General features: G+C 40.9%; 1 long non-coding RNA gene across 1 annotated transcript; it reads left to right on the top strand.

Moving 5' to 3' along the window:
- Nucleotides 1-26,228: 26,228 nt before the first annotated feature.
- On the top strand, nucleotides 26,229-139,928 carry LOC139082986 (uncharacterized). The gene is made up of 3 exons (XR_011539413.1): nucleotides 26,229-26,364; nucleotides 86,798-86,871; nucleotides 139,853-139,928. It is a non-coding gene; the product is annotated as an uncharacterized lncRNA (long non-coding RNA).
- The last annotated feature ends 4,251 nt before the right edge of the window (nucleotides 139,929-144,179 follow it).

The following is a 144,179-nucleotide window of genomic DNA, read 5'->3' as shown; positions in this document are numbered from 1 at the left end:
TTTAGATTGTTTCCAGTGTTTTGAATTATAAACAATGCTTCAATGAATATATTTAAAACCCTTTTTTGTATCTCCCTATAAAATCTCTAAAGGTTGAACGTTCAATTCACAGAGAATGAATGTGTTTAAGATCCTTAATATTACAAAGTGTGCTTCACAAAGCCTGAATATTTTTCACTCCCACTAGGAGTACAGAAATATACGCCTTCACTGTGTCTTTACCAACACTGTATTATAATAAAAGTACATCTTTGCCAAGATCTTGTTTAATTGCCATTTCAATTTGCATGTATTTGAGAATTGATAAGGGGCAAATATTTTTTCACAAGATTATTGACTATTTGTGTATCTTTTTTGTGTGATTTTGTTTCTGTTTTTTTCTATTAGGATTTTCGTTTTTTCAAACTGATTCGAAAAATTTCTTAATATATTAAGGATATTATACTTCTGTTAAAAATTTGCAAAACGTTTTTCTTAGTTTGTCACTTTCTCTTTAACTGTTAATCATACTTATATACAGAAGTTTAAATGCCGCTGCCTTCCGTGGCTGATGCCTTCCTGCCTCCAGCTTCAAGCCAGCAACTGGCATCTCTCTGAACCTTCCACAGACACATCTCCCTCTGGCTCTCCTTGTCTGCCTTCCTCTTTCACTTTTAATGACCCCTGTGATTACGTTGGGCCCACCTGGATAACCCAGCATACTCTCCCCATCGCAAGATCAACTAATTAGCTAACTTAATTCCATCTGTAACCTTAATACTCACAATGTTAATATTCAATTGGGAATTGGGATGTGGACATTTTCGGCGGATCACAATATTTTACTATTATATTTTCTTTACCAACTATCTACGTCTTTATACATCTCTCTCCATCTACAGAAAAATACATCTTATTTTTTTAGTGCATTTCAAAGTAAATTGCAGACATCAATACACTTCTCCCTAAATACTTTAGCGTGAACATCATAGTAGAGTTTATTATTTCCTTGTTTTTCTTTAAATTTTGAGGTAAAATTTACATGCAAGAAAATGCATGAATTTAAAATGTACATTTGCTGAATTTTAACAAATGCGTACACCTGTGTAACCCAAAGCCCTATCAAGAAATGGAATATTCACCTTAACTGTGATGTGTCATCCCAAGCAGAATTCTGATTTTTTGTATCATAGATTAGTTTTACCTGTTCTAAATGTTCAAACAGGTGGAATTATTCAGCATGCACTTTTTTATATAAGGCTTCTTTCACTCAGCTTTTTCTTTTTTTCCCCCGTATTAGTAGTTTATTCCTTTTTATTGCTGATATCCCATTGTATTGATTATCACTGTTGCCCAATTGCTGAGTGCCAGATTTCAGTTTCTGGCTCTTATGAGTAAAGCTGCTATAAAAATTCTTACACAAGTCTTTTTTGTGGGCACCTGTTTTTATTGTTCGATACTTTCACCGTAAGCATCAAACATTTTTGCCGCATAACTGGCTGTAAGGCAATTTGCTGTAAAAGATAAAATAACTGGTTGACATTTGCTCCCACTTTTATATAAATCTTAGCTCCACATTTCCCATGGAACTTTGGACTGTCTATCAACGGACGTGTGACAACATGCCAAGGACCAGCAACAGCGTAGAAGGCTTTTCACAAAGCAATGCAAAGCTCAGTTACAAATACGCATCCTGGTATTTGAAAATCGATACCTCTCTTAATGAAGAAATTTTAGCCATAAACAAAAAGTGTGATGGATGCCAAACAAAGAGAAGAATCAACAAGCAAAAAGAAAAAGAGTGTACTCCTATGAACAAAGGACTTCAAAGACAAATGCTTAGGTACAACCCACAAAATAAAATCAGTTGTTTGTACAGTATGGCCGTGAATCTACACACATATTAAATGTATTTAAATATTTTGTATTTCACAATAGTCTTTTTAATTTTGTTATTCCCTTTTCATGTTTCATTACGTCCTTTTTGATGTCCCTCTTTTATTTTTCATTATTTTATCTTTTACAGTAAAACTGCCCTACAGCCAATTAGTTATGCTGCAAAAACGTGTGCGATGAAAATACTTGCAGCAAAGATGTTGATGGCAAAGCTGCTTATGACGAAAATGCCAGACACAGATTTTGTTCTCTTAGGCAAATACCCAGAAGTAGAATTGATGAACCATTGAGTAAGTATATGGTTAGTTTTATAAGAAACTGCCAGAACTTAAAAATAATGATTGCATTATTTTATACTTCCACCAACAAAGTATGAGAGTTCCAGTTGCTCTAAATCTCTGTCAACATTTGGTGTTGTCAGTGTTTTAATTTTAGCCATTTTGGTGGGTGGTATCTTCGCAGTCTTAGTTTGCATTTTGCTCATGACTGATGTTGAGCACTTTTTCATGTGCTTATTAGTCATTCATATCTCTTTTTTTGTTAGAGTATGTTTAAATCTTTTCCTCATTTTTATCGTTTTTGATAGTTTTAAGTATAACATGCTACATCTTACTTGTTTTTACTTTAGTGGATGGTTTGAGATAGAAATGAAAAATTGTTTTCAAATATTGAACTAACTGTCCCAATATATTTTAAAAAGTATCTTTTATATTTCCACTGATTTTAAATGCCATGTTTGTCTTTCTATTGGATACACTAGATTTTGTTTCATGGCTTTCTTTTCTGTTCCATTGTAATGCCTATGCTTTCACTGGTACAACATAATTTTAATTGTTGAGGACTTAGAATACACATTAAAAATTGGCACAACAAACTCACTCTCCTTGCTGTTCTTTTTCAGTATTTTCTTACATATTCTTTCCCATTCATTTTTCCAGATGAACTTTAGAATCATTTAGTAAAGCTTAATCCTTTTGATATCTCATTATGATTTTGACTAGAAATTCTTCAAACTTATCAGTTAATTTTAGGAAAATTGCCCTGTTTACCTATTTTGACTTACCATCAAGGAGCATGCTATCTTTCTCCATTTATTCAAGTTTCCTTTAAATTTTACTGAATAAATTGACTAAAATTGTTTGTTCTTTGGAATTTTATATTTTTTGGTATTCTGAGACTCCTTGGTATTTTTGGATCTCTAATTCTCTTTGTAAATATTTTCTGGTCTTCCTATCTTTAAGAGAAACAGGCAACCACAAACCAATAAACAGATTTTCTTAACAGACACATCTCAGAACTTGGCCAATCAGGGCCTAGTTAATTAACCATAGCCCCACGGGAGAAGACTGGCCACAGTTGCCAGCCAGAGTCTATATTTTCTCTCTCTTTGTTGAAATTCTCATTTTGTTCACTCATTATTCTCCTGACCTTGGTGAGCATCTTTATGACTATTATTTTGAACTCTTTATCAGGTTAATGACTTATTTCTGTTTCATTAAGGTCTGTTTCTGAAGTTTTATCTTCTTCTTATGTTTGAAACATATTCCTTTGTATCTCCATTTTCCCTGAGTCTTTGTGTTGGTTTCTGTGCATTAGATAAAATAGCCCCCTCTCCTCATCTTGAAGGAGTGGTCCCTTGTAGGAGAGAACCTTATCATTCAGCCCAGCTCCAGCTCTCAAGCCTTTGTGATTGTCTCTCAAATCTTTGTGATTGCCCAAGCTGCCTTCTTAGTTCTTAGTGGCTCCCAGTAGTTGAGAGTCTGCCAAGACTTATCAGTGTCCCAAGGGGGAGGACCTCACTCAGCACCTGGATGCAGGCTGTTTGGAAGCCAGACGCTCAGGCAACAGTGTCTAAAGTATACAAAAGAACGTCCTTCTAAAGACTGGGGAATGGGTGTTTCTGCTCCCTCTGCGTTGACCCCTGGGGGAATAGCCAGTTAAGAACTGTTTCTTTGTTTGTTACAGTCTTGTGGGACTGGTGAATGTAAGCTTTGCTGTCTACCAGCGCCAGGCTATCAAAGGGTGTGTTCCCTGGGCAGCAACCACAGAAGCAGGGTGCCAGACATGTACACAAGCTCCTTCTAGGGAGATACCAGTGACCTGCAGGAGGGCAGAGGGAGAGCACCAAGACGGTGCCTCCCAGCCTCTCTGGTCTCTGGACAGGATTGCACTTGGCCCCTAGACTTGTGTTAAGTTAGGAGCCTGACCCTTGGGCTGCATCATTTAGGATAAGTGAATAGCCCTGTTTCATGGAAAGATTGGGGAAACGGGTATTTCAGGCTGCTGCCTCTGTGCTCAGCCTTGGGGTGACAGCCACTGCGCGACATCAGAGCCTGCGTGTTTGCTATAGCCGTGAGGGATCAAGCCCTGCTGGCATTTAGAGCTGGGTGCTTTGGGGGTCCCTCCCTCTGGTGGAAGTGTTAAAAGCTGGGGTGCTGGATGTTGAGTAGGTCTGAAGCTTTCACCCCTCAGGGAGAAGCTGGGAGTTGTGAGTTTCCTCTTGATTGTGTGTCACTGCACCCGGGGTAGGGTTTGCGCAAAGACTGTGTCTCGCCCTCTCCTCATTTTGTTGTGGGTCTTTTTCCTGTTCACCTGATGTCCAGGAGTCGCTCAGGCAGTTTCTGGACTTCTTTCAGAGAAAGAATGTTCCATACGTAGCCGTAGATTCTGCGTGTCCATGGAAGGAAGGGAGTTGAGGAGCCTCCTATGTCGCCATCTTGAACTGGAGCATCTATATTTTTAAAAAATCTCCCCAGATAATTCTCACTTGCTGCCAGGGTTGAGGATCATTGTTCCAGATTCTCGTCTAAAGCGCCGGGGTAGAAAGTTTCCTGTGGTGTCCACAACCTGAGGCCTGTTTCCCGCGATTCTTTTCAACGGTCGGAGAAAGGAGGGTTCGCCCTTGCATTCGGGCAGCCGCGTTTCTGTGGGTGAAACGATTTACAGTAGGCGCGCAGATTTGGAAGCGGCATAGACGGGCAGGGGAGGCGGGCAGGAGACAAACAGCCGGGAGGGTTCCCTCAGCCCAGGAAAGATTAAGGACCACCCTGAGAAGCTGAGAGTTTCAGCTGGCCCAGTGGGATGACAGACGTGCAGCACGACTCGAGTGAAAATCACCATTGATGGTTGAGAGGCACGGCGACTGAGCGGCGGGGGCGTTTGGTTATCAGGTCGCAGAACCATCACGAGGCTGGCACATTTAAGAAGGGATTGGGTGCTGCGATGCGGCAGCATCCTGCATGCGCAGCCTCCCTTTAGCTTGCAGCGTGAGGGCGGCTGCGCGCTCCGAGGAGGACCACCGGCTCTGACATCGCGGATGCTGAGGGCCCTGCCTCCCTGGCGGCAGTCCATCATTCGCGGGGTGGGGGCTTCCGGCCGCGGCCTGCGGGGGGACAGTCCACCTGGCGGGGGGCGGACTACAGGTGGGTGGGTGGACCCTCCTCTGTGCCGGTTGTTCAGCTCGCTGTTTTGTTGTGCTGGAGACACACGATGTGCTTCCCACGGCCACGCTTGGGCAGTACCTAATTCCTGGCTTACGGTTCTTCACTAAACGTGTGACACCGTATCACTCCCAACAGGAAATTTGGGAAGTGGACTCGCCTCCTTCCTCAGGCAGAGCCAGCCACGGCCTTGTTTCCTTGGGATCCCACAGGAAGAGGTGATGCGAGCCCGATTTCAAACGGGCCTCATGCGGCCAGACCTGCGATCTGACAAGCCATTTAGACATCCAAAATTGCAAAACAATAATAACCGTCAGTTAACACAGGCCTTTCTGCATGTTAGGCTCTGTTCTAAGGGCCTTCTGTTTATTGACAAGGTATTTCTCACGTGACAGATGTGATAATGTAATAAAAACACCAAAAAATTCAGTTCCATGACCACATCTCCCAAACCCCTGAGCAAGAAGGGCTGTGTAGCAGAGGAGTAGAGGTGACCCGCAGCAGGGTTGCCTGGGGTCAGATCTTGCTCCACCATTCCCAATTAGTGTGACCTGGGCCTATTCCTTGACCTCTCTGTGCCTCCGCTATATGTGACATGGGGGCTGATAACAGTACCTACCTACAGGATTGCTGAGGAATTAAATACGTTGATTTCTAAAACACTTAGAACAGAACCAGCACACAGAAAGTATTATATAAATGTCTACCATTCATGTTCTTATAATTTTAGGGAAAATTGGCTAAGAAAAGGCTAATGATTGAGTATTATCCATAGTTTTTATAGGTAAAACAGAAGACAGGCCTGTTGATATTACTGTCAATGAATCGATAACTTCATATTGCCATATAAATGGTAGTAGGATGGAGTAGGGAGGAGCCCAGATGTGAGCCAGGTTACCTGAGTTCAAATTCTGGCTGCCACTTATAAGCTGTGTGACCTTTGGCAAGTTGCTTGACCTCTCTGTGCTTCAGTTGCCATGTGGGTAAAATAGTGATAATAATAACAGCTATGACAGAGGATGGTTGTGAGGTTTGAATGAGCTAAGCCATGGAAAGCAGTTAGTTGAATGAGGTCTCGGGTTACAGTAAGTGCTACATACCGGCTCCTGTATGAAGAAGGGTATTGTAGACATTATACTTTTTTTCTTTCACATACTTAGCTTTCTTGTTTTTCTTTTTCTCTGGATCAGTCCTCATACGATGGTAACTCCTTCCTCAATGAGATTTAAAGAGGTCTCTCCAACTTTTTTTAAGCAGCGTCCACACACAGCACAGTGTGACCTGTGCTTTGAGGATTAGGATACGAATACAGACTCTGCCCCCGCAGAGCTCCTACGGTCTCAGGAAAGATGCAATGAGGAGTCACAGTGCAATGGACAGTCTGAGAGAAATGGCGGCACAGGAAGACAGGCTCCTCGAGGCTGGGCACAGAGACTCTGCCTGGAAGGAAGGATGGCCGTGCAGAGCGGGTGACATTTGGGCTGGGCCGTGAAGAGTAAGATTTTGTCAGGTGGAGGAGACTAAAATTAGATAAAAACAGACATTCTCAGTCTTTAGCAGTGCATCTGCTGAAAGTTCCAATGCTCTGATCCTGTGGTTGGTTCTGGCACCTAGCTCCCTCCTGACACTGTGTAGGGGCCCAGCTCATCAGCGCATTAGCGTAAACTCAGGTGTGGTTGAAAGAGGCTCGTTATGAATAAAAGATGCTCCTGTCACTCAGGAAATTACAAGGGTTTTAGGAGCTCTGTGCCAGGAATTATAACGAAGATCAAATATGTATATATTTCTTCTTATATCACAATATCACTCACGATTAGGTTGAAGTTACACATTTTTGGCAAAAATAAAACAGAAGAGATGCGCCCTCCTCTGCATATCACGCCAGGGCATAAATGATGTGCCTGTGTCTGTCTTAGTAACTGATGCTGACTTTGATCACTCATTTAGGATTGTGTCTGCTGGGTGTCTCCACCGTCAAGTTGCTGTTTTCCTCTTTGTAATTAATACATATCTTGTGCAAAGATATGTTGAAGCTATGTAAATATTCTGTTTCTTAGCATACATTTGCCCACTCATTTTAGTATCCAAAGAGAGCTTTTGCCTACAATAGGTGTTATTGTGATTTTCTATCAGTGGTTTTCTATTTCTATCATTCAAGAAGAAAAATTTCATAGTTTCTACGTCCTCTCTTTTAGTCCCCTCAGGTCATGATTTGAGGTCTGGCTACCTTTTCAAATTGATTTGTGTCACTTAAGGAGCTGTGCTTATCACATCCTATGGGATTTCAAATAAGAAATTGTCACATTTTGGGTGGCCTTCCAGCAGCCCAGTATCTAGCTATGGGTGAACTGGAGTGGTCTCAGGGGTCCTGACTTTTCTTAGGGACCTGGATGCAATGAAGGATGCTACAGGACCTGGAAGGAGCTCAACGACTCCTTCCAGAGAGCATGGAGGGCAGCAGGCTGCAATAACTGGCTCGGGGTGGAGAGGACGCTTGAATTTCTCTCCAAGTTTTATGGAGTCTATTTCATAGTAGCCAAAGTGGGGATGTGGCAGATGGTGGCCTCCTCCCCTGAACCCCGAGAGTGGGTTGGAGTGCTGCCTCACTCTTGGGATGGTTGGAGAGAACCAGTGAGTCCCTGCCCCGGTGTTGCTTTCCAAGTTTGTGTCTTCTCATTGTTACACACTGTGGTAACTGCATGCATTTCTAGAAGAAACATAGCCAAAACAGGCTCCTTACTCAAGTGAGCACGCGTGAAGTACGATTAAGGTACTGCTCCTCAATGTGAATATGCCTAGGAAATTCCTGGGGATCTTGGTAAAGTGACCGTTTTGATCCAGCGGGTCTGTGTTGGGGCCTGAAATCCTGTATTTCTAACAAGCTCCAAGGTGGTGACAGTGCTGTTGGTCTGAGGACCACACTTTTGAGTAGCAAGAATTAAGGGACATGGAAAGCCCTAAGTGTTCGAAAATATATTGTTGATAAAATATCTGAAATACCACCATTTGAGTTGGCCTTTGCTCTTTCGAGCCCCTGGACACGTAAGAACACAAAGAATCTTATATCTTTGTGGCAGAAAGGAACCTCGGGGTCAACTCGATGCACCTTGGGATTTCACGGCAGAATCTAGTAAAGTGGGCAAAGCCAGCAGGTTAGGGATTGGCGGAGAGGTGGGTCTTTAACTTATATTTATCAAGAACTTGCTTTGTGTAAGGCATTATAATAAGTGCTGTACTTACTAGAAAATCTTTGTACTTGTCTATTTTTTCCTGCAACAAGGTGTAGATGATGGTGTTCACGTGGGCTGCGCACCCCCCTGGGCATATGCAAGGGTTATATACCATTTCTGCTATGTTGGCCAGAAATACACCCTTCTCTTTCCCACTCAAGAAGGAATGTCAGAAAGCAAGTGAATGAGATAGGTAATCTTGAAATTCCTCTATAAATTGTCTGCAAGTGTTGGTACTTTGAACCATTAGTAACAAATTACAGCTTATCTCAAAACTGATTATGACACAACAGCCTGTCACCTCAAAAAAGGGTGAGAGCCACTGGCGTGCCTGGCAAAGCCACTGTTGCTTGTTAGACCCTGGCCCATGAGCCTGGGCCTCCTGGCTGCCTTCTTCCCTTGCAAATAGCCTTCAACAAGAATAGTCTGGAAATCTGTGAGGTCCAATATCATTGCCACTGGCCACCTGTGGCTACTGAGCACTTGAGATGTGACTAGTCTGAATTGAGATGTGTCGTAGGTATAAAATACGTAGTGGACTTCGAAGACTTAGTATGAAAAAAAGGGTGTGAAATGACTCGTTTAAATATTTCTATTATATTTAGATTACCCGTTGGAACAATGATTTTTTTTTTGCTATGTTGGCTAAATAGAAGACATTATTAAAGTTAATTTCACCCTGTTTCTTTAGTTTTTAAATGTGATTACTAGAAAATTTAAATTTTCACACGCGGCTTGCATTAGGCTTTTATTGGGTACTGGTCTTAGAGCGTGGGTTTCCCTTCTCCCCACCCCCACATTTCTCTCTGATCTACCCACTTCTGAGAAGCTTCACACTGTCCCCATCTGGGCCTCTGTGAGGAGTGAGCAGTGGCCCTGGCAGCTACTCGGACTTGTTTTTTTTAGGTAAAGTGTTTTGAGATCCATCCCATATATGACTACTGTCAATTTCTGAATTTCCTATATTCGCATGTGTGCGCTATTCCTGAAACGTCTTTTCTAGTTTACTAGAAGGCCTTAATAAAATTATTAACATATAATGATATCCTACACTCTGGGAGGACTTGGAGCAAGATGGCAACCGTAGATGTGGGATTCAATTCAATTCAAATCTTCATTTGCTAACTATCACCGAATTTGTTTTGGCCCTATACCCGTTCAAATGGCTCAGAGGAGGGGGCAGGCAGCGCTTCCTGCCTGGGTAGGGTTTATGGGATCTGGCTTGACTTTGCATTTGTCCAAGATACGCACTGAGCAGGACCTCACAGAGGTTCAGAGGTTGGCCAAGTTCATCTTGGTTCTAAGGTTTACTTTATCTTTTCTCTCTCTCCCTTTCAGTGAGCCTGCAAGTGTCTACTCCCAGCACCCAGGGCTCTGGCTGCCAAAGACTCGTCTCCAAAATACCTCCCCCCATCCCGTCCTCTCTTCATGCCCTTTCTCTTATAATACGTACCTGTCCCCTGCTCCTTCCTGCAGAGCCCTGCCTTCTGAGAATGCGCGGATTGAATTATTGAGGCAGCGAATGAGTAGCTAATGCTCTTAGGTAATATTGCTGAACTTGGGGATCCAGTAAGGTAGGCCAAGGGGCTCCTTTCCACTAAAACGTGATTTTGACTGGTACTGAACATGGCGGTTCATGTCAGATGGTACCACAGGCTAAAAGGCAGATCCCGTCAAAGCAGCAGGTGAAAGATCTAAGAGTGAGGCCGACTTCGTGGTAAGAAAAGGAGGCTACTTGGAGTGATGGAGGATGTGGAAAAGCCCTACTGCTCCCAAAACACTTCCTCTCCCCACAAGATCAAATTGGAGGGACACTGGATGGGAGAGGCTCTTGAGAGAGAGAATGTTAAAGAGGAGCTGGAGGAAGCATCTGCCCAGGAGGGTGAGGATGGTATTCTCCCTCCAGACAGACAGCGTCTGGGTACCTGGAGGGCCGGCTTCTTGAGGACAGAACCCCGCCTCACCTCTTGAAGTTGGGGGCACCGTGGGTGCTCGATACCTATTGAATGATTGACTGACTGGCTGATGGAATAAATGAAGTGAAGAAGGAAATGGCTGACTTTGCGTTCTATCAACAACTGCCTGACATTCAGCCATAATCTCAAGGGACTCACAGGCCTTGAAAAAATGGCATTATGTAGCCTTCACTGCAACTCAGGGTGAGTTGTCTGAATGCAGGGGGCTCATGCTGAAGGGGTCAGCCAGAAAGAATGGGAAGCGTCCTTTATAAGGGGTTGTGTGCCTCGGGCACTGTACAAGGCCCCTTGGGAAGCAAATAAAACACCTATCTCTTTGGCAATTCCCCACTAAGACCTTACACGAAAGAAAAAATTCTAAGAAGAAATTAATTCTACCTTTCTTCAAAACGTCTTATAAAATTTCCCTCTTTTCTTCTGCTCTTTCCATTTCTCTCTCCTATATCAGGCTCAAAAAAATTCTCTTCCTTTTTATCTCTTTCCTAGTCCATAAATGGCTTTCCTGGAGATTTTTTTCTCTCTCTTTCTCTCATCACAGAAGCTAGCTGACTTGCTTTTTCCAAATCTCCATGGCCGCGTTACCACAGATTTTTTTACGTTTATTTATTCTCCCACTTGATTCCGGGTCTGATGGATCTAGGCCTCAGATCGCTCAACCATTCAGCTTTTGCTTACGTTCTTTCCTCTCTTTTCTACCAACTCTCTAGTTTATCCCTCCATTCTGGTTCATTGTAGTAACTTGTTTTCCTGTGGCGATCCTCTTTTAGATTGCTTGTTTTGTTCCTGAATGTGCTTGAGAAAGTTTATCATTATATGTCTAAGTTTCTTACCCTGCTCCCCTCCCCCTGAGCCTGGCTGGGAGGAAGAGGCGGGACTAGGCGCAGTGGGGGGACCAAACCAGGAGATGGTCTTACGATCCTGGGCTTCCTGGTGTCCTGAGTTAGCAGTGAACTAACCAGGAGGGACGAGCCTTCGACAGAGTCTTTCAAACAGTATGTATCTCAGTTAGTGTTTGGGTATGTCTTTGTCCAAAGCTCATACTCTACCCAGTACAACTAGCGGGGTTAAGTGTAGGTGACTCTGCTCTAGCAGTCGTGGTGTGGAAGGAGCTGCTGCTTTCTCCATTTGAAATTCTGACGCCTCTTCAGGAAGTCTGGCCAATAATAATAACAATTGTCACTATGTTCTGCTCTACCGTGTTGAGTGAACTCCATGGCAGATGATCATCCACCAGAGAGTGCCGTATTGGACAACCTGGTCATGGATCTTCTCCGACGGGGGAGTGGCAGGAACTTTGGACCACAGTGCTTTGCAAAGACCAGTGTTTGTGGTTAAAAACAAATGAGTGATGCTCGGGTGTAGATAGATCAGCATCTGGAATGATTTCTGGTTTGTCTTATAAGCCCTCAGTTAATCTGATGGGGATAGAAAAGGCAAAACCTCAGTATTGATTCAGTGGAATTGACTCTTGTTGAAGTTTGCAGAGTAACTAGCTGAGTGGTAAAAAGACGACCCGAGTCTTATTTGCCCCCAAAATCTACCTCAGGACATATTTAGTCTTTTTCATTGATCTTTTGCCCATAAATGATGAGGATCCATTTCTAGCTTCCTTCCTAGGTATAAGTGTCTTAAACAGGACAAATGGATATGCAGTCCTGCTGTAAGAAATGATAGTGTCTAATCATCATATGTGGCAAACAATTAATTCCTTATTTATTTGACAACTATTTTCTGGGTGTGCCTGATACTGAGCTGCGTACTGGGGTGTAATGGGGACTGCAGGAAAGACAGTCCTTGTCCTGATGAAACACATATTAATGGTAAATATAGAAAAGTCAAAGGAGATTATTTTATGTTTAATTGTATTTTTAAATATTTAAATCATCAATCCATATGAAATTTATTCGGTCCAGCAGCGATAGAGAAATCCAAATGTTTTCACCCAGAAAACCAGTCAGTTGTCACAATATCATTTATTAAATGGACTATATGTTCTTCACAGATTTGAGATGGCGTCTTTATCATACACTAAATTCTCACCTACCCAGGGGACTATTTCAGTACTCCATTCTGATCCATTGAACTGTCTCCCTATTTTTGGCTCAATACTGGTTTTGAATTTCTGTAACTTTATACTTGTTTTCATAGTTGGCAGGCAAGTCTTCTTTATTCTTTACTTCCTTCCCCTTTTCCTACGCTTTTACCTTTCCAGGTCATTCCCATACATGGATTTTTCCAGATGGCATTTAGAATAATATTTTCAAGTCTCCCATCCCCTCAAATTCCTTAAAAACAAAAGAAAACAAAACAAACACGGGCTGCACAGGCTACTTTAAGTCCTACTGACAAATCATCTATTGCAGATCTTTTTCTGCTAAAATAATTCTAGAAATTCAATATATATGTTAAACTAGGATTTCTGGTTATTCCTCATGGAGAAAAAAATTCCTTTTGTGGATTACATTGAGTAGTAAAGCCTAGAAAAGATATTCCTTTAGAGTATTTTAAAATATAAAAATCAATTCCAGATGCAGCTTCTCGTCAATGCCATTGTGCAGACAATTCCCCAATGTGCTTTATATAATGTGGCTAAGATAAATTATCAACTGCCTGCTGAAATTTAAGAGAAAATTCCCTTATCACATATAGCCTTTATAGGAAGATAGTTCATGTTGATAGCTGGAGAACAATTTGATATATTTGAGCATTTTCCTTGCCGATCGTCCTTTTCACACACATTCAATAAACATAGATCTGTTATGGAATCTTAGGGTACTCTTTGGTCAATTCAGAGCAGTAAATCAATGAAATATAACATCAACATTTCTGTTGGAAATGATACAACATCTTCTGGTAGCTATAGTAGCAGCTGATTCAAGCATCATGTTAGCTGTGTCTCTTCCAAGCTTGTAGTGAAAGGTGTAGTGACAAGCACGAGGCAGAATACGCCAGCGCAGTATCCATGGTGACATAACTAAGGACATAGAGTTATCCTTAAGTAGAGTCCCAAAGGAGGCTTAAGGTCGTTAAAAGCACAGAGAAATCATGGAACTTCTTAACTCACACAGTAACAAGGGAATAACGAGGGTTTCTTTGTCACTATGAAATAAGAAAAAGAGTGTATTAAATATCTGAATCTTTGGTTTGAACCCAGCATGCATCATTTCATATGACCATGACGTCAGGAAATTTACTTACGCTCTCAGAACATTAATGTAATAACTCTCTTGCCTACATCCTAGGGTTCTTTATGATGCATCAAAACAGACTGAAAAGTCAACATTTTCATGCTCTGGAGAGGACTTTCGTGCTGAAATTCTAATACCACTCAAAAAAGGTGATAAAAGAGCTTACTGATTATTGCCTTTTATGGAAGAAAAAAATCAAGAAATTGAACAGCTCCAAGAAGATATTTGATTTTCTTGGGTTCTTTTAAATCTATTTTAATTCAATCAAATTAAAATCTTAAAACACCATTTAAAGAATAGTTTCAGTTTAGATTGCACTGCTCTGCCTTGAGTGGAGTAAATATTAGTGTTAGGGCATGTGGTAGAGTGTACTGTTGTTCCCAGTATTTGTGAGGTACACACTTCCTCACCCCATTGATCTCAAGATGCTCCTTCCCCACGTCAGGCCATCTGATTTGCTGTGGCCAATGGAAGTGAAACCGACACATGGCATTTTTGAGCAAAATATTAAGAGTCTTCCTGAGGTTCTACCATTTCTCCTTTCCTTTTTCCCTTTGCCACCTGAGGTTCATGTCCCAAGATGTGCAAGTTCCAACTTGGTCCTGGATTGAAGATGTCAGCAGAGTCGCAGCTAAACCAAAGTTAACATGTAATGTGATCAAAAAATACTTTATTGTTACAAATCTTTAAGGTTTGGGGGCTGTTATCTATCTAGGCTAAGCCGACTAATACAGAGCATTATTCTAAAATGGCAGGAATAAAAGTTCTAATGCCCCATTTCCACTTCTTCACTGAGATATCTGAATTCTATGAGCAGTATAAGACTCTTATTATCTCCATGTATTCATCCTTTGTTGATTCCATAATTAGGATATCATTGAAATATGATGCCTTGGAATTCTAGACAGCTGTTTATTGAAAAATCCCAAAGGCAACACAAATTCATGTGGGAAAGTATTTAACTTTGCTAATTAATGATGTTTGAGCATTTACAGAGGTTTTATAAATAACGAGCTGTAGGTAAGACTTTGTAAAAACAAATTTGACAAATACCTCTTCTACTCCTATACAATACTCACCTGCTTTCTCCCTTGGCCAAAGTATGTGTTGGGGAACCAAGGGTAGAAGTGGAAATGGCGCCTTCCACTCTTACTCCTAATTATCAACTCACAACATATTTGCTTTCTAGCCCCATGACACTGGCCTCTGCTGGTTTAGAGGTCTGAGTACCCAAGGAAGGAATGCTTCCACTAGGGCATCTGACAACAGTTCCACTGAACTGGAGCTGATCTAGTCACCCAGGTGTTTTGGATAAGCAGGCAAAAAATAAAAAGAGATTGGCTGGGTGACTGCTCTTGATTACTAAGGAAAAATAGTGTACTTGAAATAGAGTGGGAGCAGGGCATATTACGTTGGATCTCTCATAATACCCTTTAGTACAGTGTATCTTGGAGTGAAAGTTACTGGAAGACTATAGCGATCTCACGTGGGCAGGACTAGCCAGGGCTCAGTCCTTTACGAAAGATGGTGTGAGTCAACCTACTAAGAGACGAACCCCAGCGGAGGTGCTGACTGAAGAGAAAGAAAGCGTGGAATGAATAGTCGAGGGTGGAGGTCAGAAATATCAACCATGTGAACAGAAAATGAGGATGCAGAAATGAGGATTATGAGGTCTACCCATATTTTCTTTCTTACTGTATCAGTTAAATATGTATATATTGAAAAATTTTTTCGTTTTTTCCTTCTCCTGTTCTACTTTTTTATATAGGGTGTATGGTTAAATTTATGGTTTTGTTTATCAGCTTCAGAATACGCAGATATAATCATGACAGAATTAGTGGAGAAAGGTATAGCACGTGGAGATCCTGGCCTTGAAGCTGGATGCAGTAATTGATAAGACTTTCTCTTCTCTGCTCTTGAGGAAGGGATGAATGTGCTTTTGTTTGTACAATGGGAAGTTGGGTTATGTTGACACGGTCATTTTTTTGTTAGTGGTGGTAGCATAGTTATAAACTGGAAGTTTGGGTATGGAAGAAAGAGTGGACTGTAGCATACGTGTGTCATGTTTTTGTCTACCCAGCTTATTTGGCCATCATTCCTATTCTGGGTGATTTTCCACATTGAGTCCAGCCTCTCCAAGGAAAGAATCTCTGCCTCCTTTAGCTGAGACCTACAGGTGACCTAGATTCTGACGTCAGGTATGCCCAAATCAGACTAAGACTTGATCTTAGAAGAAAGTGACGTAAGGAAGAAGTCTTAATCAGGCTTGGAGGCTACCCAACCTCCAAGAAATTATGAAGCTGATTAAAAATGTGATCAAATAAAGTGAGTGATGCAATAGAGGAAAACTCTATTGGAGGATGGAGGAGACATCCGCTTTGGAAGGATGGTCATAGAAGGCAGCTAGTGGACACTAAAAGTTAAACTTGAATTTTACAATAATAAATGGATCTGTTGTTCCTATTGCCACCAAATGAGGCAGTATAATGTGAATGCTAATTTACAAACAAATCTTGATCTAATTTTCTTTAAAAATAAGGTGTGCCTGGTATAGTATATTATCCCTCAAAAGACAGTCTTCAGTACCAATGAGTATAGCCCACCAGGGGGGTAGAACTAGTTAGAGAGCCCTGTGTTTCTAAGGGACAGTTTTTTTCAGCTACAGCTTTCAAGTAAATTAATGTAATAGCGGGATCCAGATGAAATGACTGTGGCTTTTCTTGTAGATCCCCAAATACAAGCAGATCCCCAAATATATAGGATAACATCCTATTCAAGGGATACGACTGCCTCCAACACTGACCACCTACTTTGTACCAGGCACTGGGCTAACTGCTGGTAAAATCAAGGCAAGTCTTGACTTGATGTAGTTACTGCTGTCAGAGCTTCTGTCAGCCTCTAGTATGCGATTATTGCTCCTTATAGAAAGGATAACTATCTTGGAAGCCTGAGAAAAAACCCTAGAGAAGAAAATTTCTCAAGAAACTTTTCTTATTTATTATCACTGCATTACGGTAGGAGTCAATTTCTCTCTAGTTCTCAAACTCAAAAACTTGTATCCAAACCCACATTCAAAATCTTAGAGGTCATTATTCATGGTTCTCTACCTTTCATGTCCAATATATCAAGTTCTGTTAACTCCATCTTTAGAACCGTGTGGAACCCCATCACTGCTGTTGCCTCCTCTGCCAACACCCTCATTCAACTGGCCATCATTTCTCACTTGTGTCTCTGGTCTTCCTGCCTCAGTGGTGCACTGGTAAATGTTCAAGAGCCACCTCTCTAGGGGGAGAAAGCCCTGCTCAGTACGCTTTGCCAATTTCTGTGGTGTGAGTCCTCCCTCCACGGCCAGTTTCAAACACCAACATGACCTCACTGAACGTGGAGTTGAGAAGAGACGCACAGTCGCACCTCATTATAGTCATGTGCCGCATAACAATGTTTCGGTCAATGATGACCACACATGCAATGGTGGTCCCATAAGATTAGTACCATATAGTCTAGGAGTGTAGTAGGTTATACCATCTAGGTTTGTGTAAGTACTGTAGGAGAGGAAGAAATTTTCTTCTCCCCTTCTAGGTTCTTCTGGCTGGTCTAAGAATTAAATTGACATGAGACAGATTAACAGGAAGAAAACATTTAATAACATGTAGATGTGGGAGAATTCAGGAAAACCGAGTAACTCAACAAAATGGCTGAAGCCCTCACCTTAAATACCATCCTCAGCTAAAGACAAAAGAAGATGTTGGGGGTGGGGAGAGTCAGGGACTTCAAAGGGAAGGAAGGCAATTCACAGGTAGGTGACAAGGAGCAAACGTTTGCAAAACAAGTGTTTGGCCACAGAAACAGAAGAACACAGAGGGGAGCCCAGCAAACAGGCTTTTCTGGGTTCCTGCCTGTCTGCTACCTAGTTCATGTTGTGCTAAGTGATAACCTGCTTCCTGAGACTTGTTTTTTTTTAATCTGAATTCTTTTAGGCAGTTAAGGTGGAGGTAACAAGTAAAACTTTGCATCTTTCATTTCTTAAAAATAAGCAGCCTAAAATAATCCTCATGTTCAAGAGACACATTTTGGGGTGGCAAATTTTGTTCCCCTTCAGTGCACTATCCAGTATTTCTACCAATCAGATAAAAAGATGTGGACACCCTCAGGAGCATAAACAATGATGAAATGCAGTAAGATAATTAAGAAGTGATGAGTGTTCATTATTTATGAGCTTTGCTTTTAAGATAATTTATTTAATTATGAGTTCATATAGTTCAACTTGTTAATAATGGTTATGTTTAACAGGCGGTTCCCAAAATTCCTGAAAATTTGGCAGTGGGCTCTTGTGGCTCCAGCCTGCCGCTAATTCCTCCCAGGCCCCTCCAATCAATGATTCCCCACACTGCAGCCAGACTGATCCTTGCAAAGCATAGAGCTGATAACTTGCCCCTCCCCCATCACTTAGACTAAAATCTAAACTCCTCACCATCCTTCAAGGCCCAGCAAAGTCTGGCTCTGCCTCTCTCTCACAGCTTACCCCCTAAACGTTCTTCCCCTTGCTCAATCTCTCCAGCCACGTTGGCTTTCCTGCTGTGCCCTCAGACGCACCAAGAACGTTTTTTTCTTAGGAACTTTGTACTTGTTGTTCCCTTTGCCTGGAATGCTTTTCCTTCAGACATTCACAGAGTTTGCTAACATCCTTCAAACAAGTCTTCCTTTACTGCTCTGGAGAAGAGAGTCTGCCTTTTCTTCTCTGTGCTTACTCTGTTCTACCTCCTGCTTCGTTTTCTTCACTGCACTTTCACTGTCTGGAGTTTATTATCTGAGTCATGATCGTCCCACTAGAATATAAGTCTGCAAGGGCAAGCCTTTGTCTCTGGGTCAGTGTTTTGTCCCTGGGGCCAGAACAGCACCTGGTTCCTGGACAGGACCATGCATCTCCATTGCCCACCTCCAGGAGTCCCATTCCCGTGGGGCCCTCTGTGGAGAGTGTCCTTCTGGCGAGCGCCATCCGTCTAGGATAAACAATGTGAAACACGCCTTTAACGAATGTGTGGGCTCTGCCAGGCAAGGCACCAGAACTCCTTGTATTGGGCTGTCATGTTTCAAAAGTCTGCCAGAGCCTTCCATGCTTCCCCAGGCCAGAAAGCAGGAGAAATCTTCAAGATCAGAAATCACAGGACTGAAAATAATTGTTTGTTGTCTCAAAAGAATCTTCGCACTCCCAGGCATGTTTTCATGATAATTGCCTCGTAACCTTCTGAGCCCTGGCAGCTCTGACCATTCCTGCCCGGCTCCTGAAATTTGATCAGCTGCTGTCTGAAGCTTTCCCCGATCTAGCTTTGGGCTTTGTGGCTTTGGGATTGGAGCTCTCATTCTCTCTCCCTTTTTATTCATCCTCACTCTGAACCCCCTACTCCCACCTCAGCATTTTTCTTTAGTGGCTGCTTTTTGTGTCCTGCTTTAGCTTGATGTTTCTTGGGCTTCATTTCTTGTTCTATTCATGGCTCATCTCTGCTTAGCTTCCGCGTTCCTTCTAGAACCTGTGACCCGTTTTGCTCCAGGTGCTTCCCTCTTCCACATTATAGATCTCTGGGTAGGCGTTTCCTTATTCCCTGCTCGTATCTGCCCTCTCCTGGCAGCCGTGACGTCATTTCCGTGAACTTGACTATAGATCCTGATCAGTTTTACCCTTGATCTGGATGTTGACTCTACCTCTTGATCAAGGCATGGTGCTGCATGTAATGGGCAACATTTACGCAGCTTCTGGCTTTGGGCAGCTTGATGGAGAATACGGAGAAAACACGGGAAGCAGACAAGTCAATGCCGCCTCCAATGGGGTATGTGCACCTGAAGGGCTGCATAAGGGGGTCCCTTGGGATGCTGGAAAGAAATGTTAGCACCTCTTTTCAATTCTATTTCATTTTTTAAATTTCTGTATTTGTGCGTGATCTTCGTTGACAAGGATGTATGATCAGAAGAGTTTGGAGACCACTGCTGTAGACAACAATCCTGCTTATACTTTAAGACTGTTCACGACTGTCATATACCCACACGCACGCACACACACACACACATATAGTGTGTGCAACTATTATGTAAAATAAATCCTATTCACCCCTCCTCCAGATCGAATCATTTGTATGCTGCTACTTGAGCAGTCATCAAATTCTCCACACCCCTCAGATTGTGGCGTTCTAACCAGACACAGGTCAATAAAGGTATGGCCAGGGCGGAGCAGTGAGGGGTTACTATATCACATTTCCTGTCAGATCTTTCCAGAGAGATTACTCCTTGTGAAAACTGCACCCTATTTTAAAAGTGAGCCTCTGCAAATGTTAAAATCTTTGTAATGCTTCCAAGCAACACGCTATGCCACACCATGGAATCAGTTAAAATGTGTTTCCTTGGAATCATACTTAAAATAATTTTGATACTGTGCGTTTTAAGCTTTAACTTATCACAAATCACTTAACATGCAATGAGCACTTCTGTTTGTCTTTTGGGCTGAATTGTTTTTCGTCCACTTGGTATCGTTCCTATCTCTCCAGGGGTCCTGGGTTTGATTCTGCCAAGGAGAAGAATTTGCATGACATTTGAAGGAGAAGTGATAGGAGGAGCCATCCCTCACTGGTGCTGGCGGTGGACAGAAGTGGGGACAGTGCCCAGATGAGGTGGTGGCAGCTTCTGGGTGCTGCAGGTGGCTGGACTGACAGCAGTGGCTTCCCTGTTATTCCAGAGGGTCCCACGGTTCCTAACACCCCTGCCCTCTGGATCTCCTGAAAGCCAGCTGAAGTTTTTACCTAATCTTCACTCCTTCTCGCCTTCCAAGTATTGTGTAAGCTTCTGATTCCCTGGATTAAATCCCTTCCTATTGGAGACGTCTCTAGTGGTTTCTATTTTCTTAACTGAACCCAGATCGAGAGCCTATTTGGTTCTGGAGATGTATTCAAAAAGATAAAGGGAGATCTGAATAAGTGGGGAGATTCTCCATGTTTCATGGATGAAACCAATGAACGTTTTAAAGCTATCAATTGATTCCCAAATCAATCTACGATCTCACTCTGAAATCCCAATCAAAATTCCGGTAGAGGGTTTTTATTTGTTTTGTTTTTGTGTTTAGTAGAGAGCGAATATATATTTTTGTTACTTTAGTCTACTTTCAAGTGCCACTTTTTTTTTTTTTTTTTTTTACTGTGACTTTATAAAACATTTTAATATCTGGTAGTGTGAATTCTCCTTTTTAAGTTCTTCTTTTGTGGAATCACCTTTGCTAATTGTGGGCCTTTATTCTTCTTTATATATTTGGAAACAGTTTATCAGGTCCCCTGCCTTCTCCTCCATTTCCTCCCAAAACATATATATATATATGAACTTGTCATGGGATAATGGAGAATTTCCAAAATAGTGGGGGCAGGATGGGGTCTCCTATCGCATACAGGCACAATCTTTACTGCACTAAATATCTAAATAGGAAAGCGTGAAATGATAAAGCCAGCAAAGATTCAAGATTTAAGTTTGATGAAGGTCACCATAGATAGAGTTAGCAAGTAAGTGACAGGCTGGGAGAGATTGCTTTTCGCAATAGCCCAAACTGCCAAAAGCTTATCAGCCAAGGAATTTCTAAAAGAGCGAGAAGAAGGCAAGAAATGCATTGGGAAAATGGGCAAAGGTTATAAAGAAGCCAGTCTCAGAAGGGGAAATGCAGATCACCAACAAAAATAGGGAGAATTTCTCAATTGTCGCCAGCAAGCAGAGACAGGCAAATCAAAGCCAGGGAGTCACTTCACCCTCAGGAGAGTGGCAGATGTTAGCAAGTCACAGCCGAGCATCTTAAAGTTCGTGTGCCACAGGTGCTTGGCATGGCGCGTAGCACAGAGAGGGCCTTCTGTGATTGATAGGTGAACGCTACCATCAGCTGCTCCTGCCCTAAATTCTCACCTCCTAACAATGAGACCCGATTCGTGATATCCCTCGTTCTGTAAAGACATGGAATTGGTAATATCGTGTTGCTTCCACATTTTTGTGATTGGCCGAGTTCCTGAACATTACCAGAAATGACGTGTGAGATTAAGGATAGTCGAAGGCTATTTTTCACTCTCTTTTGAGTTGTTAATCCTGCAGTTCTGAAACTGACAAAGCATGGCCTGCAGGCCCAATCTGGCTGGCTGCTTGTTTTTTATGACTGTGACCTGAGAATTGTTTTTGCATTTTTAGCAGTCATTATATAACGACCTAAATCATGTTCTCGACTTTGCCTCTTGGCCTACAGAGCCTAAAATACTTAGCTGATCCTTCACAGAAAATGTTTACCAACCCTTGCTCTGGTTCATTCATTTCCTGACCAAATATTTACTGAGACCTATTGAGGACCAGGCATTGTTCTAGGTGGGGATAGGGCAGTGAACAAAAGAGGCAAAACCTCCTTCTTTCACATGTTTAAATTCCCCGGGAGGGAGATGGATGATAAAGGTAAGAAATGCAGCATGTCAGATAAGGGCTATGTGGAGGGACAAAGCGGGAGAGAGGAACAGGGCAAGCTGGAATGAGAGGATTTCTAAAAAGCATGGCTGGTATTTAGACAACAGTGCAGATGTCGCTTTGACTAAGTGTTTGATATTATTGGTTGATGCATAATCAGGTTCTTGTTGAGGCTTTGGGTGGTGTTCCCACGCTCTCCTTCCTGAGAATGCACTGGAATACCTCTGTCGGTGCACATCACCTCTCTGGCCCGGCTTGGCCTTGCATCCTCCTCTTCTTATCACAGAACTTCTCTTTATCAGTCCGTCCTCATCTCTTTGCTTCTTCTACCTACAGGCTGACATCGATGCTTGCCAGTTTCTTATTCATCCCGAAACTGTTTTTGGTGAATCTTTCCTGCTGTCATCTCCTTCCCTTAAGAAAATGTTAAAAACCCTAACTTTAATTTTATTACGCCATCAAAATATAGCAGGGGAGCTAAATACCTCACACAAAAATACGACAGACTTCAATTAACATTTTGGAATGTAATCTCAGACATAGAGTTTTATACATACTATAGTTTATAAATATTTTATAATATTTTATATGTACATATATCTCATGGGATCATACTTTAGGCTATTTTATAGCATCTCTTTCTTCACTTCTTGCATATTGTGACTCTCTTTTCATAACGATAAATAGATCTCTACCACATAATTTTACCAACTGGCATCAGACAGGAATTGCATTCAACTACGAGGTGAAGCACATGTAACTCAAGTAACTTAAGGATGTAAGAAGTGGTTTTTGTCTTTTCTTTTTGTTTTGTTTCTTCGTGAAACAGGAAGTCTGGAGGTCGGCAACTGCTAGCATTAGTTCAGTGGCAGGTGGCCCAAAGACGTCAAGGCAAGTTCTCTGTGCATCTCTTGACTTTTTTCCCCCTAGTCTCAAAGTGGCTGCTGCTTTTCCATCCATTTTATCCACAGTCTCCTTGGAGGGAGGAGAAAGGGGAAAGGAAACTGTGTTTGTTTCCGATTGCTGCTGTAACAAATTACCACAAACTTAGTGGCTTAAAACAACATAAATTTATAATCTTATCATTCTGGAAGTCAGAAGTCTGAAATCAGTGTCACTGCACTAAAATCAAGGTGTTCACAAGGCTGTATTCCTTCTGAAGGCTGTCAGGAGCATCCATGCCTTGTCTTTTCCTGTTTCGAGAGCCTGTCCACATTCCTTGGCTCATGGCCCTTTCCTCCATCTTTAAGCCAGCAGCATGGCATCTTCAAATCTCTCTCTCTGACTACAAACCCTGCTTCTGTCATCACATCTTCCTTGACTCTGACCCTCTTGTCTCCTCCTTATAAGGACCCTTGTGATTATGTTGGAACTTCCAGAATAATCCAGGGTAATCTCCCCATCTCAAGAACTTTGAGTCACGTCTGCAGAGTCCCTTTTGCCATGTAAGGTAACATATTCATAGGTTCCAGGAATCAGGATGTGGATATCTTAGGAGGGGGCATTATTCTCCCTACCACAGATGTCAATAGAATAGGGTAGCATTTCTATCAAGAAAACAAAAAATTCCCAGAAATTCCCAGTTGGACTGGCGCTGATACCTTGTTGCTCAAAGCTGTATCATGTAGCCACTCTGGTGACAGTTTTGACTGACTCCAAGGGGCCACCTGTCAGAATTGTTCTGCACTGGGCCAAAATGACCCAACCATTAAACCCTGACTTGATCAGTCACTGGACGTGGGGTACCCCAGGAAGGTGTGGCCTTGGCAAAGGTGGTGCTCTGAGACTTTGACACACCCTGCAGTGACTGATGGTTGGAGGTTGTCTGCAGACAGCACACAGCACTCCCAGGTCTGGAGAAATAAATCTTTCCCCAAGATCTGGGGATCTGCACGGTGCCTCACAGTGGTCCCCCAGTCGTGGTTTACGAGCTGAGGTAGGTCTGTATCTATTGCTGTGGAAAAACGTCCACATGTAGCATGATGTAAATAAAACAGTAAAGAAGGTTGGTGAGGTTGTACAACAGAAAGTGACAGGACAACCGTGGGACCCAGGAAGGCTGAACGCCTGTTTCAGCCCTGCCACTCATGTCTCTTTGAAGTCCACGAAGGAGTGAGAACCACAAAGAACAAACACAAGTCTCACATAAGATACTGCTCTATTATCGCTGCTCAGGATCAGTCTTCTAATGACGAGCTTTCTGGTAACCCAGGCTGGATTATGAGGTTCAGAGTCAAGGTTAAGGGCTGTCTCCTCAGAAGCCCAAGTCTTACCTCCTGCGTTGCAAACAACAAACACTGGAGCAAACGAGAGAAAGAGAAGAAAGAGCAAGATCCTTCCATCACTCCATCGGTCCAGGCTTAGGATCACCTTCCCACGCAAGTGGAAGAAGCACAAAGAAGGTACCCAGAGAGTCACACCCGTGTGCGTGACCTTTGACCTTGACCCTATCAGTATTGCAGAATTTGGCCCAATCAGATTAGTATTCCCTTCTCTTAGGGAGAGCAACTGGGGAGAGGAAAAGCCAGACCAGTGTGTACAGTGTTATTCCTTTTATGGTGGGTTTTTGTGTGTCAATTTATATATACACAGAACAAAAATCTGAAAGAATATACACCAAGCATTTAAAAAGGAGTATCTCTGTGGCCTGGTGTCATTGCTGGAATAAAGATCAAACCAGATAGGGCCACTAAAAGATCACTGGAATCAACCAGAAACGTGGCGGCCAATAAGAGCTCTCCTCACAGAACTCCTTCAGTAACTAGAGAAATGTCTGTTGTCCGTTGTCCATCTCCCTAGATGGCTATCTCATAATGTCCTATGTCCATCCATCAGACGGGATAGAATCCTTGGGACTGAAGCAAGGAATACCGTAAACCTTGGCCCTTTCCCCAAACCACCCCTGCCAAGAAATGGTAAATAAATGTCGAAGAGCAGCGGACCCAGGGGGCCCGATTGTGGCCTGCCCGGGGGCTTGTGCATCGCAGTCTGACTTGGATGAAATCATGACAGGATGTCCTTCATCATCTGGGTGCTCTTTTGTGTTGCTTGAATATTTTACAGAAAACAATGAAACTTTCATAGTCAGTCAAAAACAAAGTTATTTCCCCGTGAGAGGCAAAAACAAAAAAAAATTAGAATCTGGAAATCCTGCTAGCTCGCAGGCACCTGGGCCTTCATAACCTTGCTTCGTTTGCCTATTTCCATCAAGGGTATTGCCCAGGGAGCTGGCACCGCCGAAGAAACAAAAGGGATTTGGGGGTCCTCAGGAGGCCTGTGTTGGGATACCAACCACAACCCTGGGACCCAGAGGCCCAGCAGCGAAGGCTCTAGTGACTGATGCTAGACAAATTTAAGGATTCTCGTAGGAAGTAGAGAAAGAGTGAAGAGATGGGTGTGCTGGGGAGGCGGCCTGCTTGGCTGGAGGCCTTTGCTGAGGGAACCCTGGGCCAGAGTATGTTTCCTTGGACTCTGGGAAGGCTGCCTGGCTCCCTGTTTCAAACCAGGTTGGTGCCACAATTAGACACACATGACAGGGTGCTGAGTCATGCTTGGCTCAGCGCGACCTCACATATCACCCCACCTGGGTCCCCAAACCCTGCCCCTGGTTAATTTGTCTTTCTCTGTGCCGGCTGACCCATGCTGGTGGTCTGCCCTGCATGGACCTCCACTTACCCTCACTGGTAATAAAAGGAGGATGTGACTTTAACGCTTTGGTAAGCATGGGTGCTGATCTTAGCGAAGACAGGCACTTCACGTTGATCCTGGGGCCTGGTGGCTGGCTGGGCTGCTCTTAGAGAGCGTCAGGTTCTTGTTTGCCTTTCGAAAAACACCTGGTCCTTTACCCCTTGATGATTCTAAAAGCGGCAGATGACTTACTGAGATAATGCTGTGTGTTCTGATAAAAGCAGAAGAGTAAAAATATGAGATGTCGTCCCCTTTCGTTTTAGCTTGCCTTCTCCCTTACACCCCCAACCAGAGGGCACTCTGGGACTTCCGGCCTGTGGAGCAGGGCTTTTCCTCAAGAAAGACGCTGTTGAATGCTCCTGAGGGGGTCAGGTCAAATGAGGAATGAACAATGTCCTCTGATTTGTGAAAGTGGATGTCACTGGTGAAGCTTGCTGGGGTATTTTGGTGACATTTGATGGGACTAGAAGCCAGATTGGAGCACCTTGGGAAGTGAGTGGAGGTGAGAAAATGGAGTAACTCTATAGACTATTTCTGGGCTCTCAAGGTTAATTGCACTAGTGTTTATTTTTCACCTAATTTCGCTTTGAAGTGTGTTCCTTTTCTTTCCGTTGATGTCTCAGTGGTAGTACTTCTATATATCAGCTACCATTAGGCTTGTTTATTAACTTCCAAAAAAGAATAAAGGGGGAAAGAAAGCTGGAAATGAATGTCAAAAAAATTTTCCCTAAGAGCCTGGACAAGAGTTATAAGAAAGAGAGAAAGATCGAAAGGGATTCACAGAGCTATGTCTACATATTGTAATGACAATAAAAATAGAGGACGAGGTTTGAGAGAACTCTCAGGACACTCTGGTTATGTGCGAGGCACTTAGTAAAGCACTTTGAATATAGTAACTCATTCACTCCCGACTACAGTCCTAGGAAGAAGTTATTATTATTATCCTCATTCTGTAGGTTAAAGGCATTGGGGCACAGAGAGGTTGGGTGAGTTGCCCAAGGTCATCTAAATGAATAGTGGTGGAGCTGGAGGATAAACTCAGGGGTCTTGCATCTTCAGTCTTTATAACTCAATGAGTATGAGTTTAGTGAGTAGAATTAAGTGAATTTGGAGAGGTGGAAAATACAGAGAAAGCAGCGGACCTGCTGTGAGCCGAATCTCGCTGAGGTGAAATGAACGGTGGCATGGGAGAGACGTGGGCGAGTGTCCATTTGGAGAACGGCTCCCAGCCCCTCTTCCTGCGATACCCCCAGCCTTTACTAGGTTCTCTTAGAGACCCTCATAAGGTTTTTGAGGGCAGGGGTGGAAGTATTCACACCTCTCTGAGAGGCCAACCACCTCTAAGCAAGCTCAGGCCTCTGTATGGTATCACCAAGCTACTTCTTGAACAGGCGAGGTGGGTTACTAAGCATAGTTTGACTCAGCTTTGAGGTCTTAGTCCCCATTGTGGGATGACAGGAAAAAATCCCAGTGATAACACGTCATCAAGTTATTTTTCTATTTTGGTACCACGTCCGGCATTCAATGAGTAGTAGCTATTATAATGCTTGTTATTGTAACTTCACAACTGAGAAGAGGGCACAGTTCTCAGGATGCAATGACTGAATAAGGTAGGAGGTAGTTCTGCTGTTTTTCACAGGCGTCTTGGCCGTACGTGAGGGATCGTTTTTGGCTTCTCTGGGACTACACTTTAAGAGGGCTCTGGAGCACATTCAGAAGAAGGTAAACGAATTCATCATTTTGTCAGACAAAAAAATGGTGGAAAGAATTAAGGACGATTCACTTGGTAAAGAGATGACTTGAAGGGAGCATGACACCCATCTTCAAATATTTGAGGAATTACCCTCATGAAAAAGGAAGAAAAGGGATGCTAATGGGCAGAAACTTCAGGAAGATACATTTCATCTCAATATAAATAAGCAACTTCTAACAAAGCCTTGGAAAGTTGTAACAGGCTGCCTTAAGGAGTAATGGACTCCTCAGCCTTGAAGGTAGTCAAGGTGACTAAATATTCATTTGATAAATGATAGATAAGTTGTATATAAATGACTGATTCATAAGTTATAGAGTGTATTTAAGCGTATGGACGATGCCTGATAAAATAGGCACTCAAATGTATCTATTGAATGAATAAATTAATGGAGTTGGAAACTACTATATCCGAGAGTGTCTGTGATCCCATATAATTCTCCAACTCTTGGGAAATCAGAATCATGTTTCAGTGAGAAAGGACGGTTTCAGATCCAGACAGGGCATTGGCCAAGGCGGGCAGGCCAGAGTGGGGACACTGGGCTTGGGTTGGGATGGCATGGTGGTCAGTGGAGTATGAAGTACGAGGGTGAGGACAGTGCTTATAGCCAAACCATCAGCTTCTGATTTATCTTGAGTCAGTCTGAGCTCTTGGTAGCATGATTACTATAAGAATATCAGAGAATACTCACACCTTTATCTCCAAAGGAAATCCCCATCAAAGGACAGGAGACATGGAACCTCAGGTGAACGACCACCCAGGAACTGTAGAACATACGTTCTGGCGAGCGAATCAGCATTCGTAGTAAATGAAACTAAACTTATTAATTCTGATGTTTGCTTTGGAAGAATCTTTTTCTCTTTTTTTTTTTAACGAAGAAACAAGGAGCAGAGTATATACTTAACATTGGCTCTTCCACCTGTGACCCTTGACTAAATGTATCTTTCAGCTTCTCTCTATGGCTCCCTTCTCAAACTCTTCTAGGGCGCTGTGGGAATTTATAAGTTCTGATGTTGCTGATTAAAAGTAGTTTTACAAAAGCCTTGTTGATTTAGGTGTGATGGCTACTGAGTAAATAGCTGTTCTGAATTGTCAAAATATGTTAGCACAACTTGCTGTAATAATATGTTTTGAACTGCAAGGTGGGTGGGTCAACTCTCATCACATTAAATGGGTTCTCTTTTCTTCCCGTGGATTTTCTTTGACATTAAATTGCCATAGTGACAGAATACCAGCATTGCCAAATATATTTTTTCATGGCTGGAAAAAAATATAAACCACATGCAATAAAGCAAACCATGGAAACAGTTTAACTCCACATATCCAGAGCTGACATTCAGACTGGACAAACCAGTCTATGTGCAGGATATATATTCTTGTGGAGTTGGCTACAATACGTGTAGAACTATTAAGATCAAGAGCCAAGAGATAAAGAATTAAGCAAAAAGGTCTTTGTGGTTTATAATTCTAAAAAGGAAATAAGAACAACTCTCAAACTAGGGTGAAGATGAAAGTAAAGAGAAAGGATGATAAAGGTCTTTACCACGTGTAGAATTTACGTGGGAACTAAGGGTGAGCACCACGAATTTGAGCCTTATCATCCAAAGCTGACCCCTTCTCCAGAAGCAGGAATCATCTGGAAGGCACACTTTGTCTAGCTGTCCTTCATCCCTCATTCCAGCTACTTGCTAGGAGTTATTGCTGGCTCCTTACAATTGCTTTATCAGAGAAGAATACTCATAGAAGGTTAGGACTGAAAAGACTTGTAAGATCACATGGCCCAACTTCTTCATTTTACCCATGAGAAAAAACGATGCTCACAAAGTTTCTGTGGTTATCCCTGCCCACACAGGAAGCCGGTGGCATCAACGTGGGTAACAGCTAACAACTGTTGCAACAGGGTTGTATTTTAAGCACCTTAAAGATACTAGGTAATTTAATCCTCTCAACAGGCTCATGAAGTAGATACTAATATCTTGACCATTTTACAGATAAGAAGAATTTGCGTTACTTGTTCCAAGTAAAAGGCAGGAAGTAGCCAAGCAAAGACTCAAACACAGGCATCCATGTTGGAGAAAGTCATGGATTTTTAAAGATAAATTTATGTTGCAATTCTTGCATCGGCATTTACCTGCTATGAGATCTTGGGCAGTTTGCAAAACTGTCTAAGCCTCAGTCCCCCATCTGTAAAAAAGAGTGACTGAGATTATGAATGTCTCAGCATAGTGCCTGGCACTTAGTAAATGCTCAATAAACAGTTGTATTAGGATTGTTATCATCATTTTATTATTTTTATATTTCAGTCCTCTGGAGTCTATCTAGGGCTCTCAGTTAAACTGTTTATCTTATCATCAAATATCTTCCAAACACGTGTCTAAATGTGATGCTTATAAAGCCGTGGACCACATTTGTCAGTACTGGAGCTGCCGTTGGTTAAAAGTACACAGCCTGACCAACAAAAGTAATTAAAAAAAATTGTTTAGTCTTCTCTTTTCTTCTTAGTTTTTGAGTATTGTTAAGGGTATATATGTAGTTTCCAGACTTCTCAACTCGCTTCATTCCTCTCTTAATTCTCTACCCACACGGAAAACAGCTCCTCTCAGTGACTCCTCCTCCTGCCCCCTCCCCCACATCCCCTATATATAAATGTGTAATTGGATTGTATTGCTCAAGGCCACCTTAGGTAAAAACGTCTGTATGTGATCATCACATTTCAGAGTCTACAGTTTCCTTAAAAATCATGTCATCCAATCATTGTTTGGGGAGGATGTGAGTTGAGGGATGAGGGTAGGATTTATGATTTTAAGTTCTAGTCCAGATGATCAGCCCCATTCCAGCATGACTGCATGGTTTATCCTACATACAGATTTTTCACCTTTTCTCAATAGCCAACAATTCTGTCTCTGCCAGTTCCAGCAAGCCAACAACTGCCCAGATTTAGAAATGTTAGTCCAGTTATTGATCTATGGGAAATAACAACAGTAACAGTGTTCACCTGGATGTGGAGTTCCATGTTATAGAAGATTTCCAGGTAAGGTAAGGTGGATTAAAAGCAGCAACATTTTTCTAGTATCAATCATGCTAAAGTTCGGGTGACTCAATATTCTTACAGATTCTGAATCTCATTAAGGTTGTAACTGTGTCCAAAGTTATTCCAAAATACGTAAGTCTCTATCATGGGAGCTCTTTGCCAAGGTTGGGATAGAAGCTGGTTTAAGAGCCTGGAAGGAGAGACAGAAGGTATGCATGTGCGTGAGAAGGGGAATAATGTTGCAAAACATTTGGAAAGTGACTTTAAATTTCATGAGGATAGGGATAACTTATTATGCAGAATTACTCTAATAGCACATTCAACTCTATAATTCCCAATGATGTTGATGATTTATTCCTTTGTGCTTCTTCTTGTATCCAAAAGAGATGGTTGGTAGAGCCAATCACTCTTTATCTCGGTTTAGATAGAGAAAAGCACAATAATATGGAATCAACAGTAGATCATGGTTTTATCTTCCAAGATATTAAAGCTCAAATTCACTCATTCATTTATTTCATTTACTTATTCGTTCATTTATTTATTGATTCATTCATCCATCTAGTCAACAAATATTTATTGAGCACATACTATGATCCACCCAGAAGCGATCAGGGTCTATAGGCTGACTTATAGCAGCCCAAGTGAGAGAATGCTCGTTCATTTCTAAAGAGGGATAGTCTTTTCTCATAATCAGAGTTCTTGGGAATGCCCGCTCTGAGACAACTCAAATTTGTCAGAAGATTGCTTGGAGAATGTGGAATCAAAACCATGATTGTTGTCTGACTTTTTGTTTCTTTCGTTAGACTATGGAACAGTCTGGAACACGTACCTCTGCTATAGCAGCAATGATTACATTCAATATCCATTCTACAAAACTTATCACGTGAATGTTATGAGCCTAGCACTGTATCAGGTACTGAAAAAAACCCCTACCATTTATTGAGCACTTACTGTATACCTCTCAATTTTACAGATCCAGCAGTTTATGTGTAGAAGAATTGTGTAACTCACCCAAGATTACACAACTTTCTTTACCTGTCTCTCCCACCACTTGGTGATGTCAGACAAGCTTCTTCTCTTTCGCACCTCTCCTTACGCACTGGCCTTCATGCCAAGATATCAGCGATTTGCCAGTTAGTCAGCAACACCTAGCATCACAGTGCTTTTCTGCTCTCTATTTCCCCAAGATTAAAGACTTGAAACTAAACATAAATAGAGTTGTGCTTGGTATAAAATAAGACTGATATTACAGGTTGAGCACTGGAGGCCATGGTCTTTGTGTTCTGTTTCATAGAGGCAATAGATTTGCAAGGAACTAGCCAGCCATTCTTTCTGTCTTCCTCCTTCTGCCTCTGTCTCCTCTCTTTCCCCAGAGGCATGTATTGTATTTGTGAGATGGTTGAGAAAGATTAGACTTGGAGGTACAGCCCAGGAAAGGAAATTATGTGAATAGGACACCTCGATCTTGATAGCAAGCTACCCTTCTTAAAGGAGCTAGGTGACTGAACATGCACCTGTTTTTGGGCAGAGGCTGGGAGAATCTTGGGAGGTGGGCCAGGTGGAGGGAGGTCTGGGGAGGGGAACATCACAGGCTGGGTCAGTGTGAGGCTGGACTTTCCTAGTAAGAGAGGAACGCGGGCCCATGTGTGAAACATACAGGTCTTACTGACCTGGGCAAATAAAAGTACAAGATTAACATGGAAGACTTAAGAGGGTAAGAATATACAAATCAAATGTGAGGTGGAAAAAGTGGAAATGAACACAATCACATTAAAAGGGGCTTTTACCATTCATATGGGAAGATGTTACATAATTAACAAGAATAGTGTAAAATGATGTTCATCGTCTTGTTAATGTAGGCAGAAAATATTGGTAAGAAAAAAGTTGCAAAATATCATAGAGTATATGACTGCCAAATATAAGAATAAAATATGTTTATATAGAAAGAGGATCGTAAAATGTTATTAGTGGTTTTCGTTGGGTGATGAAATTATGGTGACCTTTAATTTCTTCTTCATGCATATTTGTATTTTTTGTAAAATATTACATTGAAGGTATTTAAAAAATTTTTTTAAACAGTGGAACCTGAAAAATAAGAATTTTGTCAGTGATTCTATGCTAAAAGCAGGAAACAGTTTATAGCTCTTTAAATTTGGCCACTAAAGACGTGGGCTATTTTGGTCTCATGGCAGACGTTTATAGAACAGGGTGTCCCAGACTTCTGTAAGTCAGACCTGCTGACTCTGTGCTTTGCACACTGCAGTCTGCTGTGGGCATGAAGAAAATCAAAGCTGAACAGAAATTCCATTCGTCCAGTTCTCTCGGAGCCTGGGAAGAGGCCAAGCAGGCCAGCAGAGACGACCAGGATGGTTGTCAACGACTTCTCCACATTTTCTCCTGCTCCCCCACCATCTAGAGCCTAGAGTCTCTTGCAGCGTTGGTTTTCTAGCTACACTGTGCTTCCTTTCCATCAAGCTGTGCTGAGCACCGTCAACCACGAGAGCTAACAGCAAGGAGAAGGCAGAATGTGTATTTTTTTTTTTAAAAAAGTCTCAAGACCTCTAGCAGCTCAGCCATCTGAGGCCATTTGGCCTGACCAGTGTGAACACCCATTATGTGACAGGATTCTCCACATCTTAAGAGAAGATATCGTTACAGGATAGAATCATTTGTCTTCATAGTCACAAGTTGAGTGATCAAGAAAAATTAAAATATTGTTGCTAATATTAGCCAATTTATTGAAAACCTTCCGTTTGTCAGGATAATTGTCAGGGCTTTATATATATTTATATATATATTTTCTCAGTTCATCTGTATATTTTCTATTTAAAAAGGCAGGGAAGCATGTAATGTATTTTTAAACAATTTTCATTCAAAATGCTAATGTTTTTTAACTTTGTCACTTAAAAGTGAAACACATGAGCTGCTTGCAATAATAATGCAAATGAAGATCCTTTCCTCATTTTCTTTCCTCAAACTCATTCTGTGATAGTAAAGAAAGACTTAAGCTAAGGTTGGAGAGGTAAAACGAAATGCTAAAATAAAAACACCAGCTGACTGTTTCTGTCGAGTGAGAGATCTTTCCAACTTTTCTTGGTCCCAGAGCATCAAAGATTGTGATTTTAGCCACCCATTCTTTTCCTTGCTGACTCCCGCCACCCTTGAGGACGTAATCACGGTCCCGGTGGCAGCAGGAGTTGAAGGGGCGGGGGGAGAACATCCTTCGAGGCCTCCACCCGCATTCCCCGTCAGCTCGGGTTTATCCTGTTCCGCTCACGAAGTTCTGACGTCACCCTGTCGTCTTCCTCCTCTTTCATTTCCTCATTCTCCTTGGCCTCATCCTGCCGCCTGGCCTTTCGCTGCTCCCCGTTCTCCTGTGCCAGCAGCCAAAGCAGGACATTTGATTAGGACTCTTTTACGGTCAGCAACATGAAAAAATGCAGGTTATAATTACTCTCTTTTCCAGTGGTCATCATTGGTCCTCACCCATCCCTGTGTCATCACGGAGCCTCCCCTCAGTTCTGACCACTTGGAATCCCGTCTTCACTCCTCTGCAAGGGCTCCAGGACTTCTGTCAGTGTCGCCCTTCGAGTGGGTGTTGTTTGCTCGCTGCACCTGTTCAAACCATTGACACCGTTACTGCCTCTCCCTTCGTCTTTGGCCTCCTTGCCTCCAGCCCCACTTCACCTCTATTCTCCATTCTTACGCCAAAGTTTTCTTCTAAAGACAACGCTCGTGCCACACATCCCCCCGACATCTAATACTTTATGGGACTCCATGGAATAATCCAGATTCCTGTGCAGGACCTCGAGTTACATTCGTAGTCTCTCCACCCACGCCACCCCTTCCTCGTAGACTAGCCCCTGTGTGTTCTGGGTTCAGCCTGAATAGATGTGCTGCTCCGGAAGGAACATATTCTATTCCTCTGTGTCTTTGCTTGTGCTGTTCCCTTTGTCTGGAACAATCTCTTATCCTTCGTAACCTGAAAAACTCTTTTGATCTTTCAAGCCTCACTTGACTATTACTTCCTTCTTGAAATCATAAACTTAGCCACCAAATTTATAGGTATTCAAGTGCTTATCTTTGCTCTCAGAGCACTTTGTCTGTATCTCTGGTGTAGCTTCTATCACTATTGTATAATAACGCAGTGGTCTTCGTCTGTAAAATGGAGATAATGATAGTATTTACCTCACAGGGCCGTTGTGAGGATTCAATGTGAATATAGAGAGAGAAACGGGAGCTGCAAACACTTTGTTTTACCACGTGTTAATAATTGCTATTGGCATCGTGATTGTCCTCACTAGACCGTCTTAGCCTCGAGAATAGGGGCAGGTCTTATTCGCCCGTGTAGGCCCAGCACCCCGCCCAGCAGCTGTGTACGGAATTAAACGACCATATTTAGTTCCCTCACTACGCCGCCTCACGGACAGAGATGTTTTAGGGAACAGAAACGGGTTGAAATTCAGGAGCTGTTTTTCGTGCTACAGCAAAGCATTCTGAAAGATGCCTGGGTGAGACTAAAAATAAGAGACTGGGAGAACCCCCAGGATGCTGTACCACCAACACCGCTTAGCTCAGACTCTTTTTTCTTTTTGAGGAAGATTAACCCTGAGCTAACTACTGCCAATCCTCTTCTTTTTTTTTTGCTGAGGAAGACTGGCCCTGAGCTAACATCTGTGCCCATCTTCCTCTGCTTTATATGTGGGATGCCTATCACATCATGGCTTTTGCCAAGCAGTGCCATGTCCGCACCCGGGATCCGAACTGGCAAATCTTGGGCCACTGAGAAACAGAACCTGTGAACTTAACCACTGCACCACTGGGCCAGCCCCTTAGCTCAGACTCTTGTGGTCTCTTTTCTAGATAAGACAGCTCCAAGAGGCCCTGGGACCCTTGGGGGCCTGGGTTTAGAAGGCTTTCAGTGTCATGGGCTTGTCCTCCTTCACTGTCTGGAAAGAGGAGGCAGCCAAACTGAGCCTCTGTCCCCTGGCTGGTGGGTGACTTGTGTTCCTTGCACTGACGAGGAAGCTGGGAGAAGCAGGGCTGAATGAGCCCGCAGCCCGGTGAGCTTATTCCCTGGGGATTTGTCAGGCTGCTTTGTAGAGCCTTTCCCCGGGGCCTGTGAACTGTAAATTGAGATAACTTTCTTACCATAGGTCCCTATTCATTCCATCATTCAAGTACCACACAGAACGAAGCTTCCTTGGCTGTGTGTCAAGGCCCACCGCCATTCATATACCATCGGCTCCAGCCTCCCTGTTCCCCAGCCCTGTGCTTTCCGGTCTCTGTGCCTCACCCCACCCTTGAAATGCCCTTTCCCCATCTGCATGTCCATACCTTACTCATCTTTCAAGGTCATCTGAAACGTGAACTCCCTTTACTATGGGGGCCAAGGCTTAGGATGCATCCACAGTCCCTTCTACCAGTCCCACCAGTAACCCCACTTCTGAGGGAAGTAGCCTACATGATCACTTAATCACAGCTCCCCGGCTGAGTCGTGGGGACCCTCTCCCTCCACCACTGCTAACTAGGCCAGGAGTGGAGTGGAGCTGGGCCGGCAGGTTGTGAGGTGAGCAGAGGACAGCTTTGCCGACAGGGATCTGACCACCTGGACCAATCGTATTTTCTCTCAGGCAGTTTTAACCTAAGCTAAAGAAATACCTGTGCAGTTAGCAGAAGGCGGGCAAAGAGGCCACCAGGCAACAGGTCCTTGAGAAGTTGTCAGCAAACAAAATCCACAATTAAGCAAAATCCAAAAGATAAGTGCAGTAAAGGGTGAGGTCATTAGTTGATAGTAGCAGGAATAGCGGGCAGATGTGGGGGACCCCAGGACCCTAAGAACAATTACCTCATCACCTGTGCTCTGGTAAATCCTGAACCCCGTTCTATTTCCATCCTACTCTCCCGACCCATGGGTTCCACTGAGGACCAGCTACACAATTTGCAGGGCCCAGTGAAAAATAAAAAAGCAAGGTTTCTTGTTCAAACATTGTTAAAGAATTTCAAGATGGTAGCCTTGCTTGTAATAAACCAAGTGAGTCTCTATTCCTCGCAACTATAGTAGTTTGACTAAAATAGTCCCCCCTTAGCTGTTGATCCCCTTCATTGGTGACTAATCTGGCTTTGAAGTGGGTACAACACGTGGTTTGTTCTTAACTCCCATGGCATTTTATTTATAACCTCGACGCACTTGGCACTTTCTCTCCTGCGGTGGTGACTTCTGAGGTGTCTTACCCACCCCCCTCCAGGAGAGTGAGGTGTTTGAGAAGCAGATCTGTGTCTGGTTTGTCTTTGTGGCCTCACAGCCTCCTTGTGTCCAGCTCACTTTGTTATAGCAACTAACTAGCAAAGGGATGGTCTTCTTTCCTTCTGTTTTGAAGCAGGTTACCAAGAGTGATTAGTTACATGAGCAAGGACAAGACTCAGCTGCCCAGTTCTTGGGATCATTCCTTGCACAGATACGTCCCTCGTGTTAGAATTATCACAGCTGGGCACATCCTCCCATTAAGGGACCAATGACATTGGTATCACAGGTATCATGCTCACAGGTGTTCATTTCAATGATTACATAAAGAGGCTTTGGGGCTCTTGAGTGGGTGAAATAGGCTTATGCGTTACGTCACCTTTATTAAACCCTTAACTTTGTGTCAGGAACTGTGTTTTTAAAGACTTTGTCTACATCAGGTTCCTTAATTTGATTCTCACCATGGACACAATAAAGGAGAGCCATTGTGTTCGCTGGACAGTGGAAAGAACTAAGGCTTAGGTTACATTGGCAAGAGTGATAAAAACAGCAGATGGCACAGCCGAGATCATTGGTCCATGCTCTCAACCTCTACACTCGATTGCCTCATCACTGTGGAATTTCACCAAGCCTACAAGAGTGGTCCTGGACAAAACAGAGTCCACTGCTCCCCTCCCTCCCTCATTTGAGACATCCGTTCCAGCTCCTTGGCAGTTGCCACCTTTCCCACAGGTGTCCACTGCCAGAACGCTTCCCCCGACTCCGGTTATTCAAAGAAAAGAAGCTCTCTGCTAAACGCAGTAGGGTTTCCTAGTATTTGCATTAAAAAAAAAGAGAATATTTATTCAATCTGAAGTGCGATGCTTTTAAACTTGACCTACAGCAGTGACCCTCAAGGCAGAGGAAGATGGTCAATCTGCCACTCCAAATGGAAGTTTTCAAGTCTTGCATATTATTTGTAAAATTCATGAAAATTTTGTGTTCTTCTCCACATCGTGTTTATGTTGGAGTTAAAATAATTACTTTCATTAAAGTAATGAAATGATATATTCCAATCATTTAACTTGATTGGAGTATAAATCTTATTAAGTTATTTAACTCTACATCCAATGCACCCCAAATCTCTTAGTAAAATGGCACTCTTGGAACATGTGCCATATCTATACCGTGGTTCTTTTTTTTTTTTTGAGGAAGATTAGACCTGAGCTAACTATTGCCAGTCCTCCTCTTTTTGCTGAGGAAGACTGGCCCTGAGCTAACATCTGTGCCCATCTTCCTCTACTTTATATGTGGGACGCCTGCCACAGCATGGCTTGCCAAGCTGTGCCATGTCCGCACCCAGGATCCAAACCGGCGAACCCCGGGCCACTGAAGCGGAATGCGCTCACTTAACCGCTGCGCCACCGAGCTGGCCCCTATCCTGTGGTTCTTATGTCCACCGGCTCACTCCTCAATCCCACACTTTTTTTAATTGAAAAGTAATCCATTAATAAATTGTTAAAAGCAGAATGTGGGCAACAGAGAGGGAGTGAGTGGTGGAGGAAAAGGATGTCTTTCCTGGGGACCTCAGTTTACACTTTGCTGTCCCATTTTCCCGAAGATGCCCCTCCAGGTGTCTGAGTGACATGTTGAGAAGCAAGAGTGAGATGGATACTAGTCCTGTCTGGGCTGTTCAGCACTCACCTGATATAGGGCTTGGGGTTGGGTTGGGTTGTCATGCTTAAAAGGACCACTGACAACTGGAATAGGTCTAAAGAAGTGACTCAAAACCATGACAGAACAATAACAGCCAACTCTATTGGAGCGCTGAAAACCAGCGAGACATTTGGTGTTTTTTAAAAAAATATATATCATTTTGTTGAATATATGCAGTAGGCTTTTGAGATATTATTGTCGTCTGACTTTTACAGATGAGAAAATTGTGACCCAAAGAGACTGAATTGCTTGCCCGGGGTCCCATACTAATAGCTGGTAGATGACTTGGCGGTGTTGTTGACTGCCTACTCAACTGTCATTCCATCTTTCCTTGCTAACAGAGCCATGATTGGGTTCTTCTTCTTGTAAGAGACCAGGTCTTTCCAAAGAGCCTTGGACCCTCTCTAGGCCCATTGGGAGTGAGGGGGACAATGAACCTTAATTGGTTTAAGCCAATTGTGATCATCCCATTATCTTTGTCAGATGACTGGTTTAGGCATGGGCAAAAAGATGTGAGGGGAAATCAGCTGGGAGGGTTAGGGAGGGGAAAGTTTTTCCTTGTTCTTAGAAAGGGGCACCAAAAAGGAATGTTTCTTTTTATGCTTCTGGACATTGTCATCTTCATGTAGCACTTAGACCTTTATCAAGGATCCAGATGATGTTAACTTCCCTCAGAAAGACATTATCCTTTCCTCTGATTGGCAGGTAGAGTGAGAGGTGATCCCCAAACCACCCAGGGATGGGCAGAATCCAGTCTGCTTTCAGTTTTAGGAAGCTCCTGCCTGCTTCTGATTCCCTTCTGTTCCTAAAGGATAGGTTTCAAGATCGTTTGACTGAGAGCCTGGTACGTCCCCTGGGCACCTTCCCCTGGCAGCCTTGAACTCAAATCCTCATCCACTCACAGAGAGACCGCAGAAAATCCCACTCAGGCTTTCAGTGCTTTTCTTCTCAGCTCTTTAGCCCAATGCCCTACACAGCTCTAGAATTTGACAAATGTCTTGGGGAGAAAGTAGCCTGTGCATTAGGCTCAGTCCTCTGCTCTCTGCTACTACATAGGCATAGCCCCTCAAGTCTTTAGTTTTGTCTCTCCGTGAGACCACCAAAGGCCTCTGGTTTCTCTGTCCCCCAGCAGTGACCCTGTGCTCAGGAAAAGTCCAGATGCTCAGCCTCTCGCCCTGAGCCCGGATTTGGCAATATCCCCCAAACAAGAGGCTGCAGAAGTCAGCGCATCTCTCCAGGGTTCTCCTTGCTCTAGATTCCTGTGCCCTCTGGTCCCCATTGTATTAGCAGCCTTTTGATGTCTTTAAACACTAGGGGATTTTTTAATTTTACCCAATTTGTTTAGTTTTTCCCAGGGGGAACACTGGTCAGCTGCAAGCTTGGCCATATCTTACTCAGAAGTGGAAGTGACTCTGTTCCATTTAAAATAGAGCAGATAGATGTAAAATGACGATCTTTTCTTAGAATTTTTTATTATAAAAGTGGAAAGAATAGGAAGTCAATGTCATATACTGTTACTCACGTTGAAAAATCATTACTATTTTGCTATATTTGCTCTGTCACCCACCTAATTTTGAACTATTTTCAAGTAATTTGCAATCTTGTGACACTTCCATCACAAATAATTCAGCGAACATCTTCTAAAAATAAGAATATTTCCTTTTACCATGATACCATATTGCACCTAAAAAAATTAACAATAATTTCCTTATATAGTCTGAGAACTAGTTCATAAGAAAATTGTCTATTTCCCAAAAAATACCATCTGTAGGAGTTTCTTCCAACTAAGACAAAATCATGCATTGGTTATGATGTGTCTTTTAATCTAGACACTTACTTTTTTTCATGACATTAATAATATGAAGATGCTAGGCCGGTAGATTCGGATTAAATATTTTTGGTGAGGACACCACATAGATGCCGGTGTGGTTCATATTGCGTCATCTCGGCAGGGACACGTTGTCTCATCGCTTCGCTATTAGTGATGCTAATTTGGTCACTAGGTTAAGGTGGTGACACTCAGATCTTTCCACTGTAGAAACATGTTTTCCCTTTGTCATTGCCAAGTCATCTGGCACTGTGCAAATGTCCTGTTCCCCACCAACCTCTCACTTACTGGATGTAGCACTTATTAATGATTCTTGCCTGAATAAGTTATTTTATTGAAGATTACAGCATGGATAATTTTGTAATTCTATTATTCTTCCTTCCTTCATTATTTGGCATGCCTTTCTGTTTCAAAAAAATTTTTAAAGCTTCCCTTCTTCAACTGGGGATGAACTATACTTCCTCCCAATTATGGACTTTATCCAGTCTAGCTACCCTTTAATTACCAATTTTCTGAATAAAGAGATGATATGTCACTTTTAATGCTGGCAAATAAGTTAGTTAATTTTTTTTTTAGAATAAATACGGACTTGTGGATTTTTATTTATTCAAGGTGTTCAGTGAATTGCAGTCATTATTCTTCTAATTTTGCCAAATATTACTAGTAGAAGCTCCTCCCAGCTGGCCCATACGTCATATTTGAGCCCTTCCGTGCCTTCTGGCTCAATAAGACGTTCTATGCTCACCTTGTACTTACTCCGCCATTTCTCCAAGAAGTCCTGGTTCCTTTAACTGCTGAATAGTGTGTGGAAACCAAGACAATCAGACTAGTCATGCTCATTACTACCAGGATGACATTGCATCAAGGCCCTGTCAATGGACAGAGCTACGAAATATAGATATTTTTTAATCATGAATTTTCATCGATATTTCCAATTACCATGTGACATTACAATTTTTCTGAACGTCTTTGCTGTTATGTTATGTTTGTTATCTCTTTTTGTTTCCACTGAAAATCTTGGTCCCTAGTACTGTAGCTCCTAATTTTCTCAGTCCTACAAATACGGAAAATAATTTCAAAATTATAGTACTGTTACCATTAAATCTTGGGATATATTCTACCAAAAATGAACAGTCATAAGTCAATTGAAATAAGTTTTTTTCTGGATAATTATATTTCCAATTCGATATAGTCTTAGGTTCGTTTGGTTTCGGTTTGTTTTCAATTCTAAGGTTTGGGGTTTTTTTTAATGTTTTATTTTGTTTTTGAACATGTGAATGTTTAAATTGCCTCTTATTCACCCTACTGATGAAGGAGAGATTCTCACCCTAGAATTAGGGCAATTGTTGGACACATACTGCTGACTCTGGACAGATAAGATAGACAGCAGTGTATTAGTCACATCCACCCAGGGGAGAAGGACACTGCCTGTCGTGCACAGCCACACAGCGGCTGCTCTCAGGACAGAATGAACGGTGGGAGCTGTGGGAGGCAGGCTTTGTAGTATCAAGAGGGCGGGGTGCCCCTGTTTCCTGTGGGAGGACGTGATTGATGTTGGAATAATTCTGTGAGCTGGCAGAGAACTGAAACCCTCTACTCGGGGATAAGCAGGAACTAGGCCTGGTTCCTTTGGTGTAGAGCGTGGTTTGGCTACAGGACCTTCTCCACAGGCGCAGAGAGGGGAAGGGAACTTGAGTTCAAGGCCCTCCTGCTTTTACCAGATGTCAAGAAAGCACATGATATCAAGCCTTAATTTAGGTCTTATACCACAGTAAAAGACCTTACGTGGCTCAAAAGTCAAAACTAAATAAAACGGAATCTTCAGAGAAGTATTGTTTCCATTCTTATCCCTTCCTCTCTATTTCCCACATAGATACCCTATTTTCTTAGTTTCAAATTTATTTTTCTAGTGTTTCGTTTTGAAAATGGTAAGCAAATAAACAGATTTTGTTCTTTCTTTCTGTCTGTCTGTCTTTTCCCTTCCTTTCTAACATAAGAAAGAAGCATACCTATATACATTGTTCTGCATCTTGCTGTTTTCAGCAAGAACACTTCACATTGGTACAGAGAGATCTTTTTCATTTTTTTCAGAGCTACAGAGTACACCCTTGTGCGGAAGTAACCATAGTTTATCCAACCAGCCCTTTATTTTAATAGACATCTGAGTTGTGTACAATCTTTTGATACTACAAATCGTGCCATAATGAATAATATTGTGCATGTGTTCTTTTGTCTTCCTGGGGGTTGGGGGGGTGTATCTTCCTAGTAGAGTCTCAAAGTGAGATGGCTGAGTCAGAAGTGTAAATTTCTGTAAAATTTTGTTGGAGATTGCCAAATTCCTCTTCATGTGGAGTTGTGCTGTTTTCCATTTCCCAACGGCAATGTGTGCCTCTCTATTCCCTCCCCAACAGAGTATGTTTTCAAACTTTTGGATTTTTTGTCAGTATGAGAAATGTTCTATCAGTGAAGTTTTGTTTGTATTTCTCACCTGAATGAGACTTATGGATCTTTTTTGAGCATTTAATTTGTATTTACATTTAATTTTCTCTGAAGTGTTTGTTCAAGTCTTTAGCCTAACATGTTCATAGATTTCAGGTCTTTTTCTTCTAGACTTTTAAGAGCTCTTTAACGTGGGGGAGATTAGTCCCTTTTTGTAGCATAAGTAGCAAATATTTACTCCAAGTTGGACATTTTTCTTTTTAATTTGATTATGATGTTCTTTGCTGTGCAAAATATTTTTATTTTAATATATCTGAGTTTAAAAAACTTTTCCTTTATCTGGATTTTCTCTCCTCCCAGTTAATAGATGAATTCACCCATGTTTTCTCCAAGTACTTGCATGGTTTTGTTTCTTTTTTTTTTTTTAAAGATTTTATTTTTCCTTTTTCTCCCCAAAGCCCCCTGGTACATAGTTGTATATTTTTAGTTGTGGGTCCTTCTAGTTGTGGCATGTGGGATGCCATCTCAGCATGGCCTGACGAGTGGTGCCATGTCCGCACCCAGGATCCTAACCGGCAAAACCCTGGGCTGCCGACACGGAGCGTGCGAATTTAACCACTTGGCCACGGGGCCGGCCCCAGCAATTTTGATTGCTATTTATTTATTATTATTATTTTTTTTTTTGAGGAAGATTATCCCTGAGCTAACATCTGCTGCCAATCCTCCTCTTTTTGCTGAGGAAGACTGGCCCTGAGCTAACATCTGTGCCCATCTTCCTCTGCTTTATATATGTGGGATGCCTGCCACAACATGGCTTGATAAGGAGTGCCATGTCCAAACCCAGGATCCGAATTGGCGAACCCGGGCCGCCAAAGCAGAACGTGCGAGCTTAACTACTGCGCCACTGAGCCAGCCCCTGGAGGGTTGTAGCTTCTTGGCAACTTTCTCTATTCTCTAATTCTATTCTCTAGAATTTTTTCTCTTTGACCTTTACTGCATTCAGTTTTGATAAACCCTGTTTTCCTAGAAAATTATCCATTTCATCTAGGTGTTCCAATTTATTTTCAAAGAATTGTTCAAAATAATATTTTATGGCTTTTAAGGTTTTCTTTCTTCCAATAATAATTTTCCTTTTATTGTTTATTATTTTGTGTATGTAATTGTATTATTTCTTTTGAGTAGCTAATAGTTTGTCTATTTTGTTGATTTGTGCAAAGAACAAGCTTTTTAAAAAAGCAATTCCACCACTTTCTGTATTTTAATTTGTCAATTTCTCAATTCAGTCTTTTTCAAAACAAAGAAACAAGCAAACCTCCAAATAAGCAATTGCAGGGTGTCTGCCCTTATTGTAACAGGCAAGAGGACTACATCCATTAGACACATCCCCACTTTTCCCCTAAGCTCAGCCTTTATGATTTTCTCCATCTACATGTTGGACTTCAAAAGCCCGCTGGTCCATGTAGCTGACCCAAAGACAGCCCCAACCTCCAGTTTTCAAGCCCCCTCCAGATATTGCTGACTTCTCCATAATGACAGGTTTAATTAGTCTCTATTTGTTCATCCACTTATTTCACAGGCAAATAAGACAGCAACCCCAGGGGCCATGGGCTTAAGCAAAGGTGCCTTTGATGATGGGGGAGAAAGCCACACACCAGGAACAGAAATTGCTTCCTACGCGAATGGAGGAATATTGTCCTTCCTCATGCCAAATCTGAGGCAGCTTGCTGGGGATTCTTAACAGTAAACTTCTTATGGTCCACAGAAGAAACAGCCCTGGGGCTGAGAGGGTGTGTCTTGGGCAAATGGGCAGTGTGCTCTCATTGGAGCCCCTAACTGTCTGTCCTCTTCCTCCCCCTAGGCAGGCCCTTCTCTTTTTGTCCACCTTCAATGCACTAGATTGTTTTAAATCCAAATCCCGTGAAGCCCTGTTTTTAGATTTCCTGCTGATAAAGTTTAGTAAGCTTTTCTTTCAAACATTTTAATCATGCACAGACGTTAAGTGAGTATAGAATGAACTCCACATGCTGACTTACCAGTCAACATTCTACAAATCATGTCTCATCTTCCACCTTAAGTCGGATCACCTATAAATTCTTCAGAAGGCAGTCCCTAAGAAAAACAAACTCTCCAAAATGCTATTTTCATATTTAACAAACTAACGTTTCCTTAGCATCACTTATTACCTAGTCCAAGGTCATATTCCATAATTGTCAAAAAAAAATGTCGTTCATGGCTGTTTTAGTTGAATCAAAATTCAAACAATGTCCATACAAACTTTTTTCCTTTTTTTTATTGAGGTATAAATGACATATAACATTATATTAGTTTCAGGTATACAACAAGATTCGATATCATATATATTGATCACTGCAATGTCTGGTTAACATCTTGTCACCATACATAGTTATAAAAATGTTTTTTTCTTGTGATGAGGCCTTTCAAGATCTGCTCTCTCAGCAACTTTCAAATGTTTGATACAGTATTGTTATCTACAGTCCCCATGCTGCACGTTGCATCCCCATGACACTTATTTTACAACTAGAAGTTTGTACCTTTTGACCCTCTGCCTCCGTTTCTCCTGCCCCCACCTCCTACCTCTGGCAACCACCAGTCTATTCTCTGCGTGTATGAGCTGGGGTTTTTATTGTTGTTTTTGTTGTTTTGTTAATTCCGCATATAAAAGAGATCCTATGGTATTAGTCTTTCTCTGACTTATTTCACTTGGCATAATGCCCCCAAGTTCCATCCATGTTGTTGCAAATGACAAGATCTCATTCTTTTTTATGGCTGAGTAGTATTCCACCATATATATGTATATGTGTGTATATATATATACACACCACATCTTCTTTACCCATTCATCTATTGATGGATGCTTAGGTTGTTCCCATATCTCAGCTATTGAAAATAATGCTACAATGAACATGGGGGTGCATATATCTTTTCAAATTAGTGTTTTCATTTTCTTTGGATAAATACCCAGAAGTGGAATGGCTGGATCATATGGTAGTTCTATTTTCAATTTTTTGAGGGATCTCCATACTGTTTTCCCTTTTCTCCACATCCTCTCCAACACTTGTTACCTCTTGTCTTTTTGATAATAGCCATCCTAACAGTGTGAGGTGAAATCTCACTTGATTTGCATTTCCCTGATGATTAGTGATGTCGGGCACCTTTTTGTGTACCTGTTGGTCATCTGTACATCTTCTTTGGAAAAATGTCTATTCAGGTACTCTGCCCATTTTTAAACCAAATTGTTTGGTTTTTTTGCTATTGAGTTGTGTGAGTTCTTTATATATTTTGGATGTTAACCCCTTATCAGATATATGATTTGCAAATATTTTCTCCTATTCCGTAGGTTGCTTTTTCATTTTGTTGATGGTTTCTTTTGCTGTACAGAAGCTTTTTAGTTTGATGTAGGCTCACTCATTTATTTTAGCTTTTCTTGCCTTTAGTTTTGCTGTCATAACCAAAAAGTCAAGGCCAAGACCAGTGTCAATGTTTTCTTCAGGAGTTTTATGGTTTCAGATCTTGTGTTCAAGTCTTTAATCCATTTTGAGTTAATTGTTGTGTATGGTGTAAGATAGGGATCCAGTTTCACTCTTTTGCATGTGACTGTCCAATTTTCTCAACACCATTTATTAAAGACTCTATCCTTTCCCTGTTGTATATTCTTGGCTCCTTTGCTGTAAATTAATTGACTGTATATGTGTGGGTTTATTTCTGGGCTCTCTATTCTGTTGCATTGATCTACGTGTCTGTTTTTATGCCAGTACCATACTGTTTTGATTGCTGTAGCTTTGTAACATAGTTTGAGATCAGGGAGCATGATGCCTCCAGCTTTGTTCTTCTTTCTCAAGATTGCTTTGGCTATTTGGAGACTTTTTGTGTTTCCATACAAATTTTAGGATTGTCTGTTCTATTTCTGTGAAAAATGCTATTGGAGTTTTGGTAGGGATTGCATTGAATCTGTAGATTGCTATGGGTAGTATGGACATTTTAACAATATTGATTCTTCCAATCCTTCAGCATGGAATATCTTTCCATTTATTTATGTCTTCAATGTCTTTCATCACTGTCTTATAGTTTTCAGTGTGTAGATCTTTTACTTTCTTGGTTAAATTTATTCCTAGATATTTTATTCTTTTTGATGCAATTGTAAATAGGATTGTTTTCTTATTTTTCTTTCTGATAGTTCATTATTAGTATATAGAAACACAACTGAATTTTGTATACTGCCGCTTTCCTGAATTCATCTATTAGTTCTAACAGTTTTTTGGCGGAGTCTTTAGAGTTTTCTACATATAATATGTCATCTGCAAATAGTGACAGTTTTACTTCTTCCTTTCCAATTTGGATCTCTTTTATTTCTTTTTGTTACCTAATTGCTCTGGCTAGGACCTCCAGTACTATGTTGAGTAAAAGTGATGAGAGTGGGCGTCTTTGTCTTGTTCCTGAGCTTAGAGGAAAAGCTTTCAGTTTTTCACTGTTGAGTATAATGTTAGCTGTGGGCTTGTCGTATGTGACCTTTATTATGTTGAGGTACGTTCTGTCTATATCTACTTTGTTGAGAGTTTTTATCATAAATGGATGTTGAATTTTGTTGAATGCTTTTTCTGCATGTATTGAGGTGATGATATGAGTTTTATCCTTCATTTTGTTCATGTGGTGTGTCATGTTGATTGATTTGCAGATGTGGAGCCATCCTTGCATTCCTGGAATAAATCCCACTTGATCATGGTGTATGATCCTTTTAATGTATTGTTAAATTCAGTTTGCTGATATCTTGTTGAGGATTTTTACATCTATGTTCATCAGGGATATTGGCCTGTGATTTTCTTTTCTTGTGGTTTCCTTGTCTGGTTTTGGCATCAAGGAAATGATGGCCTCATAAAATCAGTTTGGAAGTGTTCCCTTGTCTTCTATTTTTTGGACGAGTTTGAGAAGGATTGATATTAATTCTCCTTTGACAGTTTTGTAGAATTCACCAGTAAAGTAGTCTCATCCTGGACTTTTGTTTTTTGGGAGGTTTTTGATTACCGATTCAATCTTCTTACTAGTAATTGATCTGTTCAGATTTTCTGTTTCTCCATGATTCAGTCTTAGAAGGTTGTATGTTTCTAGGAATTTATCTATTTCCTCTAGGTTGTCCGACCACCCAAAGTTTTGATGATTTGGAAAATGTAGACTAGTTTTTAATTTGGCCTAAAATGGCATGATATCCGGATCATTAAATCATTTGTGAATTCTACAACTTTCAGGTACTTCAGACATTCAACCCAAGCCAACAAATTCTTGACTTATTTCACAAATAAATGAGAACATTTTTATTGTATATTACTTATAACTTATGAATAGCTGCCTTAAAAGTGCTAAAGGTACCTGAAAGCAATTTCTTTTAAGCTCTAAAGCAATCATATTTATTGTTTGTTTTCCTGGTTTTATAAGCAATGTAATTTCATTGCTGAGATTTGGAAAATAAGAAGCTTAGCAAGAAGAAAAAGGTAACGATTTTATTACTTTGAAATAAGCAACTGAAATATTTTGCCATATTTTCCTGAGGTACTTTCATATGTATATTCATTTATTTTAAAATAAAATAATTCTTTATATACATTTTATATCCTATTTAATGATCATAACATCATGTCTTTAAGTATTTTTCGAAAACATAATTCTTAATGGCTACATAAGAGTCCATAATACAGACCTGGTTTAATTTATTTATCTTGTCCTCTAATTTATCAACCCTCTAAGGGTTGAATAATGAGTGTATTTTCATTTGATGATAAGTAACCCTGCAATCCTTCCCCTTGCACATAAATATGAGCATTTATTTTGATTATTCCAGGAATTGAGTTTACTAAGGCTCACTGATAGAGATTTCTAAATTGTTTTCAAGAAAGATTATAATAATTAACATGTGCTTCTCAGATGTGGTTACAAAGAGTGTGAGGGTCTTGATGGGGCAGAGGGGAGGCGTGAGATAGACCTTAGAACTTCAAGGGAACAATGGAGCCCTGGGATACCTTAGGTTGACTCCATGTGTCCCCCAAACCACATGTGTTTTGTGAGCTGTTGTCCTTTTTGATGGAAAAGTCCCAAAATATACACTCTGAGAAAAGGTTGTGAAGGAAAAGAAATTGCATTGGGATTAAAAAGAGAATGGAATCCATTCTTCTGCTTTTCCAGGTCCTCTCACTGCATCTGACCCATGTGTGTCAACCAATATCGGTTAGCTTAGTGTCCTAGGCAGAATTCTAAGATGTCCCCTAATATCCCCACGCCCTGGTGTACACTGTCTGTATATACCCCATAGAAATATAATGGATTTATATGGCACAGCTGACTTTAAAAAAGGGTAATTGTGCTGATGGGCTTGACCTAATCACATAAACCCTTTATCTGGGTCTAGAGGTCACAGGCAGGAGAAGTCGGGGAGATTTGAAGTGTGAGATGGAATCGACATGAGGAGGTTTCTCTGTAGCTGTCTTTGAAGATGGAAGAGGCCACATGGACAGGCATGTGGGCAGCCTCAAAGAGTTGAGAACAGCACCCAGATGACAATTAGTAAGGGACAGAGGGATCTCAGTCATACAACTGCAACAAACTAAATTCCAACAACCTGTGGAAGCTTGGCAATGAATCTTTCCCCAGTCGAGTCTTCAAATGAGGATGCAGCTCACATAAACCTTGATTTATGCCTTGCAAGACCCTAAGCAAAGGACCCAGCTCGCCATGCCCAACCTAACCCATGGAAACTGAGATAATAAATGTGTGTCGCTAAAAAGTGCTAAATTTGCAGTAATCTGGTAGGTAGCAATAATACAATTATGCTACAGTTACAAACAGCCTAAAAATTGTAGAGGCTTACCAAAACAAAAATTTATTTCTCACTCGTGTTGCACAAGACATTGGCTTTGGTCCTGCTGCCTGGCCCAAATCTTGGTTCTCCAGTTCCTGGGGTAATTCTGTCAGTCATACCCACAGGGACTTCTCCTTGTAGTCACTCAGGAACCCAGACTGACAAATGCTCCACCTGACCTGGGCAGAAAAAGAGGAATGTGACAAGTGAGCGTGGTGCCTAAAGTTTCTGTCTAGATGTGACAGTTGTCATGTCTGCTCACATTTTATTGGCCAAAGCAAATCACATGGCCACATCTAATTTCAGAGTGAGTAGGGAAGTGCAACTGTGCAAGGAAGAGAATGGGAATTTTTATGAACAGTTAATGACTACCATGCTATGCTACAGTGGCCACTATGCCCCGACCAAGACAACTGGGTGAGCATTGCTTTGTGGGCAAGACCATTGATGGTTCCATGCTACCTGAGATGGCATAGACTGGCTTTCTTGTTCACTGGTGGCCTCAAAGGGATATTTTTCTTCAGCATCCTTTTGACCAGTACTCTGGAAGCAACACTTTTGTTCACTTATTCGTCAAATGTTTTATCTAAGATACTAGGCATGGTATATTGTCTCAAAAGATGTCCTCCAGCAAATCCTCCCAACTCTGTATATTTATGCTGTCCTTCCCATCAAGACATGAAGTCTATTTCTCCTCTCCTTAAAAGCAAGCTGGTTTTGTGACTGACTTTAACCAGTAGAATGAAGCAGAAGTGACACTGTGCCAGTTTGGGTCTAGCCATTACTGGGCCTGGCAGCATCCACTTTTGCTCTTTTGGAAGCCAGCTGCCATGTAAGGAGGTCTCAGCTATTTACTGGAGAGACCACATGGAAAGAAATCCTGGAAATGACAGAGCACCTTGGCTATTCCAGCCCTAGCTGAGTGGTCAGCTGAGGGCAGCCACAGGAGGGATCCTAGCCCATACCACATGGAGCTGAGATAAATTGACCCAGCTAAGCCTGGACCAAGTTGCAGAATTGTGAGCAAATAAATGGTTGCTTTGAGCCACTAAGTTTGGGAGTGGGTTTTTATGCAACAACAGATATCTGATCCACCATGCATGGACCCCCAACTTGCATATTTATAGTAAAATTCAGTGTGTGATAATTGTTATAAAAGAGGTACTGGGCCGGCCTGGTGGCACAGCGGTTAAGTTTGCGTGTTCCGCTTGAGCAGCCCAGGGTTCACCGGTTCAGATCCCGGATGTGGACACGGCACTGCTTGGCAAGCCGTGCTGTGGTAAGCGTCCCACATATAAAGTGGAGGAAGATGGGCACAGATGTTAGCTCAGGGCCAGTCTTCCTCAGCAAAAAGAAGAGGATTGGCAGATGGTAGCTCAGGGCTAATCTTCTTCAAAAAAAAAAAAAAAATGTACAAAGTAGCATAGGAGATCATAGCAGAGAGATTGCTTGTAGCCAGAGGTATTTGGAATGCTTCCTGGAGGAGATGGCAACAAAATGGGCTTTAAAGACTCTTAACCCAGTTGTCTGTTCATCATTCTTAACCTCTAGTCATCTATTTCTCTGAGGAGATTTCATACCCTACCCCATCCCACCCACTATCAAAATGTCCTTCCTACTAAGATTTAAACAGATATTACATTTTAGTAATTTACTTGAAACTTCTGTCCCATTCTTTGCATTTTAATGGAGGATTATGTTAGATGAATGAATGGTTGAATTTCGGAACAACCACAGGGAAAGCGCTTTGGGAGGAAGACCTTGTAGCATCAACCAATTTATATCATATCATTGCTCTTTACTCTCCTTTCAGGAAGGCTGGCTCCATTGTATTAATGAGTGTATTTCTCTCCTGTGTCCCAGGATGACAAAAAGGAGCCATCTCTCCATTTGAAGGCACATATGTTGATTCTCCCTTTGGAGCTCACCATGAGACCCAATAAATTAACCAGCTCAGTTCAGAGACTTCTGTCTACTTGCGTTTCGGAAGGCTGTTACCCATACGTAAACCAACCCTGCATCTTCACTCTTCAATGGGTAGCTACCTGTGTTAAGCAATTCCACCATTAAAATCTCAAACTTGTACTCACCTGAAAAGTCAGCAATATGGAAGTAAGCAGGTAGCTTTACAAGACCCAGCCCAGTGAAGGTGAGCAGTCTAGAGCCAAAATTAGAACCCAGGAAATTTAAAGGTGTGCATACTAAGTGACCTAGCAGTTGGACTCTTATACATATCCTCAAAGTGCCCAAGGTGACAGCGTACAAACGTTCATGAAATGACAAAAAATTGGAACCAGTCTACTTATCTATGAAGAAAAGAAAATAAGAAAGGATAAATAAGTGGTGATATGTACAGCAGCAAAAACGAACTAGAATTACATATATTAATGTCCAGAAACCTCAAAAATATGTTGAGTATGTGGCTGGCCCCGTGGCCGAGTGATTAAGTTCACGCATTTCACTTCAGTGGCCCAGGGTTTCACTGGTTCAGATCCTGGGTGCGGACATGGCACTGCTCATCAGGCCACGCTGAGGCAGTGTCCAACTAGAATATGCCACAACTAGAAGGACCTACAACTAGAATATACAACTATGTACTGGGGGGCTTTGGGGAGAAGAAGAGGAGAAGAAAAAAAAAGAAGATTGGCAACAGATGTTAGCTCAGGTGCCAATCTTTAAAAGAAAAAAATATGTTGAATAAAAAAAGCAGGGTGCAGAATAACATTACAGTATGACACCATTTATCAAGCTTTCAGACATGCAAAATAAAGCTATGTATTATTTATGGATATATACATATGTAGTGAAATTTTAAATATTCATGGAAATGAGAAACAGCAAATCCAGGATATTGGTTACCTCTTGGAAGGGATATATAGGAAACGGATTTAAAAAGGGCTGCAGAGAGATTCTATTGTGACTATAGTATTTTATTTCTAAAGCTGAGCAATCAATACATGAGCCTCAATATATTATTCTTGGTACTTTTTTTGCCTGTCTGAAATATTTTTCTTAACAAAATAAAATCGGTGAAAAAATTGTTTTAGGATGAACTGACTCATAGATTAATCTTGGATTATTGTAGACCGTGAAGGCAATTGGGTAACAAGAAGTTCATTGAACAAGGAATATGAAAACCCAAGTTCAGTTCCCAGGTCTGTCACTAATTAGCTGGGTGATTCTCAATGACTCACGCATTGCGTTAGCTCTAGGTGTTGGAGTCTCCTTTTCTTAAATGAGGAACTTGAACAAGGATGGAGATCTCTAAAGTCTCTTCCAACCCCAAGAAGAAATGAAATCTTCTTTCAACCTCCAGTTTCTCCAAATAGATGCTGTATTTCTCAAAGACAGGGAATATGTCTTGACTACTTTGCATTTTTCGTGTCTTCTCCATTGTCCATAGATTCTCGAGAACTTTTAAGGATTCACATAAGAATATGATAGCTTATAATGACTGAATAGACAAAAAACAGCCACAACAAAAACAACAAAACCCTTTCCTTTCACTATTGCCTGTTCCTAAGCTGAAGAGCTGATGGTACCGAAGAACCCATGCTCAGTTTTGGGTTCCATGGGCAGAGTCGCATCCCAGAGAGAAAGTGCTTTCCCATGTGACTCCACACCTTTAGCCCTAGCTGGCCATGCTGATCAGTGTGCTTTTGATTACAGGAGACAGAAGAGGCAGGGTCCTCAAGGCTCTCATGTTAACCAATCCCTACAACCAGAAAAGAGTTCCAAAAGGATGCCTTTTTGATGATGGGTCAGTGGTAATATCTTCCCAAGAATGGAAGGTTCAAAACATCAATCTGATTTTCTCTCCTTGCAGAGCACATGGAAACAGAGATGATTTGGGCAGCATATACACATCTTCTGTCTCAGTTAACTTCTCGGATATCCCTGCTCCTTCCTCCTCTCTCCCCCAAGTAGCATTTGAGTGTCACTTTGGATCTCACTTTGTTCTGGAGTCTCTCAGCACGTTTTCTGTTTATGTGCACTTTGGAAGCCTTGTTTAGAAACAACAGGGAGATTTTATGTGAAATTGGAGGTGTTAGAAGAGTTCAAAGATGGACTATTTCATCTTTCCTTGTCCAAAGATGAGGAAAATGAGGCTGGGTCTTGTCTAGGGCTCTGCTAAGGGGTAGTTGAGCCTTTAAGCCTACGATGGAAGAATTATGTTTGGAAAAGTGACCGTGCTGGGAAAAAAATTCACAATTCTCACACAGACCACTTACCCTGGACGATACTTAGGGATTACAGCTAAATACTGGGAGATATTCAATTGAATGGCATCAATGCCAGAAAATATATTACCTGATTTGTCCTATTGTACATGGAGTCCCAATGGACGCAGGCATAGAGTGTTGAAATGATTAATCATCGAACTTTAAGAATGCACTTAGATGCCATTAGGTAAAGACTGAGACTCAGAAGCTGTTTCGCCCAGTGATGCTCAGTATTGCTGAGGCTACTATGTAGATGGTGGGGAGTGAGTTTGTCAATTCATCCTCTCAGCTTAATGGCCAGAAGAGGAGATTTAAAGGAGCATTTCTAACTCTAACTGGCCTAGTTTCTCTTGTCATTTTTGGGAAATGATTCCTCTTCCCCCTTAGAAAGACCAGTAGATTTGTCATGTGACTGTAATGAAGTGACAAGAATACACTTTTTGCAGTAAATTAGATTGAGTTTGGTTCATGAAAAACACAAAAGAAGCCAACTCTGTGGGAGCAAACAAGAGTTTGGAACTTAGAGTTCAAAGTCAATTAACTTTCACCCTCTGGCCTTTAGTCACACAATGAAAGCACTTTCAAAAGATGCAGATTTGGGCATATTTAGCAAATATTCCTTTATTTGGAGCTTGATTCTTTGTTTTTACAGACAGAGCACTGACTATTGTAAACCCTGGAGGAAAGTTACAGAGTGAACATAAATGTAAGTGTAGAACTGAGCTTCTCCCTAGGGACAGTCACATGTGTGACAAATCAGAGAAAAGGGTGAATAAGGAGGTGGGCCATTGAAAAGGATGGAGAGTTTTGGGACAACTGATGTTGACGTGAAAGCTGTGGACAAAGTGAATCTTGGACAGCAATCTAAAGAATTTTGAAGTCTAGTTGGAAAGTCCGTAGGGAGGAATGACTTGAATTAGCAGTGTGGTGGGCACTGGGATGCGTAACCCAGATCCCCCTTCAGTGAAGACTCCTATTCCAGCTCTCGAGTGTTATGGGTCAGGAGCCTTCAATTCTCAGCTTCTTTGGAGATTGTCCCATCTGCAAAGAGCCACCTCCTCCAAGGCTATGACCTCCCTAAATGAGCCCACATCCGACGACTGTGCAATGTGGGAACCTCAGTTAGCAAATGAGCTGCCACACTGTAATGGGGCTTAAAGGTATGAATGGCACATTTTACACTGCATTCCAGAGTTCTGGTGGACCTCTGCACCGTGACGAGTGCATAGAGCAGTGGGTCTGGGCTGTTTGGAGCTGAAGGGGAGGATGTGTGCCAGAAGGCCACATCTGGAGGCCCAGCAGTGGGCTAGGAGCTTTCTCAGTGACTCTCCACTCACAGGGGGAATGAGCCTGAGGTGGCCTCTGCTCAGAGAGCTCAGATCTGACTTAGGGTGACAAGACTAGGGCATTCATTTATTTACTGACTAATCTAGCTCTGAATTTTGGAACAAATCAATGTTTCATGACAAGGATGTTAATTTTAGCTTATATATTTGCCCAGTGAATATATGTGGTTGTTTATTATTAATTTAATATCCAATAGTACTAAGAAAAGAAACAATGAGTCAGACACCACTTATGTGCATCCTGAGCAATTGGCTTCTTTGGAACCAGAGGCAGAGAAACAGGTAGATTGTAAAGTCTCTCTGAACTTGTGGAAACAATTTGGTTTGGTTTACCATCACTTTTGTGTCTAGTATCCCAAAACAGTAATACTTGGGACCTGTTTGCTCTCCAAGGTGTTGCTGGCTTTGAGAAGGAGATCCTTTCAAATTCAAACTATCCTCTGTCACTAAAGAATCTACATTGCTACTGCCTAGGAAATCTGAATTCTACCATTGCTGCCCTGGGCACCTGCAGAGAAAGAGCCTTGTTCATGGCTTTGGGTCCTAAAAGACTTTTCTATTAGGAGAACTTCTTTTGCCAGCTTTACTTCCTTCCATGTGTAGCTGCATAATGTTAATGATAAATTATAAACTAGTCTCTCAGAAGCTGGCCACAACCATCTCCAAACCACAACTCTATTTGCTGCTCCCTTCATTTCTGCCCTGTTCCATCTCTTATCTGGTGCTGTGATGAGATCAAGAGTGACTTCAGAAGACACGGGACGATGGAAAAAGAAAAATTGAAGGGTTTTTTTTGCCCTGTAACTTCTTCAGGGAGCTTAGTTGGCAGAGGAATCCTTTCATTTGCATCTAGCTTTTTTTGAGTTCTATTTAATTTAGTCAACATTTTTTAATCATCAGAAAAAAAGAGAAAGACATTCCCAATACTTGAGTAAGTGGATGTTTAGTGTCTGAATAATGTGCTAAGGCGGAAGGATGAAACCAAGAATAGAGTTTTGAAGGGAGTGACTCAGTCAGTGTGGTAAACATTAGTGCTGCTCTCCAGTATCGCTGGTTCTTCTCTCCTTCCGGACACTTGAGAGGTCTGCCCTCCCCACTCTTTGAAGTTAATGGACGTGTGATTTGCTTTGGTCAATGATATGTGAGAATAAGTCATGTGTGTTACTTCTGGGTAGAAGCATTCAAGAGACAAGGTATAGTTTTCCAAGCTTTCTTTTTCCCTACTGTGACAAATATTTGAAGTATCATGACGAAATAGTGGCATCATAAGATGATTTGGAGTAATTCTGTACCTGGAGCCAAGTTCACCACCAATCATCGTTGGACACGTAGTGGGAATGATAAATATTTATGGTGTTAAGACGTTGAGATTTTGTTTTCTCAGTTTTGACTTATTACTTCAGCTAACCTAGCCTATCCTAGCCAAGCTAACTATGCTGACACTGATCAGCCCCAAAGAAAAGATCTATATTGACATTTTGGGATCACGTAATGAAAAAGTCTTGCAATACAGTCAGCAAGTCTCATCGTCTCTGAAATTTTTGTGCCTCACTCTTATAAGACAAAGAAGAGCTAAAGATCACCAAATATTTGAAGAGCTTCCAATTTGAGAGGGCAAGTACAAAGCCAGTAGAAAAAAACACAGGTAATTCATGGAGCCAGAGAAAAAGAAGTGTATCATTTACATCATCAGAGAGATAAGAGATATTGCATCCAAAAAGCAAAATAGAAAGTTATATAAAATAAGAAAATTAAAAAGAGCTCTTTTAAATGAAAGATATGATAGCAGAAATTTAAAAGTAATTCACTAGAACAATTGGAAGAGAATTCTCCCAGAACAAAGAAAAAAATTTTAAAACAGAGTCAATAGGAGTAAAAAGATAATCTGATTAGAATATCAAACCCTGAGATCCCATTTCTAGTTAATATGAGTTCCACGAAGCCTGAACAGAAAGAGAGAACAAGGGAAGACATTATCAAAGAAATAACACAAGAAAAATTCTTAGATTAATTAGTCTAGACTTCTACTAGACTAAGGTGTGGTCTGGTAGACTGATTGGTAAACCAGCCAGAAATGTATAGAGAGGTACTGGAAATGAGAGCACCATGAAAGTATTAAATAAACTCTCTATACACCCCTGGCTGGCTGCGATGCTGTGTGCCTGCATTCAGGAAGCTCAAAGGAGTCCATGAGAAAGTAAAAGTTGAAATAGACTTGAAAACACCTGAATTTTGAATGTATGGTCCAAACCACACACAGCTCCACTGACAGAGTGGAAGCCTTGTGGTCTAGAAGTGTTTGAACACCATATGACAAAATGTTGGCTAACCACTAAGCTATACACAAACAGGTGTTATTCCTAGGAAGTCAGAATAAAATAATAAAGAAAATGGTAAAAAACAAAACAAAACTGAGCAGAGACACTAACAGCTACACATTGCAGAAGAGAGAAATTCTTCAGATTAAATCTAGGCAAGTTACTAAAATGACAACAACTTTCTGGTAAAAAAAAAAAAAAACACCATGTATCAGAAGCTGGAGTTTCTATAATATTTTATTTAAAATATCTAATTTCCAACAGAAAATCCTGAGACATGCAAGAAACAGTAAACATGATTCATATTTGGGGGAAAAAAGCAGTTAATAGAAACTGACTCTGATGTACTTAGCAGAAAAGTCTTCAAAGCTGCTTTTATAAATATATTTTAAAAATTAAAGGAAACCATGTTTGAATAATTTTAAAGGAAAATATGATAATGACTAACAAATAGGAGATCTCAATAAAGAAACAGAAACTATAAGAAGAGACCAAATGGAAATTGCAGACTCAAAAATTATAATAACCAAAATAAAATAGTCACTAGATGGTCTCAACAGTAAATTTGAGATAGTGGAAATAAGAAACTAAACGTGAAGACAGATCACTAGAAATTATCCAATCTGAAGAACAGAGAGAAAAAAGATTGAAGATAAAGGAACAGAGCTTCAGAGACCTGTGGGACAACATCACAAATACCAGTACTTATATACTTAGAAGCCCAGAAGAAGAGGAAAGAGAATAAGAGGCAGAAAAAATATTTGAAGGAATAATGACTAAAAACTTATGAAATCTGATGAAAAATGTTAATATATAGATTCAAGAAGCTCAATGAATCCCAAGTAGAATAAACACAAAAGATCTATGCCTAGGACACATTGTAATTAAACTGCTAAAAGCCAAAAAGCTAAAAAGAAAATCCTAAAAGCAGTAAGAGAAAATGACTTGTCATGTATAGAGGAAAAATAATATGAGCTTTGGGTGACTTCTTTATTGTTTTTTTTAATCCAAAGATAGCATGTCTTTATTTATGTAAGTTTTTAATTGAAGTAACTGGTTTATAACATATAAATTTCAGGTGTACATCATTATATTTCAATTTCTGTGTAGATTACATCATGTTCATAACCCAAAGACTAATTACCATCTATAACCATACGCATGTGTCTAATTGCCATCCTCCTCCCTCCCCTTCCCCTCTGGTAACCACCACTCTAATCTCTGGTTATATATGATTGCTTGTTGTTGGTTTTCTCTTCTACTTATGAGTGAGATCATATGGTATTTGACTTTCTCCCTCTGACTTATTTCACGTAGCATGATACCTTCAAGGTCATTCCATGTTGTTGCAAATGGCACCCCAATTTTGTCTTTTTTTACGGCTGAGAAGCATTCCATTGTCTATATATACCACATCTTCTTTATCCATTTGTCCCTTGATGGGCACCTAGGTTGCTTCCAAGTCTTGGCTATTATGAATATTGCTGCAATGAATATTGGGATGCATATAGCTTTACACATTCATGTTTTCATGTTCTTTGGATAGATACCCAGCAGTGGAATAGCTGGATTGTATGGTAGTTCTATTCTTAATTTTTTGAGGCATCTCCATGCTGTTTTCCATAGTGACTGCACCAGTTTGCACTCCCACCAGCAGTGTACGAGGGTTCCCTTTTCTCCACATCCTCTCCAATACTTGCTATTTCTTGTCTTGTTAATTATAGCCATTCTGACAGGTGTGAGGTGATATCTCATTATAGTTTTGATTTGAATTTCCCTAATAATTAGTGATGTTGAACATCTTTTTATGTGCCTGTTGGCCATCTATATATCTTCTTTGGAAAAAATGTCTGTTCAGATCTTTTGCTCATTTTTTAATTGGGTTGTTAGCTTTTTGTTGTCGAGATGTATGAGTTCTTTATATATTTTGGATATTAACCCCTTATCAGATGTATGGTTAGCAAATATCTTCTGATTTGGGTGACTTCTTATCAGAAATAATGAAGGCCAGGAGGCAAGAGAATGACATTCAAAAAACTAACAAAAAACTGTCAACCAAGGCAGTTTCTACATTAAGCAAAAGTATCCCTCAAAAAATGGCAAGATAAAGACAATCCCAGGTAAATTTATTTTAAAAATGTTGCATAAAATAGTGACCATAATACTGTATTGTTGGTTTATAGCATATAGAGATGTAATATATAATAATAATAGCCTAAAGGAGGGAGGAGGAAATGAATCCATATTGGAGCAATTTTTACACAAATTAATTCAGCATTAACCTGATGTATATAGTGTTAGGATACATATTGTAATCCCCATCACTAAGTAACTAAAATAACTCAAAAGATACACCTTAAAATCAACAGATAAATTAAAATTGGTACACTAAAAATATTCGACACAAAAGAAGTCAGTAAAGGAGATGACATGAGACATATAGAAAACAAATGAGAAAAATGGCAGGCATAAATTCAACCATATCAATAATTATATTAAATGTGAATGGACTATATTCCAATCCGAAAGCAGAGATTGTCAGACTGGATTTAATTAAAAAAAAAAAAGCACGATCCTACAGCATGTTTTCTATAAGAAACACACTTTAGATTCAAAGGCACAAATGGGTTGAAAGCAAAAAGATGGGAAAAGATCATGCAAATAGTAACCATAAGAAAGCCAACGTGACTGTATTAATATCAGATAAAATAAACTTTTAAGTCAAATAACATTAGTAGAAATGAAGTAGGCTATTTCATCATCATAAAATGATGAATAAAGCAAGAATACATAACAATTATAAATGTTTGCACATCTAAACCCAGAGTTCCAAAATACATGAAAAAAAATAATAAATGCTCTTCTAGGTAAATCATGTGCCTGAGAAGAAATACAATGAAATTATAACTAAATGATAATGTGCATACCTCGTTTCAAAACTAACGGATATAGCTAAAATATTATTTGAAGAGAAAAGTATGGAATTAAATGCTTATGTTTTAAAAGAACAAAGATTGAAAATAAATGAGCCAAGTATCCATTTATACACTAATATAATCTTACTATCCATGACTCTTCCTTTTGTTTCCAGCTTTTTGGTGTAATTGACATTTAACATTGTGTAAGATTAAAATGTGCAATGTGTTGGTTTGATACACATATATTGCAAAATGATTACCACCATCATCAGCTGGCACCTCCATTACACCACACAATTACCATTTCTTTCTTGTGGTAGGAACATTTAGATTTACTCTTTTAGCAACTTTCATGTATATAATACGGTATTATTAACTATTATCACCATGCTGTACACCATATTTCCAGAACATATTCATCTTATAACTGTAAGTTTCTATCCTTTAACCAGCATCACCCCATTTTCCCCACCTCCCAGACCCTGGTAACCACCATTCTACTCTCTGTTTCTATGAGTTCTGCTATTTTAGATTCCACATATAAGTGGTATCATACACTTTCTCTCTCTGACTTATTTCATTTAGCATTATGCCCTCAAGGTCCATCCATGTTATCACAAATGGCAGGATTTTCTTTTTTTCTCATGGCTGAATATTATTCCATTGTGTATATATGCCACATCTTCTTTATCTATTCCTCTGTTGAGGGACACTTAGGTTGTTTCCATAGCGTGGATATTGTGAATCACATTGCAATGAACATAGGAATGCATATATCTCTTTGAGACCCTGTTTTCATTTCCTTTGGCTGTGTACTCAGAAGTGGAATTCCTGGATCATATGATAGTTCTATTTTTAAGTTTTTGAGAAACCTCTATACTGTTTTCCATAGTGGCTGTACCAATTTACACTCCCACCAACAGTGCACAAAAGTTCCCTTTTCTCCAAACTCTCACCAACACTTGTTATCTCTTGTCTTTTTGATAACAGCTATTCTAATAGGTGTGAGGTGATATTTCATTGTGGTTTTGATTCACATTTCCCTGATGATTAGTGATATTAAGCACTTTTTCTTGTACCTGTTGGCCATATGGATGTCTTCTTCAGAGAAATAAATGTCTGTTCAGTTCCTCTGCCAATTTTTTAATGTTTATTTTTTTGCTATTGATTGTATGAGTTCTCTATGTATTTTGCATATTAACCTCTCTCAGATATATTATTTACAAATATTTTCTCCCATTATGTAGATTACCTTTTTAATTCTTTTGATTGTTTCTCTTGCTATGCAAAAGCTTTTTGTTTGATGTAGTCCCACATTAATTTTAGCTTTTCTTGCTTGTGCTTTTGGTGTGATATTCAAAAAATCATTGCTGGGACCAATGTTAAGGAGATTTAGCCTGTATTTTCTTCTAGGAGTTTTATTGTTTCAGGTCTTATATTTAGCTCTTTAATCCACTTTGAGTTAATTTTTGTGAATGGTGTAAGATTAGGGTTCAGTTTCATTCTTCTGCATGTTATCCAGTTTTCCCAAAATCATTTATTGAAGAGACTATAATTTCCCCATCGTGTATTCTTGGCTCCCTTGTCAACTATTAGTTGAGCATACTGCAAGTGTTTATTTCTGGGCTATTGATTCTGTCTATTGGTTTGTGTATCTGTTTTTATGCCAGTACCATACTGTTGTCATTACTATCATTTTTAGTATAGCTTGAAATCAGGAGATTCTATGCCTCCAGCTTTGTTCATTTTTCTCAGGATTGCTTTGGCTATTTGGGGTCTTTAGTGGTTCCATACAAATTTTAGAGAAATAGGGAGAGTGGGCAGATTGGGGTAGGGAGTGGGCTCTGCCAAGGCAGTGCTGATGACCCAGAGAGACTACTTCAGGATGCAGAGGCAAGGCACAAATCAGGGGTGGGTCATAGGGGAGGTGGCATCTCTGAGGAGGGAGGTTGTTTTTTACACTTCTGTTAAAACTTCCATTGGAATTTTGATAGAGATTGCATTGCATCTATCCTTGGTTTGGGGTAGTATGGACATTTTAACAATATTAATTCTTCTGATCCATGATCGCGGATATCTTTCCATTTGTTTCTGTCTTCTTCAATTTCTTTCATCAAAATCTTCCATAGTTTTCAGTATATAAATCGTTCACCTCCTTGGTTAAATTTATTCTTAAGTGTTTTATTATTTTTGATGCTATTGTGAATTGTTTTCTTTATTTCTTTTTCAGATATTTCATTGTTAGTGTATAGAAACTCAATTGATTTCTATATGATAATTTTGTATCCCACAACTTTACTGAATTTGTTGATTAGTCCTAATGGTTTTTTGGTGGGGTCTTTAGGATTTTCTCTATATTAGATCAAATCATCTGCAAACAAAGACAATTTTCCTTCTTCCTTTCCACTTTAGATGTCTTTCATTTCTTTTTCTTCCCTGGTTACTCTGGCTAGGATTTCCAGTATGTTGAATTAAGAACAGTGAGAGTGGTCACTTTTGCCTTGTTCCTGATCTTAGAAGAAAAGCTTTCAACGTTTCGCCATTGAGTATGATATTAGCTGTGGGCTTGTCATATGTTTATTATTATGTCTTTATTATGCTGAGGTATGTTCCTTCTATACCCAATTTGTTGAGAGTTTTTATCATGAAAGGATGTTGTTGTTTTTTTTTTCTCAGCAAGATTAGCCCTGAGCTAACATCCGCTGCCAGTCCTCTTCTTTTTTTGCTGAGGAATATTGGCCATAAGCTAATATCTGTCTCTATGTGGGAAGCCTGCCACAGCATGGCTTGATAAGCAGTGCATAGGTCTGCACCTGGGATCTGAACAGGCAAACCCCGGGCAGCTGAAGCAGAGCATGCAAACTTAACTGCTGCACCACCAGGCAGACCCCAGGATGTTGTATTTTTGTCAAATGCTTTTTCTCCATGTATTGAGAGAACATAGGATTTTTATCCTTCATACCATTAATGTTATGTATCACATTTGTTTATTTGCATATGTTGAACTATCCTTGCATCCCTGGGATAAATCCTACTTGATCATGGTCTATGATTCTTGCAATGTATTGTTGAATTCAGTTTGCTAATATTTTGTTGAGAATTGTGTACGTATATTTATCAGGGATATTTGTCTTTAGTTTTCTTTTCTTCTATTGTCTTTATCTGGCTTTGGTATCACAGTAATGCTGGCCTCATAAATTGAGTTTGGGAGTAGTCTCTCCTGTTTAATTTTTTGGAAGTGTTTGAGAAGAAATCCTCAGCTCCACAATCTCTACTTGGTTCTTCTTAATGATTTCTCTCTCTTTGTTAACCATCTCATTTAATTCAAGTATTGTTTTCCTGATTTCCTGTTGAATTATCTTTCTGTTTTCTTGAAGCTCATTGAGTTTCCTTAAAACAGCTATTTTGAGTTCTTCTTTGAATAAATCATAGATCAACATATCTTTGAGTTCGGTTACTAGAAGATTATTGTGATTCTTTGGTGGTGTCCTGTTACCCTGACTTTTCATGTTCCTTGAAGATTTGCATTGCTGGCTTCACATTTGAAATAGCAGTCACCTCCTGCAGTCTTTCCTAACTGCATTAGGGAGACAAATACCTTCCATCAGCCCTCTTAGAGATTCTGAGGCTACCTCAGACATTCTATAGGTACACCTGCTCCATGCTTCTTGCTCCCTCTTGTGGCAAATTCTTAAACTTGTATGCCTTCTCTGGATCCTGCAATGCACCAGGCCCAGTGCTCAGAGCCTCTCTTTTGTTTTCCCACACGTGGCCCTAAAACTCAAGTTTGTGTCTCTCCCTGGCCTGCAGATTCAGCCAACTTTCTGCATGTGCTCTCTGGCAGTCTGCCAAAACCCACTTGCGCCACTGTTGGGAGCACACACAAGGAGGTGGCCACAGGGTGGTCGTGTGTGCAGGTGAGGCATGTGGAGTGCTGTGCATGCCTGTGGGCTAGTTGAGGTTGATCCGTGGCTGAGGCTCCCAGCAGCTTGTGGGTAGGCTTCTTGATGGAATCTGCAAGGCACTTAGGATCCATGTTTCTTCACTATCTTCCAAGAGTCCTGTTTGCCACTTACCTCACCTCTTCCCATCCTCCAAATCATAGAGCTCCCAATTCAGTATCTGAATGGGACGAGAAAGAAATGAGCCCCTTTTGGCAGTGTCCTGCACAGTTGGGTAAGCAGGGTGCTCACTCACATGCTCTCCCTTTCGTCTGCAGGATAAATCAGGAGCCAAGGAAGATCTTTCTGGGCCCTAACCGTGCAGCCCTGGGGGAAGGATGATGTCAGATAAATCCAAATTGTTCTTCTTACCATCTCCAATGCATCCACACTTGCATTTTTTTGCTCCAATGCCATGCAAGGACTTCTCCTCCAGAAACCTGAATTTCCACAAAGCCACTCTTTTTTATCTGTGAGTGAGTGTCTTAAGTCAGAGTTCACCAGGGGCTCTCAGATCATGACCAAGAGGAGCCAGTTCACAGGCCACCACAAGGCCACAGCTGGGACCGAGGTCTGTCTGCCCACAGTTGGGCAATACTCCTCCTGGGTTCCTTGGCGTGTGGTGCTGGATCCCACAGCTCCCTCAAGGTACTTTTGTCTGTGGGTGGATACTGAATTTTATTGTTGAGGGGTGAGACAAAAATGGAGGGATGTCTTATGCTAGTATGATGCTGATGAGACCCCCTCTTCTCTTCTTAATATCTCCTTATTCTAGTATATAATTCTACACTGACAGCTTTTTTCTTTTGGTCCCTTACAGATATCACCTGGCTTTTCCTATGTTGCTTGTTCTCTAGAAGCAAAGCCTGAGATAGAAATTTTTAAGTGCAGGTGATTTCATGGCTTTTACTCTAAGTGATATGGGGAGCTAGTGGTGAGCTTTGAGTAAAAGGGGGAATGAAATAACTTACATTTTGAAATAATAATTTTGGCTGCTGGTGTTAGAAATAGATGGAAAGCGGTCATGGGTGGAGTCAGATCAGTAAGATGCTATTGCAATAATTTAGGTGAGAGGTAATTGTGGCTTGAACCAGGTGGTAACAGTGGAGAAGGTAAGATGTGCTTGGCTTCTGGCTGTATTTTGGAAGTGGAACTGACAGATATTGCCGCAGATTGGCTGTCATATATGAGAGAAAGGGAAGCTTAAAGGAGGACACCAAAGTTTTTGGTAAAGCATTAGAAAGAATGGAGGTGCCACTACTCAAATGGAGAAGACTGGGAGTAGATTTTTTTGCAGGGAGGAATACAGAGTTCAGTTTTTGACTTGTTAAGCTTAAGATCCTCATTTAACATCTTGTTAGAAGATGACGAATAGGTAGTTAGATATTTAAGTCCTTATAACATATAACAAGTGAGAGGTTTGGGCTAGAGATTTAGGTTTGGAAATCATTAGCTAGCATGCCCTTGGCATTTAAAGCTGTAAGACTCAGTAAAATCACCGAGGAAATGAGTGTATATAGAAAAGAGAAGAGAACTAAAGTCTGAACCTCAGAACACTGCAAGATTGTGAAGTTAGGAATAAACCAGAAAAGGAAACAAGACTGAGAAGGAGGCAGGCAGAAAACCAGGAGAGGGTGGAGTCTTGGAAGCCAAGAAAAGAAAGCTTATGAAGGAGTAGGGAGCGATCACTTGTGTCAAATTCTATTGTTAGATCAAGTAAGTAAGGCTTGAGAATTGACTATTGGATTTAAGGAGGTGAAGATCATTGTTGACCTTGAAAAAAAAGTTTTAGTACACTTGTCAGTAAAAGTCTGATTGGAGTGGATTGAAGAGTAAATGGGAGGTAAGAATTTAGGAAGAGCGAATATAAACAACCTTTAATAGAAATTTTATATGAAGAGAAAAGGGAGTTGAGCATTAGCTGGAGGAAGATCTGGGGTCAAGAGAGGACGTATTTGTTTTTAAATAGAAGAAATAATGGCTCCTTTATATCCTGATGCAAAAGTTCCAATAAAGAAGAAAAATTGGTGCTACAGGAGAGGAAAAGTTTGTTTAAGTGTTGTCCTTGAGTAAGTTCATGGGGGATGAGATTTAGTTTATAGATAGAGGGTTGGCATTTACTAGGATTGTTACATCCTTATGATGAAGTCACCCACTTATCATTATGAAATATTCTCTTGATTTCTAGTAATTTTCCTTGCTCTGAAGTCTACTTTCTGAGGCCTATTTAGCTACTCCAGTTTTCTTTTGATTAATGTTAACATGGTATATAATTTTCTATCTTTCTACATTTAGTTGCTCAATGCCATTATATTTAAAGAGTGTTTCTTATAGACAGCATAAAGTTGGATCTTGTATTTGTATCCAATCTGATAATCTCTGCCTTTTAATTTGAATGTGTAGATCATTTACATTTAATGTAATTATTGATATAATTAAGAATAAATATACCGTCTTGCAGTTTTTTTCTATTTGTCTCATATATCCTTTGTTTCTTTCTCCCCCCTTTTCCTATCTTCTTTTGGATTGAGTGATTTTTTTTAAAGAAAGTTATTCCATTTGTAGTCTTATTAGCTATACTTCATTGGTTTATTTGTTTTGAGTAATTTCTTTAGGTTTTCAAATGTATTTCTTTACTTTATCAAAGTCTACCTTCAAATATTGTACTACTTCACATATACAATAAGAATCTTACAAAAGTACACTTTCATTCCCTCTTCATTCTTTGTGTAATTGTCATACATTTTACTTTTACATATGTGTGAACCTCTCCATATATAGTTATTATTTTTACTTTAGATAATTTAGTTTTCAAGATATTTTAAAAATGAGAAAATATCTGTTATATTTGTTTATATACTTATTGTTTTTGTTGCTCATTATTCCTTTATGTAGGTCCAAATTTGCAACTGGTGTTATTTTTCTTCTACCTGAAGAACTTCCTTTATGATTCATTGTAGCACAAGTCTGCTGGGAATGAATTATCTCAGTTTTTGTTTGTTTAAAAATGTTTTTTGCTTAAATTTCTGGAAGGGCTTTATTGAGGTATAATTGTCCTACAATGAAGTGCACAGAGTTAAAGTTTCTAATATGATAAATTTTGATACCTGTACACACCTGTGACACCATCACTGCAATCAAAATAATGAACATACTCATAACCCAAAAAGTTCCCTCATCTCCCTTTGTAACTCCATCCCACTCCTCTTAGCCCTGCTTCTCTAGGCAAGAACTGATCACTTTCTGTGAGTACAGACTAGTTTGCATTTTTAAGAATTTTATGTAAATGGACTTATACAGTATGTACTCATTGGTATCTGGCTTCTTTCACGAGCATAATTATTTGAGTTTCACTCAGGTTGTCACATCTATTGATAGTTCATATACCACAATTTGTTTATGCATTTACTTGTTAATGGACATACAGGTTGATCCAGGTTTCAGCTATTACAAATAAACCTGCTATGAAGCTTTGTGTACATGTCTTTGTTTGCAAATAGGCTTTCATTTCTCTTGGGTTTTGCCTTAATTTGGCCAGGACGGAATTTTAGGTTGCCAGATTTTTTCCTTTCAGTACCTTATAGATAACATCTCGCTGATAAATCTGAGGCAAGTCTGCCATAATTCTTATCTTTGTCCCTCTCTATGTAACGTGTCTTTTTTCCTCTGTTGATTTCAGTTTTTTTCTCTTTTTTCATTGGGTTTCAGCAATTAGTTTATAATGTGCTTTAGGTGGTTTTTCTTCATTTTTGAAAGTTATTAATCTTGTAACTGTGGATTTTTAGCTTACACCACGTTTGGAAGTTTTTTGACCATTAATACTTCAAATATTTTTTCTGTCTCTCCTCACCTCCTCTCCTTCTGGGACTCCAATTAGATGTATATATTAGACTACTCAATATTGTCCCACAGGTCATTGGTGCTTTTTTTTTTCAGGTTTTTTCTCTCTGTGTTTGAGTAGTTTCTAATGCAATGTCTTCAAATTCAGTTATTTATCTTCTGCTGTGTCTAATTTGCTATTACTGCCATCCAGTGTATTTTCCATTTCAGACTTTTTTTATTGCTATAATTTCAATATGGATCTTTTTAAATATCTTAATTTTCTTTCTTCATTATGTTCATGTTTTGCTTTTGTTCTTGAGCATATGGAGTATATTTACAACAGCTGTTTCAATTTCATTGTCAACTAATTCGATTATGTGTGTCTTTTCTGAGCCTATTTCTATTGATGGCTTTTTTTTTTCCTGGTTATGTCACATTTTCCAGCTTCTTTGTATTCCTGGTATTTTTTTTGTCTTGGATGCTAGGCATTGTGGATTTTACAATATTGGGTGCCAGATTTAATATATTACTCTTAATGTCTTTGGGCTTTGTTCTGGGACGTGTTGAGTTACTTAGAATTAGTTTGATTCTTTCAAGGCTTTAATTCAGGGCTAATTTAACTCCACTGCTAAGGCAATACACTTCTGAAGACATTACCAGATGTCTTACATATTAGGTGATCTTTCTACTCTGGCTGATGCAAACACAAATTATAATGAGCTCTGTGTGATCCTGAATTCCTGCACATTGTGCCACCTACCCTTTCCTGTGGTTCTTTCCTAGCTCAGGATAGTTTCCCCATACAAATGTACAGACCAGTAGTCAGCCCAAGATTCAATATAAATCTATAAATCATCACAGCTCTTTCTCTTTGCATCTCCCTCCTATTATTTTTCTAGATGTCTTGGCCTCTTCAAACTCCAGCATATGTCTCCTCAACTCAGCAAGACTACTAGGCTCTGGCTGGGGTTCCTCCTGACACTGTGGTCTGTAAGTGAGACTGGACAGTAAGCTGGGGTGATGATAGGGCTCATCTCATTTTTTCCCTTCTCTTGGAGATCACTATCCTGTGCTGCCTGTTGTCAAATGCCTGAAATCTCCTCTTTCACATATTTGTCTCATTTTCATGTTGTCTAAGAAAGTGAAATAGATGGGCACAAATACATACAAGGAGGTAAATGTGGCAATGGCAGTTTAGAATTTTTGTTTTTATTGCTCATATTGTTTCACTGAAATAAGCTGCAAAATCATTGGCTTAGAGTGGGTATAGGGAAAGAAACATTGGGAGTATGAGGGGAGAAGTATGACATAATCATCTAGGAGAGTGGGAGAGCAAATGGACCAGGTAAAAAGAACATGGCTGCTATGCAGCAGTTAAGAATCTTCTTGAAACTAGTGATCCTGAGTTCCAAGTCAGAGCACTGATTTTGTTTTTTTCCAGACATGTCTGGCTATGTAGTACAAGTGAGAAATGGTTGGATTTAACCACATTTGTGATTTTTTTCAGAAAACGTTTCTAACACTTGGAAATAAGGCAAAACTGTGAGCCCAATGTCCTTCTTTGTCATATGGTGATGAAGGCCACCCAAGGATTATCTAGGGGAATGAACTGAGTTCAACTTATTGTTAACTATTAATTAAGGGTCCCAGATAATATATGAAGTTGCACATTAAGTTGTCATTTTTTTGTCAGTAGAGATGCAAATAATTTCTGCCGAGTAGAACACAGTTTATAACTCTTGTTGAATGTTAACTTGGTTTGTATCTCATCTAACAATCTTATCCTTAGCTTCTTAAATGCTCTTTAAACTGGTCACAACTTCTTCCTAATTCCTTTATTAATTAATTAGTTGAATAAAATATTTGATCTTCGTTCATTTAATTTTTGCATCAGAGTCCAGTTTAAAAAAATTTTTTTAATTATGCTTTAATACAAAGGAGCACAACAAAATGAGAGAGAGGCAAGAGAACTGAGACTGTATGCAAGGGAGTAAATATAATGACTGACCACAGAATTTCATCTGGGAAAGGGGGTAAATGAGGATAAGAGGGGAGCAAGGGTCAGTGAAAAGGTAGAAGAAACAATACATTCTAGGTTTTGGTGTAGGAGAAGATTCTTGGAGGCCAGGCACTAGGGAAACTAGAAAGATAGATAGGGATGGTTGGCAATTGATAAAATGGAAGATTATTGGTAAAAATAAAATCTATAGTATGACCTTTGGAGGAGATGAGGTCAAGAAACCGAGGAGTCCATTTACTGGGAAGATTAATCATACTGACATCATCAAGAACCATAGGGAGAGTATATGGGGGAGGGCAACAATGAGTCAGGAGTTAAAATCTTGAAGAAATTATGGAATGTAACCAGTGTGTTGATAAGTAGCTGTCACAAGGAGGAACAGTGGGCAGCATAATATAATGACATAATATTGAAGACAGATGGTTTTAGAGAGAAGGGAGGGAGAATGGTCTAGAAACAGCAAAAAGGAGCGAGGAGGACATCACCACCCTCCCCTACCCCTGCCCAAGCTTACTGGCCCGAGAGACGTGGAAGAGAAAACAGCTCCTATTTATTGGAGCTGGATCCTTGGGGGAAAGGCAACTTCCAGCGAGAGAAAGAAGATGAAGGAAACATTCAGAGGAGAAGTCGAGTGTACAGGAAGTTTTGCTGGTGATGGACAGTGAGCTTCAAAAGGCACATTGAAGTTGTTTTAGGAGGTAAGGAACAGAGGGAGACAGGGTGAGAAAAGGAGATGGGTAGGGTCATGTAAGTATTAGAGTCTGGGAGATGGGGACAAACAGGGAGACCTGGGATTTTTGAGGAAACAAACACAAGCAATGTTAAAAGGCAGAATGAAAAGAGCCTTGATGGTAGTGCTGAGGTGAGGCTGGGGAGGTCTGGCTAGGAACACACAAAGCTTTAGGGGTCTCACTTGAACCCCTGCTTGAAGCTACAAGACAAGCAGAAGGCCACTTGTACACCAAGTGAGGGGCTCACTGTGTGTGTGTGGAAGCATGATTTTTGGAGCATATGAGTACCATTAGGAAACAGCTAGAAATGATGTAGATAGGAAACATGGTGACTGATTATTGAGGGTTTGCACACCATAGAGCATTAGGCTTTGGATGTCAGCATGGGAACCCACTGGAGGTTGTTGAGTAGCGTGGTGAAACACAAAATTTGTGTTTAGGAATATTGGTCTGATAGTAGAGGGGTTGAAGCTGGAGAGTGTGGAAGACCAAGTGGCTGCTGTAATCCAAGGATGAAGCTCTGAGGACAAGGACAAGGGAGTAGTCATGGATAGAGAGAGAAAGGAGTGGGTCTAGAGCCATTTTGAGAGAATCTATTGGACACTGAGGCAGTAAGATGTTGGTGATTAAGAAGAAAGGAGCATCAGTGATGACTCTGAGGTTTCCATTTTGGGTGACTGGGAGAATGGTGGTAACATTCATCGCTGACAGTGGGACATCCAAGGATACATTGTGCCAACGGTTGGAGATACGGGACCAGCTTTAATCAAGAATAGCTTCCAGGCTGTAGTTGGTAGATGCTAAAGGTTTGGTGAGAGCATTTAATTCAATCTAAGCCCTCCACCCCACCTCGAACTTCACTGAAAGCAATCTTTTAGCCTCTAATGTTTTTCCTTTCTCTTCCATGGGGCTGGGGGAAACAACCTCCCATTCTTTTCTTGTGTTTTTGTTCGACTTTGATAAAAAGGACAAGCTAAGGGAATATTTGGTGCTGCACGGCCTCAAGTATTTGCAGGGGTGCGGGCAGGATCACAATTAGGGTCCAACTGGGACGAATGGCCACTGAGCACGGAGAGATGCTCCCGAATCTCAGGACTGCTCCCCAGGCACCTTTTCTGTCCACAGCCTCAACTTGATGGGCTGCCTGGGGGTCAGGAGGGACTTCCAGGCAGCCATATTCCTTTTTGAGTTCAACCCCACATCAATTTTGGAAAAAAAAAAAAAAAAAAGAGGGGGAGGAGATTATGGGAGAGACGGCACTGAGAGGAAACGGCATTTGGTACAAAAAGGGAATTAGAAGAAAAGAAAGAATTTTGTGAATTGGCCATAATTAAATAGAAAAAGTACTAAATTCTAATTCCACAAGACCGTGAAAACTTCGTTTGCTTCTCCATGGCACAGGCTCCCTCTCTGGTTTCCTATTCGGACTTCCCTCATCCACGCACGCCTGTATTGTGTTGGTGGCTTAGGAAGAAGAAAGGTGCTGCTTCTCTTTCAGATCCAGGGTGGCTGACAGTTTTCAGCTTTCAACTGGAGTCACCAAAAAGGCTTCTGAAGGAAAGAAAAAGGCGGGGGCAAACAAGAGATGAGTTATGAAGGTAACAGAATTAGGAAGGAGAAGGGTGCTCTGCCTAGGGAACTGGCTCAAGGGAAAGTATGGTAGTAGAGACACTGATGGATCTTCCCACATTCACGGCAGACATCACTCACTGATTTCAACATTCTTGCCTGCTGCCCCCAGACTTGGGCTTAAAATCTATCTCAGTCTACTGTTCCAAGTACTCACTACAAATTAGCCAGAGTTGTCATTCAACTGTGTGTTCTTCAAGTACCTTCCCACAGACTTCTCAGTCACCAGAACACCTGAACCCCCTGAGGAGGGCTCAGGGTTTACCCTCCCACTAGCTGGGTGGCATGAATTTGAGTTCTGACCATTTGGCCTCCATGTTGAGGCAGCAGTGGGCCAGTGGGAAAGTGAAACAACTGAGAACTGGGATGTTCATTCTCCAGAAAATAACCCAGACAGAGGATGGCCCCAATAGGAGGCTGGCAATGCAATTCCTTCTGTCCCAGAGGATTCTGGGACCTCAGCTTTTTCCATGCTGGAATCGATAGCAGAGGGGTCCAGGCTGCTGAGCCAATGGTGAGATCCACCAGGCTTCAGCATACCCTCAGCTAGCAGCCCGTGACAAGGGGTCACAATCCAGCTGTAGGGAGAAGGGAGTGGCAGTAAGGTTGGCTGGTGTGCTGAGCGTGATTCTAGTTCCAGCAGGTGCAGGAATAAAACCCAGAAATGTCAGTCAAAAAAGGACACTGGGAGAGGGGAAAGCCTTGTAGCTCTCTGAGAACGGGAGCACCCTGGGGATGAATTGTATGTTGGAGAGGGGGCAAAATTAATTCCAGCTCTCCCACGGGCTGATGAGAGCTGAGCTCCTAAAACAGTCCAGGGCCTGGTCAGAACTAAATCAAGCTGTTACAGCTGAGCCTGCAGGTTAGAGCCCCTCTTTTCAGGGGGCTGGGAAAGGCGGACCAATAGCTGTGTCACATCTAATCTTCTAAGATGACACAGCCTTTCTACCTGCTGGGAGGTAGAAATCTTATACGCATGTTTCCTACTCCAGTGATCCTCAATGTTGGCTCTCCATTGGAATCACCTGAAGAGCTTTAAAAGCTATGCCCGGGTCCCCCTCCCAGGGGTGTGGGAGCTAGGCATTACGACTTTTCAAAGCTCTCCAGGTAAGTCTCGTATGCAACCCAGGTTGGAAGCTAGTGTTCTACACCACTTTCCAGGCCACTCCCCAGGCTTCCACTTCATTACACTCTGCTGAGGGCAGAATCTGTGAGACTTGCTCCCTCACCCGCACACTCCTTGCAGCAGACTGAAAACCCTAAGAGGAGCGACTGAGCCACGCACTGAGCTTGTGTCTCTCCCAAGTCTAGTGTTTGACCCTGAGCTCTCCCTCCCGGGTGCATGCGGTGCTTATCCTGATTCCTGTCATCTTTTGTTACTCACACCTGCAGCCCACCTACCTCTGTCGCAGCCTCGAGGACGCAACTCTGGCCATGTCTGCTGCCTCAGCTACTCTCCCTGGGAAGGTCCAAGACTGATCACTTTTGTTTCCACATCATTTGCATAATATTCTCCATGATTCAGTACACATTAGTCAGTTCCCTTTTCCTCTCCATCGAGTTGCACAGCAGAATGGATCAAAGCTAAGTCCAGTCTTACAACAGACCTGAGTTAACTCAATCGGCAGCAGAGGGGACTCAATTACCTTTCCGTTTCCTTCTGGCTCCTGCATTCTTTGAGACATCACACAAACAGAGCAAAATCTTCATCATCCAAATCATCATCATCCTCCTCCTCTGGGCTGGAGGGGAGACCAGTATTTAAATTAGGTTAAAAAAATCTGAACCCCATACAATGTTTCAAAACCGCATTTCTTTCATGTGTTAAATCGTAATTGAGACCCACTGCTAACAAACTATTACCAAATACAGCAATGAGTTTATGTAGTTTGTGTGCCAATTCCTTAAGATATATAACAAATTCAAAGTATAACCGTTAGGAAGGAGGGCACTGAATTATTACTATTTGCGAACAATATGCCTGGACCTAGAAAACAAGAGGATCGACCGGAGTCATTTTAGAATTAATGACCGTTGTGCAGTCAGATGAAAACAAAGATACAGAAATGGAAACTGAGGAAAATCACGGGCACCTAGATGGTTTAAACATCCTTTAAAAATATTGTTTATGCTTTTTAATTGGTTTGCACACCCTTGCTTCACAATAGAGCAAACATAAACTTTGGCCACATCTATGTTGATGATTTTACATTGTAAGTATTGTACTAGAAGAACGTAACTATTAAAAGACATATTCCAGGGGCCAGCCTGGTGGCACAGTGGTTAAGTTCGCACGTTCTGCTTCGGCAGCCTGGGGTTCGCTGGTTCAGATCCTGGGTGGGGCCCTATGCACTGCTTGTCAAGCCATGCTGTGGCAGGTGTCCCACATATAAAGTAGAGGAAGATGGGCACGGATGTTAGCTCAGGGCCAGTCTTCCTCAGCAATAAAAGAGGAGGATTGGCCACAGATATTAGCTCAGGTCTAATCTTCCTCAAAAAAAGAAAGACAACTTTCGTCATTTTGTAATACACACAAACCGAATCATTATGTTGTACACCTGAAACTAATCTAATGTTTCATGTCAAGTATATCTCAATTAAAACAAAAAGACATCTTTCTTTAGGCAGCATTTCTGAGGTTGAGAATAGGTTGAACAAAGGGCAATGCTGAAATTCAGCCAGTCTGCACGGGTCTGGTTCTCCAGTGCCCCCGTCCATCCCTTCTCTGGGACTCCTCTCCTAGCCTTGCTATTATCCAGCAAGTCAATGGTTAAACGTCTACACAGCAGAGGCAGGCAGAACCCTGGGCTGGCCCCTTGACCGTCTTTCGGCACTGCCCTCATGACTAATGGGACGTATTTCAGGATGGGTCATTGCTTGCTTTGTGTGGAATCAAAGCAGTGGTCTGATTCAAGGATGCCCCATCTCTCACAGAAGCCGTCCTCTCCATTTCTCAAGAAGATCAATTATTACATCCTGGTCTCATGACTCAGCCCGAGAAAAGGGATCCGCTTGTGTTCACTTTTTACTTTAAAGGGTGTTTGCTCAGTATCCAGATTTCATCTATGTTTGTAAATGCACCTTATTATTTTTAAGCAGTATTTTATAAGTTGAAATTAATCTTACGGGGCTCTATATCTTTTAGGGTAATTTCTCTTCCTGTTAAAATACAAGGACCGTATTCCAGTTTTCGTTTTGTGGAGTCAAAAGCATACAGCTTTAAGAAGTGTCTATGAGTCAAGCACTTCCTTATTATTGCATGAATTCTTGGGAAATTACAAAATGCCTTTGGTTAGCAGGTGAGGGGGCATCACACGGTCAGAGGAAGGCAGTCCCGTATTGACGTATTATTCCTGATAGTCAGGAGCATGTTGTTGCTTGTATTAGCTTCCTTTCCAATCTATGAAAACTGAAATTTCTCATTAGGCCACCAGGTGGCAGATTAATTGCAGGAGAAAAAAACTAGTACAAAAGCAGCAGGGAAATTTCTTCAGCTAAAGTAAAATAAAGAAATATGCGGCCCCACCTTATTGGTCCCTGTGCGGTAGAGTTCTCTGATCAGAAGTTACACCTGGTAAAAAAACAACCCAGAGGTTTTAAAGTCTTTCTTAAGTGTTTTACTATGCCTTTGAAAGAAAAAAACAAAACGCAAAACGCCCTGCCCACTTCATAATGATCTTCCTTAGCGCACAGCTTGCTCGAGTCCTACCTGGCAAGGGGTACTCACAGAAGCCCCAGACACGAATCTGGGCGCTCAGGAATTCTCAGTCCTCTATCCTTGTCAATCACGTGGATTAGTTACAGTGGTGTCTTCCTTCTTAGTGCCCCTAAGTCCTGTGAGTGTTGATTCACTGCCACCGTGGCTGGGCTGGGCCTGGTGTCCTCCGTCATTTCCAGGACACCTACAACTGGTCCTACCTGGCATCCCTGTCCCCAGGATCTTCCCCTTCTGGCCCACTGCCGCCAGAGTCACCTTTCCAGATCTCAGACTGATCATGTCACTCTCCTCCTTGAAAGCCCACCACACTGTGCAGGTCGAATGCAAACGCCAAGGTACAGCACACAAGGCCTTTCCAACCTGGCCCTCAGCCAGCCTCACACACACACTCTCACACTCTCATTCAACAACAAAGACATTTTGGCTGTCTGCCAAATACGCCACTTTTTCATGTCTCTGACTTTGCATATGTCATTTCCTCCATCTAGAATGCTCTTCTTGGCCTGTGTCCAGCAACCACCCAGTCCGGGGTACCTTGCTTGATAATCTTAGGTGGATCCATGGTCGTTCCTGCCTGTCTGACCTTGGCACTCTTTGCTGAGCCTCTTTGCATGAGCTCCTTGATATACAGATGATACAATTTTATGTCTGTTTTTCCCACAAAATGTAATCTCTTTGTGCAAGGGAGTGGAGTGAATTATGGGTAGGGCATTATTTTCAAGTAAATTTCCGGAAAGCATCAAGTGGGGAGCTGCAGTGTCTTGTCTGGTGTATAGCCGCCCACAAGGCTGTAATGGCATGGATGGGAAACAGTGGCTTTTGGTGCGGAATGTCATTGGTTGGACAAATACTACTGGTGCCTCCATGATAGAAGCCAGCTCCTGTCTTCTACTCAACGAAGAAATATGGCCACTGAATCTGTTCCACAGCAGCGAGGCTCCTCCCTGCATTTTCTAAACTCTCCTGCTTTCCATCTCTCTGCTCTGCCTGGTCTTGTCCAAGAGGCAGTGGATACACATCTGCATCTTTCATCTTAATTAGATAGGATTTTCCTGAGGGTTTTTAGCACTGAGTTTTTAGCTGCTATCAGTCACCGTCTTTTGAGCTAATTGCAGAATGTTTTGGAATGTCTGAGGGCAAAATCTGGACAAATATGCTGACTTAAGCTGACTAGTCATTTAAGAACCAGAATATATCCTACTCTGGGCCCCTTTACACTATCAAAGACCTGTGATGTTTTCAGAAGTTTCCATGGTAACAGCTGCTCATTTGAGTACTAAGTAAACCTATTGTGAGTGTGGTCATCAGTAGGGCATGTGGTTGGGTCCACGTCCATCACAATTTTAATAGAAAAAAATATCAAAAACTAAAGATGTAACAAAATATGGACCTATTTAGTGGGCTGAAGATCCCACTGTGAACCATCTAGGTCCTCAGTTTTCCCTTTTGGCTGCTCATTTTAACAAAACAAATCTTGAGCAAAAGAAGAAAATATTTCAGACTGGACCCTGCCACTTTCAACCTGTGTAACTTTGGCCAAGTCATAGTGATGCAGGGTCGGTGAGCCGAGGAGTTGAAAGAAAGATTTCTTAGACTCTCAAGATCTGGCAGTAGTGCTCTTTTATTTAGAGAATAGTGTGGAATAGCATGGGGACAGGACCCATGGGCAGTCAGAGCTTCTGCTGCCGCCGCTTCTGCTGCCCCGCTGGCATGGGGACAGGGCCCATGGGCATGCAGAGCCCAGCTGCTGCTGCCCCCGCTGGCATGGGGACAGGGCCCACGGGCAGGCAGAACTGGTGCGTGGGGACAGGACCCATGGGCAGTCAGAGCTCCTGCTGCTGCCCTGAATTGAGGGTTAGGGCTAATTTTATAAGGCATGGGTACGTGACTTATTTTTACTGGAGAAAAGAAAAGATGATGTAAAAAGTCATTAAACGATTTCAGTGCAGATGGGGTCTGGTTATTGTGCGCTCATATAACTTTAGATATGAATCTGGCCATATAGATCGGCATGTAGGTGAGGATGCCCTGGGCTTTTCTCCCTGGGGCGGTCCTAATTCATACCATAAAAAAAGTCCACTGGGTCGTATAGTTTGGCATGTAGGCCAGGTCCCCTTGGGCTTCTCTAGCTGGGGCAGCCTTAATCCACATCAATAGAACATCTCTGAGCCTCAGTTTCCTCATCTGAAAAATGGGGTAATACCTGCTTTGATTTCCACAGGGGGATGCTGTGAGTCTCATGACGAGAAATATGTTTTTAAAAATTCTTTAAAAAACATCTTTAAAAAAAGTTGCCTGGCTTATTAGTACTACCACCAGGAGGGGATGGAAAAAATAAAAGGAGATAGAATCAAAAAATCTACTGGGTAGCTCACCTTAATGAGAGAAGATTAAAATTTCTGTCTCCAATGAGATGTTGGAATTATCAGCAGCTTTCTTTTGCCCTTTCAAATTCCTTTTTTTGTAAAGCAAAAAGAGAAGGTAAGTTTCTACACCGAGGGAAGAATGAAATCTTTGTGTGAAGTTATATAGGATCAGCCAGAGAGGGAGAATTGATTTGCAAAGCTAGGCCACGCTATCCTCGGGCTGGCTTCCTCCACTCTAAATAGATCTCACCACCTCTAAAAATTCATTTTATTCTGTAGAAGATGTAAATTAATCTTTATTTGCTCACTCGCTGTTGAACGGTTATATGTTCCCATCCTGTAATTTTATGATGAGGTCTGTCTGGTCAGGTTGGCAGGCAGGACTCGCTCTGGGTCCTTCAGCGTGCCCCACCTGTCATCCTGAGCTTAGCTCTGCCTGCATTTGGAGCAGAACTGAAGGATGACCTGGCCAAGTAACGTGGAGACTGAGCCTTCACACCCTGCAGGAGGGCAATTCTTAGGCAAAGAGCCCCAGGGACCTTGAGAGTCTGCCAAGCAAAGAGAGGAGTCCACAGCTCCCCAGCCATGACACAGAGGTGATGTGACTGGTCTCTCCGACCACAAACTCTGGCAAAATTCTGCTGATTCATCCTCACACAGCAGAATTCTTACTGGGGGCTGGGGACACCCTAGACTATGTGACACAGAGGGAGCTTTGTGGCCAAATGCAGGCTTTGTTTAGGGCCCCACCTCCCACTTTGCACAATGCGGGGAGCCAGAAGCCATTAAGCTCTGAGATCAGATAAGGGATTGAGGGGTGAATCCACTGGTCTTGTTACATTTTGCTGTGTTAATTCCCATTGAGAACCATGTTTCATCAAATACGCTGTTACTTCCTTCTAGGAGAAAGAGATTCCTGTGGGCTGACTATAAATTTAGTTTGGGGCTTCCTACCAGGTTCCAGGGAAAAAATAACACCCAACTGTTCAAGGGAAAACATGGATATCCGCCTCCCCAAGCTAGTTCATTCTCTGGATTTCTACCGTCAGAAGTTGCTTCGTTGGAGAACTTCAGCCCGGAGAGGAAGGTGCCTCTCACTACACAACGTGACACATGTGCCAACATTGTGTAGTTTGTTTCTTGGTTTTATTTTTCTCCAGGAAAAAACTTCTATTAGAGATGTGTGGAGGGAAGGAGGAGCTGAAGATTCCCAACAACTTCAAGCGTAGCTCAGCCCCAACGAATTGGTGGTTTTCAACCTTTCTCACAACTACCCATCCTTCAGGACTCAGCTTCCCTCTCACCTTCTGCATGTAGGCTAGGGGACCCGCCTTTAGCTCTCCTGTCAGGTGCTTCTCCTCTCCTGGACCATGAGTCTAGAAGATTCCATATTGTTCTGATGTTAATCTTCCCCACATTGATTTGTAGATTACAATCCCAATCAAAATCCCACCAGGCTTTTTTATAGATATTGACAAACTGATTCTAAAATGCATATGGAGAGCTGGTAGTTCTAGCGGAACAGTCTTGAAAAAGAAGTACAAAATTGGAAGGCTCATACTACCTGGTTTCAAGACTTACTATAAAGCTACAGTGGTGAAGAGAGGGTGGCACTAGCCTAAGGATAGACCTGTAGTCCAACAGAGCAGGATAGAGAGCTCAGAAATAGACTTCACATATATAGCCAATCGATGTTGACAAATGCGACGAGATAATTCAAAGAGGAGGAGTCATCTTTTCAACAAATTGTGCTGGAACAGTTGGACATCCACGTGTAAAGAAATAAATAAAATGGCACTCTAAGGAAAAATTAACTCAAGTTGGATCATAGACCTAAACGTAACCTAAAGCTATGCAACTTCTAGAAGAGAAAATAGGGTAATATTTTTATTATTTTGTGTTACGCAAAAATTTCTTAAAGAGGACACAAAAAGCAGAAACCGTGAAATTAAAAAATTGCTGAATTCAACTTTATAAAAATTAAAATATTCTATTTGAAAGCCGCTGTATTAGTCAGGGTTCTCCAGAGAAACAGAACCAATAGGATACACATATATACCAGGGATGCTGATGGTATAAACGACCATCAGGGACCGAAGGCCTGAGTACCAGGAGCACCAAGGGCAGAGATGATCAATGCCCTGGCTCAGCCATTGGCAGGAAGAAAAAGGGGAGAATTTCTCCTTTGGCTGCCTTTTCTCCTATTCAGGCCCTCAGTGGACTGGATGATGCCCACCCACTTTGGGGAGGGCATATATTTTACTGACTCCACCAACTCAAATGCTAATCTCATCTGGAAACACCCTCACAGACACACTCAGAAATAATGTTTAACCTGAGCACCTCTTGGCCAGTCAAGTTAACCATCTGGCCACTGTTAAGAAAATGAAAAGACAAGTCATAATAGGAGTGAAAATGTTTGTAGAGCATACATCTGATAAAGGACTTGTGTCCAGAATACATAACTCTCAAAAAGAAAACAAAGAATCCCATTAAAAATTGGGGAAAGTGTTTGAACAGACAGTTCACCAAAAGACATGTATACACAGTAAGTAAACACATGAAAATGTTCATTATCGGTCATCAGGGAACTGCAAATTAAAACCACAATGAGAAACAACAGTACACCCATTAGAAGGGGGGGGACCCAGGATGCCAGATGTTGGTGAGGATGGAGAGCATCTGGGACTCTCCTGAGTTGTGGTTGGAAATGCAAAAGGGCACAGCTTTGGAAAACAGATTGGCAGTTTCTTACAAAGTTAAATACGTACTTACCATAAGACCCAGCAAACTCACTCCTAGATATTTGTCTGAGGTAAATAAAAACGTGTTCCAACGAAAGCCTGTTGATGAATGTTTATAGCAGTTTTGTTCATAATCGCAAACAACTGGAAACAACCCAAATGAAACTCAAGTGGTGAATGGATAAACAAGCTTGTAGAACACGGGTCTACAGTAAAAGGAGTGAGCTACTGACACATGCAACAAAAGGAATTTCAAATGCATTGTGGTTATGTGAATAATGCCAGACTCAGAAGTCTACTTACTTTATGGCATTCTGATATAGACAAAAAAAAAAAAAAACAAAAACAGATCAGTGGTTGCCAGAGTCTAGTAGCAGGGAGGGGTTAACTGCAAGGAGACACGAGGGAATTGGGGCGGGGGAACATGATGATGGAAATGTTTTATATCTTGATTGTGGTGATGGTTATACAACCAGATGTATTTGTCAAAACTCAGAACTTATACACCAAAATGTTGGATTTTACTGTACGTAAATTGTCTCAATAAATTTTTAAAAAAGAATTTAGAAAGGATCTTTCTAGTATTATGAGGCCCTCTAAGACTTAATGAGCACAAACTGAACCCTTAATTAACTTTCAAAATCCCTTTGAACTCATTAGAGGTGTCCATTTGCTAACGATTACTTTGTTGATACTCATTTCACTTTGGTCTGCAAGGAGAAAACACAAAACATATTCTGCCCCTCTCCCTCTTTCTCTCTCTTTCTTTTCCTCTCGTTTTTTTTCCTCTCTCTCTCTAGTAAAAGTATACCTTCATATGTTGCTGGCAATAGGTCTGGAGATGGATTTATGTCACCATTGACAAACATACTCTTTGTGAACTCGATTCTATGGAGCTGCAAGGCCACATTGCACTGGAAACACTACTATGGGTTTTAATTCTCAAATATCTGTTTCTAGAGTTTCCATAATTCACATGGAAGCTTCCAGATCTTTCCAAGTTTGCTGTCAAAGGCTGCTCTATTTCCTCTGGCAAACCTGTGCCTGGGCATTCACAATCTTGCCTGTAGAAAATACGGAAATTGGAGGCAGCCCTGGGCATCGAGGATATGGCTGAGCAACTGCCATCCCGCAGCTGGGAAAACATTAACCAAGGGCTTGCAAAACAACTTGGCCATGTCCTCTAACAGCTTCAGTAATTTGTACCACATTTCCAGACGTCATTTGAATACTTCCAAGTCTTCTTTCTAAACTTTTACCTCGTCTTTTGTTTATACAAATAAAATAGAATTGGAGTGTCAGACATGAAATGAATAGCATTTTAACCGGAAAATGCAAATAGTGAAGCTGGAACCAGGGAGCCGGTGAAAGTCCAGAGGTCATTCTACCAGGAAAAAGGGAGGTAATTTAACAATTGGGAACAATGTGCACCTGTGAATATAGAGAATGTGCCACTCCTCAGACAACAGACGAGAAAGGGCTCCGTCTTCCTTTCTTCACTTTAATCTGGGCAACAGGCTGTAGAAAGAACTCAGGTTGAAGTTAGGCAAACTGAGATGCTCAGCTATACAGATTAACCAGCAGCATTCTGACTTTGGGAAAATGCCTTGACTCTCTGAGCCTCTATTTCTTTGTCTGCTAAGTGGGGATAATAATACCTATTTTGCAAGGTTGTGTTAAATTTGGAAATAATGCAAAGAAGACAAATGAGTAACCCCCTTCCAATAAGCAAAGTAAAAGAATATACAGTTCATGGAAAGAAAAACATAAATGCAGTTATATGTGTTTCATAATGATTCTCAGTAAGAGAAAAGCATATTAAAACTACAGTGAGGTATGTTTTTTACTCATCATATCAACAAAGATTGTTTGATACACCATGTTGACAAGCTCGTGAAGAATAGGCACTCTCCTACACTGATGGGAAGAATGTAAATGGCGCATCACCTTTGGAGACCAAGTTGGCCATATCAATAAAAATTAAAATCTTTATATACTTTGAACCAGAAATTCCACTTCTAGAAGGTTATACTATAAGTACTAGTATATGTAGAAAAGGAAGAATTTATTGCAGTATTGTTTAAAGTATGAAAATATTAGAAACATCATCAATGTCCCTCACTAATTAATATATATTGTTTGTAAGACCAAAATATCAGAAACATAAATGACCATCAATAATTAATATATGTAATATATATTATCTCTATAATACTATGCAGCCATTAACATAATGACATGTACAGAAGGATCTCTAATATATATATGCATAAACATATGTGATGAATATACATGTATTTGTTTGTATAGATGACCTCTGGAAGAATATACTAGAAGCTGTTAATATCAGCTATCTGTTGGGAAGAAAATTGATTTCTGGAGAATAGCTTGGTAGGAATATTGCAAACCCTTTTCTTCCTTTTAACATTTTATTTATTTTTACTTTTTACCTTTTCATTTTGAAAAATTTTCAGAATTAGAAAAAAGTTGCAAAAGATATCAAAGAATTCTTCTACCTTTCCAAATGTTACACCTTATATAACCACTGTATAGGAAATTAATCTTAATACTCTTAATTATTTACAGACTTCTTTGGATTTCACCAGTTTTCCTACTAATGTCCTTTTTATGTTCCAGGATCAAGTTATCATGTTGTCTTGAATCCTCCAATCTCAGATGCTTCCTCAGTTTTCTTTGTCTGTCATGACCTTGATGACCATGACCAGTTATTGTGTGGAATGTACTCACTTTGAGCTTGTCTCATGTTTCCTCCTAATGAAATTTAGGTAATGCATTTTTGGCAAGAATATCACAGAAGCACTGTTGTGCTCTTCTCAGTGCATCACATCAGGAGGCACGTGATGCCACTATGCCTCGTTAATGGTGATCTGATCTTTGATCCCATGGTTAACTGAGATTTCTCCCCTGTGAAGTTATTCTTTTCCGCTATTTTGTGGGGACATACTTTGAAATTATGCAAATATCTTTTCTCAACATATTTACTCCAGTAACTTTAGCATCTCTTTTGATTCTTGTTTGCAACAATTAATAACTGTGGTTTTTTTCCAATTCGTAGTTTCTGTTTTCATCATTCCTTCTACGCTTACGAATTGGAGTTCTGCTGTGAGGAGGAGCTTTCCCTTCCCCACTTTAATTGCTTATTTACTTATTTAGTGAGTGTGGACTCATGGACATTTGTTTTATTCTTGTATTATAATCTGCTAGTGTTGACATTTATTTTGTTGCTTAGCTATCCCAGATTTAACCATCAGGAGCCCCTTAAATTTGGCCAGTGTGTCCTTTTGATGTCTCTATCATATTTTGAGCATTTCCTCACTTTCTGGCATCACAAGATGTTCCAGGCTCATCTTGTACTTTCCCTGTCCAGCCCTTGAATCAGCCATTTCTCCAAGGATTCTTGGTTCTTTTTATAAGAGAATGGTGTTTAGAAACCAACATTTGGTCATTGAATGTGCTCATGGGTACCAGAGCATCATTCCTTCCAGTCTCTTGTAGCAGACAGAGCTAAGAATATTGATACTCACACATACATCTGTATCTATTTCTATATCCATCTATCTGCAAATATTTATATTTGTGATATATATATTTGAGTTTATATTGATCATGAGTTCATACTATCTGTAATTCCAATCCCACAATGTAGTTTATTCTATTCGTCCTTCTATTCTTATCTGAAATCTCTGTCTACTACAGTGAGAAATTTGGCTTTCATTATTATACTATTTTACTTATTTGTTTAATCCTAAAATACTCAAAATAGCTTCAGAATTGCTAACCTATACCTCTGTGAAAAGCAAAATTACAAACTAGAGTGTGTAATATTTGTGTACAGTTCTATTTTACTGTAGCCTTACAAAATATAGCCAAAATACTGTTTTCTAGAGTTACTTACTTGTTTTCTTCCCCACCTCCTTCATTTTTTACTTTTTTACTTTTCGTTCTGAAAAAATTTCAAATTAAGGAAAATTTACCAAAAAAATCAAAGAATTTTTGTATCTTCCTTTTCCAATATTAACACCGCATGTTAATCACAGTATGGGAGATTATGTTGCACTATTCATTTGTAACACAGTTAGGTTCACTTATTGCTATTCATATTTTATTTTGGGTTTCCCTTACAATATTTTATTTTCATTTTGATTTTAGTCATTTACTGATTTCTTTTTAGCATGCGAAACATTGTTATGATTCTGAAATTCAGAACTTTCCAGAAAGGGATAGTCAGAGATATAGAACCCCTTCATCCCTTACATTGTGTTTCAATTTCATCTTTTTAGGTACTTTGTTCCCATCTATCCTGTCTAGGTAACCAATCTGAGTTTCAGATTTATCCTTCCTCTATTTATTTCTGCATACACGAGTGAACGCATGTGTATTTTCTCATTTCTCCTTCTTCCTGACATGAAAAGCAGCATATTAGTCTAGACACTCTTTTGCACTTTCTGTTTCTACTTAACAGCATATCCTTGAACTCTCTCCAGTTCATCGAGATCTTCCTCATTTATTTATACAGCTCCGTAGGACTCCATTGAGTGGCTGTATCTTACCATATTCCACTGCTGTGCTATGGATAGGCATTTAGGTTGTTTTTGGTATTTTGTAATTAAAAATAATGCTGAGACACATAAACTTGTGCAAATGTATTTTTCTGTTCTTGGGGCTGTATCTTCAGGGTAAATTTCTAGAAATAGGATATCTGGGTGAAACACAAGTGCGTATGTAGTTTTTTTCAATCTTGCCAAATCCCCTTCCGTACCAGTTGTACCGACGTATGAGAATACTTGTTTCCCAACAGTCTCACCAATAGATTTTGTTGTCAAGATTTTCAAATTTTCATCAATTTGGTAGGTGAGAAATGGTATACCATTTTTAAAACATACCATAGGATTTTGTTACATTTCTCTAATAATGAGAGTTTGAACATCTTTTAATATGTTTAAAGGAATATTGACATATGTTTTCTGAATTATTTGTTCTTATCTTTTGCTCATTTTTCTATCAAGTTTTCAGTCTTGTGTTCCTCAATGTCTAAGAGGTTTTTTAAATATTAGAACTATTAACCTTTTGCCTATGATATGGGTTACAAATTCTTCCTTTTGAATTTAATGCTACATGCATATAATACTTACTGTAGAAATTTTATAAAGTACACAGGAACATGTTTTGTAGGAACTGAAAAGAAAAGAAGAAATGTGACAAGTTGCAGATTGGCAGTGGTTTTACTCCAGTCCTTAGTGAGCGTCTCTCTCCATCCTCATGATTTCAATTTGCCTGTTCTCTTAGGAACCCTCTGAGTGAAGCAGCAGTCGTGCGCCAACTAGGAGGCTGGGTGAAAGGCCAAGTCGAAGCTACTAGAGGTAAGCCCTGACTCTCCCTCTCTCCTCTCCTCTTCTGGTACACGTGCCTGTGCAGTGTCACAGTTCCAGGAAATAAATGAGAGTTACATTCACAACTTATTTTCCCTCCTCGTGGCCTCCCCTCCTGCCTTGCAGGAAGGTGCTCCCAGAGGCCTGGCAGAGCTTCTCTTCTAAGTATAAATGCAGACACTAAAAATAAATGGTGGAGAAGGTGAGTCTCCTTCGTTCCTGAAGTGTCAGCACACCAGGGGTATAAACATCCCTCAGGCGCCGGGAAGGAGCAGGTGGCCATCCACTTCTAACTGGGCTTTTGCAAACAAGGAGAGAAACCCTCTGAGGGCTGCTGAAGAGCTGGAATACCTTGATTTTTTTCCTAAGTTGTGCTGAAGGCAGGATAGCAGGGAAATAGTTCCTCCATATTTCTAATATTTTTGTGGCGAGTTTGTAAGCAGGCGTAGTCCACAGGAAAGGAACCGAGGCTTGGTGAGCAAGCAAACCAGGGCTGAGGGAATGCAGTGATGAATCGCTGAACCATCAGACGGTGAACGTTTGAACAGTGCAGAGTGCGTAGAACCACGAGCGGACTAGGAGACACGTGTGCCTGGCATGGGGTCTGTCCCATTGTATGCAATTAACATATATTTGAATAGATGAATAAAAAGCTGTCCTGTACTACCTTGTACCGTTATTAAGGATCTCAAGGCTGGTGTTAAACGCTGTGGGAGTTAGATGAGAAACGCAAGGCAGAGAATGAAGTGCGACAAGACTCCTCAACAGGTGCTCTGACGCAGGCAGAACTACAAGTGCCGCCACTGGGGGAGACTCAGGATGGGACTTGCCGATACCGAACCATGCAAAATACAGCAGGTGACAGCAGCAGCAGGTAATCCAAGGCACACCTGGAATGCAAGAGCCCACACCTGCAAACAGAGTCAGGCCCTGCCAGCACCTGCTCCAACTGCCCAACCCGGCAGAAAGCACACTTCCCACGGGCAATAGCAGACACTTGAGAACCGGAGTCATATAACCAGTTACCAGGCAGAGGCGATATTATCTCGCCATAGAAAGAATGTGGCAGAATACTGACGTGACCTCAATATTACTGCAAGAAATGCTTTCCCCAGCCACTCCCAGGCTCCCACTCTCCCAAACACATAAATCCTCTATAACCAACCACAGACGTCCTCTGACCAGATCATGTTCTCACACTCTTCCATGCCTCTGTTTATGCTGTTCACTTGGCCGGCACTCCCATTTATTTATTCATTCACTTGTTCATCATGAAAAAAATTTATCAATTTGCTCCCCGATTATAATTGATTTTTGATTGCCAATTTATTCATTGCCAGTTATGTCCCAGGCACTGTGCTAGGTGCCTGGGGTATCGTGAACAGAACACATGTGGTCCCTGCCCTCACAGGAGAGACAAGAAACAAATAGAAATAAATGTTTACTTATACATTGTGATAATTGCTGAGAAAATGACTATGCTAGGAGAGAAAATGCCAGACGGCGCTGACTGCAGAGCGTGTGGTTAGGAGAGGCCACCCGGCTACCTACCCTGGAAAGCATTTCCTCATCAGCCCACACGCCCACGCCCACTCAATCAGGTGGAAGGAGCATGGTGCTTTGGAGGATGAGTGTTCAGAGGCTCAAGGTTCAGGAGCAAGGGGAGCGTGCAGGGATGTGATGAGAGATGAGGCTGAAGCTGCAGGACCAGCGGGGACAAGATCATAAGGAGCCCTCCGTGTCAGACTAACGCATTTGAACTTGCCCAGGGGAAGGACAAGTCACAGAAGGATTTTAAGCAGTGGGAGGATGCGATCCCATCAATGCTCTAAGGCTTTCATACATGCAGTCAAGTATCCGGAAACATGTAGGCCAGAAGAATACCTCTGGCCACGGTGTGGGACAGTGGAAGACAAAGTGGGGTTGGACACATGGGGGAGCAAGGAACTTGGTTTGGAAATGATCGTAGCGGTCAGTCTTGGGAGAGATGGTAATGACCATGGCGGTACAGCAGGGGTGGAGGAGGTGATGGAGTTCCAAAGGGGAACCGACATGCTGGGGACCATTTGTTTGGATGTAAAAGATGAGGGAGGAGATGCTCCAGATGAATCCCAGGTTTCTACCTCAGGTGACCGGGTGGACGGTTGTGCCGCTTGGTGAAGAGAAGAAAGAGGTTCCTGGAGAAAGTAAAGCAGAACTCGAAGAAGAGTAGAAACGTGGTGGGAGAGACGTCTGCTTAGAGTGTTTTATTTTTCTCTATTTACTTTGGCGACGTGGGATCCTTTTGCCTTATTTTTCACATGAAAAGGGGTGTAATAGCACAGCAGGGGGGAAGAGGAAGATTCTCAGAGTCAGCAGACCCTGGGGAGAAGCGCCGTGGATCGTCAGTATCAGGCATCCACATTCATCCATCAAGCCTTCCTTGGGAATTAGGAGTTGACACCTGGGAATTGTTTGGGTAGGAGTAGAATGGCAGATGTCAACCTCTACTCCACCAAAATGAGTTCTCCCTGCTGTAAGTCTCTCCCTTTCCTCCCCAACCCTGGCCAAATAAAGCTGCTCCTAATTTTCTTTAGTTTAACGCTGGAATCGGGTACAAGAGAATATCTTCCTCAAACTCTCCAGTTTAACAAGCTGTTGTGACAGCCGTTGATCTCCACTCGCCATGCTGTAGAAGTAGAGAAATTAATTATTTTTAAAATGTGCATGTCTGCCTACGTAGACCCAGTCATTTGTTCATTCATTATTTATTCATTCATCAAACAGCTATCAAATGCCACCTAAGACTGGACCACCCTTACCTGTTCTCAGGTAGATCCTCACCCCTTCCTGAAGAGGAGGCACATAAGGGTGACAGCAAGATGGGCCAATACAAAGCCAGAAAAAGTAAAGGGCAGACGGAGGAGAGGCGAGGCGGGGCCTGTAGTCTTTCCCCTGAGTGCAGCCAGGCCGAAGATGGAAGGTTAAGACGGCCTCGGGTGGGCTCAGCTCCCTCCCATGTTCACGTTGGCCTCGTGCTCTGACACCAACGGCTCTGCACACGTGCAGGGGGCGGTGCTAGAGGCCTACCTATTTCCAGATACTTGACCCAGCTGCCTTAGGGAAGCCTTAGATGGTGGCAAACGTGAAGCCAAGGTCGGAGGAGCCAAGGAGCCCGTGGCCTTGTTCCCCAGTCCTTCACGTACTCAGTAACAAGGAGATGACTGCCAAGAATGGGGAGGAGGGACCCGCTGGTTCACATTCTTTCACTGACCCCTTTCAGGCTTTGGGTGTGTGGCACTGTGCTGAGCTACGGGCAGTGTCAAAGAGGCTCCACCATCTCAAATTGATTGCTGAATCCTTATTCCAGGAAGTTATACAATTTCCAAGCAGCGTATAGGAAATTAAGCTTAAAAAAATCATCACAGGTTGATATTCTGGGGAAATCCCAACTACCAGGGTGATCAACTGACACAGGTCAGCGCCAGCCTCTGAGTCAAAGCACGCTCCACTTGTCCGCTGCTCAGGGGGCCTGTAATTTCCTGAGAGCTGGGAGGGAGCGAAGGGCCCCACGCAGCCTCAGAGAGGTTTAGCGCTGTAATTTCCCATGTTTTTCCTACACCCAGCTATTGATACTTGTACCAAAGTGATGGGCTATGTATGCTTAACCTCTTCCTCGGCCCTCCCCACCCCACCACGATTGAATGAGTGAGAGAGTTTAGAACTTGGATCAAGATTCGCTTTCCAAAATCTTTCATTTTTTTTTTTTTTATTTACCTTCTATTTTTCCCCCTTCCATTCCATCCCTCCCTTCTATTCACTAATTTGTTCAATTATTCATTACCTCGTATCTGGGGTCTGAGCTTAAGCTAGCTCTCACTCCCCATTACCCATTAGGATTTAGATCTCAGTCTGGGAAAGCATGGATGATTGTGGCGTAGGCCTCCCGTATGTCTATGTACCTGAGGGACAGAGCCTCCTGGGAAAGACTCAACCCACAGGAAGAGAGAGTGGGGGACACCTGCAAAGTTCAATTGCAACAGATCAGGATTAGGGTGGGGTTTTGGGGTGATCCTGGTGGGATTTTGGAAAGAGCATCGTGCCTGTTACTCAGATGATTTCCGGGCTAGCAGCAGGGACTTGTGCCTGGGTCCTAAGGTGAGGGTGCTGGAAGATAAAGGCAAGTAAAAACCAAAATAGCTCTTCACTCAAACATGCGAGGATATGGGAAACCCCCAGCAGCACAGCAGCAGTCTAGAGCCAGGCGGATGTCAGCATCCTTGTCCCTGGGCAGGCGCAGGTTTGGCAGGGACAGTGGTGGACACCAGCATGGAGGCGATGCCTCAAAGGCCACTTCTGGTGTCAGCAGCAATGGAGATCTCAGCCCAGCAAGCACAAGGAAGTGAGGAAGGAAGTGGCAGGTGCCCCATGGAGCCACAGGGCCATCGTGCTCAATATCTCTAAGATAATGGCTGAAGAAGCCCAGACTTTGGGGGCTGAACTTGATGTGAGGATGTACGTTTGGAGCCTCGCAGAGCGCATTTGGGTCAATCCAGAGAACACTGTTTTGTGTCGCTTCTTAATTAAGATGCTGTTTCACTCCAGGCAACTGAGTTTGGGGGACGTGAATTATTACACATTCCTTAAATCCAACTTAGTTCCAAAAAAGGATTTGCAGGAGCTTTACGTGAAAGCCTCAGATATAAAAGGGCCATTTTTTTTTTTTTAAAGAACCATAGTCAAGGAATAAAGAGTGGAAGGAAGAGAAGAAAAGAGGTGTCCCACTAGAAAACGTAGTTAGGCTAGTGTTCTTGCTTGACTTGAAATCACTGTCTCTTTAGGGCTTAATTCCTGAGAATGTGAACTCTTTGCCTAATCAGATCCACATAGAGATGAAACAGATCTCCAGGCGGAGATCCCTTTGTCCCCCAGAATGTATGACTGTGCCCGAACACGAATCTTGGATAGTTCTTGACGGTTAGAGAGCTACCTGGAGTCACTGAGCTTTGTTTGAATAGATTGTTGGAAAATCCTGATTATGACGTCTCTGCCCCAATGTCACAAACAACAGATGCAGCAGACTGAATGCCAGGCAGGGGGGTCACACAAATGGCCGAGGGAGCTGGAAATGCCCCTGTATTGGTGACCATCCTTCCCATCTCCTTCCATCCTCACAATGATGCAGGTCCAGATAGCTCCACAATTACCCATCGTAAGAAACCACCAGGAGAGAGGGCGGTGGCCTGTCCAAGGCCACACTGAGGCACAGGGCCAGTGTTTGAACATGGTCTCCAATTCTCAACCCTAGCTGTGTAGGCCCTCCCTGGCCATAGGTCTGGAAGAATAACTCACCCTGATTTTTTTATAAGCATTCCAGAAGATTCTGATGCTCATCCACGTTTGGGAGCCTTACTCCCCTAAACCATCTGTCTCAGCCTGCAGGCTCAGTGGGTCCATCACCTCAGGTGAAGCGGGGTTCATAAATATAGGAATCTAGTTGCTGAATTTGATTGGAGGATGAGAAGAAGACAACTTGGTCCCCGAACAAGGAGCATGATGGCAAATCAACGCAGGTGTCAAAGAAATAGCCGCTCTTTTTACTTAATCCCTTTAGATGTTTTTATTGGCCCAAAGTAAAATCATCCCTACAGACAGCACCAAGGGAGAGACTGGTCCTGGATGGATCCCACATGGCTCCCACCGACAGCTGCATCAGAATTCGAATGTCCAGAGTGGGCGGAGCAGAACGGCCCAAACCTGTCTGGGAGGGACACACACACACACTATCCTGTCCTCCTCTTGGCATGGAAAGGCCTAGAAAAACGCCAAGTGACCTGCAATCCCCTTTGGTCCTTTAGAAATTCGAGACTGCTGTAATTAGACATCTCCAAGAATTTCCAATGTCCCTAGAGTATAATAGGAAGTTAGAGCTGGAAGGTCCCCACCGTGACAGAACAGAGGGCGATGATGGGAGCACTAGACAACAGAGCGTTGAGGGCGGGGCAGTGGTAAAGCTTTGAGGGCAGGAATTAGCTCGTGTGTTTATGAGGCTACAAGGAGAGACCTGCTGGGGAACAGAGAAGAAACAACATTTACATTTACTAAATACCTAATTTGCGCCGAATTCTGTGCTTTCGTATATACCATATCTCATTTCATCCTCCAATAGCTCCATCGATAGGGAGTCTGGTTCTATTGTACAGGTAAGGAAACTGAGGCTTAGACAGGGCAGGTAATATATCCAAAGTGACCCAGACAGTACAAGAGAACCAGGACTTGAAGTCCAGGTCTTTAAGGACACAAAGTCCCTGCCACCCTATTGTGTGCATATGCATGCATTTCTATATGGATTTTAGCAAATGCACCATCTAGCAAGTTCTAGGCTCTGTTCTAAGTGCTTGACAAATATTAAGTCACTTAATACTCATAACGACCCTAGGAAATAAGTGTCAGTTTTATTCCTAGTTCCCAGCTGAAGACATTGAAGGAAAGAGAGATTACGTAGTTTGCTGAGATCCCGTGTCTGAGAACTGGCTGGCTGGCTAAAAGCCCATTCTCATTATCACTCTGTGGACTCGCTGCACGGATGCACGTGCCTCTACTGAGCACTTACTCTGTGCAGGCACTGTTGGTACTGTTTTGAGTGCTTTTCGTTTATTAACTCGTTCAGTTCGTGTGGTTGGGGAGTCTAGAGACCGAAACCCTCTGAAGACTGTGGAGCACAGTGGCTGAATTACGAGTGTGGGCTCTGGAGTCAGGCCTGACGTTTACTAGTTAAATAACCTAGTAAATCATTTAATCTCTCAGTGGCTATTTCCTCACCTGCAAAGTGAGAGTCATAATTGCTTCTACTTCATAGATTTGTGGTCAAGACTAATTGAGTTATTATCTGTAAAGTGCTTGGCGTAGTGTCTGGCAAGTAGAAAGTGCTGGAGTTGTTTTAAAAGGCAAGTAGAGAGAAGCCGAGAGTCTGCAGCGGGCTCCCAAGTGTCTGGGTCAGCATCTACATGGCTGACTTCCATCTCCCGCAGGGTGCCTCCCAGCTTCTGGACTGGCTGCTTGTGGATGCCGTGCTTTGGCAGCTTGGGCCACACCAGGGCACTGTCCAGTCATTGCTGTTTTAAGCTGGAGAGATGGATTGACTCTAGCCTGAGAAATAAGCTGAACCAAAGAAACTAAGAGTAACTAGGAAGCTGCAGGATGCCAGAGGAAACCCGTCCACCCGGGACTTGAGAGCTTCTCCTTGGCAAGTAGCTCAAACTCCGCCATCCTTGAAACATAGCCTTGGCTGCCTGCAGGTTAATCAACATTTCAAGGCTATTTGACGTGGCAGGAAATAAATTATTCTGCAGTACCAAGATGACTGCCCAGCCTCAAGACCAAGGATTGTGCTTGAGGGGCCCTCCCTGGGAACTGGAGGCAGGAAGCCCACAGGGAGAGAGGCTAATGAGCAGCAGGCTGGTGCACTGTGGTTATAATCAAGCTCAGTGCTTATTCCTCCACCCTTTCTCCAGCTTGGGCCGCCTCCTCCATTTTGGAGACCCTGAGGCCCTAGGGATTCACTTGGTGGGGTCAGGACATGTGGGCCAGGGCTGTTCCGCGTGATCTGGGTCTTCGGCCCCAGGAGGAATGGCTGCTTACGTCTGAATATGTGCCGAGATGAGGAACCACAAAGAGCTGAAGAATAAGGCCGAAGGAGCTCAGTTAACATGATTGTCTCCATCTTCTTTTCCTCATGCCTCCTGCACATGTGCTGAGCTTTTGTATGCATTATTTCCTTTGCTGTTAGCTGTTATTCTCCCCATGTTATACACGAAGGAACTGTGGCCCAGAGACATTGAGTAAATTGCCCAGGATGACACAGCAAGGAAACAGGTCTGGAAGGGCAGTCAGAGAGGTGAGGGACAGAGCATGCAGGAGCTTATCCATTTCTTCTTTATCATCGAGCAAAGGAGCACCTCTGAAGGGCCATAAGCATAGACAGGGCAAATCAGACTTGCATTTTGAAGAGGACACTGGCTGCTGAGTGGAGAGTGAATTCAATGAAGGGAGATGAGTTTTGAGTCTAATGCAGTGGTCCGGGTGAGAGGAGATGGGAAACAGGTGTGGTGATGGAATGAAGTGGATGGGTCCCTGAGATATTTGAAAGGCAAAGGTCTGCTTGCAGGTAAGGGGTGCCTGGCAAAGAAGTGCATCTCCTGTTCATCAGCTTTCTAGAGAAGAAACATTGGAAAGCCACACAGTCAAGACAAAGGAAGAAATCTCAGATCCTCTGTGGGCCAAAGAACAAATCTTGAAGCTCCGGGAATGATCAGAAAAGACGTGGTTTGCAAACTTTTCAGAAATGTTGTCTAGGCAACGAGCCACTGAAGACCATTGTATCGCTTAAGACACTTGGAAAGGAATTAGGCTGGAAGCTCGGAGAGTCTCAATGGCTTCCAGATCCTTCCCTGCGCAGCATCCTTAGAACAGAGCATCAGGAGCTGGCCACAGAAACCATGTTTCATGAAGGATGATGCCAACTCCTCCCCCAAGTCTGAAGGTCTGAGCTTTTAATCCCTTTTATTCCCAGCATTTTACCATAATCCATGTCAAAGTAAATGGGACTGGCAGTAATAGCTTTATCAGGAAAGCGTGAGAAAGCTAAATGGGGAGCTTGGCTGAGGGTCCAGTGACCTGACAACCAATTAGTGCCAGGCATTGAAGTGTGTAAACAGAGACCTTCGTGGGAAGCAAGGAGAGAGATGCATAGTAACTGAACCAAGCAAGCCCTAAATATGTGGCGATTTCCCACTGAGGAGCTAGAAGAAGCAAAGATGGAGAAGTGCGTGTGACCTCAGGCATTTTACGGTCGAAGGCTGAGAGTTAGAAAAGAGTGACTCCGCTGAATTTTCAGAGATAGGTCAGGCTCCAGGACAGGGGCTGGGGCCTCTTGCTTCCTCCTCTGGTTGAATCAGTGAATAAATGAGGCCACTAGGCTTCCTCTGGCTGCTTGGTTCAGCCACTTTCATTCCTGCATCAGGAACATCGCTCTACCTGTTCACTCATCTGAATTCTGCTCCACAGGTATTCACATGGCTGAATTCCTAAGTTGGCCTACCATGAACTCTCCATGACATCACTTTGCTTCATTTTCCCTGAAACATTTATCGTTATTTAAATTTTTAAAAATTTACTTGTTTACTTATCTGTCATTGGCCTCACGTCCCTGAGAGCAGAGACTTTATGTTTGTGGGAGGGGAAGTCCCAGGGTCTAGAACAGTGCCTGACCCAGCAGGCACACAGTTTTGTTGAATAAAGGCCATAAGTTGATAAGTCAGGAAACTGAAGCTTTGTGAAGATGATAGAAAAGTCACTAGTTGGAAGATGGGAAATTCAGGCAAATAGTTCCTTCAGTGTTTATGGTGTGAACCAACTAGTTAGACCAATATTTTAAAAATTTTGTTGGTTAATTATCTTAGAATGTCTCAGAGCCTGAGCATGTGAATATTTATAAAACAAATGTAAGGCACAATATATTAATGTCAATGAAGTAACCTGTGCACACAAGTTCACTGACAAAATGAGCTATTAAGCATTTTCTCAATATCCATTGCAAAAAAAAAGCTCTAATATGAATGTTTAACCAAAAGTGTGAAACAAAGCAAATAATCATTTGTTACTTCATTTTTAGAAAGGTAAATTTCTACTTCTCTTGGGCTTTTCTATGTTTCCAAACATCCACTTGAAGTTTACAGTAGCATGAATGATTTAAATAGAGCATTTTTTTAGAGCACAATCACTGCAAGATGTCGGAGCTAGAGTTGAGATTCAGACCCAGCCTCCCAGAAAAGAAAATCACAGCAGCGGGAGAATTCCAATGAGTCACACCCAGGGAATAAAGCCAACGTCCACTGCATGGGAATGAGAATAGGCCCCAGGAGATGCAGGTTCTCTTCCCCTTCCTTCACGGGCTAGTGTTCACACCATAGAGATGAGGACACTCGAGAGATTTCAACCTGCCTCTTATTAGGGCCAGTGTAAGCTTGGCCTCTAAAGTGTCTTCAGCAGAGACCCCAGTACACGTGGTGTGTACTAAATGCTGTTTGGTCAAGATGCTGAAGGAACCGGTGATGCTTTGTGAGGGTCAGGTTGCGATTCAGCCAAGAAAGACTCATCTGGAGGAGTCTGGCAAAACTGAACAACTTAGGAACCTTCCCACCCCTCCACCTTTGCAACTGCATCCAGGCCTCCAAGCTGTTGTGCACGCAGCACACTGATGAAGTGTGTCTGAATGGAATTTCAGTCTGCTAACCTGTGCTTCCTAAATTTCTTATTAGCAATTTGCTCTTACCTGGAGGCTAGTCAGGATAAAACTAAAAATTAAAGGCAGAGTTTTATTGCTCTCTCTCCTCCTGCTATTCTTCAGACAGGAAGGAAGGAGGGAGGAGTGGGGAGATGACTTTGCATCCTGCTACCTGGTGCTGGGCAAATGGCAGAAGGTGTTTGGAGCCTTTGAATGAGAGAGCAACGTGCTTGGCCTTCATTCTGCAGGTTGGAGCTAAGATGTCTGGTGAGCTGATCCATCTTTGGGTGCTTGTTCCAAGTTTATCCACCCCATGGGATGTGGCCCCAAAGTGGAGCAGTGATGATTAGAGCTATCTGACTCTCCACCATCCGTAGGGTCCTAGCTTTCCTATATGCCTATGGGTACCCCGTCCACCTTCTCTCTACTTGAGGCTGCTGCTTTGACAGGTGAGTCTTATATACTGTTAAGGATAATTTTTCTGAATATTACTTTAGCCCTGATACCCTTCAAGTTCAGATCTTTCAGAATATTATTTTGGTAATAATAATAAATAACTTGCTATCTCAGAAGATTTATGAGGATGAATTTATTCTTATTTCATTCATTCACACAAACATGTAGACTAATACAAGTACTTTTTGACTTCATAATCTTCCCACACAACAATAGCTCTGAGTGTAGGGAGCTCACCAAGTTCTAGGGATGGATAGGATTAGGCAAGTGTGTATTTTGGCTTCTAGGAATTCTCCCTACCACACTTGATGACTATGAGACTGATACTGGAATCAAAGATCATTAATCAGTGGTTAATATTTTAATGTTGAGCAAACAATAGAGACAAACACTGCCAGAAACCCCTTGAAAGTAACTGATAGGGATCTGGCTTCTGGGAATAGTGAACTGAACTTGTCGGGCGAACCCTCCTGCAGATAACAATTATAAAATCTAGACAAAGTATTTTTTTAAAACTATTTAAAGGTACTAGAAAGTGACCAAAAGTAGATGGAAAGCAGAGGAGATTTACCCTTAGAATATCACAAGTACAATGGTTAAAAATAGCAGATTTGTATCTTTTTCACCTAAAGGCACTGTCCAATCCTTACAGTTCCAGTGGCAGAAAACCATAACCTTATTGGCTTAAAGGGACAGAGAAAGAAGTTCAGGGCTGACAGAGCAGATGGAAATTTTGGTTGAGAGGGAGAGAAATCTTAAAAGCGATGAGCCACAGAAATGGTGAGACCCAAAATCTGAGTGTAGATTCTGCCCAAGCCCCTTGTGACTGCTAAAACACACATGCGTAAGGGAAAACCTGGGGACTCTAGGCAAAAAAAAAAAAAGAAAAAAAAGAAAAGAAAACCCAGCGAGGAGTCTACAATTGAAAGACAGAACTGCACTGGGTAAATCTGTGAATTTGCTGTTTTTTTGATTGAGTGCTTTCCTCTACACACTTCCAATATCAGAGGATATAGCTCAAGGCAGACAAAACAGCAAAGGAACTACAAAATATGAGCATAAACACTGCCTAAATCCTTGGCTGACCCCTAAGCTACACAGGCTGAGGAGAGACCACTGGGAAGCAGGCTAAAAATCAGTGACTTAAATATGAAAGACTTGAACAGAGATATCAGATGCTGCAGTGAAGAGTGAGACAGCATGAGTCCAGCCAAGTCAACAACAACTGCAAAATCTGTCCTCAGAAGAACATAGCAGATTACATAGTGGCTACAATGTATAATTCAATTATCCATTTTTCAACCCAAAATTGTCAGACCTCCAAATAATCAGGAGACTTTGACTCATTCACAGGAGAAAAACAATAAATAGAAACTGACTTTAAGTGGACCCAGATATTGGAATTAGTAGACAAAAATGAAAAGCAGCTGTTATAAATATCTTCAAAGAATTAAAGGGAAACATGATCTCAATGAGTGAATAGATAGGGATCTCAACATAGAAATGGAAACTATATAAAAGTAACTAAAGGAGAAATCTAAAGTTGAAAAATACAATAACTGAAATGAAAAATTCACTCCATATGCTCAGTAGCAGATTGTAACTGGCAAAAGAAAGAATAAGTGAACTTTAAAACAGACCAAGAAAAATAACCTAATCTAAACGACAGAGAGTAAAAAGGAATGAAGAAAAATAAACAGAGCCTCAGAGACCTAGGGAACAGTATCAAGTGGCCAACATAGATAAAATCAGGGTCTTAGAAGGAGATGAGAGCAAGAAAGGGAAGAAAAAACATTTAAGGAAATAATGGATAAAACCCCCCAAATTTGATGAAAAACATTAATTTCCAGATCCAAGAATATCAGCAAAACCCAACAATGATAAATAGAAAGAAAATCATGCCAAAGTCAAACTTCTGAAAGCCAAAGATAAAGACGAGAGCTTGAAATCATCAAGAAAAAATATTATATACAGAGGAACAATGATACAATTAATAGCTAGCATCACATCAGAAACATTAGAAGACAGAAGTCACTAGAAAACATATTCAAAATGCAGAAAGAAAAAATGGACCAACACCGAATTTTATATACAAAGATATACACTTCATAAATGAAGATAATATAAGATAAATATTTTTAACTAAATTATGAAGAAAATACAACTTATAGAAATTTGTGGGATGCAGCAAAATCAATGCTTAGAGGAAAATTTAAAGTCTTAAATGAATATGTTATAGAAGAAAAAAGATCTAAAATCAATAAACCTATGCTTCCACCTTAGGAAAGTAGAAAAAGAAGAGAAAATTAGCCCTAAAGCAAGCAGAAGAAAATAATTAAAATTAGAGTACAAGTCAATTACATTGACAACTGGAAAACAATAGAAAAAATCAACAAATGTTGGTTCTGTGGAAAGATCAATAAAACTAATAAATCTCAAGGCAGGATAACCAACGGAAAAAAGGAGAGAAGACATAAATTACTAATATCACAAATGAAATACATGAAGCTAAAACCAACAAGACTAAAGGGAGAAATACACAAATTCACAATCAAGAGTTGGAGATATTGACATACTTCTATCAGTAGTTGACAGAACAATTAGACAAGAAAATCAGAAAGGCTATCGAATGTCTGAATGACTACCAACCATATTAACCTAACACTTACAAAACACTACACCCATCAACTGGAGAATACACATTCTTTTCAGGTGCACACAGAATGTCCACCCAGATAGGCCACATACTGGTCTATGAGAAACTGTTAATTGATTTTAACACATGTAGTATTAAATTACAAATCAATAAGAAGAAGATCCTACAAAAGCCCCAAATATTCAGAAGTGAAACAACATTCATAAATAACCCATGGATCATTTAAAAAATTACAAGGGGACTGGCCCGGTGGTGTAGTGGTTAAGTTTGTGCACTCTGCTTTGGCAGCCCAGGGTTTGTGGATACGCCCACATCCCAGGTGTGGACCTCCGCACCACTCATCAGTCATGCTGTGGCAGCATCCTGCATACAAAGTGGAGGCAGATTGCCACAGATGTTAGCTCAGTGACAGTCTTCCTCAAGCAAAAGGAGGAAGATTGGCGACAGATGTTAGCTCAGGAACAATCTTCCTCACCAAAAAAAACAAGCAAACAAACAAAAATTACAAGGATAATTTAGAAATTTTTTTAATGTGATGATAATAGCGTAGTATACAAAAATCTGTGGTTTGTAGCTAAAGCAGTGGTTTGAGGGAAAGTTATAGCTCTAAATACTGATATTAGGAAAAATGATCTGAACAGGAGTGATCTAAGCCTTCACCTTAAAAACCTAAAAAGGAGAGCAAATTAACCCCATAATAGGATAAATGGTAAAGATAAGAATGAAAATTGATGAAATAGGAAACAAACAATAGGGAAAAAATCAATGAAACCAAAAGCTAGTTTTTTTAAAGATCAATAAAACTTATAAACCCTTTGCTAGACTTATCAAGAAAAAATGGGAGAAGACATAAATTATCAATATTAGGAATGAAAGAGGAGATACCTTTACAATTTCTATAGACAATAAAAGGATGATAAGAGAATATTATGAACAACTTTACGCCAATAAATTCAACAATTTTAATTAAATAAAGTCCTTTAAAGTAATCGCCAAAATGAACTCGAGAAGAAATTGAGAACCTGAGTAGTCCTGGGGCCTAGAGCAGGGTTGGCAAAGTTTTTCTGCAAAAGGACAAATAATAAATATTTTAAGCTTTGCAAGCCATTCAACCTCTGTCACAACTATGCGATTCTGCTGTTGTAGCGTGAAAGCAACAATAGGCAATATGTAAAAAAATGGACATGGCTCTGTCCCAGTAATATTTTATTTACAACAACAAGGCAGGTTGGATTTGGCCCATGGACAAGAGTTTGCTGACCTCTGACCTAGACTAATTAATGGTAGTGATAGAAGTTGCAGAGTCATTAAGTATTCAATATAGGGAGCAATAGTATTTTCTTGCTATAAAGACAATGTGGGTTCCATTTGCCTTCCACTAGATTTCGTCTGCTGGCACTTGGGAGACAGTGTATCCCCAAGTCAATGAATCAGGAAGCTTTCTGCTACCCTTCTTACTAATATCCATGATAATGCTTCTAGACAGATTACCTAGATATTTGGTCATTTTGCCTCTCTCCCCGCAAAACGAGAACTTGTTTCTTCATGTCATGCCATGGTTTAAAGTCAAAGCCCCCTACTAAAATTGTTGAAATGGCTCCCTTGCTTATCTTCATTATAAGATCACTGCTTGAGTGAAATCAGGGCCTCCCACTTCCATGGGCCTGACCCCACGGGAATAATAGGTCAGCAATTTTACTTTGTCGTGGTTACTCTGAAAGAGGTCCTAGGATGAGTATTCCTTTATGAATAGAATGGACTGCGTTATTTAGCATATACTGAGGGCTTCTTAAATGCCAGGCACATTATACAGTGCACATGGTCACTCTTGTAGAAGCTTAGGTGCTGCAACTATACCATATACTGTAGGAGATCTTAAATAGGAGTGCACATCAAAATTTTGCAAACTGCATTTGCTTTAGTCTTGCTTTGAAAATTCCTGTGCAGTCAATCTGGGGTAGGGCCTAAATATCATGGTGAGAAAAAAGCTCCTCAGGTGGTTCTGATTTGTACCCATGGTACAGTTTACTATAGATATGGTAGACAAATATTTTATGCATACACACGTACACACACGTTCGTGGCTGTATAGCTGTTGCATTCCTGAAAGCTACTTGTCAAATTTGATAACTATCAAACATGAGAAAGCTCTTTACAAACATGAATTCACCTTTGAAAAATCCAAAGCACAATTTACAATTCTGTTTTTGACACAGCGCAGCGGCAATGACACATTTTTCACCAAGATAGATGTAAGTCTTCATCTCAACGGAAAATAGGTGACACAGTCAAATTAGGATAATTTGAGAAGAGTTTATTTACACCTAACTCCAAAAACATGGGTGGGATATAAGAGATCAAGAAAGAACAGTTCAGAAATGTAGGGCCGACGGTAGAAGAGCTGTTCCCACCCTAGAACTGGTGGGACTCAGGGAGGAAGAAGGGACTGGAAGTGGAAGGAGAGAGAGTGCAATAAAGCGGCTCTATTATGGGACACAGGCAGTCCGAGGCAGATTCTCAGGGTGGGAGCCAAGAGAATATACCCCCCAACCTGGCTCTCCTGCCTCCCTCTGGGACTCCCAGCGGCAGAGCTCGCGTAGACACGAAGGGCAATGGAGCCTGTTGCTGTAATCCACCCGGCTCAGCTGAGGAGCAGAGAGGTGACTGGAGAAGACGGAGAGTGAGTCTCGCGTGGCCAGTGGAAGGTGTCTGGCTAATAGAAATAAGCACAACCTACTACAGTGTATTTCAGGTACCTGGCCCTGGCCCATCGCCAAACCCTTTTAGTTTATGTTCCCAACCCCCGCTAAGAAATGGTTCTAAATGCAGCAAGGACCAACAGTGGAGGGTGTTCTAGACGGGAGTAAATCACCCCAGAAATCTGTAGGTAGAGCCACATAATACTTACTGTTGGACAGGTTGTGGTATGTGAAAAAAATAGGAGAATCGGGGATGGGAAAGGAATTACAAAAAGACATCTGGCATATATGTAGAGAATTTCAGAGATCAGTATTTTACCACAAGGTTTTCTTTGAACTATTAGCAGCTGATAGATAAGGAACAGTAATAGACCCTAGGATGAATCCATCTGGAAATTATTTCACAGTATTTGTCAAGAGCCTTGTCTTGGTTAAGGTAGGTTAACTCTTGTAACAAAATACCCTCATAAAGAGAATGACTCAAACAGTAAAAGTTTATTTCTTACGCACATAGTAAATATTAGATGGAAACACAGGTGCTGCCAGCTCTGCCATCTTCAGTATATGGCTTCCAAGTCTGTGCCGGGCACATCTCCATTCTGACCAGCTGGAAAGGTGGAAAAGATGCAAGGCCTCCTACGTCCAGTCCAGGAAATGGCGCACGTCACTTCTGCTCCAGTTCCGTTAGCCAAAATTCAGGAATGACCACGTCTTATTGCAAGGGAGACTAGGAAACATAGTTTGTGTTCCCAGAGAGAAAAGGAGAATGTCAGCTTTGATGAGCGGCTTGCTGTTTCAGCCAGAAATGTTTAAAATACTGTACATTTTAGCTCCGTAATCCAGGAACTGTTTTAAAGAAATATTCAGAAGTTCAGTCTGCAGCAGACATGTTTGTTGTCCCCCAAAATCCATTTTTCCCTTCTTCCTCAGTAATACAAACTGTACGTTTTTACCAGCTCATAGCCATCCAGGAAAAAAACTCTTTCTCAGCCCCTCTTACAACTAGTCATGGTATCTGACCAAGTTCTGGCTAGTGAAATTCATGTGGCAATTCCTAAATTCAATTCCTAAAAGATTGCCTGTTGTGCACACACTCCTTTCTTTGTGATCAATAATAGGAGAAAATTCTTGGGAGAAGGTGCATTTTATTTTTCAGAAAAACCTCAAATAATGAGAAAACATTGCCAGAACAGGTTTGAATGCTTAAGTTGATGGATGCACCATTATCCCTAATTACTCTTGTATTGAGTTACAATTCATGCTCTACTCTCCAACACACCAAATCAATATTGTAAAAATAGTTTCAAGGCTGAATTTTTAATCTCTTTGTGTTTTGTGCCAGCCCCGAAAGGTTTCTGCCTTCTCTTCTTTCATCTGACTCTTTTCACTCACATTGAAATGCATTCCTCAGAGCAGCCCTTGAAAGTCTTTAAATATATGGCATACAGCACGCGTATTATTCTAAACACATTTCATAGACTCGATTGCAGTTCCAAGCGGCCAGTCTATAATAAAACTGTCATTGCGACGCTGCTTATCACACCAGTTATCGAAAGGGTCTTTCTTTATGCAGAATTAAGCATCTCTTTCATCTTCCTAGGCTCCATCAGTAACATGAAGCCAGCTGGCCTACTCCTGTACCATAAAACCATTAAAAAAAAAAAAAAAAGACCCCTGAAACACTTGCCTTATACGTCACTTGAGATCGAATTGTCCTGTTTTAGTCCACCTAGCACTTTTTTTTCTCCTGATTTTCTGGGCTACTGACTACTTGAGTCATCTTCTATTTATAATTCCTCAGACTTGACGCAGTGGCTCTCTATGGACTTCCTTTTCTCCTCATCTGCGCTTCCCTTCACCCTCTTTGCATTCACCTGCTTCTGACCACGTGGTAAATCAGCTGCCTGCTCCAGTCCAGTCCAGTCCAGAGGCTGTTCCCAGCACAGACCCTGGGAAGCCCATTTCCCTTGGCTCTCACAGCTGGGATCCAGGATTAGTTTATACCTGAGATCTGTTTCCGCCCTAAAATTCTTTAAGGTCATTATCTGTAAGAAGCTGTGTGAATATAACTCTATTATTTTCACCCCTGACTTCTAAGTTCTTGAAGAAGCTCCTAATTTCTTCAATAAATACTTATCGGGGATCTGACTGTGCCTTGCATCTTGGTCTGATGGCTCTCCCAGCCTTGCCTGACCGCCTCCCTTTTTTGTTTCATGCAGGCATTTCCCTTAATAAAATCCTTGCACATTTAATCCCACTATAGTAGCTGTTTCTTGGAGGACCAGGACTAACACATACTGGTTTTGAAGGGTAGTACCCTCATGACTATTCTTTCTTTTTTTCCTGTGTCTCTTTTTCAATAAAAAGAACCACCATGCCGTACATTACATCCCAGGACTTATTTATCTCATAACTGGAAGTTTGTACCTTTTGACCACCTTCATTAATTTTGCCCACCCACCACCTTCCACTTCTGGCCACCAATCTGTTCTCTGTATCCAAAAGTTTGAATTTTTTTAGATTCCATGAAGAAGTGAGATCACACAGTATTTGTCTTTCTCTGTCTGATGGATTTCCCTCAGCACAATGCCCTCAAGGTCTATCCATGTTGTTGCGAATGGCAGGATTTCCTTCTTTTTAATGGCCGAATAATATTCCATTGTATATATGCACCACCTTTTCTTTTCATTCATCTGTCAATAGACATTTCAGTTGTTTCCATGTCTTGGCTAGTGCAAATAATGCTGCATGAACATGGGTGTGCATATACCTTTTTGAGATACTGATTTCATTTCCTCCAGATAAATACCCAGAAGTGGAATCTCTGGATCATATGGTACTTCTATTTTTAATTTTTTGAGGAACCTCTGTACTGTTTTCCACAGCGGCTGCACTAATTTATATTCCCAACAGTGTGCGTGGGTTCCCTTTTGTCCACATCCTCACGAGCACTTGTTCATTCTTGTCTTTTTGGTGGTAGCCATTCTTCCAGGTGTGAGGTGATATCTCATTGTAGTTTTGACTTGCATTTCCCTGATGCTTAGTGACATTAAGCGATATTGTGTTATTTTCATGTACCTGTTGGCCATTTGGATGTCTTCTTTGGAAAACCATCTATTCAGTTCCTTTGTCCACTTTTCTTTTTTTAGATGGAAGCCTTTTTTTCTCGCAGGGGAAGATTTACCCTAAGCTAACATCTGTTGCCAATCTTCCTACTTTTTTGTTTTCCTCCCTCCCCCTCAAAGCTCCAGGACATAGTTGTGTATAGTTGTAAGTTCTTCTGGTTCTTCTCCATGAGTCGCCACCACCACAGCATGGCTGATGACAGACAAGTGGTGTAGTTCTGTGCCCAGAACCAAACGTGGGTGGCCGAAAAGGAGCGTGCCAAACTTTAACTGCTAGGCCATCAGGGCTGGCTCTCCTCTATGCATTCTTTAATTAGATTTTTTTCCCATTGAGTTTCATGAGTTCTTTATATATTTTGGATATTAACCCCTTAGCAGATACATAATTTTCAGATATTGTCTCCCATTCCCTAGGTTGCCTTTTCATTGTGTTGCTGATTTCCTTTACTGAACAGAAGCTTTGTACTTCGATGTAGCCCATTTGTTTATTTTTGCTTTTGTTGACGTTGCTTTGGGTGTCAAACTAAAAAAATCATTGCCAAACCCAATATCAAGGAGCTAGCCCCCTATATTTTCTTCTGGGAGTTTTGTAGTTCCAGGTCTTATATTCAAGTCTCTAATCCATTTTGAGTTGACTTTTATGTATGGTGTAAGATAAAGTTCAGTTTCGTTCTTTTGCATGTGGCTATTATTCTTTCTTTCTTTTAAAATTGTCTATCTGAAGCCAGGGGTAATTTTTTTAGTCTTATTAAGATTTCATACACATACGGTAAAATTTACCTTCTGTAAATATATGGTTTGATGAGTTTTGACAAATATATATATCCATGTAACCCTCACTTCTGTAATCAACATACAAAACATTTCCATCGACTTAGAAAATTCTCTCCATTCCCTTCCCCAACCCATAGCTCCAAACAACCTCTACTCTGCTTTCTGTCATGATAATTTTGTCTATTCTAGAATTTTACATAATAGAACCATACAATATGTAACTTTGTGACTTCTTTCACTTAGTATAAAGTATTTTAGATTCATCATGTTGTTGTGTATATTAATATTCATTTCTTTTGTTGCTGAGTAGTGCTCCATTGTATACAATTTGTTACTCACCAGTTGTTTCTAGTTTAGGGCTATCACGAATAGTGGTGCTATGAACATTTGCACACAAGTTTTTGCGTGGACATATATTTCTACTTCACTTGGAGAAGTAGCTACGAGTGAGAATGCTAGATGAAATCATAACTATATTAACTTAATAAGATACTGTCATAGTGTCTTCCAAAATGACTACCATTTTACATTCTCATAAGCAACATGTATGAAAACTGAGTGGCTCCACATCCTCACCAATACTTGGTATTTTAGTCTTCTAAAATTTACCTATTCTAGAGGTTATTTCATAGTATCGCTTCATGGTTTTAATTTACAATTTCCTGATGATTAGTGATGGTGAGATTCTTTTAATGCAATTATTGGCCATTTCCATATATTTTTGTGAAGGTCTGTCCAAACTGTGTACTCATTTTAAAAAATTGGGCTATTTGGGGACGGCCTGGTGGCATAGTGGTTAAGTTCACAGTTCCACCTTGGCAGCCCAGGCTTTGCTGCTTTGGATTTTGGGCATGGACCTAGCACCGCTCAGCAAGCCACACTGTGGTGGTGTCCTACGTAAAATAGAAGAAGATTGGCACAGATATTAGCTCAGGGCCAGTCTTCCTCATACACACACACACACACACACACACACAAATGGGCTATTTATCTTCTTAATATCAAGGTGTAAGAGTTTTTAATATATTCTGGAAAGAAGCCCTTGTCAGATAGAAGTTGTAAAAATATTTTCTTCTGGTATGTTGCTTGTTTTTACATTTTCTAAACTGTGTCTTTTGAAGATCAGAGGCTTCTCATTTTAATAAAATCTATTTTATTAATTTTCTTTTACGGTTTGTGCTTTTTGTGTTTTGTTTAAGAACTTTTGCCTAGCCCAATGTCACAAAGATTTTCACTAACGTTTTCTTCTCTAAATTTGTTTTAGCTCTTAAATTTGTGTCTATGATCTACTTTGGATTAATTTTTATGAACAGCAGGAGTTAAGGGATGAGGTTCATTTTTTTTCCCCATACAGATATCCAGTTGTCACTGAATCATGTTGGTACCTTTGTTGAAAATCAATTGACGACATAAGTGTCTATTTCTGGCCTTTCTATCATGTTCCATTGTCCTAAATGTTTATCTTTACACCAACACCACATTGTCCAGATTACTGTAGCTGTATAGTGAGTCTTGAAATCTGGTAATGTAAGTCCTTCTGCCTTACTCTTCTTTTCCAAATTATCTTGTCTAATCTAGGTCCTTTGCCTTTGCATATAATTTTTAGCATGAGTTTGTCAGTTTATTTCTTTAATTTGCTTGTATTTTATTCAGATTGTGTTAAATCCCTAGATTAATTTGGGAAAATAATCTTAACAATATCAAGTCTTCCGATCTACGAACATGATGTATCTCCCCATTTATTTAGGCATATGCACATTTCTGATTGCTTTTTCTTCCCAAAGAACTGACATTTTTATCATTATGAGATGTCCCTCTTTGTATATGGTAATTCTTACAGCATAGAAATCTATTTTGTCTGATATTAGTAAAAGCAAACCAGCCTTTTTACGCTTACTAGCATGGTTTGTCTTTTCCCATTCATTTAGTTTCAGCCTATCTGGGTCTTTATATTTAAAGTGCATGTCATCTAGACAGCATATAGTTGGGTCATGCATTTTTATCCATCCTGAAAATTTCTACCTCACAGCTGGAGTCCATTATGATTGAACAGAATTATTGATATGGTTGAGTTTGGGTTTATCATTTTATTATTTGCTTTCTATTTATCTTTTCTGTTTTCTGTTCTCCCTTTCCTGTCTTTTTTGGATTATTAGAATGATTTTGAATTCCATTTTAATTTTCCTACTGGCTTTTTGCCGTACTTCTCTGCTTTATCTGTTTTTAATGATTGCTCTAGAAATTACAATAGGCATTTTTAATTTCTCACAGTCTACTAACAGTTAATATTGTGCCACTTCATGTAATATATATGGAAATTTTGCAATCATTTGGCTTTGTCTATTCCTACCCCAGTCTCTTATGTCATACCCATCATATGTACTACAGCTACATACTTTAGCTCCACACATTTTTGTTTGTTTGTTTTAAACAGTTACATATATAACAAAGAAATCAAGAGGAGAAAAGTAAAAAAACAAATAGATTGGCGTTTTTCAGATAGATAGTATTTCTGATGTTCTTTTATCTTTTCTTAGGATCTGAAATTTTATCTGGCATCATTTTCCTCCAGCCTAAAGTACTTTCTTTAGCATTTCTTGTACTGCAGGTCTGCTTGAAACAAATTCTCTTATTTTTCTTTTCTTTGAAAATTGCTTTACTTCACCTCCAATCTTGGAGGCTATTTTCACTGGATATAGAATCTGGGTTTTTAGGGCTTTTTGTGTATTTTGTTGTTTTTGTTTGTTTGTTTCAGGCCTTTAAAGATGCTCCACTTTCTTCTGGTCTCCATAATTTCTCATGAATATCAGCCTTGAAATACTCTCAGCCACCAGGTTTCTTCTACAAAAAGGAATGGTTTTACTCTGCTTTTACAGGAAAACTAACTGATTTGACCAGTTTTCTTTTGCCAAAGAACAGGCAGAGATGTGAGGGGAATTTTTAGTTCTTTTCTCTTTCCTATCCACAAGGTTCTGGTAAATAAAGGGTTATTTAGAAAAAAAAAGGCACCTGTTAAGCCCAGTGTCTCCAACTTGACCTTGTATTAATAATCTCTGCCCCCTTGGAAAAAGAAAGAAAGAAAGAGCATCCTTTTCTAGCATCAGGATGTATGTTCCTGGAATGACTTTTTGGAACTGAGATGAGAGAGAAGCGTTTGCTTTGATGGCTGGTCTTCACTCCCAGGTGTGTGGGAAAGCTGGTGCTGTGCATGGCAGACCTGGGGCTGGAAGTAAGCCTATAATTATATCTTCTAGAATAAAATAAAACTTCAAGGGGCTCAGCACTCTTTCCGGAAACACTCTTGTCTCTTATGCCCAGATGAAAAGGGAGCAAGGTAGCAAACCTACAGGTCTAAGGGGCGTGTGTAAACGAGAGGAGATTAACTTCTCAAAATGAAACAAAACGAAAATAAAAATGAAAGGAACAAAACAGACTGTGGTTCTGCCCTTTAAAACTTGTCCCTCCCAATGTCCTGAAAAAACACATAACAGTGTTTAGGGTTCAACTACACATGTCTTTGGTCTTCTCTTTGCCTAAGGTGCTTTAGGCTATTAAGTGTCTCGAAAGGTGTAGTATGAAGTTCCTCCAGGGTGTGGTGCAGCCTGGGAAGCCATATGGTATGGTTCAGACTACAGCTTCAGAGCCAGGTAAACATGAGTTAAATCCTTGCTGTGCCTCTTAACAGCTGTGTGACTTTGGGCATGTACCTTAAATGCTCTGCCTTAGATCTTTTTGAAAGAAGGCAAAAAATCAACAATGAACATTTCACCTCTTGATTTCTAGTGTCTGTGGCAGAAACTTCTAATACTCACCTGTACCCAGCTTTCCTCTTCCTCTGGGCACATACGTAGTTACTGTGCATTTCCAACCCACCCTTGAATTTGGATGGGTGTATGAAAAAGTTCTATCCGGCTGAGTGTGAGTCCAAATGATGTATACCACTCACAGGCCTGGCTATAATCATGCCACAAGATTCTCCTTGCTCCCTCTCTTCACTGTCCCCACGCCATCAATGGTGCCCCACGATGGGAGTGGCCTGGATCCCTGAGTTATGCATTGAAGAAGAGCCCCAGATAGCCACCCAATGGGAAACATCCACATTGGCTGTTTGCCTGGGGAAGAAATAAATCTGTATTTTCATTAAGCCTCTGAGATTTGGGGGTTATTTATTACAGCAATTACCCCTCCTGCTTAATACCCTTTTCTAACTATTTAATGGGAAAGATAATAATACTTGGTTGGATTATGGGGAGGAAGTGATGTAGGCAGAGGGCCTAACGTAAAGCTTGGTACCCAAATGAGAAAAGTTTCCTCTTTTCTAGCAGACTACCAACATGCAGTCTCCTTCCTTTTATTGCACGATATTCCTGTGAGTTACTAGGAAAATTAATTTTCAACTTTTCTTTGGACAATCTGCTCCCTCTAGATGACTGCATTAAAACAATCTCAAGTTTCTGATATCTCCAGAACTTTTCCCAAATCACTGTCTTCCCTATCCTTCCTTTCTGATTTTTTAATTATTAAAAAAAGTCAGATTTAATAAATGAAGCAAAAACTTTAAATCCAGGGAGTGTCAAGCCAGAACCATACTTCTAAGGCCACCAGATTCTGCAGGCTAAAAAGTGGCGAAATCCATTCTCTGTCTTCCCGGTACGTGATAACGTGCCATCTGGCTCCTTAATTTGGGCATTTTTCTGAATTCTGTGCCTCAGCTGGGATCATCACCATGTCTCTGGTGAAAGGAAGACCCCAGAGCTGCCTGCGTCCTTATCTCCTCTGTTTCCCAGACCTGTGACCAGTCAGAGCTTCCCTCTGGTACGTAAATGCTTCTTTTCCTGAACATATCCTACCCTCCTCCCAAAAGATTGTGAAACTTAAAAACCAGAGCAAATTGTAAAATTGGACAGTTTTCCAAGCTTGTTGACAAAACGTAAGAAACTATCATTTTTGATGGACAACTCCAGACAGAAAGGTCTGGGAGAAGGTCCTCCCTCATTTACGTCCCCTTTCTTGACGACCCGCAACATTCTTCTTGGTCCCAACGTGCTACGACGATGAGTTGAAGAGGAGTATGAGTGTTGGGATTATTAACAAGTAAAAAGCACTTTACATTGTTCTACATATAAGTAATACATAATAAGTTTCCTGGAAACCATCTAAATTGATGGCAAATAAGGAGACAGCTTTAAATGTTAAATACAAAGTTGAGGGCTCAGAAAATACCAGAGGACAATTCCCTGTGATACTAAACAAAGACCATCTATCAAAGCAGGAGAGTACAGAGAAGATGGCTAGAGTGTGTCCTTTGGCTTCTGGGATAAGTAAAAACCCTCTTCCACCCACATCTTCCAACCCAGTTGAGGACATCGGAGAGTGAAGGCTTATAGCTGTCACATAGGTATCATGCCACAGTTAAACCCAAGAGACTGGACAAAGGTGTCTAGCAAGCCATCTCGAGATGGTGCAGCCTGGTAGATAACTTCCAATTTGAAGATCCATAAGGAGTGCCCATTTCCCAAGAACTCTGCCCGCTACTGAAAAGTCCTGCCACAGGTAGGCAATGTGGTCCATTTCGTTTCTGAAGCTAAGTGAGCCCCTGGAGAGTGAAACCTACGGTCAACCACACATGCCCTCCCCCTTGACTTTGGTTGTCAAGTTTGGGAGGACGGCATTAAGGAGAAGGACACTTGAGCCACTACTTGGAAAAGCCAAAGGCTTTTGTCTTCATCCTTTGTTTGCCTCTGTCCAGCCTTGAGGTAAAACTGTCTGCTACCCAGGCAAGTTAATAGAGGTTGATTAGGATTTGGGAACTCAACTCTGACACAGAATTCCAGTTGTAGCCACCTTTTATCACCATCCCACCTCTACTGTTGGGGTTTTATTTTGTATTCATTTCACTGTCTACCCGTCTCAGGTCCACCAGCTTTTTCTGGCACAAACACTTGCAACTGTTAGACCGGGGGCCTGTTTTTGCATGAGCCTCTGGCTCTTATGACACAGGTGCTAACAGATCCCTTAAAAACTAATGAATAATAGAACAAACATTAAAATGAGAAAACACAGAAATAAAGAAACAGAGCATTTACCATCATGGATTTCTTGTTTTTAATTGAGATATAATTGACATTGTGTTAGTTTTAGGTGTACAAGATAATGATTTGATATATGTATATTTGCGAAAGGATCACCACAATACGTCTAGTTAACATCCGTCACCACACATAGTTACAAAATTATTTTCTTGTGATGAGAACTGTTAAGATTTACTCTCTTAGCAACTTTTATACACACAATACAGTACTGTTAACTATAGTCGCCATGCTGTACATTACATCCCAAGACTTATTTATCTTAATAGGGATTTCTTATTCTAATAGAAAAGTCAAAGTCATATTCTGTCTCTCTCCATTTCTCTTTCTTCTCTCCTTTTCTTTCTTTCGTTTTCCTTGCTTTTTTCCCCTTTTTTTTGGCTCAACTCTGTCTGGTTTATTCTTAGACTACATTATTTTGATTCTTAACCTAAGGCATTTATGGGTTAGTGTAAATACCAAGTATTTTTTGCACCGATCTTCAAGGATTCAGCCCCTGAGCTTGACCCTGAGTTGCCATTAGGCTTTGACCTATCCTAGTTCCAGGGACCTGAGAGTGGACCTCCTACCCCCTAACCAAGTTCTACTCTTGTGCAAAGCTCAGCCCTTCAACTATTGTTCTAAACTATGTGCCAAACCTTTAAAAAATAATTTTAGCTCATTTCAGATTGTATTCTTGTTAATATTTAAAAATAAATTTTCAAGTTATTGGCTTATTTTGAATCATTTATTAATTTGTTTTACCTAATACATGCATAGGGTACAAAATTCACAAGGTACAAAAGGGTTTGTAGTCAAAAGTACATCCCCCGCCCAGACCTACCTCCCAGCCACTGGGTTTTCCTCCTGAGTCAAAAACTCTTGTCAACTTCTTGAGTTTTCTTTCAGAGACATTCTATGCATGTACAAGTATATACTATCCACATGCATGTATGTGTACATTCTTTAAATTAATTTTTAATTATATAAGCAATGCACAAACATTATTTCCTTAGACAAATTAAAACAATACAGGGTAAGATTGGTCCCCCTCGACCATCTCTCCAATCCCAGTTTCTTCCCAAATACAACCGCTGTGAATAATCTAGCACCAGAGTAGCATAAATCCTTCCAAAATGCATCTTTGCACTTACTACCAATATATGTGTCTACAGAAAATGTGTAGCATTATTTTATTGGGTTTTTTTTTAAGCTAGAAAATATGCTGCAGGAATCGTTCTGTGGCTTGCTTTGGGTCAAATCTTTAAAGCCACCTCTCATTCTGATGTTAGCAGCCTTTTCTCTGTTGTCCCTGGTATTTCTAAAAGCCAGAAGATGCCTTTATTACCTCCTGCTCCCAGGACCGGCCTCCCGTTGGTCCACGCACAACGCTCCTGCTGCTTCTTGGAGCAAGCCACAGGGATGAGGTGATGAAAAGAGGGTCTGAGTTCAGTGAAGCAGAGAGTTCAGACTGGGGACGCACATGTCGTGTTCTCTCTGATGGCTCATCTTGAGGTTTTTCCCTAAGAAGCAGAGACCTCACAGAGTCCTTTTATCAGGGAATAAAACACAGACACTAAAATGACAGTTGTCCTCTCACCTGGAGAGTTCAAAACCAGGAAAAAGGATCCTGCAAGGCTGCTTTGTACAGTGAAGAAAAAGGGTGGGGTCCCAATCCCACCACTGTGATAGGAACCCTCGACATACTGTCTGAGGAGAAAAGGCAAAATGTGATGCATTTAAATGATCAGAGTCCATGCAGTCAGTCACTTGACAGTAAGATCCATGTCACTTTGACAACTTACTTCACACTAATGATCGCACCATCTTCTGGAGGAAAGATGCTACTTCTGAGAAATGATCAAAGCTTTGCCACAGATTTGTACAATCAGAAGATGACTTACAAATTTTATACAAAGGGTATCTGAATATGTCCAGGAACCAGGAACTCACTAAATTAAAAAGCCATCTACTGCATTGTGGGGCCACTTAATTGGCTCAGTTCTTTTGTTACTGAAACTTTGGATCCTATTCTGACCTCTAGGACAACGTTAAATAAATTTAATCCCTCTCACTAATTATCAGAGCCAATTTTTCACACACAAAAATCTAGGTAATCTGAGAAAACCTATACCTATTTAGAATGTGACCAGATCTCCAAGGCAGCTTATTTTTACCTAAATATTGTCCATCAGAATTTAAAGGTGCCAGCTTCCCTTTCATCATTAGCAAACTTCCTAACAATGCGGTTGTTATTGCTTAAAGTTCCTTGTCTGAAATGAGATTTTTTGAATAAATCTCCTGTTCTTTTGTTATAGTTTCTGTGGACATGAAACTCAAGGTCCTCCTTGGCTTATATGATATGTTAGCCAGAGCAGGAATCCAAGAAATGGCCAGGCATGACCTTGCCCTTCCTTCTCCTCAATGTTTAATGTTATCATTTCTTATTCTCATTTCACTTATTTTAATCCCATCAGATTTGTGGTTGATGAAGCAGAGTTTTGAAATATTATCTCACATTCTTTCCATGGTATAGCCATCAGTATAGTCAAAAAGGTTGAATATCTCCTGCTTTTGCTTGATATATATGGAATGGTTACATTTGCCATGCCTAAAATAGAATTGCCACAATCTGTATTTATCAAACTAAAGAACACGTTTTTCTAAGCAAGCCAAAATATTGAGTTCTATCCTTACGATGAAAAGCACATTTCCCCTTAAGAGGCAAAATCTTCAATCAAGAATTTGAATAAAATGGTGCTTTCTAAGAGAATGTCATCTGGTTAACTTTAGGATGCTAAAAACTCATTTAAGATTATTCTTTAGTTCTTGTCCAATGCCTTTTCCCCTTGACTGTGAAATGGGTCACTCATTTGGAGCTGCTTTTTGCCAGTGTTTTATTTCTCTTAGCTGTACGAACAGCTCTGAGAGCCCCCCCTGTCTTCAGTAGGCTGTCCTGCATTATTCCCAACTTGAGGTTGGTTTCAAGCTTGTCAGCATGCTTCCAGGGAAGGGCTGGGCAAGAAATGTTTCCTTCCTTCTTTTGCGTCTCAGAGTTAACTTTGGCCTTTCTTCTCTCCTGTGCAGCCCATCCTAAAGTCCCCTAAAGATCCAGAACATCTCAGTCGGATCTAGTTTGGGTCTTTTCTGTTCTTCAAAGCCATCAAAAGCTTGGTCCTAGGTTTCTAGTCTCTCTCTTCCCTTCTCCCGGCACTCAGTTGAGATGTATTCATAAAAGTCTTTTGCAAAAAGGTGGGGGACACAGGGATGGAAGATACTTGTGCTAAAATGGCCCTGCCTCACTCTTTCCCATTCTGCCTCATCTTCCTCTATATTCTCCTTACCACGGTGTCTCATCCAGGGCAAGCGTCCAGTAGATAGATACTAAAGACTGCTCCCTCACTTGATGTCCACCAACCACCATCCCAGGCCAGTCCCTCCCTTAAGGATGGGAGAGAGGTAATTTTGGGTTGGCTTTGTAGGGACAGTAGGATCCAAATGTGGGCACTACAATCCAAATGTGAAAAGTAACGTACCTTTCTTTATCTTCTCTAACTCTTCCAGAACTCTGCAGACTCCTAGGAGCCAACCAATACACGTGAGTTAAAAGAATCAATGTTCCTCATCTTGCTCTGGGCCCTTCCCAGTGCATCAGACAGTGGGCAGGATGATTGAAGCTTGCCCATTTAAGGCAACTCAGTCTTTTCTAATTTTAGAGTCTATTTCATGTCAGTTTCATCTCATTGGGGTAATTGCTCAGTCTTTCAGGGTTTCTGCCTTCTCCCCACATGGCATGAAGGCACAGAAGGAGCATATGGATATTCAAGGTGACAAGGGTGAAGGGTTCTTGTCCTCTTTTGGTCTGTCTCTGGACCCTTGAGATCTCATTGAGATGTAGCTCGTCTCTCCTAGTATTTAGACAGCAGTTTCTGCCCTCCCTGCACCCTCCACTGAAATTTAAGCAGCTGGTCCAATTTTTGGTTTACCGTGTTGGCATTAGCAACAAGGAGTGATTGCTTGGGGAGTACAACTCTCTCCCCCTGCTGGTTGGGCATCCCACATCAGCTCTTCAAAAAAAAAAACAAAACAGTATGCGTTTATTTTTTATTGCAGTAAGAACACTTAACCTGAGATCTATCCTCTTAAAAATGTTAAGTGTACAATGCAATCATGTTAATATAGGCACAAGATCTCTCGAACTTAATCATCTTACGTAACTGAAACATTATACCCATTGAATAGCAGCTCCTCGTTTCCCCCTCCTCCCGGCCCCTGGCAATCACAAATCTACTCTTTGCTTCTCTGTATTTGACTCTTTCATACACCGCCTATAAGTGGTATTGTGCAGCATTTGTCCTTCTGTGACTGGTTTATTTTCCCTAACATAATGTCCTCAAGGTTCATCATGTTGTGCATATGGCAGGATGTCATTCTTTTTTAGTGCTGGATAACCTTCCATCGTATGTATTTACCACACTTTTTATCCATTCATGCATTGATGGACATTTAGGTTGTTTCTACATTTTGGCTATTGAGAATAATGCTGCAATGAATATGGGAATGCAAATATCTCTTCGAGATCCAATGTCAATTCTTTACGATAGACACCCAGAATCGTGTGGGAAAACTGCTATGCACATGCAAAAGAATGAAATTGGACCTTTATCTTACACTATACACAAAAGTCAACTCAAAATGGGTTAACGTCTTAAATGTAAAACCTGAAACTGTAAAACTCTTAGAAGAAAACATAAGGGAAAAGCTTCATGACATTGGTCTTGGCAATGATTTCTTGGATACGACACCAAAAGCACAGGCAAGAAAAGGAAAAATAGACAAGTGGGACCACATTGAACTAAAAGCTTCTGCATAGCAAAGGAAACAATAGAGTGAAAAGGCAACCTACAGGATGGAAGAAAATATTTACAAGCACATCAGCTCCTACAGACCCTGCTAAGCTCTGACGCTCTCCACCTATGAGGCCCCCTCATCACTTGCTAGATCCCTCACAGGGTCACACAGGAAATTCTGTATCTCTTCCATCCTGCCCACTGGCCCATCAGTCTCTTCACCAGTGGGGTTCTACCACATCCACCCCATGTCGGATATAGTAGGAGTGAATTAGGTTCCTAGGGCTCCCAGAATAAATCGCACAAACTGTGTGGCTTAAAATAACAGAAATTATTCTTTGACAGTTCTGGAAGCTGCTAGAAGTCTGAAATCTAGGTGTCAGCAAGGTTGGTTCTCTCTGTGCGGGGTGGAGAACCTGGTCCATGTCCCTCTCCTAGCTTCTGGTGGTTGCCCGCAGCGCTTGGCATTCTTTAGCTTGCAGCTGTACCTACCTCCACCATCACATGGTGTTCTCCTTGTATGTCTCTATGTCCAAATTTCCCTTTCCTTATAAGCACACTAGTCATTAGATTGGGGCCCGCCCTAATACAGCATGACCTCGTTTGAACTTGATTACATCTGCAAAGACCCTATTTCTAAATAAGATCACATTCGCAGAGACTGGTGGTTAGGACATCAACCTTTCCTTTTTGGAGGACACAATTCAACCCACAACGAGGAGGACCGAAGTGGAGCATGAGTCCAGATGTTCTTGAACTCTCCCTCAACCAACCTGAGGTTTGGATTTGTGTTTCTATCATCTAGCACCATCCACCTCCAGGGGATGAGGATGCAAAATGCCTTCTACCTTAGTCTCATCCCCCAGAATATCGTTCTTTAATTCCTTGGACCCTCTTCTCCATGAGGGAAGAACTCTAATCTCCTTTATGTCTGGTAGAAGCTACTCCTCCATCATTTCCCCTTTACACAGATGCTTACGGTAAAGCTCAGTGCTTAAACGTCCCAGCTTTGCTCTTGATATGTCAGCCCTGAAGGCTGGTTAGTGCTTTTTGGTGGGGCTCAGCCATGGCCTCCCATCCATGGCAGCTGCCTTCCCATCATGGAAATTCTTCAAATTCTCTGAGGGTTGGCCACCCCTGCTTACTCCTAAATACTCTTCTTTCTTTCCTTAGAGATCAGTACACTTGGATTTTCTCAGTGTAGATGGTCTTACCAGACCTTTGAATGAAGGATTTGGGTAAAGAAGTTGTGGACTGGCAGGCTCAGCAGATCACAGACCTCATGGAAGAGGAAAAAGCACTGATATATATTCATCTCTGAGAAGGAGGAGAGCTTAGTCATGAGATTAGCAGGTTCTGCATGCACAGGCTCCCCAACATGAAAGTATCATGTGACCAATTGTCTATGTACATCTTCTTCAAGAGAGAAATCTATCTGTCAAGCTCCCTCTGCAGAAGCATTCCAATTCCACTGGATTCTTTGGCCCTTTCAGAATGGCTCAAAGTTGCGTGGTATGAGGTCATGACTGCTTTATCTGTGGTCCAAGTGCCTTTAGGAAATAATACCATTTTTATCTGAGCTGCAGGTTCCTTATACATAAAATGGGATGATAGCATCCTCCTTGAAATGTTGCTATCGTTATTAGACAAAATATGTGCAAAGCCACTAGTCTAGTGCCTGGCACTTAGGGGATACTTAATAAGTAGTAATGCCTTTATCATCAGTCTATTCACTTTTCCCTTCTCTCTCTAAATCACACTACTTCTCTGAAATTACCCCTCCTTTAAATGCTTCTTACCCCCAGAAGAAAAGTAAGGAAGAAAAAGAATATTCCGCTCTCTAGAGCTCCTCTTGTCTGCTTCCCTACAAGAAGAAACTTCTCCTAAGATTCAGAGTTTTTCCCAGGCATCTCAGACCTCAGGCCAGAACTGATTCTATAATTGGTCAGCCTGGCTGTATGAAAGCAATCCTAACGACAGAAATTTATCACATGTGTGCCAATCCACCATGTTGCACAATAATTATGCATAGCACAAAATATGTCTGAATTTTTTTGGAAGTGTCATTTGATCATCAGATTAATCTCAGGCCGCATGTGCTCATTCTTCACCATTTGTTCTCCACAACGTCTTGGAAAAAAGGAAATGCCGGTCAGTAACTGCACTGAGTTATCTGGGAAGAGCAAGAGGAACAGTTCCCATGGCCCCTTAGCTCTCCTACTCAAAGACCCCTTTTCATTCAGGTCTGGCCAGCTCAGCCCAGGACTCTTCCTGGAGAGGAGAGTAAGGGGCTGGCATCTCATCAGGGCAAGAGGATGCGGGAATTTCATTAGAAGGAAATAGTAAAGATTCAGCTGGGAGTGGCTCCAGAGCAGCGTTTTGTTTGTTTCATTTGTTCTCTTGACACAGATAAGTGAGCCCCTTCATTCAAGGTGACATTAGGTAGTTCCATCTTGGCCACTGATACCACTATTCACCCTGTTGCTGAGGTCAAAACCTGGGAGCCGTATGTGACTTTTCTCTTTCCTTCATATCCCGAAGCCAGTGTATCAGCTCTACCTTCAAAGTATGTCCCAAATCTAGTTACTTCTACCATCTCTACCATCATCTCTCACAAAACCACAGCCTCTACTTGGCGTTCCAGTCAGTACCTGCTCTAGTATCTGTTCGGTCAATTTTTCACCCAGCTTCCAGGGTGTATTGGATAATTTTATTCCCCCATTCAAAAGCTTCTATAATTTCCCTTTGTGCTCCTCGTAAAAATCAAGTTCCTTATCTCAGCCCACAAGGCCCTGCAATGATACCTGTGAGAAATTCTCCACCACTCTCTGCTTTTTCATCACTCCACTTTAGGCACGCTGCCTTCTTACCATCCTTCCCACCTCCCACACTTGTTCCCATCTCACTTGCTGTGCCCTCTGCTTGGAACATTCTTACCTCCGTCCCTTTATTCAGATGTGACCAGCTCAAAGAGGGCTTCCCGGGCCTTACCCCCATCATTTTCTATTCCATTACCTGGTTTTATTTTTCTTTGTAGTTCCTATCACAGTCTGGAGCTACCTATATGGTATGTATTTTATTTACGTATTTATCTTGCATCTCTCCATCTAGCTGAGCTCATGAAAGCAAAGAGTTTGTCTTGCTCACTGTGGCGTCCTCAAGATTTTCAAGAGCACTTGGCCATAATAGGTGCTCAAAACTAGTTGTCACATGAAGGGATGAATAAACGATTTGTCCTTCATCTTTCCCCCTCACCCTCTAGCCTCTGAGTCACCATTTGTTCAATTTACTCAGAAGCTCTAGGGGTGGGGCTGAGGCTTCAGGAATTTTTAAAAACTGTCCAGGTGATCCTAACGGGCAGTGAAGGATGTTGAGAACCATTGAGATAAATCAGGGATTTTCAACATTTAATGTACATATCATCACCTGGAAATCCTGTTAAAATGCAGATTCTGGTTCGGTAGTAGTGGTAAGTGTACACCTGAGAGCCTGCGTTTCTAGTAAGTTCCAGGTGATACCACGGCTGCTGGTCCATGGACTGTGCTTGGAGTCACAAAGATCTCCTGCAGCCCTCCATTCTGTGACTACAGTGAAGATAACATCAGCCACCTCAACCTCCGTCCAAGGAGCCGGTTTCTCCCACCCAGAGGGCTCTGGATTGGGCGCTGTTTGGCACAAGAAAGGAAATGTCGCTTTCTTCATTTAAAACAATTTTTTTAAGTGTTTAACTTTTAATTTTGAAATAATTTCAATTCCTGTATATCCCTCACCAAGATTTCCCAAATATTAAATATCACCGAACCATAATACAGTTATCTGAATCAGAAAGTTAATATTGGCGTGGTGCTATTAATCAACAGACCATATTCAGGTTTTGCCAGTTGTCCCCACTAATGTCCCTTTTCTGGCCTGCGATCCAGTCCAATGTCATGGATTCCATTTAGTTCTCATGTTTCCTTAGTGCCTTTAATCTAAAACGCTTCCTCAGTCTTCCTTTGTCTTTATGACCTTGAAACATTTGTAGAGTATTGTCCAGTGATTTTGTAGAATGTCCCTCCATTTGGATTTGTCTGATGTTTCCTCAGGATGAAATTCAGGTGGTAAATTTGGGGCAAAACTATCACAGAAGTGATGTTATGTTCTTCTCAATGCTTTGCATCACAAGGCATGAAATTTGAATTTTTTCCGCTACTGACAATGTCAACTGTGGTCTCTTGGTTAAGATGGTGTCGTCCAGCATTATCTTCCCTTTCTAGTAAAATAGGTATGTTGTGGGGAGACACTTTGAGACTGTAGATATGCTGTATTTTACCACATTTTCACCCTCTAATTTTATAATTCATTAATGATCCTTATCTGAAACAATTATTATTGTGGTATTTGGTCAAACGGTGATTTTAAATTCCATCTTTCCTTCTATGTTTCAGAAGGTCAACTCCTATCAGGATTGGTGCTATTTTTCTCTTAGAAATTATAATGACAGAATCATGGACAAAATCCATTTGATCCCCCAACCATTAAATGTTGCTTATTCCAAAAGCATAACTTCTCAAAGGGTAGTTATATTTAAGATTATCTGAGAACAAAGACTTTGGCAAACCTGCACTGGCAGGGAGCTGTGTTCTTTTTTGGGCATTTGCATTTAACAGGCTGAGAAATAAATCTACTTTTTAAAGGGAAGAACTATTTACCATCTGTAGTTCGTTGATGTCTGAGCAGGAAAATCTGTCATGCACACACACTTCTGATGAAGTTGGCAGAGTCTACTCTCCGGAGGGTTTCATCAGCCATGCCTGACATAGACACAGTAGGCTTCTGAAAACCTGCCTGGGGCGATCCATTGAGCTAGCTACACAGCTGCTGCTTGCGGCAAAAATTGGAGTATTTGAGAGTAGCATCTTCTCATTTTTTTTCTCGTGACAAAAATTTGAATATCACTGATGGAAGAGTTGGTATGGTCTTAGGTGAAATAGTGAGTAATGAATATATTCAGCAGATTTCCAGGCACTGGTAACACAGTTCTGGCGGGATCAGGCTGCATTACCCAGAGGGCCCTGGGCAGAGGGAGGGCCATATGTAAGGCGTACAGAGAGGGGAGGGGCCAAGACAGGAGAAGAATAGGAATTCAAAAAGCCACCTCATAGGAAGAGGACCATGTGGGGACAGAGAGAGAGAAAGGAAGTTTTGGCCATTGCCATCCATGAAAAATTCTAGATGAGGAAAAGATGTTTAAAAAGGATGTGTAGAAAGTTTTGAGTGACAGAGTCTAAGCTGTCCTTCTGAGCTGCCTTTTCAAGGAAACTTAGGATAAATATTTACATTATTTGTCAAGTTGTTTGATTTGGACTGGTGTTTCCTAAAAACAAAAACAGAACAAAACACTAAGCACCAGCAGGATCTGGAGGTAATTTGGTATAGTTGAACAGTAAGCGGGGGTGACCATCATTCTAATGAATAACCGTAGGCTTGGGCATTGACCATTAGAATGGATACTCAACCAATCAGAATGGCAGTCAGCTGTACATGGCAGTGCACCACACTGCCTGTTTAATGTGTGCCAGTCTAATGGCACCTCTGACTGTTAGTGCTTTCTAGGCTGGAAAGGGATTTGTAGTGGTTTATAGATGTGGAAGCGGTGTGTGAGCTTAAATGTCCCCCAGTGTAGGTTCCATATGAGCCTCATGAGAACCAAGGGGAGGGAGGAAGGCAGAAGCTAATGACCAATGGCAGGTGGTCTGACCCTTGCCTTGTGCATTGCTAGACCTTGGACTATCTGACATGTATTTATTAACTCATTTTCAAATATAATAAAAGAGACAGGGCAATCTTCTTCCTTTTTTCAATCATATATTGGAAGGACAGAGTACAGGGTAACAGAGGTAGTGTTCACCAAATGTCCATTTTCTCCTCTGTTTCCTAGCATCATTGCATTTATGTTGGGGCCATGAGTAATTCTGGCCAATGGACTGTGAGCAGAAGTTACATGGGTCCCTTTTAGACTCAGTGTGCTTCTTCCTTGAATCCTTCTCTTGACATAGCAACTTTTGAGGCCATGTGTCCCAAATGGGATGGCTGTCAGATAGAGAAGGGGTACCCAAGCTGCATCAAAGTTTATGTGAGAGAAAAACCTTCTGTGTTAAACCACCAAGATTTGCACAGAAGAGCCTAACTTATCCTGACCAGACATTGGTCCTTTGTGGATATTGCTTAAAAAAATCTGAGGCATTTTCTTTACTGGAAAGCAGTGAAGACACAGAAATTGGAGATTAAAATGCTGTTGATCCATGTCATGCAGCAGCAAAACATTTTCTAAAGCTTCCACCTGCAGTAACTCGGGGAGGTGGAGGATGCGCATAATATGCCAGCAGTTCTGGGGGAAGATGGGAGAAAGTAGAATGTAAAGAGTGTATACTGGCTGCCTTTGGTTAGGTATCACAGGGAAGAGATGAGCTCAGGAGAGAAATGGCAGGAGAAAATGAAAGGGAATAGAGTGTGTTCAGAAAACCAGAGTCTGGTAGAATTGGGAAAGCCAGTTTTTTGTAGACCCCAAGTGTAAGACAGTATGGGAAAGATTTTGGTTTTCCTTCCACTTAGGATTTAGGAGGTAGAAAACTTCAAGAGAAATTTGCTCCTACGCTAATGAGGAAGAAACTGGGCAATTTACAAAATCACAGATTTTCTTGAATCCATCAAAAACTGAGATCAGAAGACAACCAAGTAAACTGAATTCTAGAGAGTGACAGCTCTCCTGGAAGAGCTAGGACGCAAAAATTGCTTTACCTTTGGCAGAGCGAGATATGATGAGGTGGCCAGGATAAAAACAAGTCAGAAGAAATCAGCTAATAAATCCTTAAAGGCCCGGTGTGGGCTAGCATAGCAGTTTAAAATAATCCTAGGAGCCTCAGACGCAAGGAGAGTTTGCACTCACTGGCAAGCTCTTTTCCATGAGCCTCCACCAGAAAAGAAAATTTGCTTTACGGAAAATCAAACTGATAAAATCTAGGTTAAACACCGACTTGCCAGAATTCACAAAGAGTGAAAAACAGTACTAAGAATACCAACTCAAATCTTCTCACTCATCAGGCGGGTGCTGTAAAAAATTCTGTCTCCCGTCACAACCGTCTCCTCATAATTATTTAATCAATTAATCAATTCATTAATCTTTTAAGATAAGATTTTTGGCCTCAGTACGTATTTTATGTACCATAAATACCTACAACTATCTACTTATGCCTGAACATAAGCACCTCTACCTTACATTGGCTCAGAGTTTTTTATAAATTTTAAAACTTTCAGGTTTCTAAAGGTATTCTTCAAGGTTTGGGATTCGCGCTATTTAGTTACTTTAAGCTCTGTTATTAGGTGTAAAGATAGCATCAAAGCTTCACCGATGAAATACAAAGTGGGATTATTACATTGTTGACGGAATAATGCAAAGTTTAAAACCCTTTGTTCCTTAAGCCTCTACTAGGCCTATTTCAATTCAGGAACTACCAAAGCCAGAAGAATAGCCAGACATCAACAGCACTACGTTCCCACTCCAAAATTTTTCCTTCCGCGTTTAAAAAGTATCTTTTGTTTTTGCTTACAAGCACGTTTTTACTATAGAAATTTGGAGAAAGACAGAAAATAAAATAAAACCCATAATCCCAACTACTATTAACAATTTAATATATATTCTCCTAGACTTTTCTTTCCTGTGCATTTCTGCAGGTATGTTTTCAAAATTGGCTTCATATACATGTTACATACTCTGTTGCACCTTCTCAAATTTCTGACCCTTTACATAAATCCCCATCTATCATTTTCTTTGATAATGTTTCAATTGCTTTATCTACTATGGAAATGCCTTCAGCTTCCTCCGGGAATCTGGTGCAATAAGTGGCAAATAATTTCAAACACAACCTAAACCAGGAAATCAAATGGAGACAGTTATTAAATATTTAGATTTTAACATTTATGCTTTAAGTTTCTTCAAAATCCAAATAAGATCTAGCTTTATATTAAAGAGTTTTACTTTGATATCTCTCAGTGTTTAGTCATAGACTGGGGATTATAATTTCAAAATGTAAACTATTTAAGAAAACATTTTAGACATCTACGTTTTTAGAAATGTTTATAAAATAGGTCATCACAATCTCTGCACTATTCCGGGCATGATGCTGTGAGAGATTCTGCTGTAAAATATTGGAGAAAAGTAAAAACAGCTCTATTGGCAAAGGAATCTATACTTGATCTGCTTAGAAGGTCAATTGAGCTTTTTGGAAATTTTTGATTTTGTTCGAACCTGAGATTCCAGGGAAAGGCGAGTCATGGAAATAGAAGTCGAGTCTGCCTCCATTCTGCCCGTGGAGATTAAACGGCATCCTCTTGATTTGAATTTTCTTCAACCCAGAATGGTCAGTTCTACTTGAATCCTGGTAACAATAACCCTAGTACATGGTCAGACCCATAACTGTCAGTAACTTGGGAGTGTTATTTTCCTGTTGCCTTTTAAACATCTCCAGGCAGCAGCCTACCAGCCTGGAATCCAGTAAGCAAGAGAATGACCTTGATACTAAAGGGCACTTCTGCTTCATTTCTTTATGGAAACATACAGAAAACAGATTCAACATTTGCATTAGAAGAGGGAACACCCTTTTTCAAAAGAACTCCACAGTGTTCCTTTTATGTTTATTGAAGTATAATTGACATGTAACATTGTATTAGTTTTGAGTATACAACATAACTATTTGACGTTTGTATGGATTGTGAAATGATCACCACAATAAGTCTAGTTACCATCTGTCGCCATACAAAGTTATAGAATTTTTTTTGCTTCTGATGAGAACTCAAGATTTCCTTTCTTAGCAATTTTCAAATTTGCAATACATTATTGACTATAGTCACCGTGCTGTACGTTACATCCCCATGGCTTATTTATAACTGGAAATTTGTACCTCTCGATTACCTTCACCTGTTCCACCCACCCCCTAAACACCCTCCCCTCTGGAAACCACCCATCCGTTCACTATATCTATGAGTTTTATTTTCTTTTGTTTATCTTCACATATCAGTAATATTTGTCTTTCTCTATTCGCAATTTCACTTAGCATAATACCCTCAAGATACATTCATGTTCTTGCAAATGGCAAGATTTCATTTTTTTTTGTGACTAATATTCCATTGTGTGTACATACATACATATATATATATATATATACACACACACACACAACACATCATCTTTATCCATTCATCCATCGATGGACATTTCGGTTGTTTCCATGTTTTGGCTATTGTAAATAATGCTGCAGTGAATGTGGGGGTGCAGATGTTTTTTTGAATTCGTGTTTTCATTTTCTTCAGGTCAGGACCCAGAATTGAAATTGCTGGATCCTACGGTAGTTCTATTTTTTTATCCTTATTTTTTCTTATTGAGTTCATAATAGTTTACATCATTGTGAAGTTTCAGTTGCACATTATTTCTTGTCTGTCCCCATATAAGTGCTTCCCTTCACCCCCTGTGCCCACTCCCAAGCCCCCTTCCCCTGGTAACCACTGAGCTGTTCTCTTTGTCGATGTGTTTATCTTCCACATATGAGTGAAATCATATGGTGTTTGTTTTTCTCTGTCTGACTTATTTTGCTTAACATAATACCCTCCAAGTCCTTCCATGTTGTTGCAAACGGGATGATTTTGTCTTTTTTATGGCTGAGTAGTATTTCATTGTATATGTATACCACATCTTCTTTATCCAATTGTCAGTTGATGGGCACTTGGGTTGCTTCCATGTCTTGGCTATTGTGAATAGTGCTGCAATGAATATAGAGGTGCACAGGTTACTTTGGATTCTTGATTTCAAGTTGTTTGGATAGATACCCAGTAGTGGGATAGCTGGGTCGTATGGTATTTCTATTTTTAGTTTTTTGAGGAATCTCCATACTGTTTTCCATAGTGGCCACCAGTTTGCATTCCCACCAACAGTGTATGAGGGTTCCCTTTTCTACACACCCTCTCCAACAATTGCTATTTTTAGTCTTAGTGATTATAGTCATTTTGACATGTGTAAGGTGGTGTCTTAGTGTAGTTTTGATTTGCATTTCCCTCATGATTATTGATGTTGAACATCTTTTCATTTGTTTATTGCCCATCTGTTTATCTTCTTTGCAAAATGTCTGTTCATATCCTCCACCCATTTTTTGATTGGGCTGTTTGTTTTTTTGTTGTTCAGTTGTGTGAGTTCTTTATATATTATGGAGCTTAACCCCTTGCTGGATATATGATTTGCAAATATTTTCTCCCAATTGCTGGGTTGTCTCTTTGTTTTCATCCTAGTTTCTTTTGCCTTGCAGAAGCTCTTTAGTCTGATGAAGTCCCACTTGTTTATTTTTTCTTTTGTTTCCCTTGTCTGAGAAGACATGATATTCGAAAAGATCCTTTTAAGTTTGATGTCGCAGAATGTACTAGCTATATTTTCTCCTGAAATTTTATGGTTTCAGGACTTATCTTCAAGTCTTTGATCCATTTTGAATTTATTTTTGTGTATGATGTGAGATAATGATCTACTTTCATTCTTTTGCATGTGGCTGCCCAGTTTTCCCAACACCATTTGTTGAAAAGACTTTCCTTTCTCCATTGCATGTTCTTGGCTCTCTTGTTGAAAGTTAGCTGTCCATAGAAGTGTGGGTTTATTTCTGAGCTCTCAGTTCTGTTCCATTGATCTGTGTTTCTGCTTTTGTGCCACTACCATGCTGTTTTGATGACTATGGCCTTGTAGTATAGTTTGAAATCAGACAGTGCGATACCTCCAGCTTTGTTCTTTTTTCTCGGCATTCCTTTGGCTGTTTGAGGTCTTTTGTTGTTCCCTATAAATTATAGGATTCTTTGTTCTATTTCTGTGGAAATTTCTGTTAGTAGTTAGGAAACTACTCCTCTTCTATTTTTTTTTGGAAGAGTTTGAGAAGGATAGCTATTAAGTCTTATTTGAATGTCTGTACCTTCACTAGGAAAGCTGTATTGTCCCAGACTTTTATTTTTGAGGAGGTTTTTGGTTGCTCTTTTGATCTCTTTACTGGTGATTGGTCTATTCAAATTCTCTATTTCTTCTTGATTCAGTTTTGGAAGGTTGTATGATTCTAAGAATTTATCCATTTCTTCTAGATTACCTAATTTGTTGGCATATAGCTTTTTATAGTATTCTCTTATAATCTTTTGTATTTCTGTGGTGTCTGTTGTAATTTCTTCTCTTTCATTTCTGATTTTATTTATTTGAGCCTTCTCTCTTTTTTCTTGGTGAGTCTAGCTAAAGGTTTGTCAATTTTGTTTATCTTTTCAAAGAACCAGCTTGTTCTGTTGATTTTTTATTGTCTTTTTTAGTCTTTATGTCATTTATTTCTGCTCTGATTTTTACTATTTCCTTCCTTCTACTGATTTGGGGCTTTGTTTGTTCTTCTTTTTCCAGTTCGTTTAGGTGCACTGTTAGATTATTTATTTGAGATTTTTCTTGTTTGTTGAGGTAGGCCTGTACTGCTATAAATTTCACTCTTAGAACCACTTTTACTGTATACCATAGATTTTGGCATGTCACATTTTCATTTTCATTTGTCTCCAGATATTGTTTGATTTGTCCTTTGATTTCTTCATTGACCCAATTGTTGTTCAGTAACATTTGTTTATTCTCTACATATTTGTGGATTTTCTGATCTTCATTCTGTAGTTGATTTCCAGTTTCATATCGTTGTGGTCAGAAAAGATGCTTGGTATTATTTCAGTCTTCTTGAATTTATTGAGACTTGTTTTGTGGCCTAATATGTGATCAGTCCTGGAGAATGTTCTATGTGCATTTGAAAAGAATGTGCATTCTGTGGTTTTTAGATGGAATGTTCTGTATATATCTACTGAGTCCATCTGGTCTTATGTGTCATTTAAGGCCAATGTTTCCTTATTGATCTTCTGTTTGGAAGATCTATCCATTGGTGTAAGTGGAGTGCTAAAGTCCCTAGTATTATTGTGTTACTGTCTAATTCTTCTTGTATGCTTGTTAATGATTGCTTTATATGTTTAGAAGTCCTATGTTGGGTGCATAAATATTTATAAGTGTTATATCCTCTTGTTGGATTGCTCTCTTTATCATTATGTAGTGCCATCTTTGTTTCTTGTTACAGGTTTTGTTTTAAGTCTCTTTTGTCTGATAAAACATTGCTACCCCAGCTTTCTTTTCATTGTCATTTGCGTGGAGTATCTTTTTCCATCCCTTCACTTTTGGTTTGTGTCTTTAGTCTGAAATGTGTCTCTTGTATGCAGCATATATATGGGCCTTGTTTTTTTCTCCAATCAGCTACCCTATGTCTTTTGATTGGAGAATTTATTACATTGACATTTAAAGTAGCTGATGATAAGTATGTATTTATTGCCATTTTGTTACTTTTTTCTGGCAGTTTCAGTAGTTCTTTTCTATTCCTTTCTTCTCTGGCTCTCTTCCCTTGTGGCTTAATGGCTTTCTGTAGTATTATGTTTGGGTTCTTTTCTCTTAATTTTTTGTGTATGTATTATGGTTTCTGATTTGTGATTACCATGAGGTTCGTATATAATAACCTACATATATAGCAATCTATATTAAGTTGATGGTCTCTTTAGTTTGACTTCTTTCCAAAAGCTCTACTCTTTATTCTCCTCCTCCCACATTTTATGTTTTTGAAATCATATCTAACCTCTTTTTGTGTGTGTGTCTATCCATTATCCTCTTATCATTGGAATAGCTAATTTTACTACTTTTGTCTTTTGATCTTCACATTATCTTCATAGATGGTTGATCCGCTACCTTTACTACATCTTTGCCTTTACCAGTGATTTTATTGCCTTTGATAACTTCCTTATTCCTATCTGTGGTCTTCTCTTTTCCACTTAAGTCCCTTTAAGATTTCTTGCAAGGCTGCTTTCTTGGTGATAACCTCCTTTAATTTTTGCTTGTCTGGAAAACTCTTTATCCTTCCCTTCTGAATGATACCTAGCCAGATAGCGTATTCTTGTCTGTAGGGTTTTTCCTTTCAGCACTTTAAATATATCATGCCATTCCCTTCTAGCCTGTAAGGTTTCTGCTGAGAAGTCAGCTGATAGCCCTAAGGGGTCCCTTTTGTATGTAACTTGTTGCCTTTCTCTTGTGAGTTTTAGGATTCTCTATCTTTTATTCTTGACATTTTAATTATAGTGTGTCTTGGTGTGGGCCTCTTTGGGTTTATCTCGTTTGGTGCTCTCTATGCTTCCTGTACCTAGATGTCTGTTTCCTTCCTTAGGGTAGGAAAGTTTTCAGCTATTATTTCTTCAAATAGATTCTCTGCCCCTCTATCTCTCTCTTCTCCTTCTAGGACACCTATAATCTGAATGTTAGTTCACTTGATGTTGACCCAGAGGTTGCTTCGACTGTTCTCATTCTTTTTAATTCTTTTTTATTTTATCTGTTCAGGTTGGGTGATTTCCTCTAGTCTTTTGTCCAGATCACTGATCTGTTCTTCTGTATCATCTCCTCTGCTATTGAGTCCCTCTAGTGAATTTTTCATTTCCGGTATTGTATTCTTCATTTCTGATTGTTTTTTAAAAAATATTTTCCAATTGTTTGTTGATGTTCTCAATGAGTCCATCCATTCTTCTCCCAAGGTGAGTGAACATCCTTAGATTGTTTATTTCTGTTTCATTTAGCTATTTTTCTGGGGTTTTGTCCTGTTCCCTTCTTGGAATGTATTCCTTTGCCTCCTCATTTTGTTTCTTTCTCTGTGCTTATATCTATGTATTAGGTGGGTCAGCTACATCTTCTGATCTTGGAGAGGTGGCCTTATGTAAGAGACTCCTTATGAGGCCTGCAGTGTGCTTCCCTCTTGTCACCAGCTCCAAATGTTCCAGGAGTGAACCCTGTGTGGGCTACATGCGTCCTTCTGTTGTGGCAAGATTGCTCTTGCTGCAAGTGCCCAGGGAGATTAGGCTGTCCGCCTGGCCAGCTCATTGTAATTCACCACTGCATGTGGCTGCTATGGACCCTGCAGTCACTTTATCAGGTGTGGGGAGCCCTAGCACAGTTGGCTGCATGGTCTAATAGCTCATTCCTGTTGCAGTTTTTCTAAGTGAGTAGGCCCCCAGCGTGGCTGGTTGCTAGGCTCGGGGGCTTACAATTGCTGTAGGCCTCTGGTCTGCAAGGCTGTTGTCAGCTCTCTCAGAATTGCAGCTGAGTATAGCTGGCCCCAGGCATGGGAGCACCCAGCTGTTTCAGGCTTTGGAAGGTGGGGCTGATCCTCTTTGCGGCTGTTTGAGAAGCACAAGTCTTCTGCAGCTGACAAGTCCTATCACTCACAGGGCCACATACACACAGTCAACACAGTCCTGCCCTGTGTGTGTCCCGAACCCCTGAAGTGGACCCAGACACCCCACTGCAGAGCCCCACACACTCCACCTGCTTCTCATGTACACCCTATCCCACAGAGGCAGACTCACTCACCTGGCTGCAGAGGTTCCAGGCACCCTGCCTATGTGGTCCCACAAGCTGCCCAAGGGCTTGCTATTGGGTGGGCCAGTCCCTATGGCAGGTTGCCTGCCCTGACTCAGCTGGTTTAAATCAGTCTGTTAGTGGGTGGGGCCAGCCCTGGGCCAGGAGAAGAAGTCCAATGGCATCTGCCAACGTCTGTGTCATCATGCCTGTAGTAGGTCACAATGATGGCTTCCACCAATGTCTCAATACAGGACAGGTCTCACCTTTCACTGAGATGCACCCAGAGCCTATCAGGTGAGTCTCTTTTCACCAAAGGACTGTGCATCTTTCTTTCAGGTGATTTTAGGTTTCTTTCCAGAATAGGTGAATTTGTGCATGGGCCCTTTAAGAGCCAGCTCTTTTTCCCTTATGTCCAATAGCTTTTCTGGGGGTATTCCCCATTGTTGTTAGTAGCCAGTGAAGCCAGATATTATGACACGCATCTCAGTTGTGCTGAGTCCGAAGGATGCTTATAGCGGTAATGCTCCCCTACTCAGGTCCCCCACTCCTCCAGGGAAGACTGCATACTTAGTATTGCTCCTGGCCAGCCATGAAGCACCACAGCTTGCAAAGGTAGCTTTTTTCTCTCCAGAAAGGAATTTCTGCCTCTTCTTCCTTAGTGAGGACTGTCCCTTGTTGTGGGGGTTCTGTTTTTCCAGTTTTCACTTCTCTCTCAGGGGTAGTTTTTCCCAGAGTCATTGTAAATTTGTTGTATCCATGGGAGGAAGTGGGTTCAGAGGCTGCCTATGCTGCCATCTTGACACCTCTCCCCCATCTTGATACTTTTTTAAAAAATTTTTTTTCCTTTTCTCCCCAAAGCCCCCTGGTACATAGTTGTATATTCTTCGTTGTGGGTCCTTCTAGTTGTGGCATGTGGGACGCTGCCTCAGCGTGGTTTGATGAGCAGTGCCATGTCCGCGCCCAGGATTTGAACCAACGAAACACTGGGCCGCCTGCAGCAGAGCACACGAACTTAACCTCTCGGCCACGGGGCCAGCCCCCCATCTTGATACTTCTTCCCAGAAGTTTTATCCTTTTAGCACTTTGAATATATCGTGCCACTGCCTGCAAAATTTCTGCTGAGAAATCAGCTGACAGTCTTATGAGAGTTCCCTTGTGCATAACAAGTTGTTTTTCTCTTGCTGTTTTTAAGATTCTCTATCTTAACCTTTGACATTTTAATTATAATAATATGTTTTGGTGTGAGTTTCTTTGGATTCATCTTGTTTGGAACTTTCTAGGCTTCCTGGATCTGGATGTCTGTTTCCTTCCCAAGTTAGAGAAGTTTTCAGCCATTTTTTCTTCAAATAAGTTTTCTGCCCATTTCTCTCTCTCTCTTCTTCTTCTGGGACCTCTATGATGTGAATGTTATTCTGCTTGCTGTTGTCCCATAGGTCCCTTAAGCAATCTTCACTTTTTAAAATTTTGTTTTATTTCTGTTGCTCTGCTTGGGTGAGCTCCACTGCCTTCTCTTCCAGATCACTGATTCTTTCTTTCTTCCTCTTCATCTCATCTGCTGTTGAACCCCTCTCTTGTATTTTTTGGTGCAGTTATTGTATTCTTCAGCTCTGTGATTGTTTGGTAATTTGTTATATTTTCTCTCTTTGCTGAAGTTCTCACTATGTTCATCCATTCTTCTCCTGAGTTCAGTGAGCATCTTTAACCCCGTAGTGTTCCTAATGAGACAGATAGACTGTCCCCCATAAATCATATATAATTAAAGTCACACACATTTGTATACAATGAATTCCTGAAAATGTATTTGGAACTCAAGAGTCTTAAAGTCAAACAGTAGGCATACATAGGGTTCTGCTTCCAGGGAGCTCAAAACATAAAATCTGCAATTGTGATTAAAGGCATCACTTTTTTTTTGCTTGATTATACAATGTGTATATGATTATTTAATACATCAAAAACAGTAAACATTTGGGGCTGGCCCAGTGTCACAGTGGTTAAGTTCGCATGCTCTACTTCAGAGACCCAGGGTTCACAGGTTCAGATCCCAGGCATAAACCTACACACTGCTCATCAAGCCATGCTGTGGTGGTGTCCCAAATACGAAATAGAGGAAGGTTGGCACAGATATTGGCTCAGGGCCAATCTTCCTCACCAAAAAAACACGCAAAAAATACAATAAACATGTAATATAGATGATAAAATGTATGTTTTGAAATAATTTCTTACCTTAACTGCCAGTTATCTCAGCCTAGAGGAGAAACTTATTTAAAGCTGGAGGAAGGACTAACTGATAGAGATTCTGTTTAATGGTATCATATTAGTTTTCTTAAAAATTATTTTCAAGAGAAAGTTGAACGCTATCCTTCTTCTCTGAGAAGGAGTCAATGAGAAGTCATTCCTCTACAGCCTTCTACACTTCTCACTGGATTTGGAGCACTGCTAATCTCAATCAGTACTTATGCATGCACCCCAATTCCTTTGTCAATATACCTTGCCTTTGATAACATTTCAGAATGTCATCCATAGTCTCTAGTTAGTTCTTTTCCTCTGCAACTAAACTCATTGTCAACCATTTGATGTCCATGGACCATCTGACTGAAGGTAGCGATTAGCTGCCTTCGGCATGTCTAACTACATTATCATTGGTATTGGCACTGCTATTTTGCCACATTCCATTCATTTCTACAAGACAATAAAAGCAAAATGCTATTGATATTCAAATAATTAAACACCTACAAATGATGATTGCCACCCAAAATAGAATGTTGGGAGGCAGACAGAATCACCATAAAATGGCTTAACATTAGTTTATCAGCTGGAGTACGTGCCCTGATCAGCAGAGTTTTTGAGATCCAACATGACGGTAGGGAGACCGTGTGGAAGTCCAGGAACTGCCTAAATCTCTTTGAGGAAAGCCACTGCTGATATCAAGATTAAATAAAAGACAAAACATTGCAGACACTGTAGTATTAGTTTATGGGGAAACATTTAAATTTAGAAAATTAATTTTTCTCAAAACTTTCTGAGTATGCTTTCTCTTCTGAAAAGTGTACACTTGGACTCTGCTCAGGGAGCAAGAACTATTGCAGTGGAGTAAAGTTGGGAGAGGAGCAAAATACAAGTAGTCAAAAAATTCTAAACATAAGCAGGGCTCCCAGTAGAACTGTCCACTGCTAGACAGAGAGGCTAGTCAGGGAGAGCCCTCTGGTGTTTCAGAATTTGGTATGGCAGAGATGAAATAGGGCTGGAGTTTACTCCCATGTCCTTACCTGTGGCTTCCAGCACTTATAAAAGCACACAAACGTGTTTTCTGTGTCCTAGGTGACCCACGGCCTTCGTACCAGGAGACCGTCATTCTAGCCAGTGGAAAAGAATAGTGAAAGTAAGCCCTCACTTTGGGAAAGGAAAATATGATATCAGAAATATGTCTCTCTTTAAACACGGAATTAGCTTTAATTTAAAGGAAACAGAAGTGAATCACTTGGATTTGAAAAGCACTTTGTTTGGCCAGGTACTTTGCTGTAGATACCTTCTCTGTGCCGCTAAGAGTGTGGAAAGATACAGAATATTTACGACCTGGCAACGAAGAAAAGGTTGATTTGCTGATGACTAAGTTTCAGGCAAAGGTCTAAAGTGAAATTTAATTTGATTTTGCTAGTTTCTGAGCTGTGGTGCCAGACAGTACCAACCTTTGACCTGAGGAAGCATGGAGAGACGAGGGGAAGGGAGGGCACACTTTGGAGTATGAGTCTCCTACCCATGGTTGCAGTCCCAGTGGGGTCCCTGAGCCCCAACTGGGAACCATGTGGTATGGGCCCAGTTTTTATTTCTCCTCTTTGGTTGCTCTCCAACCCTCTAAAAAATCCTCCTTCTTGGAGTTGATAAGATGCCAGGAGTAGCCCTAGGACTTTCACCTGTAGGGGTTGTCTGAGGTCCCCTACCTGGGTCTGTCCCAGGTGAGTAGCCACGTGAGCTGATCACTCTTCCTGACTGGAAAGAATTTCTTTTGAGATTGGGCCACCAGACTGGTACTCACATACTGATTTGGGGATAGTTTTCATTCATGTTAGACAGAGGACAAGTTCAGGGCTCTGGGCTATTGACTATCCACTGCTCACTCATGGGCTTGAGCTGCCCATGCGAGCCTTCTGGTCAGATCTTGCCTATTTATGCTCTGGCCATGCCACTGCTTCCAGTCTCCTGTATTTGAAGGCAGCAGGGATGACAACAGGCATCCTTTACCCCTGGGACCCCTCTATCATTAGCACCCAGGATCACCCCACAGCCTCCACAGGCTCTCCCCCATGCCTGGCAGCACAGCTCTGTGGGTGGCCACACCTATCTCCTCAAGGGCTTTTGAAACCATTGCTCAACAGAGCCCTTCTAACTGAAATCCTCTCTTACCTTTAATTGATATCATGACCTTGTGATCTCCCAGGTCTGTCTTAAGTCCTGCAGGAGGAGGATTGGAGATTCCGTGCATTGCCTAATGGAACTACTCTGGTTGCTCTGCCCAGAGAGTCTATTCTTTGGCTGTTCTCTTCACTGATTGCCAAGCGGAAAGTAGGGTGCAGCTAACAGTGAAAGAGACCACATTCTAGGAATACAGTGATTGTGGCCTAAAGAGTTCAAGAGAATTTGTGTAAGGTGTGTTTTTCTATATTTACATTATAAAATTCTGAATAATAAATTCAACATGCCCAAAAAAGCAAATTATCATTCATATTTCTGCACACTCTGGTTAAGGTTTGCATTTGTGGTCATCAGCAATGAGGCACAATGAGAGTCATTAAAGACCACTGATCAAGGGTGGCATGATAGAGGGTGCCATACCATGAGTTATGATATAAACAGCATTAAACAGATGGTATTAGGGAGCTGCAGAGCAAAGAAGATTCAGATTGTTTCAACATAAACAGGTTCCAACAAGCCATGGCATCATGAGTAATAACAGTTACTACCTTGTTTCATGGTGGAAGATAAGAACTTAGCCAGGAAGAGCATATATGACAAGAAAGAAAATGAAGGGCAATGTTCATGGACCTGAATAGGAAGAGATGCTTCCTGGACACTAAGAAGAATCATTAGAAGCTCTGAGTGGAAACTTTTAAAATACTTAAGTACCACTTTCTGCCTGTTACTCTGAATCTTCATGAATAAATCACTGTACCTCCCACAGACCCAAGAATTTTGTGAAACACTTTTCATCAAACTGTTTATAGAAATAGGGGCCCAACAAGACATATTTTCCTGGCCCTGCATATCCCAGGGGGAGCTCTGGTGCCAGAAAGCACCCATAGAGCTTGGCTTGCTCCAGCGCCAGCACCCCTCCACCAAAATTGACACCACGTTTGTGTGACTGAGGTGGGGTCCTACAGAGCCCTATGTGCTTCTGGGAGTTTTGCCCTTGTCCTATGACATCACTTAACAGCCTCATCATCACTATCTGCTCTGGAGACCACCAAGAACAATCCTGTCATGTTCTACATCCCTGACTACCTAAGTCACCACAAAGAGACCAAGAACCCCAAGTCATGGCCATCATCCCAACAGTTACTGTCATATGGCCCTATATGTACCCTAATCTGAGCCAATGTCACACCCAATGCCAAACCCCCAGACCTTTGTCTTCTGGTCTGGACCTGTCATTAGCAAAATCCTCTATATTCTCACCTTCTTGCCCCAGTCATCTCTCTGTTGCAGCCTTCTTCCAACCCCCCACAAATCCATAGGCTCTACATTCGAAGTACGTCAAGAACCCCCCACCTCTCGCAACATTTACTACCAGGATGCTGGTCCAAGCCACCATTTTCAGAGAGGGCTTCCTGAACTTCCTACAAATAGCACCTCTATTTCTCCCTACCCCGCACCGTGCTTGATTTTTCTCCATAACACCAATCCCACCTGAAATAGTATTTATTTGTTTGTGTGTTGATCTGTCCCCCAATTAGACCATAAGCTCCCTGAGAGCAGGTGCTGCCTATGTTTAGGTCATTGCTGTCTCGCAGGGGCTCAAATACTGCTTGGTACACAGTAGGCACTCGAAAAATACTTGTTGAATACCTGACACTCAATATAAACAGAAAGGAAATTCTTATCAAGTTTTACTACAGAGCCTGTCTTTATCTATCTAAAAGGTAAACATGTCTGGGCTGAAAGATTTGGAAAAATGTATTTTAGATAACTTTGGAAAGTAACAAATGTCTAGTGAAGGAGAGGGTGAAACTTCATAAATCGTACCTATTGTTAATCACTTTAGAAATAAAGGAATTTTCAATGAAATCACAGAGGTTTACCATTACTTTTCTATTTTTATTATATATTTTATTATATTAAAGAGTCGGGCCACTCTGTCCTGTCCAGAGCTCATTTTATACAGTGTAAAATCTTTACCACCACTTCAGGCACAGGGTGTTTGATATCGGTCCTAATTGCGCTCTCCTGCCACAGTTGTTTACAGTAAGCTTGAGGCCAATAAAATTGCTTTTCACAAGTTTTAAGTCTGAATACAGTCATTTTAAGTCTGAATACAGCTTCATTTCTTGACAAGACGCAGCTCTTCAGGTATCTGCCAACTAGGAGACACTCGGCTCGTCGCTTGTCTCCCAGAAAAGGCCATTCTCATTTCCAACTTCTGTGCACATGGGACTTCCTCCGTCTGGAGCTCTCTTCCTGCTCGCACCTCATCACCCTTCACCTTCTCTTTAAGGCCCATCCTGACACCCCACACCTCAGTCACATTTCCCTGTGTGAATCTCAAAGAACCTTGGACTTCTCTCCTCCTAGGACTCATCACTCTGTTCTTACTGCTTCTCTTCCTCCACCATCCACCGTACTGGGCGGACAGAGATCAGATCTGACTTCGTCACGGTTGTCAGCTCCAGTCTTGCCCTGTGCCCAACAGATAATAGGCAAACAACAAAAGTTTGTTAAACGAGACAAAGAGTGATTTTCGTCATCAGTGAAGACAGAGGGTTGGACTAAATCAAGCCTATGCCAACTTTTAAATGACGTGACTTTGCCTCCTGCATCACTCCATAGGGTTGGTAAGAGGATGAAATGGCTGGAAACAACATGGGAGTCTGCCGAAGGCCACACGATGTCACCTGTTCATTTGCAGACATCGCCTATTTTTAACAGCATATGATTCGTTTATTGTCTGTTTAATCCGAGGTGTGGGAGCTGGGAGGTGGCAGAATGAGCAGATGAGAAGAATGACCTTTGCCTTTGTCTTTCCTGGGGGTTACCTGGAAAAATGGAACTTCTAAGTCAGTGTAAGCTTTTCCACTTTGCCCAGCTCAGTCTTTTGTGGCCTAAACACATCCTTCCTCCTACAGCCCCTTCTGCCGCTGCTGGTGTGGGCTGGCTGTGTGGGTGCTGTGGTTTCATGGATGCAGGTGCCCTGTGTTGCAATTTCACAGACTTGAATGCCTCGGCTACGCTGCCTGATTCTTTCTAGGATTTATTTTTCCTTTTAAAACTAATCTCAAGGGTTTTGATGTGGATAGCTTTGTTTGTTTAGTCAAAGAAATTCTTAATAACAATTATTGAACAATTCATTTGATAAGACACTGACTTTTACATTACGGATGAGTCAAATATGAAATTTTGCCTTTTACTTTCAGAAATGCCTATTGCTGCTTTTCTCTTGCCAAAGATAATAGAATAAACCTCCTAAAACAAGATAACGAAGTCAAACTGGTAAGTCCACGGTCTAATCATTGTTTGAAGAAAATTGCTTTTTTTCTTATTGGAGTATAGTCGACACACAGTGTTACATTAGTTTCAGGTGTACAGCATAGTGATTTGACATTTATATAAAATACAAAGTGATCGCCACGATAAGTCTCGTAAGCATCTGTCACCATATAAAGTTATTACAATATTGTTGACTAAATTCCCTATGCTGTGCATTACAGCCCTGTGGCTCATTTGTCGTATAACTGGAAGTCTGTGCCTCTTAATCCCCTCACCTATTTCGCCCATTCCCTCACCAACTCCTCCGGGGACCACCAGTTTGTTCCTTGTATCGATGGTTTTGTTTCTGTTTTGTTTTTTGTTTGTTCACTTGTTTTGTTTTTTAGGCTTCACATATAAGTGAACTCATACCATAATTGTCCTTGTCTGACTTACTTCATTTAGCATAATACCCTCAAGGTCCATCCACGTTATGGCAAATGGCAAAATTTCGTTCTTTCTTATGGCTGAGTAGTATTCCATTGTATATATATACCGCGTCTTCTTTATCCATTCATCTAGGGACAGACAATTGCTTCCATATCTTGGCTATCATACATAATGCTGCAAGGAATATTGGAATGCATATATCTTTTTGAATTAGTGTTTTCCTTTTCTTCAGATAAATACCCAGAAGTGGAATTGCTGGATCATATGATAGTTCTATTTTTAACTTTTGGAGGAACCTCCATACTGTTTTCCACAGCGGCTGCACCAATTTACATTTCTACCAACAGTGCACAAGGGTTCCCCTGTTTCCTCATCCTCACCAATACTTGTTATTTGTTGTCTTTTTGATAATAGTCATTCAGACAAGTGTGAGGTGTTATCTCATTGCGGTGTTGGTTTTCTTTTCCCTGATGATTAGTGATGTTGAGCATCTTTTCATATGTCTGTTGGCCATCTGTATGTCTTCTTTGAAAAAATGTCTATTCAGGTCTTCTGCCCATTTTTTAAATCAAATTGCTTGTTTTTTTGATATTGAGTTGTATGAGTTCTTTATATAATTTGAATATTAACCTCTTATTGGGTATATCATTTGCAACTATCTTCTCCCATTTAGTAGATTGCCTTTTCATTTTGTTGTTGGTTTCCTTGACTGTGCAAAAGCTTTTGTTTGACGTAGTCTCATTTATTTATTTTTCCTTTTGTTGCCCTTGCCTGAGGAGACATATCCAAAAATATGTTGCTAACATTGATGTCAAAGAGTTTACTGCCTATGTTTTCTTCTAGGAGTTTTATGGTTTCGGGTCTTACATTTAAGTCTTTAATCAATTTTGAGTTGATTTTTGTGTACAGTGTAAGAAAGTGGCCCAGTTTCATTCTTTTGCATGTAGCTGTCCAGTTTCCCCAACACCATTTATTGAAGAGACTGTCTTTTCCCCATTGTATATTCTTGCCTCTTTTGTTGTAGATTAATGGGCCATATAAGCGTGGGTTTATCTCCAGGCTCTCCATTCTGTTCCATTGACCTGTATGTTCATTTTTGTGCTAGTACCATACTGTTTTGATTACTATAGCTCTGTAGTACAGTTTGAAATCAGGGAGCGCGATAATTCCAGCTTTACTCTTTTTTTCTCAAGATTGCTTTGGATATTCAGGGTCTTCTATGGTTTCATACTAATTTTAGGATTATTTGTTCTAGTTCTTTGAAAAATGCCATTGGTATTTTGATAGAAATTGCATTAAATATGTAGATTTCTTTGAGTAGTAAGGACATTTTAACAATATTAATTCTTGCAAACCATGAGCAAGCACATCTTTTCATTTATTTGTGTCATCTTCAATTTCTTTCATCAATGCTTTTCAGAGTGCAGATCTTTCACCTCCTTGGTTAAGTCTATTCCTAGGTATTTTATTATTTTTGAAGTAATTATAAATGGGATTGTTTTCCTAATTTCTCTTTCTGATGGTGCATTATTTGTGTGTGGAAATTAGTGTATTAGATTTCTGTGTATTGATTTTGTATCCTGCAACTTTAGTGAATTCATTTATTAGTTCTAATATTTTTTTGGTCAAATCTTTAGGGTTTTCTAGATATAGTATTGTGTCATCTGCAGATAGGGACAGTTTTACTTCTTCCTTTCCAATATGGATTCCTTTGATTTCTTTTTCTTGTCTGATTGCTGTGGCTAGGACTTCCAATACTATGTTGAATAAGAGTGGCAGGAGTGGGCATCCTTCTCTTGTTCCTGATCTTAGAGGAAAGGCTTCAGCTTTTCACCACTGAGTATGACGTTAGCTGTGGGTTTATCATATATGGCCTTTATTATCCTGAGGTACATTTCCCCTATGCCCACTTTGTTGAGAGCTTTTAATATAAATGGATGTTGAGTTTTGTCAGATGCTTTTCCTGCATCTATTGAGATAGTATGACTTTGATCCTTTGTTTTATTAATGTTGTATATCATGTTGATTGATCTGCAAATATTGAACCATCCTTGCATCCCTGGTGTAACTCCCATTTGATCATGATGTATGAACCTCTTGATGTATTATTGAGTTTGGTTTGCTAATATTTGTTGAGGATTTTTGCATCTATATTCATCAGTGATATTGGCCTATAATTTTCTTTTTTTTTTTAGTGTCTTTGCCTGATTTTGGTATCAGGGTAATGCTGGCCTTGTAAAATGAGTTTGGAAGCATTCCTTCCTCTTCATTTTTTTGGAATAGTTTAAGAAGGAATGGTGTTAACTCTTCTTTAAATGCTTTGGTAGAATTCACCTGTGAAGCAGTCTATTCCTGGATTTATTTTGTTGGGAGTTTTTGATTACTGATTAAATCTCTTACTATTAATTGGTCTATTTAGATTTTCTATTTCCTCCTGTCAGTCTTTGGAGATTGTATGTCTTTATGAATTTACCCCTTTCTTCTGGGTTGTCCAATTTTTTGGCATATAATTGTTGATAGTAATCTCTTATGATCCCAGTATTTCTGTAGTGTCAGTTGTAATCTCTTCTTTTTCATTTCTGATTTTATTTATTTGGACCCTCTATCTTTTTTCTTGATGAGTCTGGCTAGGGGTTTGTCAATTTTGTTTTATCCTTAAAGAGCCAGCTCTTAGTTTCATTAATCTTTTTTTTATTTTAGTCTCTATTTCATTTATTTCTGCTCTGATCTTTATTATTTCCTTCCTCCTGCTAACTTTGGGATTTGTTTATTCTTCTTTTTCTAGTTCTTTTAGCTCTAAGATTAGATTGTTTATTTGAGATTTTCCTTGTTTCCTGCAGTAGGCCTGTATTATTATAAACTTCCGTCTTAGAACTGCTTCTGCTGTGTCCTATAGACTTTGAAATATTGTATTTCCATTTTCATTTGTCTCTAGATATATTTTTACATCCTCTTTGATTTGTTCATTGTCCCACTAGTTGTTTAGTAGCATGTTGCTTACCCTTCACATGTTTGTGTTTTTTCCAGTTTTCTTCTTGGATTGATATCTAGTTTCATACCATTGTGGTCAGAAAAGATGCTTGATATGATTTCAGTCTTCTGAAATTTATTAAGACTTGTTTTGTGGCCTAACATGTGATCTATCCTGGAGAATGTTCCATGTGCATTTGAAAAGAACGTGCATTCTGCTGTTTTGAGATGGAGTGTTCTATATTTATCTAAGTCTCTCTGGCCTAATGTATCATTTAAGGCTAATGTTTCCTTATTGATTTTCTGTCTGGTGATCTATCCATTGATGTAAGTGGGGTATTAAAGTCCCTGCTATTGTTATATTACAGTCCATTTCTCCCTCTATGTTAAGATTTGCTTTCTTATTTAGGTGCTCCTAGGTTAGGTACATAGGCATTTACAAATTTTATATCCTCTTGTTGGATTGTTTCCTTTATCATTACTTAATGCCTTTCTTTGTCTCTTGTCACAGTCTTTGTTTTAAAGTCATTTTGTCTTAAGTAAGTATTGCTACCCCAGCTTTCTTTATGTTTCCATTTTCATGGCATATATTTTTTCATCTCTTCACTTTTAGCATGTGTGTGTTTTTAGATCTGAAATGAGTCTCTTGTATGCAGCATATATATGGGTCTTGTTTTTTCATCCATTCAGTCCCCCTATATCCTTTTTGTTGTTGTTGTTGAGGAAGAGTGGCCCTGAGCTAACATCTGTGCCCATCTTCCTCTATTTTGTATGTGAGACACTGCCACAGCATGGCTTGATGAGTGGTGTGTAGGTCCACACTTGGGATTCAAACCTGTGAACCCCAGGCTGCCA

Source organism: Equus przewalskii, chromosome 4 (assembly GCF_037783145.1).
Source record: "Equus przewalskii isolate Varuska chromosome 4, EquPr2, whole genome shotgun sequence".
Taxonomy (NCBI): domain Eukaryota; kingdom Metazoa; phylum Chordata; class Mammalia; order Perissodactyla; family Equidae; genus Equus; species Equus przewalskii.
Note: the sequence above shows the minus strand (reverse complement) of the source record. Positions and strands in the feature narration are given on the sequence as shown.